Genomic DNA, 120,000 nt, shown 5'->3' with positions numbered 1-120,000 from the left:
AAGAATGATTGTATCACCTAAAGTTCCTAGTCCATTATTTTGTTCTTTTTCTGTTCTGCTCTGGTTTTGTTGGGATTCCAGTCTGGTGAAGGTCGAGTCGGTTCTGGTTCCACAGTCCAATCCAGGTGAATTGAGCACACCTGTCTAAAAGCAATCTGTTTGCCGACACTATTTCCCTTTGATGTCTGGTGGTCCCCCCACCTTTTGTATATTTGAAGTGAGCGCAACAGACATATCAATCTATCCACCAAAATACTTAGCACGAATCTGTTTTTTTTTTTTGTTTGTTAAGTGTCATTTTCTTCCCCCCCCCCTTCTCTCTCTCTCTCTCTCTCTCTCTCTCTCTCTTTCTTTATATCTCTCCCTATCTATCTATCTCTCTCTCTCTCTCTCTCTCTCTCTGTGTCTCTCTCTCCTTAATACTTGATGATGATGATAATAATAATGATGATGAAATAACGACGACGACGACGATGATGGTGATGATGATGATGATGATGATGATGATGATGATGATGATGATGATGATGATGATGATGATAACGATGGCAATTCTTTCTCCCGTCCACATTCCTTTTAAACATAAACATGATTATTGTACCGTAACTTATTATTTTCGTATTTTAATTCATCCATGCCAGATAGATAGGATTCCCCACGGACCATTCTATCTTAATTAAAATAGCGTCTACCGTAATTCCATTTAGAATGTCAATCCTACAAATAGTTTGGTGCCATTTCAATCTCCACGCAGGGAAGCGGTGACATTCTAACATATATATCCGAATCATACACATTTTGCCCCCTTTGTTTATATATACAAATGATACGAAGAAGTAGGGCACAATCAAAACTGTGCCCTAGGAACTGTGGGGGTGAGGAGTTGGGGGGGGGGGGGGGCGGGGGATACCTTTACGCACATTGATTCGAACGTCATGCATTTTATTGTTATGATTTTCTTTTTTTTTTCTAAAATGTCAAGTGTATTTTGCTTCCATAACTTTGAATCAAATGCATTTGACTCGTGTACTTAACTCTCTCCTTACCAGCCATTTTCAGGATTTTCCCCAAAAACTTCACACCCAACTAAGACAAAAATTGATTTTTATCACTCAGACATATCTAATAGCAATAAAGTTCTTGCGATACATAAGTTCTTGAGCTAAACATGCACTGTTCAATTTCTTTAAATTTTATCATTTACAAAGGAAATTTGAATAAGAATTATGTTGGTTGTATCGTAACGAATGTGACGATTTTCCTATAGTTGGTAAGGACATAATTTTGAATGTGTTGATGAGGCACTGTAAAGCTTTGTACATGTCGTGATCCTTGGCTTGTATTCTTACAAACGATGGGACTCGATGTGTCCTATTTGAAATGCTTTTCTTTTCCTCTTGAAAAATTGTAAGCTTTGAACCAAGCACTTTTTTAAAAATCTGCCACAAAGACAAATATGATATTGGAAGTTCTTAAATAATTCGTTTCCAAAATTTTATGAAAGGTATGATTTAAAAAAAAAAGAGTAAACAAAATAAAGATAACCTGATTTTGTAAAAGGCGTTTTGAGATACATAATAACGAATAGCGTTTATTCAACTTGCGCGTCTGAAATGGTATGGTAGCTATAGATAGTTCGAAGATGACGTCACTCAAGTCTTTGTTATTGTTTTTTGCCATCCGCGTTTATGAGTAATGCTCACTGAAGTGTATTAACCAGACTATAAACGTTCATAGATACACACAGTTTTGTGTGTCGGAAGTATAACGGACCAACACACAAAACATGACAATGTGTAACCTTAAACTTTTGTAGTCTGGTTAATGCAGTTTAGTAAGAATTACTCACGAACGTGGATGGCAAAAACCAATAACAATAACAAAGACCCGAGTGACGTCAACTTCATTCTATCTATAACTTGTAAGTAACCAGTCATACCCTCCCCACTAGATAGAGAGCGACGTTTTATGTTGCAGAAGATATCAAAATTATATCTGTAAATTGTGAAAGCTTACTATGGTCTGACTTACTTTAAAGCAAAATCTTTGGGAGGAGCTCCGCCTCTCCCCCTGTTTAACCCACTCAACCCTAACACCGACTATATCCGTAGTTTACCCAGGTTACTTTTACCCCATGCCTATTTATTACATCTTTCTGAGACAAATTATAGGCGTAGTAATCAAAATTAATGTCTTAGTTTTTGTATGTTAATGGTAGTTGAATAAAACTATCTATCTACATGCTCATTTTTAATACATTTTTCTCCAATTTTGAAAAGTAGCAAAAGTCTTTAGGATTGAGTGAGTTAAAAGGAAAAAATAAGTCGGTAATCCTTCCATCCAATGACAATCTTGTTTGCTTCAATCTTTGTTTAGATCATTTATATAATAAATAGGTAGAATGCGTATGGAGTACAACCATTGTCTACTGATATACTTCTATATAAGAAGTCACTGAGTACAACAGACTACAGTCCTAAATCCATGTGACACTAGGCTGCTAGAAGATGTGGGCTGTAAAAAATAATAAACAAAAATGAATATCACAGGTTCAAAAAAGAACAAAGTACCCAACACGGAACGTTTCGGGCTCAAAACCCTTCTTCTATTTATGTATTTATTGTTTTTTGTTGTTGACTGAAGAATGGTTTTGAGCCCGAAACGTTCCATGGGTACTTTGCTCTTTTTTGAATCTGTTATATTCATTTTTGTTTATTACTTTTTACAGTCCTAATTCGACGCAAAACGCTAAGCCTCGAAGTAAAATAAAAAAGTCATACTTTGGATGAGAGTTAAATGTTTTTATACTCGTGTTCAGGTGGTTGCAAACAAATTTATTGATATGGTGAAAATTCCAATGAGGGCACAGGTAAATTTTTTACCTCTCTATACATGTATTATTCCCCATCCCCATCCCTGCCTTCACCCCTCAGCCTCACTGTATGAATTTACTGCACTGTCGCGTCGTTTGTTTTTTTCTTTCATTTTTCTTTTTTTATTATTTTTGTTTATTTGTTTGTTTTTTATTTCGTTTTTTTTTTTTTTGTTTGTTTTGTTTATGTTGATTTTTTTTTCATTAAAATAAGTTTGGTTAGTTGGTAAATATATTATATAGAGAGCGCGACACAAACACACACACACACACACCGCGCGAACACACGGATAGAGAGAGAGAGAGAGAGAGAGAGAGAGAGAGAGAGAGAGAGAGAGAGAGAGAGAAAAGAGAGAGAGAAAAAAAAATAAAGAGAGAGAGAGAGAGAGAGAGAGAGAGAGAGAGAGAGAGAGAGAGAGATGCTTTTTTGTATCTGAGCACCATTACCCCTCTCAACTCAGGCGTTGCCATCTTTTAGATCACTCTGTCACAAAGGCCAGTGTCGTATATTATTATTGTGTTGGGAGTGTTATATTTAATAACTATTTTAAAGAGCCCAACAACACTCATTTTATGGACGTCATCGATTTAAAACTAGTGTAAAAAGTTAATCTGGACTACAGGGCCGGGGAAAAAAACAAGACGAAGGGACATGAAATTATAGTGTAGAATCAAACACTTTAGAATCGCTTCGTTTTCTTCTTCTTATTATTATTATTATTAATTTTATTGTAACTTCTTAAAATTGTTTTGTTTTTAATTTTGTTGTTTTTGTTTGTTTGTTTTTTTTTTGTTGCTGTTGTTGTTGTTATTGTTGTTGTTTTCCGTTTTGTCCTTTTTGACCTAATTATTCGTTCCACTCTTTATTTACGGTTTTTATATATTAGCTTATTTAATAATCCTGGTCATGTTTTCTTTTTGCTTGTATCTAACTGTTTCTTTATGACCGCTTCCATTTCAGATATTCGAGAATTGCGGGGCGCCACAGCTCATGAGGTCAAAGCGAGATGCCGCCCCTGCAGCCGCTGCCCAAATGCCACAGATGCCGCAGATGCCACAGATGCCACAAATGCCACAAATGCCTCATATCCCTTCCTCCCCAACCCGCCACCAATTTCGTCCCTCCGCCTCCTCCTCTTCCTCCTCGTCCTCTTCATCCGCTTCCTCACCCTCCAACCCTCACTCCCATTCCTCCCAGAGATTTACCTTTGAGTTCGACCGGTCCTTCAGTGGCGGCAAGTCCAAGTCCAAAAAAGGGTGGCATTCCAAGGGATCGAATTCGAAGACTGGTTTGGATAGATTGGTCAGGGACATCAAAGAGAAGGTATTGATTGATTGATTGGTTGATTGAGTGATTGTTGACTATGAAAGGGAATTAATTGATTGTATAATTAAAAGTTTATCATTTGATCGAGACGACTTTATCATCTATCTGTTTTGTTAAAAAAATTTTATCTCTCTTTAGATTAATCGAGATTGAGTATCTATTAGAGGGTTTAAAATTTTTTTTTGATTATTTCGATAAGGGTTCATCACAATCGATTCAATAAATTTCTATTTGTTTTCAGTTTTGTTTCAATTGCAGGTTGATACATTTTTTTCTTGTTATAAAGATGTATATTTGTTTTTATTCCCCCCCCCCTCTCTCTCTCTCTCTCTCTCTCTCTCTCTCTCTCTCTCTCTCTCTCTCTCTCTCTCTCTCTTTTAAATTTTTTAATGAGGGAGTTGGAGGGAAGCTCGAAGGCTTAATTGAAATGTTATCTTTGATTGCCTTCTGACATGTCTCCATTATTTATTTATTTACTTATTTATTTTATTTATTTATTTATTCATTCATTCATTAATCAAGCATATCTCCCATTTTCAAACAATATGTGTCGATGCTCTTTCTTGAACCTTCTCCGTTCCAAACTGAAATTATTTTTTTTTAAGGAAAAAAATTTAATGAATACTAAATAAAGCAGCCACGTCTATCTGTCTCTGTCTGTCTCTATGACCAGGTGAAAACAGCGAAAGACTTCTGGGTCCAACTGCCGTACATGGTGTGTAACGACGAGAAGCTGGTTGCCGACGTGGACTCGGATGAGAACGATTGCTGGAATGGCCAGGACAGGGCGAAGTAAACAAACACACTCTTTTACTCTCGTTTTTCCATCACCTCCGCCTCTCTCTCTCTCTCTCTCTCTCTCTCTCTCTCTCTCTCTCTCTCTCTCTCTCTCTCTCTCTCTCTCTCTTTCTCTCTTATTTTTCTTCTTCCACATCAAAACACTACCACTCTAACATCCCACCCTCTTCTGCACATTTTCCTCCTCTTCATCCTCTTTCCACTCCTCCCCCTCCTCCTCCCCACTCCCCCCAACCCCACACCCTCCTTAAATGTATTCTCATTGCTGGGCCTTCTCCTCGTCATCAAACAATCTCATCGTTGGTTCTCCTCCTCCTCCTCCTCCTCCTCCTCCTCCTCCTCCTCCTCCTCCCTCCTCCTCCCTCCTCCTCCTCTTCCTCTAACACATTCTCATTTTTGGCTTTCCTGCCCCCCCCCCCCCATCCTCCTTTGCTTACTCATTATTGTTGTCTACCACTGGTAGACCCACCCTTCACACGTGTCATGCAATTAACCCTATTGATTCAGTAGGGGGAAGAAGAAAAAAAAAGGAAACTAGACAGTGAAAATTGCTCTAATCTGTGGAAATAAATGTCTCATGGTCTTCCTGACCGGATAGCTTCGAGTATGTATATAACATTATATCTACTAACGACTAGAGACTCAAATCCCGGACAGTTGCCATTGGCTGCTGAAATTGAGGTCATGACCTATGACTCCACCCTGGAGGGCACTCAGAATGAATACCGACTTTTTCAAGTGACCAAATTACGGTGGTGGTGGTGGTGGTGGTGGTGATAATGATGATGTGATGATGATGATGATGATGATGATGATGATGATGATGATGATGATGATGATGATGATGGTGGTGGTGATAGTGTTGGTGAGGTGGAAGTTGTGGAGGTTGTGGTGGTGGTGGTAGTGTTGGTGAGGTGGAAGTTGTGGTGGTGGTGGTGGAGGAAGTGGTAGTGTGGGTGGTGATAATGATGATAATGACGGTGGTGGTGGTAGTGTTGGTGAGGTGGAAGTTGTGGTGGTGGTGGTGGAGGAAGTGGTAGTGTGGGTGGTGATAATGATGATAATGACGGTGATGGTGGTGGTGGTGGTGGTAGTGTTGGTGACGTGGAAGTTGTGGTGGTGGTGGTGGAGGAAGTGGTAGTGTGGGTGGTAATAATGATGATAATGATGGTGATGGTGATGGTGATGGTGGTGGTGGTGGTGGTGGTAGTGTTGGTGAGGTGGAAGTGGTGGAGGGGTGGTGGTGGTGTAGGAGATGGTGGTGTAGGTGGTGATAATGTTGAAAATGATGATGATGGTGGTGGTGGTAGTGGTGGTGGTGCTGGTGGTGGAGGAAATGAATGGTGGTGATAGTGTTGGTGAGGATGGAAGTGGGTGGTGGGTGACAATGATAACACGATTAGAGTCAATGAAATGTTTGCAGGGGGGAAGGGGACAGGGGACGGAAAATTTATCCATTTTGTGATTCATAGGCCAAAAAGAGACATGGTCGGAATTAATAAAAGTTATTAACTTATTAAAAGGTAAAAAAAAAGTAAGTAATCCCGTTTGTATGTTTAATTAAACGCTTTACAAAACGTTTTACTCTCTTTGTACATAGTGCATGGTTAACCAGTGAACCTCTGTACTCTTGAAAAATTCCTATTTATAGATTTAGCCAGAAAATTCGTCCTTCAAATATCGATCGATATAAATTATCCCCATTTTGGCAAAACTATTTATTTATTTATTTATTTATTTATTTATTTATTTATTTATTTATTTATTTATTCATTCATTTATCTGACATGATTCCAGATACACACCAGAGGTTTTGAAGGACGGAGTTCTCCAGCAAATTTACAACCCCGAGGTGGAAGTGGACGTGACTAAGACTAACTCCATCGTCAACAGGCAGAAGGTTCAACTCCAGCTCATTGTCAACAAACTGAACAACGCCTATAAGGGTGAAGATGTCGACTGGATAGATACTGGTAATACATGAATAGATAGATAGATAGATAAATTATGATGAACAGATAGTAGAAGAAATAAATGGATGGATAAAAGAAACAATAGATAGACTGACAGATAGATTGATTGACAGATATATAATAATAATTGAGCTTTTAATAATTGAGCTTTTATGTAGCGCAATATCCACTAAACATGCTGAAAGCGCTTTACAAGTGGTCCCTTGACAACAGCAACATTTAACATGTAGGACGGTACATGACGCCTGTTAGGCGATATTACAAAATTTTTCAGACAGAGACAACGCTGTTAACGGCCCGGTACTCATTTTACACCTGAGTATGGTGAGAGAATGTGAGTAAAGAGCCTTATCTAAGGACTCAACTATGCACCGAGCGAGGATATATATATATATATATATATATATATATATATATATATATATATATATATATATATATATATATATATATATATATATATTTATATATATTTATATATATTTATATATATATAGGGAGAGAGAGAGAGAGAGAGAGAGAGAGAGAGAGAGAGAGAGGAGAGAGAGAGAGAGGAGAGAGAGAGAGAGAGAGAGAACATAGAGAAAGAGGAGAGAGAGAGAGAGAGAGAGAGAGAGAGAGAGAGAGAGAGAGAGAGAGAGAGAGAGAGAGAGATATATATCTCTCTATATGGTTGTTTGTTTCTTTTTTTTATTCATTTAAGTATATTTGATACATTTTCAAGTTCCCGTTGCTCATTTGTGACCCACCGTCTCAAAAAGATATCACAGTGATGCCAAAACTCCGGTTTCACCGGAAAAAACTCCGGTCTGGAGCAAAAAATTCCGGGCTCCTGGCAACTTCCGTCAAATTCCGGTGAGGTCAATTTGCTCCAAGGATACCCCCCCCCCCCCCCTTCCAACCACCACATCATCATCATTACCACTAGTATTACAACCATCATCACCACACTACTACTGCAACCACCACCACATCATCATCACTACCACTACTACTACAACCACCACTACCACATAATCTTTACGACCTCTACTACTACAACCACCACCACATCATCATCACTACTACTACAACCACCACCACTACATCGTCATTACCACTACTACTACAACCACCACCACCACATCATCATTACCACTACTACTACAACCACCACCACCACATCATCACCACCACTACTACTGCAACCACCACCACATCATCATCATTACCACTACTACTACAACCACCACCACCACCACACCATTACCACTACTACTACAACCACCACCACCACATCATCACTACCACTACTACTACAACCACCACTACTACTACAACCACCACAACCACATCATCATTACCGCTACTACTACAACCACCACCACCACCACATCATCACTACCACTACTACTACAACCACCACTACCACATCATCACTACCACTACTACTACAACCACCACAACCACATCATCACTACCACTACTACTACAACAACCACCACCACCACATCATCACTACCACTACTACTACAACCACCACAATCACATCATCACTACCACTACTACTACAACCACCACCACATCACTACCACTACTACTACAACCACCACCACATCACTACCACTACTACTACAACCACCACCACCACCACATCATCACTACCACTAATACTACTATAACCACCACCACAACATCATCATCACTACCACCACTACTACAACCACCATAACCACCACATCATCATCGCTACCAATACTACTACAACTACCACCATCACCTCATCTTCATCACTACCACCACTACTACTACTACAACCACCACCACCACATCATCATCATCACTACCACTGCTACTACAACCACCACATCATCATCACCATCACTACTACTACTACTACTACTACTACTACTACTACTACTGCTAATGCTACTACTATACTACAACAACAACCACTACAATATCATCATCACTACCACTACTACTACAACCACCAGCACCACATCATCATCACGACCAGTACTACTACACACCACCACCACATTATCATCACTACCACGACTACTACTACAACCACCACCACATCATCATTACCATTACTACTACAACCACCACTACCACATCATCATCACTACCATTTGTACTACAACCACCACCACCACATCAACATCACTACCACCACTACTACAACCACCACCACATCATTATCATCACGACCACAACTACTACAACCACTATACCACCACCACATCATCATCACTACAACTACTACTTCAACCAGCACCACCACCATATCATCATCACTACCACCACTACCTCAACCACCACCACCATATCATCATCACTACCACTACAACTACAACATCAACCACTATCACATCTTCATCATCTCTACCACTATTACTACAACCACCAACACCACATCATCCTCACTACCACCAGTACTACAATCTCTACCATTAGGTTTTGGCGCTTTACTTCATTTGAAATAAGGAAATTTTGGGATTGTAATTTGCAATGTGTTTATGTATCATAATATACACTGTAATTCTAATCAGTTATCTATTTAGAACTATACAATATGTAAGCACAATGCCAAATATCGTTCCAATTCCTTTTTTTTTTGTACGCGGAAATTCCTCTTTCGGCGTTGAAATTCCTACGAGTGGTGGCTGAAACTCCTGTGAGCCAAATTCAAAGTTGGCATCTCTGGATATCATGTCTATGTCGAGATGAATGGGACTTCCAAAAGTGGATTTGGAATGAAAAGGAAATTATCATCTTTCAGTTTTTCGCAATCAAGAAATTGTATTTATTCTCTGCCGTCGTGAATAGAAATTAACACCAAGTTTCTGATTTGCGATTTCAAAAATTCAATTTTCAGCCCCTAATCATCCCGACATAGGTACCTCTTTGACACGTGGGTCATATATTGTTGTCTAATTCTCTGTCAATAGTAATTATTGAAACAACTACTTTGATTATTCTTAATCTAACTTTACCTTATCTTATCTTATCTTATCTTATCCGTATTCCAGAAATCGAAAACATTGTCAGCGGTAGTGGAAGTGGTAGCGGAGATGACGGCTTCATCTACCAGGGTAGTGGATCGGGCGATGGAAACTTCTCGGATCCAGGCAGACCGGTGGTCACTATCGACAACTCGAATAACGGCGGCAAACCCTTTGTACCCCACATTAACAATGGCAGGCCAACCAAAATTGACATTGGGCACGGAGGAAGTCATGGTCATGGTCATGGACACCAAGGGAAAAATACAATTATTGGTAGTGGTGGTAAACAACGGCCGGGCAGTGGTCATGGTGGTGGCTTTATCAAGCCTGGAACCAACAGCAATAACAAATTCAATAGTAATAGGAACAACAACAACAACAACAACAACAACAACAGAAATAATAAGTTCAACAACAACAAATCTGGACGGCCGACGGATACAATCCACAAAATGCCGAAAAAAGGAAATAATATTAAAAACAATAATAACTCTGACGGCGGTGCAACGGCGTCTGTTGTGAATTCTGTAAGCTTGTTGCTGATTTCAGTGCTGGTATCATTGGTTTCTATACGAGGGAATCTTTTGGTAGCAGGTGTAACAAGATGGTTGTAGTCGGTGCCTTTACCCTTCTGTATCATTGTGAAGACAGTAAACAGCAAATTGCCATTTGTTTGAAGTATAAAAGTATAAGAGTATCATCACAGTACAACAGGAATGGTGGTTATTTGACCTACTTAAAAGTGTAACAAGCACCGTTAAACACATAAAAACAAATAACGACATCTACAATAATCATATGTGTGATTTAGAAATGATGATTTAGGATGACATTGAGTCGGGAGGAAAGGTCTGGTTGGGAGGAATTGTCAGGGATGAGATGGAAGTCATCTTCACACCTGGCCATTAACAAATGGGATTACTAGATAAAGCTTAAACAAAAGCCGTTGATTCTACAACAAAAGAAACAACAACAACAACATCAGTACCCAAAGATAAGGGTATTAGATTTTTTTTTTCCGTCCAACATATGACACTCACCAAAGTACAGAAAATTTCCCAATTTGAGATTCTCCTTTGATTTAAGAAGGGATAGATAAAAACTACAAATAGAAATGAAAAAGAATTGTGACATGATCAATTGGATTTAAGCAAGAACACAAAAAATAAATTTTTTTTCCCCTGTCTTTTGTACATCACAATACAACAAATGTTCATGATAAACCAACCACCATTCCTATCTCACGGTATCAATCCTACACAACTTTTTGCATGGAGACTTGCTGTTGCACCCATCTGGACAGTTTTTATGAAAGTAAACGTCTCGTTTTTACCATCAAACCAACTCAATCCTGAACTCTCTTTTTTTCAAAATGTATATCCCTGTTGTACAAGACTAAATAAATAATTACTTATTAATCAAACAAACAACGAATCAATAATCTAAACCATCTTCAAACTTTGGAATTGAACAAACAATGGACATAATGATCATAGATTGGGATTGTTTTTTTTTAAAAATGTACTTGTAATTCTTGATGTGATATGATTCAATTCACATTTGGTTTATAACTTACGTCTATATACCAATGATGATGATTGACTTTCGCTGTGCGGCAAGTAACAAAGTGCATTTGATCGGATTTCGTTTTTGCTTGTGATAAAATAAAGAACGATTTTGTTTGTTTTTCACAACAAAACCCAAGCCTTGATTTCCTGATATTATTTTATTCCTTGGTGTCCAAAGGAAGGTGCACAGAATTCATCATGCCATCATCTCTATCTAAAGATGATCATTTTTGTGAATTCAAACTCTTCTGCTTTGTTAAAACTACAAATTAATAACGGCGACACTGGTGGAACTGGTGATTCAAGGAGGGAAGAGGGAAGACTGTGTCAATGTAGATCAGCATTGTTATTGTCTGACATGGATTTTATAACTATGACAGATAAGAAACACTTGGCTATATGCCTGACTTCCAAAGGAAAGAGCTCCTTCATCTACTTTGCTTGGATATCCAGGACATGGACTAAGGATTGAATATGAGGAATGAAATGGAGAGAAACAATTATTGAAAGGCATTGGAATGGTTTACGAATAGAATAACACGGAGGAAAGGGACATTGTTGATAGCAGCACTTTGAACAAGGAATGTTGGAAAATAATTTATGATGTAGATGAAGTGACGAGTCACTACACTATTTGAAGTATTCTTATAATTGATCAAAACATTTTTAAAAAAAAGAGTACCCTTATTTTCAATGTGGATGAACGAGAATTTTTAAATATGTTATTCAAAGATGTTTGTGTTTGGATTGACTGTGTGGTAAATTGTATGAATGTGTGTGGGAGTGGGTGTGTGTGTGTGTTGGTGTGTCTGTGTGACATGAGATTGATGAAAGGTGAATCGCATTATGCTGTACATAGATTATTTATCAAATATTTTTGGATGATTTATGATATATATTTTGTTCATGACAAAAACCACAAACACAGTGTAAGGATTGATAATTTGATGTTTGTGCTGGGACCGAAGTTCAAAAATCCTTGAGAAGAAATCATTTGGTTTCAATAACGTGTACCAAATGATTTTTAGAAATTTATTTCTCACAGAGGAAGGAATGGTTGAAATGACCATTTTCATGATTTATTTAATCCTTCCTCCTCTTAAAAAAAAAATAAAAAAAATTTAAATCTCATTTGGTTTTTAATTAAAAAAATTAGAGTTGCACATTTTTAAATGTACAGTTTTCTACCCCTAGTGGCTTCATCAAAAACCTCTTCTGTAGAACTATCAATGAAGGGAGTTAATCACTGATATCTTTTTTCGAACATGGGAAGTCAAAGAACAACACACAAAATTAGGATTATCTGTCTTGACTCACTTCCAAAAATAATGAACTGGACTGGTGTGAAAATCCAATCCCACGATTTTGATTATAATTTGAAATCAGCTGACATTGTCTGAGTGGATCACAAAGGCCGTAGCTGAATTTGTTGCTTTTATGTCAGATAGTCCATCTGAACTGTCTTAGGATGACACGTGACATACACTGATCGGCTGTTTTGAGATGGTTCTCGTAATCCTGAGAGTATTCAAACAGGTCTATGGAAATGACACCAAAGACATAAGAATAAGAATGATATTTATCAAAGAATACCTGAAGTGTGGATTGTGTGTTGACAAATTTCATCAATTTGAAATGGTCATTCTGTAATCCTAACGTTAATATGATCAAATTCCTGGTTCATGAAAACTTGGCCATGATTGCCCCTGATGTCCCCAAAAAGAATTGAAGAAAAAAAAAGTAATTTTTATTTTTTTTATTTTTTTTTAGAAATCAAATTTGTTTTCATGTTAAAATTAGCAAATGCCATAATTGATCGTTAACTTTTGATTTCCTTTATCTATTGTCTACCCAATGTCATTTACATTACATGGTTTACATATTCCCTCATTCTCATTGATTTTCCTTTTTTTGTCTACTACAGTTACTGTTGTAGATAAAACAAGAGGTGAAAATACAAAAACATTTAACATAATTTTTAAAATTATTCTTACCCTATGCTGCAAAATATTAAAAATAGATTACAGATTTAATGTTATGCTAATACTGTAGTATTTAACCAAGTATTTAAAATTAATATAGTAACTCACTAAATGTACTTCATTTTAATAAAACAAATGATTAGTATTCTTATGACTGACTCAGCTTTCTTCCAAGTTCATTTATGTTTTTGGGTGGGGTATTCTGACACGGGTTTTTATGTTAATATTAACATGGTGGGTAGAGAGGTGTGTTCTGTTCTCCTTTTCCATGTTACTTTGTCTTTTTTTGGATTGAGATTGATAGATTTACACCAGGCGCCTTTGACTTATGTCCGCTAAAATGTATAGTTGTGCTGGAGACTGTAGCAAAAGGGTGTGTTTTTAAAGGACTTAGGTATTTTAAAATCATCATTCATTTAATGAGAAAATATGAAAAATAAAACGTTTTTAAATTTTTGTTGTTGTTTAAAAAAAATTATTTTCGTCTTTTTTTGTGTTTGGAGGATGGTTGATACTAATATTTCTATTTCTATGTTTTAAATTATTCCTCTGCCCCAATACTATAGTGACATCACACTCCAATTTAACTAATAAAAATACGTAATTTTGCCATTGTTTTCACATCATCTTTTGTCACAGCTTTTATTATAGATAAATATCTAAATGTTTGCTAGTCATCATTAATATTATACCTCCACAACAGAGATTTTACTTCAGATTATTTGATTATATTTGTTTTTAAAGATTAGTTTATTATATTCACCCCTTTTGTAAGTTTTAAAAGAATAGCAAATGTAATGTCCTTTGATTATGCTGCACAATGAGAACAGTTTTCATTCACTACCTCAGTTATTTTTAAAGCAGAAAACGGATTTTTTTTTCTGATTTGAATTTCTTTAAAGGCTCCAGTAGCTGTCTTATTGCGACACAAACAATAATCGCTTATCACTGACCGTAATGTCACACAATGAGACATCAGGCCATCAGAATAAGAGTGAATCCCATATAATCGCAGCCATCTTGAGTACATGACTGTCAAACCAGATGGTATTCCAATTTGTAAGCATTTTCCACTGTTTTGATGCAATGAGGCATAGCATTACCCTGCTGCACTGTGTGACACTGCTACTTTTTAGATCATCTGATGTATTCAAGATATCGCTGCTTGTGACATCAAAGTGGTCATCACAAAAGTGGAAAATTTTAAAATGTTGTGTTTGTGACATGTATATGCCATATTACAGTTTGCTGCTCAACGTATTGTTTCGTGGTGGTACGTGATATGTGATATGGTTTACAGCATGTTTGCAATGGGTGATATCTCATTTTGTCAATGGAAGATATGATCATTGTTGACTATCCAAGCATTTGCCTCTTACTTAAGGTCTGAAGATCAATTTTGGAAACAGTGAGATCTAATTATTCCGTGCCGAATGACAGTGTTCGTTTGCAATGTTAATAGCTGGGCAGGTTCAAACATATGCTTATTTTACACTCAGATAACAAATTAATATGATTTTGATTGACCGTACACTAAAATATATAAGATCTGGAGATTTTTGTGTCACAACTGCTGTGTCTTTAATAATCATGACGGCAATGTTTATGATCATGCGATGTTACTTTATCATCCATTCTAAATGTTCAGAGTTCTTCCATACTATTAATGACTATAATTTACTATAACAACAGTTTGATTACTTTTTCAAATAGACTGACTCATTGAGACTGGGTATGACTATAACAACAGTTTGATTACTTTTTCAAATCGACTGACTCATTGTGACTGGGTATTGCTGTCATCGTGTGTTCATTGGGACACGTGGAAAATTAAAATTCTCTGAATATTTTAAGCATAATGTTGTTAATTTCTGGGTTGTTTTTTTTTTTTTTTTCACAATGATCATCATTTAAACGAAGCACCATATGAAAAAGAAATGCTTATTCAAATTATTTTTTTTAAAATGACCAATATGTGCCACGACTCTTTTAAGTAAACAAGACACATGAATCTGGAGGGTTTGTCCAAGTTTTGAATTGACATTTGGTAGACAGCAGGATATGACATACAATTTGTAACTAAACATACAATTTCGTTGTTAATACATATATTTTAGTTAATAAACTGCATTTATATTACTATGTATGTTTATATCTGTGCAACCATATAGACAGACAGAGAGAGAGAGTGAGAGAGTTTCTTTTTCATTTCGTTTGTTGATTGTTGTTTACAAAAGGAATGTATTCTGTATCCTGGGTGGGGATCCTGACCTCCCATAGCGGGCAGGGGGGTACATACTGTGTCTTCTATCCCCTTATGTCTGTTTTCCAACATGCTTTCTGTCTTTGTCTTGGAATGAGATTACTTGGTTTTGTCCTGGCCCTGGCCCGAGTCCTGGCTGGGAGGGAAACAGTCAAATGCATAGTTATTGTTTTGAGAGATGATATTTTTTTCCTTGTAAATCATCTCTCTGTTATGTATTATTATATTTATTTTTAATGTATGATGTAAGCGTCTGAGTGTATTTCTCCTTGTTGGATTGTGTGCTTGTGTCCGGATGAGACTTATAGGTGATCTCAAGCTAAGTACATTGATGGTATGCTCTTGGAATCTACATCTGATCCCTATTTGTTCCCAATTCCCCTTTGTCTTACTCTCTCTTGGGTGCTTTAATTGTAATTCTAGAACTTTCGACTATCCCATTTTCTTCCTTTTTACTGGCGCTGATATAACCTAAATGTGTTGCAAGCGCCGTAAAACCCTTAAAAACAAAACAAATATTCTGTATCATAATGTTACACACTTAACACTTTGTATCTGACAAGAAAAAAAGTTGTATTTTGCTAGGGTTCTCAAATCTATTCCGTTGTTATATGTCCTCTAGACTGTATTTTGAATCTATTTTGAAACTGTAAACACAATTTTCAATATCTTACATGAGTGAGGTAATTTTCTCAAACTTTTTTCTCTTATCGCACGAATTTGGTGTTGTTTTCTGTCTGTCACTTCTCTCTATCTCTCTCTCTCTCTCTCTCTCTCTCTCTCTCTCTCTCTCTCTCTCTCTCTCTCTCTCTCTCTCTGTTTCTCTCTCTCTCTCTCTCTCTCTCTCTCTCTCTCTCTCTCTCTCTGTCTCTTTTGTTTGTTTTTTTTGTAAAAAAAAATATTTGTGCCAAATGAAAATTTTAAATCATAGAATCAAACAAAACAGTGTGGAAGAAACTACACTTTTTTTCAGTTTTTTTTTTTAAATATTAATATTTTTTGTTGTTGTCAGCGTTCCTTAAAAAACATGTTTGTTTGTTATTGTTGTTGTTGTTTTTTGTTTGTTTTAAAAAAAATATAATTCCAAGCTGATAAGAAACACTTGTTTAAGATTACATTAATTTATGGAGTTACTCTCCATTACAACTGCTTTGGTGTATGCCATGAATTTACAATGTTGCGATATGAAATCGTATTTATGGCACATCATCGATTTCATTAGAAGGCTTATTAATATTTAGTCCATGATAGAAGATGAAAATGGTTATTGAATATTCACCAACTAGAAGACTTCCTGTTCTTTTTATTAGATTTCCTGGCCGGTGGGATGGGGCGGGGGGGGGGGGGGGGCTGGAGTGTAAAATTGTCTTTTGCCCTATTATTCCATTATTCTAACTGAATGTTTCTAATTCATTTTTTTTGTTTAACATGCCCTAGATCGAAATGGTTTGATTTAAGTTTAATTTTTGTTTTTTTGTTTTTTGTTTTTATTCTTCACTTCAAAGACAGGGATATAAAAGTTCTGCCAATATGCAGCATCAATCTATAAATTTTATACTTTAAGAAAAGGTATAGTCAATTCTTGGCAATTTCTAGTTTTTTATAGTGATATTCAATTGAGCACAAATGTTTTGTAAGAAATGTAACCTTGTCTTATATACATATATATGTTAGCTTTAAGTCAGACTTTTTATACTGTGTTTTTATACTCTTCTTCCCTTTCTCCTCCCCTTCCCCAGTCTGCTTCTTTTTCCTTTCTCCGTTTCTCCTCCCTCAACTATAATATATTTTTAAAATCAATGTATGAAAAATTATTATATTTTTATGCAAATAAATTTTATTATTCAATTTCGTCTTTGCTGTATTGTATCCCCCACGGCTTGAATTGTAGAATCATCGAAATGCAAATAGAAAAAAAAAATTGAAATAAATTTTTTGTGTTATTATGAAATATGAATTTGTTGTGATTTCCCGTGAACGATGATGTTAATGATTATGATCTGTACATATACATAATTTTTGTTATTATAGTGTTTTAAATTGACTTGTACTTTATTTTCTAAATATTGTAATGTTATGTATTGTGTGTGTGTGTGCGCGCGTGCCATGTGTTTGAATGTAGATGTCCGCGCGCGTGTGTGTACATAATTCTTGAAAGGTTTTAAGTGTGTGTTGTAATTTTGACAATATAAATTCTTAACTTCTAACATTAAAAGTTTTGTTGTATAAGCGTAAAATGGCATGGCGGTTTCTAAACTAATTAAACTGTACTGGAAATGAAGCAGATTTATGAAACTCTGTTCAAATCAACGCCATCAAACAACAAGCTCTATTCTGTGTATTTGTTCTTCTTTTTCTCCTGCTCATCTATGCTAATCTTGGTGGGCACCGTGACTGGGGCTTCCTCTGTTCTCTCTCTACCCTCCCCCCTCTCTCTCTCTCTCTCTCTCTCTCTCTCTCTCTCTCTCTCTCTCTCTCTTATCGGCGCTAATATGACCTTAAAGTGAGTCAGGCGTTTTTCTCTGTTTGTCCTTGCCTTATCGTCACCTTGCATAGAATCCACCTGAACTGTGTTTTCCAGGACATGTCAACATTTTCTCATTAATTTTCTATGATTGTCAATTTAACGAAATTAAAGGAGCTTGTATTGACATCAACGGATTGATGGTTGTCTTCTCTTTATTATTATTATTATTATTATTATTATTATTATTACTATTATTATTATTATTACTATTATTATTATTATTATTATTATTATTATTATTATTATTATTATTATTATTATTATTATTATTGAGCTTTCTCTGTTAAAATGAAAATGAGAGAATGATCAATACTGACAACCATGAATGTAACATAATACAACAATTGACTAACATTGATTACTGCAATTGATGTTTTCAGAACCACTAATAAATTACTTCTTGTAAAAAACAAAACAAAAAACTATTTATTATTGTTGCTATTATTATTATTATTATTATTATTATTATTAATATTATTATTATTATTATTATTATTATTATTATCATCATACTTACTTAATGTTGATAATTGTGCTAAATACCGATTAGATTTTACTTACATGATAATATAGTGACCGATTTTGAAAAGTTTTAATTTTTATTTTTCAATTCCGTAGAGTGTGCTAGTTTTGTGGGGTTTTGAGATTTTCTTTTCAAAAGTTTTCTCGCTGTTGTTGAATTGTCCATGTTCCCCATTGTGACTTTTCTGTCCCGAAGAATCAAAAGGATTGAGAAATGATGGTAGAAGGAAGAAGGTTGACTACACAGGGTAAACTACTGACTGGTTTTTGTGAGCTACACGCTCCCATTAGTTTTACTCTCTTTGTGGCACAGTTACCAAAGGCATTGAACTATACATCAATTATCTATATCCATCTGCCTTCTGTATTCTCAATGACCTTCCTTTATCCAGGGCACTGAAATTACCTAAAAATATCGCAAGTGCTGATAAGTGTCTAAAAATTTACCAGAGAAGGAAGGCCCTGGTATCTTGAAAGGAGTGGAGGGGAGAGGGGAAGGGTGGCCATATGTCTATGTTATGAAATGGTATTGACAGAGCCTGTTTATAATCTTTAGCTAAGAAAATAACACTTTTTTTCCTTTAATATAGGCGGTGCTATATTGATTGAGTGTTTTAAACTTATTTTTTTTAGAGGGGGTTGGGGGGTGGGAGGGGGGGGGGGGGGGGATGGGTCCTCAATCACCTCAGACATAATTTTGTTTCGTATAGATTGCAAATCTTATATATAATATACGTTGTTCATATAAAATCATCACGCATAAGTGTTGTGGGGTTTGTGCTGTGGATAATTTAATCACAGTCTAGAGTTGTCCTATTATAATGCATTAAGAAAATGTCTTGTGTTAGGTGGTTACTTTCTAGAAAATGTCTTGTGTTAGGTGGTTACTTTCTAGAAAATGTCATGTGTTGATGTAATGTGTTAACTTTGTAAATAATGTTGTGTGTTGATGTAATATGTTTTGTTGAAAATGATGTTCGTTGACGTTGTCGATATTGTCGTGTGTTCATTGTCGTGTGTTCATATGTGTTGAAAATCCTTGTATTGATGAGTGTTAAAAATGTAGACAAGAAAATGACGTGTGTCATATTTTACTAGGAAAGACTAAAAGCAATCAATTGCATATATATACCATTGATCATTGATCTGTTTTTCAACGTTATCTATTTTAATTTTGTATGTTGTTCATTTGGCATTTGGTTTTATTTTTAAACAGTAGAATCGAGATAAAAATTGTTAGCTATTTATGTTTTGTGTGTCGGCCTAAGTGACTTTTTGTGTTTGTTTTAAATTCTTCAATCCACGCAATTTAAGATGGACAACAATGGTCTACCCGAAATAACTCAAAGGCACTGATATTATTAGTAAATAAGATGTGTAAAATGGATTCCACTCCCCCTTCTTCACTTTCAATCTTCTTCCCACCTTTTTGTTTTTTTTTTAATTTGAAATTTTGATTGGTATTGATGTAGTGTATGTATCGTGTAACTTGACAATGATGTTGCTTTTATAATTATGTCATTTATGCATCTAACTAAGCATTATCCTGTTATCTGTATCTGATCATGATCAACAGCATCACTATCCCACAATGCATCGCTAACGACGGATCTGGAAGTTAATGTTTTATGATGTGATCTGCTGTGACGGATTAAATCTTATATTATGGCTGGCGCATGGTGAGGGCTACTAGTAGGTGCTTCAAATACCGTTCTACTTTTATCTTTTTACATTTACTCCCAAGTGGCCCGGGGATTTGAGCAGATCCTAAGGTTAACGAAAATTTAGGATGTTTGAATCCGTCACTGGAGATCTTATCAGATCTCATGGTCCATCCGTCTTTGTCAGGCATGAACTCTTTGTTCTTTTGTAGACAACTATTTCCAGCTGCCTTCCAAATTAATTGTCATACACGATTGCATTAAATACTATAAGGATAAGGATAATGATCTTTCTATTCTTTTCAAGTTTCATCCGCGACTCATAGGGAATGAGATTAGCATCCCTTGTTTGGACGTGTCATCCATAGTCTGTGACGTCACCGGCGGAAAAGTTATTAGAGAGAGAACGTCATGTTGGTTGTGTGCATGCGTCTCTCGTGGAAGCGAGGACGAGAGATGCATGCGCACAACCAACATGACGTTCTCTCTCTAATAACTTTTCCGCCAGTGACGTCACAGACTATGGGTGATGTCCAATCAAGGGACGCTACTCTTCCGCTAATCTCATTCCCTATAGCCAGATAATACACTGTTTAGACCTAAAGATTGTAACGACAACCCGACTGTTTTCTAAATGTCGTGTTACAGGTTTAGTCCTAAGCAGGACGCAATAGTGTGACGTCACATCTTCCAGGCATCTGGGTCTGAACTCATTTAACAACATTTATATGTTCCATAATGACACGCACTTCCCATTTTAAACTATGAGATTTCCAGAGTACAGCAATTAACGAGTTCAATAAAGCCCTTTCAATTTTCACCACTAAATAATTGTACGTTTTAATTCCCTCCAGGTTCGTTATGGCCTTTTAGCGAATGAAAATAATTTCACGATAATGTTCGATTTCAATCTTATGATGATCTTATTGACAAATTGATAAGGTTATGAATATAGTACGACTGGACATGAAAGAACAAAAGAAAAATGAAGTACAATCATTTTTTTTTTTTCTGTTCTTCCTGTTTATCTTTTACGTTCAAGAAATATGTTTATGTTATTTTTTTTTTCAAAAAATCAAAATAGCTCGTTCAAATCTGTGAACCCATCGATCACCGCAATCACAAACAGGTTTATTGGAAAATGGTATCAAATCATGGAATTATTGCACATGTTTTTTGACGTCGTTTTACATCTAATACTAATGGTGATGCTAATTATAACGATTTTGGATGTTTGTATTTACTGTTACAGTCGTTATTGAATTTTTTTAATATCACAAGTAGTCTTGATTTGATAATGTGAACAATTTTGAAATAAACTAATAAGTGATCCGTATGTCGTTTTCAGAAAATGCAGGATAATTTTAGTATATTGTATTTCACCTGAAACGCCTCCAAAAATAATTAACTACCAAAATCAAAGGAATATCTTCTAACATTAGTTAGCATCTACAGCAAAGAACCTGAACTGTGGAAGGAATTGTTACAGGTGATTAGAGATGCATCTGATGCCTCCCAATCAGATGATTAGGAGGTGAAAGGCCTGAAGTCTAGTTAAGTTAGTCATTTAATCTAATCTAGAAACGAAAAAGACTCAAACGTTTTGATTATATTATGGTAATATCTAGGAGTATTTTCTATACTATTATTCATTATTTTGTGATTTATCTGATTATTTGATCATCTCCGACGTAATTGTGTCGACCTGTGTCATTATATTAGATCATCGTATCTCTCCAGCCCCTTATCTTCATCTCCACTTGTGTTTGACACGTTGATCATAATAATATTATTAATAATAATACATGTACAATTACCATGTCAAATGTATAATATTATTAGTAAAATCATAATTTTAAATATCTTGTGTTTGTTTTGATTGTGTCAATCCCTTGAAAAAGAACAACGTAAACAAAACAAAACAAAAAAAAAAAATAAAACCAGAAAAAAAAACCTAAAACAGACGCGACTTGATGGTGATGACTGGGTGGGGTTCCTACTTCCCATAGTGGGCAGGGAGGTACTTACTGTGTCTTCTATCCCCCTATATCTATTTTCCAACTTGCTTTCTGTCTTGTCTTGGAATGAGATTACTTGGGTTTTGTCCTGACCCTGGCTGAGAGGGAAACATTCAAATGTATGGTTAGTTTTGGGAGATGATATTTTTTTCTCTCTGTTATGCACTGCATTATGTTTTGTATAAATATTATATATGATTTGTAAACATTTGAGTGTATTCCTCTTAGTAGGGACCTGTGCTTGTGTCTGGATGAGACATTTAGGTGATCTCAAACTAAGTATTTTGATAGTGTGCTCTTGGAATCTACATCTGCTTCTTATTCGAACATTTCCCCTTTGTCTTCCTTTTTCTTGGGTGCTTTAATTGTAATTCGAGAACTTTTTAATTTCCCCATTTTCTTCCTCCCTTTACTGGCGCTGATGTGACCTTAATGTGTTGCTAGCGCCGTAAAACCCTTAAAAACAAAATGATGATGATGATGTGTTGGTGGTAATAGCTATAATGATGATGATGATCATGTCTCCTCAAGAATTATAGATATGAGTATGAGGTCCTAAATAGGTTCCCTCTATTTGTCTCCTATATTCCTGTTTTGATGGTATGCTACAAAGTAAACTGTTCAGAAAAGTGAGTGGAGTAGGTAGGCCCTTTTGTTGATAATAATAAAAATCAAGTGAGTAGAGAAAAATATGTTTTCTAACAGTTACAGAGAAAGGGAGAAGAAAAAAACTGCAAAAGAAATTGTACTTACGGAATCACACGAACTCTTTGTTCCAGATTTAATTTCAGACAGAGCAATATATTCATATAATCAGACCTGTGAACAGAATTAGATCCAATAGTCTGATGTCACGTCCGCCCAGCAACGAGCAGCTTGGTTCTTAAGAGGAAATCGGTACTTTTTATTCTTCATGCTGGGTAGAACTTTTTCACATGTGATGTGATCAGAATGTATAAAAGTCAAAACATGATCAGATTTATAATGTTTTTCTACATTGGATACACTTTTATGCTAGTCGGAGAAGTATTTCATATGGCCGTCCGCCATTTTCCCGATAGTTTAGAACCAGTTACTAAGTTACTATGCGTCATTACGAGGGAAGTGACGTCACAACTGTTGAAGCCTATTGTTGATTTATAACGTTTGCATATCATAAATTATGTACTTGGTTTGAGATCACTTAAAAGTCTCATCCAGACACCAGCATATGATCCCACCAAGAGGAATAGGCTACAATCTAATTTTTACAAACCCTATGTTATTCAATATTTAAAACAAAAACATAACAGAGATAAAGTATAACTATACATTTGACTGTTTCCTCCAAGCCAGATCCAGTTTTTGTTTCTTTTTAAATGAAGAAAGTGGGATGGTCAGAAAATTAGAGAATTACAATTAAAGCATCCAAGAAAAAGTAAGACGAGGGGAATGATACAAATAGGAAACAGATGTAGATTCCGAGAGCACACTATCACTGAACTTAGTTTGAGATCACCAAAAAGTCTCATCCAGACATAAGCACAGGTCTTCATTAAGAAGGGTACACTCAAATGTTTACATAATATTAATATTTCCAAAACAGAATGCACAACTAACGATACATACAGAGATGATTTACAAGCAAAAATATCTCCCAAAACTACAACAATACATTTGACCATTTCCCTCCCATCAAAGGATTCAGGCCCAGGTCCAGACCAGGACAAAACCAAGTATGTAATCTCATTCCAAGACAAAAGACAGAAAACTGGGAAAACAGATATAAAAAGGATAGAAGACATAGCAAGTAACCTTCTGCCCACCATGGGAGGTCAAAGGACCCCATGCAGCCTGCCCACTATGGGAGGTCAGAAACCCCAACAGACACAGCGAGTGATCTCCTGCTTATTATGGGGGGTCATAATAGCCCACCCAGTCCGCAATTATAAGAATGATGTTTTTAACGGTTTTACGGCGCCTGTAACTGTAACACATTATATCAACGCCAGTAAAAGGGAAGAAAAAAAATGGGATAGTAAAAAGTTCTAGAATTACAATTAAAGCACCCAAGAAAAGGTAAGACAAAGGGGAATTGATTCAAATAGGAAACAAGTGTAGATTCCAAGAGCACAGTGTTAAAGTACTTGGCTTGATATCACTAAAAGGAACACACTCAAATGTTTAGAAATCATATATATGTTTTGTTTTGTTTTTAAGGGTTTTACGGCGCTTTCAACACATTAAGGTCATATCAGCGCCAGTAAAAAGGAAGAGAATGGGATAGTTAAAAGTTCTAGAATTACAATTAAAGCGCAAAAGAAAAGGTAAGACAAAGGGGAACGGGTTCAAATAGGGAACAGATGTAGATTCCAAGAGCACACCGTTAAAGTACTTAGTTTGAGATCACCTAAAAGTCTCATCCAGACACAAGCACAGGTCCCAACTAAGAGGAATACACTCAAATGTTTACCAATCATATAATATAATATGTAAACTAAACATGATATAATGCATAACAGAGAGATGATTTACAAGGAAAAAAATATCATCTCCCAAAACTATAACTATACATTCGACTGTTTCCCTCCCAGTCAAGGAACTCCGGCAAGGATCAGGACAAAACTAAGTAATCTCATTCCAAGACAATGACAGGAAACAATTGGAAAACATGTATGGGAGGATAGAAGACACAGCATGGACCTCCCGGCCCACTATGGGAGGTCAGGATCCCCACCCAGAAATCATATATAAAATGTAAACAAAACATAATGCAGTGCATAACAGAGAGATGATTTACAAGGAAAAAAAAAAAATCATCTCGTAAAACTAACTATACATTTGACTTTCTCTCTCAGCTAGGGTATCTGGCCAGGGCCAGGACAAAACCAAGTAATCTCATTCCAAGATAGAAGACACAGTAAGTACCTTTCTGCCCACTATAGGTGATCGGGAACCCCGCCCAGAATTTTTAAGAATGAAATCTACACAAAATTGAGAGGAATGTGAAACTTTATTTCAGCCAAACACACATGTCAATCAGTTATTGCATCTTGTCTAATGTAGTCATGACCAGCCACAGAGTCTCAAATTATCTTGCAATTTGCTATGATGCTTTGCGTAGGGCACTTTTACTTCTTGTTACCCTCTGAGTAGTGCAATGGTGTATACCGCAAAGCACTTTCCACCAGATCTGAATAGACCCGGCTACTCATTCACATTGATTAGACAACCACTTATAATTAAAGGATTTTAATAAACCAAAAGATCATTATTTTTTTTCAAAACATCCAGATTTTTAAAAATTGGTGAACATTTTCATTGTTGGATAGTCGTATTCTGCCCACTCAAGATTATTATCATTGTAGTATTATCAATCCAAGTAACTTTGCTTCAAAGGAAAACATGCCTTTGGATCTGGAGAATTTGAGTATTCTCAGTTTTAATACAGTTGTTTTCCTTCAATGGTTCTATCAGCATATGAAAGATATAAAACCGCATAAAACACACTTAATTCAGCTAAGCAAAAATGGCAATGATCCCCCTTTAAGCAAAGCTACCACAATTGATGTATTTCGAAAGAATAAGTTTATCTTTCACAGAGACCAGCCTGAATTGAAGAAATGTCTGTGATTCGAATCGAAAGTTAAATTTTACACACAAATTGATCTCCAGGACAATTTGTGTAACATATGGAAAATGTCGCTAGTTGTAGTATCATTTAGTAGTGATTATCGTCATTGTCACTATGCTATAATAATACAATGAACATTAACTCCTGATATCCTCTCACCGATCCTTGTTGTTGGTACAATGTTGACATGGGTGTGTGTTGGACACAACGACACGGCCCTTTATTAATTCATCAAATCACATTCAAAAATATTACAAGACAATCAAATTCTAGATTAACAAACATCAGAAAATTGGAAACAACATTGGAAGGTAATACAAAACAAATCACACGAGATAAAAAAAAAAAGAAAAAAAAAGGAGAAAACCCTGACTTACCCAGTCTAATGACGTCAACTGAGGAACATTGAAACATAGAAATTTGAGAAGTAGCTTTTACATCAGCTTAATCTGCTTAAGATGAAAATCTTTCCAAATAAAAGTTTTCAACCCCCCTTATTTGAAAAAAACAATTTTTAGACTATTATACAAGTCAATGCTGAAAAATAAGTTTGCTTTTTATTTTACAACTCTTTAGGTCTGTTAGAGGAAATCGAATGTAAACCTGTTAGTTCATAGGAAAGTGCACCATATCTACTAAATTTTACATTGGTAAAACCACTAATAGTGATTCATTTGTGATGGTTTCCTTTTACAACTAAATACGAGCATAAGAAATATAGCTCGACATTTTGGCAATTTAAGGTTTTACTCTTTTTTTTTCTGAACGCAATAACGAATAACACATTTCATTATTCCATTATTAAATGAAAGGGCACTCTCATCCTCATTTCACATGAACATAAAAGAAACTCCTTACAAATTTTAACTGAACATTGAAATTGAAACCCAGGATGCATCTTAACATTGATGCTGACAGTCAACAGATGGGACGATAGATATCAAAAGAAAAATAAGCAAATTAATGCTCAAGTTGCTGGGCTTTTAAACTGGTAATGGCTGAAAACTGATCCACAAACAAAGGACAAATTGAGTCTTTAATCTCCACCCCAGTATAAGTACCACCATATTGCGATGACTTAGTATGAATACCGTTATGAACAAAGCTCTTTTTTTTTTTAGTCATCCCCAATCACAGGAAATAAATGATAATACAGATCCAAAATCACAATGACAAACAAACAACGTCAAACAATATAATTGTTATATAAGTAGATTATAGAAAAATCTTACAATTGTGTGATGAAAATAACATAATTGCATGTTTTTAACCAACAGTAATACCTGCTTTGATTGAATCTCTATTCCTCATAAGCACACTATACAAATCATTAATAAAGAGGAGTTATACAATTCAAGCTCTTCATCATATTAAATAATGAGTTTGTTTAAATATAAAATACTTAATCTAGAAGCAAAATAAAATTTTTCTACATAAAGAAACAACATCGAAATTGTACTTACTTTAAACAAAAGAAAAGAACAGTGTGCGCTGTTGGTAAGAAAAGTTCTATGACAAAGCATTGGCGACACAAGGATTTTAAATAATTAAAGATTAATATTAAGTGTGTAACCTTGGCACTTAGGATAGACAGAGAAAGAGACAAAGCAGCCATTAACAAGAACATTAAATGGATTTATAACTCCTGGTTGTTTATGAAGAAATATAATAATGAGTACATACAAATATGGCAAATGACGGATGGGTGTAATGATACATTGTACATCAAACATGTTCTGAATACCAAGCATACGTCATTGATTCATTCAAAACGGGTTCTGAATGTAATATCCATGAATTCTATACTTTGATAGCCAAAAAATCTACGGTTTTTATTTCATATTTATATGTATAAAAAAAAGATTGAGTTTAAGTTTATTTTGTTTGGAATAATTTATAGAGTATTTTTTGCTTAATTGCTTTAAAAGACAAAGGACACGATATTTTAAAGTGTCACTGATGAGCAAAAGGTCTATTTAAAGTGATGATGTAATATAAAGATTGTGACCAGTGATAAGAGATAAATACGCATTTACTGAACCAAGCCAAAGTGCTTCGTATGAAATGCAGCAGAGGTCATGAGGTCAAGTACTAAAGTCTGAGAGATATCGAATTCAATCAGATACATTTATCTACTTTTAAAAATGATACTGATTATCAAAAAGGCCAAATCATTCTACTGTTTGAACCAAATGTATTTTCATTCTACAGATGATAGTTCACCGATCAAGATCCAATACATTTTAAGATTCGAGTCCTTTCCCAACATCTATCTTCATATGAGTATTGACCAGTCACAGATCAAGGTTTAATCATTTGTAAGAAATGTTGAACAAGGAGCGCTGGACATCATTTAAGTAAATGAAAGACAAAATAGTTTTATGCGGATAACAACTATTGCTCAGGCACAGAGAGAATTTTACCTTGGTAATATAGATCAAAATTTTTTAAAATTTACCCTCACACACACACACACACGCATTTAATCTCAAATGATAACAGTCAGCTCATCACAAGATACCATCCATTTCACCAAACCAACAATAAATGGAATTTCTCCATAACATTTGACAAAAAAAAAAACATCATTGCATTTTTTCAATCTTATCTATCCATGCATACATAAGACAAAAAGCAGTTAATTATCAATAAAAATTATATATATTTCAATGTATATATTCATTTCGCCATATACTATTATTTAGTTGCTGTTTTTTTCCTTCTCTATTTTTGAGACTAAAAAGGAAAAGAAAAAGAAACCAAAAAGTGATCCACTTGTACTTATCAAAATGTAAAAAGGTAAAAAGTCGGAACAGCAAAAAATGTAAATTTCATGGTTTAAAGATAGTTGAGAGCAATGCCTTTAAACTTCTAATAAATTTCATATAATTTGACAGGGTTTTTTCTATAAACCAAAATTTCCATCCTGCCCACCTTTAAACCTTTAAAGGATTTAAAAAAAAAAAAAAGAATATTATGAAAATCAAATCCAATTTAGCTTTAAAGCTGTGCTTTATTTCATTTAAATAAAAAAATAAACCGACTCCCCCACCCCCAACAACACAAAAATAAATAAAAACAAATTCAAACAAACAAACAAACAAAAGTTGAATTTAGACAGATTCATATCCTGTCTTCCTGGTCCTCTTGCGTCCGATGAGGTAGGCAATGAGCACAATGACCACAAGACCAGCAAGGGCAGCCCCAACGGCAATAGGGACGATACTGTTGGTATCTGCATCAGCAGAACATTCCAGGCCTGAAACAAAACATGACATTCCAGTTGAATCAAAATCTTGTACAAAATTTTTTTATGCAAATAGTTGAATTGAAGACCAGTTTTCCTGTTCATTTTTTTTTTTATAATTGTAGGTAAATTTCTGATATATATTTCCATTCTGCCTGTCCTCAACTCATTGTATAATACGACAGGATTTTTGAGTGTGCAATGCATTCAAATTCTTGAGCCTATAATGCCCACTATATTATTAAAAGTGGTTAGATAATTTTTGATCAATACCTTTTAGTAATTTACCACTAATTTTATTTCCCATCTAAAAATTATTTGCTGGTCAATCAGATGTACGTTTTGAGAAAATCAAAGCGGTTTTTTTCCTTCCCAATATTTGTGATTCCTATAAACAAAAATAAACTTTCATTTGAAATCATTAAATTCTATGCATGTACTTAACTTCTACATGTTGAGAAAAATTCATCAGAAATAAATTGCTGGTCATTTCAAATGGATCTTTAAGACCAGTTAAAAAAAATATTGAATTTAAAAAAATATTTCTTTCAATGCAGAAAATGATTCTCAGCCCTATCGTTCAATTCAACAATAAAGAAATTTGATTTTCACTTTTAACAAAAAAAAACCTTTAATCTCAAGTTCAAAATCTTTACACAAACAACTCAGCAATCATTGTAAAAAAAAACATTTAATGACTTTGTTTTTTATTTGTTTTTAAGAGTTTTATGGCGCTTGCAACACATAAAGGTCATGTCAGAGCCAGTAAAAAGGAAGAAAATAGGATAGTAAAAAGGTCTGGAATTACAATTAAAGCACTCAAGAAAAAGTAAGACAAAAGGGGATTGGTTCAAAAAGGGAATAGATGGAGATTCCAAAAGCACACTATCATTGTACTTAGTCTGAGATCACCTCAATGTCTCATCCTGATACAAGCACAAGCCCCCACTAAGAGGAACACATTCAATGTCTACAAATCACAAATGTAAAAATTTTAAAAATAATACAGTGCATACAGATAGATCACAAGACAAATATTATCTTCCAAAACCTATAACTATATATTTGACTGTTTCCCGCCCAGCAAGGGTATCTGGCAAGAGCCAGGAAGAAACCAAGTAATCTCATTCCAAGACAAAGATAGAAAGCATGTTGGAAAACAGAAATAGGGGGATAGACGACGCAGTAAGTGCCTCCCTGCCCATGATGGGAGATCATGAACCCCACCCACTTTAATGACTTTCTTCAACTTCAAAATTATTGATTTACCCATTATGATGTAAGCACGCCTATCACTTGTTCTTATCAAATCCATTCCATATCTACACTCAAATTTTATTTTAAAAATCGAATTCGATCAATTCCTATTTTCTCTCACTAATTTTTAACTATTTTTTTTTTGGTCAAGAAAATGGGAAAATTTGGTTAGTTTGATTCTGCTAGTTAGCGCATCAGATTTTGGTTTGATCAGCCCAGGCCTACAATAATGCAATCAAGAGGCTTGGTACATATTACTTTCTGAAATGATAGGTAACCATAGATTATTACTTTGTTTTTGTCATTTTGTCTGTGTGTGGCACGGCCTCTAATTCACATCTTTTTTTTTGGAGATAAATCATTCTTAAACAGGACAGAAAAGAAATGCTACACTCTAGCTACATTATTTCTAAACGTCATGACAATTATCACAAATATCAAAACTTTCTAATATTATCCCGACAATCAAAATGATCTCATTACTTGTTTTTTATTCCTGTGTTTCTTACTCGATATGGTGCCGGCCGTCAACCGGGGCTACTTAGGCCATCCGGGGTTGCTTAGGCCGCTTAGTGGAATAAAATTGCTTTAAAAAAAAGTTAAATTCATGAATTCTTATTAGATATTTAAAACATAAAAGCTACATGTAATTAATCTTTTAAAATAAGCAATCTTGTTTTCAGGAAATGGCCTAAGTTACCCCTGGTGGCCTAAGTAGCCTCAGTAGACGGTGACAATTATTTTTGTTTTAATTGGTAATATTGTTGTCTTGTTTAGTTTATTTCCCCCTGACTTACAAGTCATCTGTGCTTTGGGGAGTCAATTTATCAGGGGTGAAAATGACTGGTCATAAAAAAAGGATAAAATTTTCCAGCACCTACCCATGCGACTATAACCTATAAATTTGATCTCATTAAAAATTGAATGAGATGCAATCCAAATGTGTCTTGCAGCAATTTCTGACACCACTCGGAGGAATTTCAAAAGTTGAAAGTGTAATTACCACATATGGTGGTTGTAATAGTGGTGGTGTTTGGGATGATGATGTGGTGGTGGTTTCAGTAGTATTGGTGGTGATGATGATGTGATGGTGGTTGTAATAGTAGTGGTAGAGATGACGATGTGGTGGTTGTAGTAGTAGTGGTGATGGGGATGATGATGTGATGGTGGTTGTAGTAGTAGTGGTGATGGGGGTGATGATGTGATGGTGGTTGCAGTAGTAGTGGTAGTGGGGATGATGATGTGATGGTGGTTGCAGTAGTAGTGGTAGTGGGGATGATGATGTGATGGTGGTTGTAGTAGTTGTGGTGGTGGGGATGACGATGTGTTGGTTGTAGTAGTAGTTGTGGTAGGGATGATGTGGTGGTGGTTGTAGTTGTAGTGATGGTGGTAGGGATGACGATGTGTTGGTTGTAGTAGTAGTTGTGGTAGGGATGATGTGGTGGTGGTGGTAGTTGTAGTGATGGTGGTAGGGTTGATGTGGTGGTGGTTGTAGTAGTGGTGGTAGGGATGTTGATGTGGTGGTAATTGTAGTAGAAGTGGTGGTATGGATGTTGATGTGGTGGTAGTTGTAGTAGTAGTAGTGGTGGTTGTAGTAGTAGTGGTGGTAAAGATGATGATGTGATGGTTGTAGTAGTAGTGGTGGTAAAGATGATGATGTGGTGTGGTTGTAGTAGTAGTGGTGGTAAAGATGATGATGTGGTGTGGTTGTAGTAGTAGTTGTGGTATGGATGATTATGTGGTGGTGGTTGCAGAAGTGGTAGGGATGATGTGTTGGTTTTGTAGTAGGAGTTGTGGAAAGGATGACGATGTGGTGGTAGTTGTAGAATGATGATAGGGGAGGTGGTGGTTGTTGTACTAATTGTAGTAGGGATGATGATGTGGTGGTAGTTGTAGAAGTAGTGGTGGTGGTAGGGATGGTGATGTGGTGTTGGTTGTAATAGTAGTGGTGGTGGTAGGGATGGTGATGTGGTGTTGGTTGTAATAGTTGTCGTGTTAGGGATGTTGATGCAGAGGTTGTGGTGAGTCTATTTTATTCTTTTTTTAAATGAAAAAGGCGGAATTGTGATAGTGATTGGCAGAGATAAACCACCATTTAGGAGGCAATCCACCTTTAGGCCAGGATTCTCAGCCCTGATTTATAAGTCAAAATTTGCCTAAACTCGATCATTTTTCTTATGATCCTAATCATTTTCTACACACTTTGACGGTCAAAACAAATCACCAGAAATGAAGACAATAAAAAGATGAAGACCACTAAGAGGGACGATGAAGAAGATTATGATAATGACGATGCTGATGATGACAATGACGACGACACAAATTCTCACCAGTTGTCTTGAAATCAATATCGCCCTTGCTGTTGAATGCCTTGTATTTCAAATCTTGGGTGTTGATGGTGACCTTGAAGTAAATTAAAAAAAAAAAAAAGTTTAAGACGACAGAAAGTATATATGTAATATGTAGCATTTATGGGTCACGTTAGTTTATTAGTGTCAAGGAAGAGGATGAGACACACATATTACAATATCCTTTTCTACTTTTACATTTTAAAAATGTAGCTTTTATCGTTATGATCCTGAATTGAACAATCATAATCCAGTATCGTTTTAACTGGGTTTTTTTTATTTTGGTTAACATTAACCTTACTGATTTTGGGCCCCTCCATGTGTTTTCTTTGAGAAATCCTAAGTTGGGAATGTCTTCTAACAAATATATCTACACTCAGTACATTTTCCTCGAACACATGCTTTTCTCAAACTCATTTGACTGTCCCAAAAAATTTTGATTATTCCAGACATAAGCACAGTTCCCCACTAAGAGGAACACACTCAAATGTTTACACATCATATATAGTATATCAACAAAACAATACATTGAATAACAGACAGATAATTTACAAGACAAAAAAAAAAAAAAAAAAATAATCATCTCCCAAAACTGTAACTATACATGTGACTGATTCCCTGCCAGGGCCAGGACAAAACCAAGTAATCACATTCCAAGACCAAGACAGAAAGCAAGGTGGAAAACATAGGGGGATAGAAGATACAGCAAATACCTCCCTGCCCACTATGGAAGGTCGGAAACCCTATCAAAGTTTATCTAATAATAATAATAATAATAATAATAATAATAATAATAATAATAATAATAATAATAATAATAATAATAATAATAATAATAATAATAATAATAATATTTTTTTATTTCATTCTTTCGGAAATTCTTTGTACAGACCAGTGGTACATAATAAAAATTCAAATAAATATTTGCATACATCACAAAGTATCAGTAGTAAAATTAATGTATATGGGCTTTAGAATTAAGAAAAATAGTCTATGGGTCTGAATCTTAGAATTTCTAACACTCCAACCCCCATATAAAACTATCACCAAAAAAAAAATCATGAAATACGTTTCGGATTTCCTTATGTGGCAGAAAATCGGAAACATTGTATTGCTAAAAAAAAAAAAAAAAAAAAAAAAAAATTTCGAAGAAAATAATACAATTAAAAAATGAGTGTATACAACTCAACATCTGAAATACAAGATGACATCAGATTTCATGTAAAAAAAACAAAAATGGATTAAATCCAGTTCCGTAAACCCAATGGCTTAATTTTGTTTTTCTTAGAATGCATTAAAACCTCAACTATAGTTAAAACACTCACATCCCCATTCTCCTTCTCAAGCTTTGATTTGCAGACATATCCATTATTGTTGGCCTTCATGTAGTCCTTGCTGGTTTTAAAGTCCACATACGTGGTATTACCTGTCAACCGAGTGAAAAAAAAAAAAGGGAGGGATTGACAATTACTGTATGTTTCTTTGATAATTGAAATAAGTGGATAAAATAAAAATTATCGCACAAATTAAATGAATAAAGCAAACAAAGAAAATGACAACAAGAGAGTAACAACATGAACATAAATATACAGTGTGACACTTTGTAACAGAAATACAGTGTGACACTTTGTAACAGAAATATACATGTGACACTTTGTAACAGAAATCCCTGCAGACTTTCCTTTCTATAAAATACTTTTAGAAAGTTTTGTGAGTCTAATGATATGAATAAGGGTAAAAAAACTTAAGCTTCTATATAGAGTAATATCCACTAATTGTGCTCAAAGTGCTTTACAAGGGGTCCCAAGCCAACAGCAACAATTAACGTGTAGGACGAGATATGCCTTTTAGGCGATATATTTTTTTTCTCCAACAGAATGCTGTTAACGGCCAGGTACTCATTTTACACCTGAGTATGATGACAGAGTGTGAGTATAGAACCTTTTCCAAGAACTCAACTTAATAAATGAAATATAAATAATAATTAACTTTATGATGTAAGACTATACTGTAGATGTTTATTTTGGGGTTTTTTTGGTTTCCTTTTTCTCCTTAAAATAGGATGCACAAATCCTCTTCCACAAAAACCACGATGGACCTCGCATAGAAAAGGCTTTTTTTTTTTGTACTTTCCACATTTTGCAAACAGGCAAATCACTTACCCTGCTTCACAGCATCAGGAAAGTGATTGTCCAGGATGTATTTGAACATAATGTCAGACACGTGGTAGTTGTCCTTGCCATCTTTCTTGAAGGTAAATTTCAATTCCCATTCTTTATAAAACTTGATTGCCAGAGTCTGGTTGTCACTGCCGCATGTCCCATCGGTGGTATATTCCGTTGGGATAGGAACATCAACGGTTACATTGCCTTTACCCTTCTGGAGAAGAAAGTGAATATGAAGAAATGAGAAATGTTTAGCTTCGAGAAATAACAGGAGACAAATGACTGTTGATGTTTTGAATTTGCCCTTTATAAAATGTATTTCGCATTGAAAAAACCCTAGACAAAAGCAGTAACAAGAAAGACAACATAATGCAGTTTACATTGTCAATGAGATGTCAAGACAAAGCAGTACAGTGCCAGGGATTGAAAAGAAAAGATAAAGGGAAGTAAAATTTAATACATTAAAACTATACAATTTCAATCTCTTCTTAGAATAATTGGCCATTCTAACTCTAGAATGAAATTTGACAGAGCGGTGAATGACCCACGCTTGACATTAGACTTCATAGACTTGCCAAAAGTGCTAATCTTAACTATGGAATGGAGATCAATACAAAAAAAAAACCCCAGAAAAAAAAATCAAAATACTTGTCAACAACACATCAAATGCCACAACGCAGATCTGACCCACATGAATGGAGAGCAACAGGAAGAGGTCAATACCTTCAAATACCCAAGTACCACCTTTACCAAAGATAGAAAATCAACATCAGACATAGAATTAGAATAGCAATGGCCAAACTAAATCAAATTTGGAAGAGAGGGAGTTTCACTATTCCAATAAAACTGAAGATATTCAAATCACTAATTCTATTGCTAGTTTCATATGGCTACTAAAGCTGGATACTTGTCAGCAGAGTTCAGGAAGATGCTACAGCCCCTCCAGAATAAATGTCACACAAAACTCCCTGGCATTTCCTGGAAAGACCATAAAAATGAATATTTGCTCAATAAAAAGGAACACTGACAGGTTGACACGAGCCCATACTTGCCATCATCAAAAAGAGAAAGTTCTCATGGTTTGGTCATGTAATGTCTCAATGGCCAAAACGATATTACAAGGCACACTAGGAGGAGGGATGAAAAAAGGTTGACAAACAAGGACTGGGTTAACAACATCAAAGAATGGACAAGGATGGACAGTCCCCACTCTCATTTGCAAGACAGAAAACATATATGGTACCAAATAGCTGCAGGATCAGCTCTCATGTCTCCTCTACAATAAACATGGTCAGGAAACTGAGATAAAGTGATTTGAGGTGTACTATTAAAGGACAAGATTAAACTGTTTAGTCTGACCTGATTAAGATGAAAAAGAAATTTGCAGCTGACCCACACAAAAACAAACGACTACACTTATCCGTTTCCAATAGCAGGAACTGAAAAAAAAAATCCACTTCCACTACATATTTTCACCATTCTATCAGAAAGGCTTACAATCTTTGAAACATCCCCAATGGGGTCAAAGTAACCCATAAATTACCAGATATGAAGTGAGTAGAAAAGTGCCAGAAGACAATAGAGAATAAAAAATTTTTTCGCGGCGGTGGTGGGGTTTGAACCTGCGACCTTATTGGTACGACAACTCCGCCTGGCAGGTGAGAGCGTGGCTCTACCGTGTAAGCTATCCACGAACACAAAAATATTCGTTTCAAACCCAAAGTCATTTCTAGATCCCTCTCTCACCCACTTCTTGAGATCGCCGATTCGTTCGCCACCATCGCGAAGTAATTTTGACCAGCAGTTAAGCTTAATAGCCAATATTCTCATCACAAACATATAACATAGAAACGATTGAGACATTGAGTATGCTCCGGTGTATGGGGTGAATTTTTAATTCAGAAAAGTGAGTGGAGCAGGCACTTATGTTGGTAACAACAAGATATGAAGTGAGTAGAAAAGTGCCAGAAGACAATAGAGAATAAAAAATTTTTTCGCGGCGGTGGTGGGGTTTGAACCTGCGACCTTATTGGTACGACAACTCCGCCTGGCAGGTGAGAGCGTGGCTCTACCGTGTGAGCTATCCACGAACACAAAAATATTCGTTTCAAACCCAAAGTCATTTCTAGATCCCTCTCTCACCCACTTCTTGAGATCGCCGATTCGTTCGCCACCATCGCGAAGTAATTTTGACCAGCAGTTAAGCTTAATAGCCAATATTCTCATCACAAACATAAATTACCAGTATGCCTCAGACCACACATAGAGTAATAATTAATAAACAATTTAATTAGGCTTCAAAAATCACAGATACCTACCCAGAATTTTGGTATTGGCAAAGAAAAGTAGGGTCAAGTAACTCAATGAATTCTGAAATTTCCTTTTGTTATATTTAATGGCATATGATACACCCACCTTTTCGTATTTGATGGAGAAGTCAATTTTGGCAATCATCTGTATACAAGTCAAATTGCCGGATGTGCCATTGTACGTGTTCGTGGGTACCTTAGGAGGGGCTGGGGTAGTCGTAGTAGGCTTAGGAGTAGGAGTGGAGGTGGACTTGGGAGTGGATGTTGACTTGGCGGTGGTGGTGGTGGTGCGGTCAGTCTTGACGGTGGTGGTGGTGGTGGGATTAGTCTTGACAGTGGTGGTGGATGGAGTCTGGGCCAGAGTCCCACTGAAGCTGGCGGATACAACTGTTGAAAGAAAAGAAAAAGTCGAGTGTTCATTTTTATTTTTATAAAATATAAAAAGCATTTTTTGGTGACAATGGTCAAGCACGCTACACTTGTCAATATAGATGGTAATATATCAGTTGTAAGGGAACATAGAGCATCCTAGAGTAGAATATATTAGAGGGAAAAGTTGTAAGGGAACATAGACATTAATCTAAGACTGGTCTCCACATGATAATCTTTTAAAATTATTTTTTTTAATTTGATGCATAATGATGCATTCTGGGTATAGAGCGGACACATCATTCCTAGGTATTGTGGCTAATTGATCCTTGGGTCAAATATCTTGATTCCATTTTGATGGTATACATTATCATAACATGGAAATACCACTAATCTGACCCTGTCGTTTTTGAATTCTGGAGACAAAAAGTTGTAAAATTTGCCACCTTCTGCAATGCATCCATTAAGAAAAAAAAAGTTTTGGGCAAATCTGCAAACTTTAAAGTTTTAGGGGAATTTTCAAAAATAATTGTTATAAGTGAAGGTGTACTGATTTGAATACTTTTGAAAAAATAGTTCTCTCTCTCTCTCTCTCTCTCTCTCTCTCTCTCTCACACACACACACACACACATACACTACCATGCACACACGAATACAATGACGATTGAACAGACTGTTGGCGCAGCTGTATTTTTAAATATTGGTAATAACAATAAATAATTGTTTTGTAAAAAAAACCCCCCGCAAACCAGGAAATAAATTTCTGGATTGGAAATGACAAGTTTTCAATGAATAGCAATTGCAGGTAATAATAATAATAATAATAATAATAATAATAATAATAATAATAATAATAATAATAATAATAATAATAATAATAATAATAATAATAATAATAATAATAATAATAATAATAATAATGATGATGATGGCAATGATGATGATGATGATGACGTGATGATAATAGAAGGGGAACGAGAAGGAGATGAAGGAGGAGGAGGAGGAGGAAGAGAAGAAGAAGAAGAAGAAGAAGAAGAAGAAGAAGAAGAAGAAGAAGAAGAAGAAGAAGAAGAAGAAGAAGAAGAAGAAGAAGAAGAAGAAGAAGAAGAAGAAGAAGAAGAAGAAGGAGAAGAAGAAGGAGAAGAAGGAGAAGAAGAAGGAGAAGAAGGAGAAGAAGAAGGAGAAGAAGGAGAAGAAGAAGGAGAAGAAGAAAAAGAAGAAGGAAAAAAAAAAGAAGAAGAAAAGGAGGAGTTTTGTTTTTGTTTTTAAGGGTTTTACGGCGCTTGCAACACATTTAGTTTATATTAGTAAAAAGGAAGAAAATGTGATAGTAAAAAGTTCTAGAATTACAATTAAAGCACCCAATAAAAAGTAAAACATAGAGGAACTGGGAACAAATAGGGATCAGATGTATATTCCAAGAGCATACCACCAATGTGCTTAGTTAGAGATCACCTATAAGTCTCATCCGGACACAAGCACAAAATCCAACAAAGAGGAATACACTCAAATGCTTACATTATACATTCAAAATAACATATAATAATACATAACAGAGAGATGATTTACAAGGAAAAAAAATATCATCTCCGAAAACCATAACTATACATTTGACTGTTTTCCTCCCAGCTAGAGTCTCCGGTCAGGGCCACGCCAGGACAAAACCAAGAAATCTCATTCCAAGACAAAGACAGAAAGCATGTTGGAAAACAGAAATAGGTAAGGACACAGTAAGTACCTCCCTGCCCACTATGGGAGGTCAGGAACCCCTCCCAGGAGGAGGAGGAGGAGAAGAAGAAGAAGAAAATATAGTGAAAAAAACGTAAATATGCGTTGTGACATAATATCGTGGCCTCCTATCCTATTACTATCTGTGTGATATTGGTGATAAGATAAGAGTTCATCAATTGTTATAACAACATCGATCACCGCAATAACATTGCTAATAATAATATACGTTCCAACCGATTTATATTTCATATCGAATCCACCCCTGCCCCCTTAAATCCTATGATGTAATTCCAATCGTCATATTTGTTAAGGATTCAGTTTATACTGAATCACGACGTAAGTTATATATATATATATATATATATATATATATATATATATATAATATATATATATATATATATATATATATATATATATATATATATATATAAATTATTGTTTACTTCTATATTACTGTTTCATCCACAAGGGCTATCTACGGGAAGTGAGTGGAATCGTTATTGCAGATTATTATATATATATATATATATATATATATATATATATATATATATATATATATATATATATATATATATATATATATATATATATATGATAACTTACAAGGTGAATTATAGTCTCACCATGATGATGAGTATGACGATAATGACGACGATGATGATGATGATGCTTAAAGCTGACTATGACCCGCTCAATGCGTTTCACAGTGCACCCCCTCCCCTCCCTCCGAGACCACATGAAGATATGTCCATTTCATAATATTATATTATGATGTCCCTGCCTTTTGTCGTGGTTGCGCTCTTAAATTGTCGGTCCTTTCCCATAGCCACATCCGAGTCAACAGGGACAATGTGTAGTTAAATTACATTAAGGACACATCGCAAGGTCCGGAAACGAGCGATCACAACTTATACGTTATGGCTCTGTTTTCAGAGCAAAATAATCTACTCTTTAAAAAAAAACATAGGGTCGGGGTCAAAATTCTTCTTTACAACCCATGTTAAATATTTGCCAAGGAGCACAGAATTACTGGCAAATTTAAAAATGACATAATTACATACACTTTTTACAGATTGATATACGAGTAACTTGCAAAGCTTTGATTTTGTTTTTATAAATTAAGGGTAATTCTATAACCCGTTGACTCATGATTATTTATAAAATCTCCGTCCATTTGATGTTGTGAATCGCCATCGGACCGCCCTGTTGCCAGATTCATTTGCGCGCATCTACAGACTAAATTACCGTATTGATTTTGATCGTTGATGACTCAGCAGATTCGTCTCGATCTATGTTAATTTCCATAATGCAGTAGTATAATAATTAAAATATATGAGCGTCTGTTCATGATAGCCTTATATTTCCCAGCAAATATTGCGATTCTCCACTTGTAAATGATTTTTTAACTAGAAGCCATATTTGTCTTTATGTCTAAGGGTTTTACGGCGCTTGCAACACATAAAGGTCATATCATCGCCAGTAAAAAGGAAGAAAATGGGACGGTAAAAAGTTATAGAATTACAATTAAAGCATCCAAGAAAAGGTAAGACAAAGGGGAATTGGTTCAAATAGGAAACAGATGTAGATTCCAAGAGCACACTATCGAAGTACTTAGTTCGAGATCATCTAAAATTCTCATCCAGACAAACAAGCACAGGTCCCAACTAAGAGGGATACACTCAAATGTTTACAAATCATATATAATATGTAAACAAAACAATACCGTGTATAACAGATGATTTATAAGAAAAAAAAATAATCTCCCAAAACTTTGTTTCCCTCTCAGCTAGGGTATCCAGCCAGGGCCTGGACAAAACCAAGTAATCTCATTCCAAGACAAAGACAGAAAGCATGTTGGAAAACAGATATAGGGGGATAAAAGACGCAGTAAGTGCCTCCTTGTCCGCTAATGGAGGTAAGGAACCCCACCCAGGAAGCCATATTTCATCAAGGTGAATCCACGGCGAAATACAATGGTTTCTAAGAAATTCTGCATTGGGAACACAATATTATCAGCTTTGGTCGTATCTCTTTGATCACAACATTACATGATCATAGCAAGTAACATGACAAGTGTGTTCATGTAGGTACTATGATTGTGTATGATATGGCTTTATCTTCCGCTTGTGTGTAAACTAATTCGTACATTCAAGTGCGGACACACTGAATTCATGTTGACAGATCGAAATCGACTATAGCTGCACACCTCTCGTCGGCAATTCGCTATCTTTACAGACAAAGCTGATATGGGTGGGGCGGTCATAGCCGTCATCAATGGTAACAATGGAGTACCAGCAACCAGCGCATTCCCATGGCTACAATCACAACAGATTCTCCTGACAACAACACGATTACTGCCCTCAAGACATGTGAGCAGCTTGATAGAATTCCCATTAATGTTGCTTACAGGTCAATTAGAACGCCACAAAAACTCAACACAATTTTCAAAGCGAAAGAGAAGCTGAAGACCACAGTAAAACCAATCATTTACAAGCAAAGCGACTGTTTAAATACCAGGGCCCGGTTGATGAGATATAAAATTTTTCATGCGCAGTCGAAAAAAAAATATAAATAAAAAATTTTTTTTAAAAATTAAAAAAAAAAAAAAAAAAAAAACAGGTCTTAGTTGAGATGCAGGTAATAATGGGAAGAAAAAGTCAGGATTAAGTCATTTCATAAAACCGAAAAACTTTTAAGTCAACGGTCGGGGGTGTCTCTGGTGCAGTATTGATGCTATTGCTTTTGATATTGATAAAAACATACTAAAAAAAACAAAAAACAAAACAAAAAACAAAAAAAGACAAACAACTAAATATCATCTCTTCAGATCGAAATTATTCAGAGATGATTGCTTTTTGTAGAGACAAAAAAAAGGCACCTCTAAATATCTTGATACAGCCTTACAATTTCTTAAAAAGGACATTGAAAATGGCTTTTTTTCTTATGGACAAATGTTGAAATGCATCATCCATTATGTTACAATGCATCCAGCTGCCACGCCCCCCCCCCCCCCCCCCCCCCCCACAAATAATTTTTTTTTTAAAGAGCAGACACGTTACAAAAACTCGTTACATTGATATCGAACTATGAACATTTTGAGGTCCTTACTAAAAAAAAAATGATTTTCCATTATGAACAATGAGACCATACAATTTGGGTTATCAGGCCTGTGTTTGGTGGATGTTTTTTTGTTGTTGTTTTTTTTGTATGTGTTGTTTTATCATAATTTTTTTTATTTTGGGTAGTCTTTTTGTTGTTGTAGTAGTTGTTGTTGTATTCTATTTTGTTTCCTTTGCTCTGTTTTGTTTTGTTGTTTGTTTTGCTTTTATTTTTTTGTTGAGATTTTTTAAAGCGCATCAGCTGTGATAGCCATTTTGAATTAGTCAATCGATTGAGGGGAAATACATGCATTTTGAATAAGTCAATCGATTGAGGGGAAATAGATGCTTATAACATGAATCCATCAAGAGGATAATCCCCCCACCTTTTTGATTCGATTTCTTGACGACAGCAGTAACAGCTGGGTGGACGGGTGATTCTGCCCAACCTGGCACACGCATGTACTTCCTTTACTATTACAGTTTTCTTATAATATTCCTTTTATGGATATCCGCCCATCGCTGTAACTGTAAGTAATAACCAGGTCTGTTGTTGTAAGCCTTATCATCACACGGTGACTGCTTACCACAGTGTGGGGTAGCTATAATCAACAACTTGGGCGAAGGGCCAAAATCCTTTGGTATGAGTCATTGACACTAATCTGCTTAAGTTTTGTTTGTCGTCTTCCATCTTCTGGTTTCAAAGTTTTCATCGACGTCCCAATCACACAAATGATGTTTTAAACAATACTACTACCACTACCACTTACTACTACTACTACTACTACCACTACCACTTACTACTACTACTACTACCACTACCACTAGCACTTACTACTACAACAACTACTACTACTACTACTACTACTACTACTACTACTACTACTACTACTACTAATAATAATAATAATAATAATAATAATAATAATAGTACGGGGCGTTGTGTCTTTGGGTAATTGTTTTTGTTTGTTATAAAGTGTTTTACGGCATTGCGATACATTTAGGCAATGCCAGCGCCAGTAAAAAGGAAGAAAATGGGATAGTCAAAAGATTCTAGATTTGCAAATAACGCATCCAAAGAAAAGTAAGACCCGGAGAATTTGTTCAAATAAGGGAACAGATGTAGATTCCAAGAGCATACCATCAATGTAATTAATTTGAGATCACTAAAAGTCTCACCCAGACACAAGCACAGGATCCGACTAGTATAACACACTCAAATGCTTACACTCTAAATTCAAAACATAAAATGTAACAATACATAACAGAGAGATGATTTACAACGAAAAAAGAAATTTCATCTCCCAAAACTATAACAATTTTGACTGTTTCTCTCCTAGCCAAGGACTCTGTCCAGGGAAAGGACAAAACCAAGTAATCTCATTCTAAGGCAAAGGCAAAAAGCAATAGGAAAACAAATATAGAGGTATAGAAGACGCGATAAGCGATCTGGTAACAACAAGAGATGAAGTGAGTAGAAAAGTGCCAGAAGACAATAGAGAATAAAAAATTTTTCGCGGCGGTGGTGGGGTTTGAACCTGCGACCTTATTGGTACGACAACTCCGCCTGGCAGGTGAGAGCGTGGCTCTACCGTGTGAGCTATCCACGAACACAAAAATATTCGTATCAAACTCAGGTCATTTCTAGAACTCTCTCTCTCACCCACTTCTGGAGATCGCGGGCTCGCTCGCCAACCAACCATCGCGAAGTTACTTGACCAGCAGTTAAGCTTAATAGCCAATATTCTCAACACAAACATATAACATAGAAACGATTGAGACATTGAGTATGCTCCGGTATATGGGGTGAATTTTTAATTCAGAAAAGTGAGTGGAGCAGGCACTTATGTTGGTAACAACAAGAGATGAAGTGAGTAGAAAAGTGCCAGAAGACAATAGAGAATAAAAATTTTTTCGCGGCGGTGGTGGGGTTTGAACCTGCGACCTTATTGGTACGACAACTCCGCCTGGCAGGTGAGAGCGTGGCTCTACCGTGTGAGCTATCCACGAACACAAAAATATTCGTATCAAACTCAGGTCATTTCTAGAACTCTCTCTCTCACCCACTTCTGGAGATCGCGGGCTCGCTCGCCAACCAACCATCGCGAAGTTACTTGACCAGCAGTTAAGCTTAATAGCCAATATTCTCAACACAAACATATAACATAGAAACGATTGAGACATTGAGTATGCTCCGGTATATGGGGTGAATTTTTAATTCAGAAAAGTGAGTGGAGCAGGCACTTATGTTGGTAACAACAAGAGATGAAGTGAGTAGAAAAGTGCCAGAAGACAATAGAGAATAAAAAATTTTTCGCGGCGGTGGTGGGGTTTGAACCTGCGACCTTATTGGTACGACAACTCCGCCTGGCAGGTGAGAGCGTGGCTCTACCGTGTGAGCTATCCACGAACACAAAAATATTCGTATCAAACTCAGGTCATTTCTAGAACTCTCTCTCTCACCCACTTCTGGAGATCGCGGGCTCGCTCACCTGCCAGGCGGAGTTGTACCAATAAAGTCGCAGGTTCAAACCCCACCACCGCCGCGAAAATATTTTTATTCTCTATTGTCTTCTGGCACTTTTCTACTCACTTCATCTCTTGTTGTTACCAACATAAGTGCCTGCTCCACTCACTTTTCTGAATTAAAAATTCACCCCATATACCGGAGCATACTCAATGTCTCAATCGTTTCTATGTTATATGTTTGTGTTGAGAATATTGGCTATTAAGCTTAAGTGCTGGTCAAGTAACTTCGCGATGGTTGGTTGGCGAGCGAGCCCGCGATCTCCAGAAGTGGGTGAGAGAGAGAGTTCTAGAAATGACCTGAGTTTGATACGAATATTTTTGTGTTCGTGGATAGCTCACACGGTAGAGCCACGCTCTCACCTGCCAGGCGGAGTTGTACCAATAAGGTCGCAGGTTCAAACCCCACCACCGCCGCGAAAATTTTTTTATTCTCTATTGTCTTCTGGCACTTTTCTACTCACTTCATCTCTTGTTGTTACCAACATAAGTGCCTGCTCCACTCACTTTTCTGAGATAAGCGATCTGCCTGCCCACTATTTATTGGAGTTAAGTCGTTTATATTTTTTACACCAAACACTTCTTTCGTTTTTTCAACATTTAATTCAAGCTGATTTTGTTTACACCAATCAATGAAGATATTAATTTGTTTGAAATAATTCTTTTCCGAAACTTTATATTTTAATAAACCAAGAATAACAGTATCATCTGCATATTTCACTATAAAACAATTTTCAAAGGATGGTCTGCAGTCGTTAGTGAGTGTATCAGATGTAAAGGATTGGGGAACTCACGCAACCTTGGGGTCATCCGTTCGACAACGTTCTTTTGTTGGAGATATTTTCACCCAATTTTACACATTGCGGTCCATGGGTCAGAAACTCTTCATACCATTTAATAAGCTAATTTGGAATATCAATGTTACACCATTTTTGAAGCAAAATATGTGTTCATCGCATTAAAAGCTGACGAAAAGACGACATAAAGGATTCTGGCGTAATTCGAGGGCATTTGGTCAAGGTGTTTTGGGATCGAATTTGTGGCGGTTAAAAGTGCGTCTTCTACACTGAGATGTTGCTGGAAGAGGGAACTTACAGTTTCTTCTCCAACATCTGGAGTTGTCTCATTGTTGTTTGACATAGATGGGAGCCTGTCAAAACGACAGTAAAACTCACTTTGTTGACATCAGTCATCGTTTTTCCTTGTGGGAATGGTCGTTTCTTATGGTCTACTCCTCCCATTTGCTTTATCATCTCCTATGCTTTCCTTGCGCAGCCCGATCTCAGTTGTCGCTCTATTTTGTTTTTGTTCAACCTTTTCTTCTTTTAGTGTTTTTCTGATCTCCTTTCCCTTTTCAAAGTCTAGTTTAATGTCACCACTCATAAAGACAAATTTCTTTTCATTGAGAATATATTTCAATCGTTTCGTAACTCATGGCTTATTGTTAGGGAATATTCTAATTTCTTTTTTTTTCCACGCACAAATCCACACAAAATGTAATATAACTTGTCACAGCTTCAGTCCATTCATCAATACTGTCTCCCTCTGCCAATTATGTCTCCCACTGAGTACAGCCAAAACAGCCGTTCAGTCGCTGGATTGCCTCTGGAGTCCAGATATGGCGATATACGACAGTTGTTTCTCACTTTTTAATTTAGAGATATAGGCTACGTCGGTACTAAGTGAACTGTGTTATGATCTTTATATTGCAATAACACAGGTCAAGTGTGTTGTTTCGTCGTGTTTTGCAGATGACGAACTGGTTTACCCCAGCTATGGGCAGCTGACAGTGATTATAATCAACAATAATTAGTGGACTGTCCGGGTGGCGTAGTAGTAATGACGATACATGCTCATTTAGTAATTGGTATGCTTTATCAATTTTTGCACTAGGTGGAATATAAACATTAACAATGGTCAAATCCGAAACTCCCGAGGCAAGTAGTGTGGACGTAGAGACAAAGAAAGTAGTTCAATATCAGGCGTGTCGATTTGATCATTTATATTTACAATTTTACACCATCTATCATTCACGTATATACATAGCCCTCCCCCTTTGTTTTCCCCTAATGATGTCTCAGAGGGTATGCCAAGTTGGTTGATTGGGTCATAATTCCATTCGGATAAAATAATATATTCACCATTTTTCATCTATTTTTCCCTAAAATAATCTGCATAGCTAAATCGTTATTTTATTATATATTTGGCAAATTGGATTTTTAGTAACCAAAAGGCTCCGAAATCACTGACCAATCGTCACCAAATTTTGCATGGTGTTTACAATTGACATGGAGATAGTTTGCGTGTATTATGAGATTGATGAGACATAGTGATCATTTTGTCGAAAAATCAAATTTGTTTCGTCAAATCCCATCGAAAACAGACGCCATCAACGTGATCTGTGTCTTAACCTTCCGGTTAGCGAGTATGATAATGAGGTGGGAGTACTTGCATTGAATCGATACCAGTTTCAGTTAGTGTTTCCTTTATTTTTGAATACAATCAATTTCTTCAAATTTATATGAACCATTTTCCGTTCTTAACATTGTGAAAGAATTCTACGATAAATGAGCGAAATATTATATTAAAGGCAGAAAAGGGTCTGGGGCCAAATAAAAAGTTCTGGGGAGTTCTCTAACGAAGTCTCAATATATATTGTCCAATTAGACAATAGAAATTGAGTTTAAATTTTCTTCAACGCTTGAATCATAAATTTTGATTTGATCGACTACTCAAGTTCATTAAATGGACAACTATACTTTTTTTGAGCTTTTATATAGCGCAATATCCACTAAAATGTGCTCAAAGCGCTTTACAAGGGGTCCCTGGTCAACAGCAACATTTAACATGTAGGACGGGACATGACGCCTGTCAGGCGATATTACAATTTTTTCGGACCAAGACAACGCTGTTAAAGGCCCGGTACTCATTTTACACCTGAGTACGGTGAGAGAATGTGAGTAAAGAGCCTTTTCCAACTATGCGCCGAGCGAGGCTCGAACCCAGGACCTTCCGATCCGAAAGCGAGTGTCATTCCACTAGACTACATAGCCGCACTTGTGCTATATATTTGTGGCTAGTCTGTAATTGTGTCAAAAAGTTGCAAGCAAATATGAAACAATGGAATTCTCTCTCTTTTTTTTTAAACTCAGACAAAAATACAAAAATTCACTCTGTGAGCTACAAAATCTTTCAATGCTTAAGTTAGCGCGCCTACAACATTATCCTTCCTAAGCTTTGGTCACAAGACGAAAACGGTACAGTTACTACATATCAGCAGGGAGAGCAGCATTAACAGGGCACATTAATATGAAAAGAGTAAGACAAAGTATGCCTGAAAGTTTTACACTTTCTCAGGTTCAAGATATTTTGGCAAGTTAAATGTTTTGTCTTTGTTTTTAAAGGTTTTACGGCGCTTGCCGTAAGGTTATATCAGCGAGAGTAAAAAGGACGAAAATGGGATAGTAAAAAGTTCCAGAATAACAATTAAAGCCCCTAAAAGGGGCCCTCATCTAATGTATATAGACAGTACGAAATTCAAGCGGCCCTCATCTAATGTATATAGACAGTACGAAATTGACGTCACTTAGCTCTTTGTTATTGATTTTAGCCAGCCATTTTTTAAAAAGGAGAAAAAAAAAAAAAAAACCAAAACCCAGAGACGACATAAAGCAATTAGTGTAAATACTCGCCAGAGGATTGATTAAAGAATGCGTTGAAGAAGAACAAAAAAGAAGTTTATATAAATCTAACATTTGATAAGTTAGAATAATTAGCCAACAACTCCTCCACACCAACACCAACTTTTTACACGCCCTACTTGATGAATACGAAATGTGCGCAAAATACAACACCGCCGGACACGTAAATATCGATGATTTATATCCGGTGTGACACCCCGTGTAATCGACCGGCCAATGGGATTATATATATTAAAAAAAAAAAAAAAAAAAAAAAAAAAAAAAAAATATATATATATATATATATATATATATATATATATATATATATATATATATATATATATATATATATATATATATATATATTACGATGTCCTCATTACACACATTAATGACCACCAATCAATCACACACTCCATCGCCATCTTTAGCACACCTTGAGGTGTTATAACACAATATGTTGTGCCAATGTGTTGGTGTAACTTCAAAAAAGATACGTAACCCAATTTACACCCCCCCCCCCCCCCTCCCGTACCACCACCATTCTCATTTGGACGTAACATGCGTATAACAGTCTAAATAATTATACATCTAAAGGTCAAGGCTGGATTGATGGAGACAAATAAGGCTACAATAGTTGATTAATCCGGTCTGGATCATATTCATCAGCAGACGTCAGCCATTGATGCAATGTGCTTTGCCAAATTACTATAATTACAAAACGCACTGACTACTATTAACCATCAGAAAACGTATAGTGTGTATATACATATATACTTCTAATCACGCAAATTATGTCGAGTAAGGAGGGGATGACATGAGAGAGAGAGAGAGAGAGAGAGAGAGAGAGAGAGAGAGAGAGAGAGAGAGAGAAGAGAGAGAGAGAGAGAAGAAGAGAGAAGAGAGAAAGAGAGAGAGAGAGAGAGAGAGAGAGAGAGAAAGAGAGAGAGAGAGAAAGAGAGAGAGAGAGACAGAGAGAGAGAGAGAGAGACTAAATCTTACAGTAATTCTGGGTTTGTGAAAATCAACACCTTACTTTGCACTTTCCAATTTTTCTTTTCTTTCAAAACATTACAATAATTGCCTTAAGCAATGCAATGCAATTTTACGTCAACCCCCATTACAGTAATACTCAATTTCCCCAAAAGCATGGCTACAACTTCACCAGGTTATAAATCAAAACCTAACAGTTTTCAATAGGTTTCAGCAGTCGTGACGTCACTTCCCTCGTAGTGACGCATAGTAACTGGTTCTAAACTTTCGGGAAAATGGCGGATGCCCTTATGAAATAATTCTCCGACGAGCATAACAGTGTATCCATAGGAGAAAAACATTAAAAATCTGATCATGTTTTGACTGTTATACATTCTGATCACATGACATGTGAAAAAGTTCTAGCCAGCATGAAGAATAAAAACTACCGATTTTCTTTGTTTAACACCAAGCTGCTCGTTGTGGGCTGACGTGACAGACTATTAATTCCTATTAGAGATGTACCTGCGATACGACTCGGGCTTAATTCAAGATATGAATATGAAGCCAAATAATTACTCCCCCCTCTTATTGTTTTTTTTTTTTTTTTTGTTTTTTTTTGGTTTGTTTTTAAGGGTTTTACGGCGCTTGCAACACATTAAGGTCATATCAGCGCCAGGTAGAAAATGGGATAGTAAAAAGTTCTAGAATTACAATAAAGCATCCAAGAAAGGGAAGACAAAGGGGAATTGGTTCAAATAAGAAACAGATGTAGAGTCCAAAAGCACTCTATCAAAGTACTTAGTTTGAGATCACTAAAAGTCTCATCCAGACACAAGCACAGGTCCCCGCTAAGAGGAACACACTCAAATGTTTTACAAATTATATATAATATAAAGAAAGCATAATACAGTGCATAACAGAGAGATGATTTACGATGAAAAAAATATCATCTCCCAAAACTAACTATACATTCGACTGTTTCCCTCTCAGCCAGGGGATCTGGCCAGGACCAGGACAAAACCAAGTAATCTCATTCCAAGACAAAGACAGAAAGCATGTTGGAAAACAGATATAAGGGGATAGAAGACACAGTATGTACCCCCCTGCCCACTATGGGAGGTCAGGAACCCCGCCCAGCCCCCCTCTTAAAAAACCCCAACAAAAACCATCAACAAAAAAAAAAAAAAAAAAAAAAAACCCAAAACACACACACACACACACACACACACACACACACACACACACACACACACACACACACACTCGAATTCCGCATATAAAGAGTTAAATTTGTACACTGGCTGAGATGGAACCTTATTCATAATCTGGGTAACACCATTTTGAGACTCTGTCAAGCGACTATTCCCTCGACATCAGGTGAAATTCCCATCCATTTACGGCTTACTTTAATGATTATATGACTAATGCTTAAGCTTTTGAATTGAACAAGAAGGGATATACACTATATAGAAGGAACGAAATTGACGCCACTCAGCTCTTTGTTATGATTTTTACACAGCCATTTAATGGTTAGTTCTCTCTAAATTATATCAGACTATAAATGTTAAAAATTGTTAAAGGTTTTGTGTGTTGGTATGTTCTATCCACACTATTCCCTTGACATCAGGTGAAATTCCCATCGATGTACTGTTTACCTTAATGGTGTTATGACTAATGCTTAAGCTTTTGAATTGAACACGAAGGGATATACACTATATAGAAGGATCGAAATTGACGCTACTCAGCTTTGTTAAAATGTTTAATGGTTAGTTCTCACTAAATCACATCAGACTATAAATGCTACAGGTTACAGTTTTGTGTGTTGGTATGTTCTATCCGACTGGAAGATGTAGTGAGAATTTTATCTTAACGCATAGCATCAATAAATTAAATATGGTGAAGCTCGACGACAGCAAGCAGTGAAAAAAGGCTTTTGTGAAGATAATTTCCATATTCAAAACAGGGATCAATTATGTCAACATAAGGTGCTTAAAACGACAAAACATTCATACATTCACATTTCCAGCTCTTTGTTTGCCCCCCACCGATCAAACCCGTGCCAGTTCGTTTTTATTGTCAACTTTATTCATTCAAAATAATTCTATAAAGGAGGAAATCGAATATTCTGGATAAATCTTAATATTGCCGATACTCGCGCCATTGAACAAGGGCGGTTTACACATTACACAATATAAAGCAAAAGCAAATACAACTCATTGTCATACAAAATCGGATTAACATATTTGCTGACAAAGAGAGACTTGAGTAAGTACACTTCAAATAGGGATATTGTAGGACATACATTCAGTCTACTTCAAATCGGATGACCAAACGATTAAATCATGGTGTATTACTGAGCCAAAATTAATATAACATAGAAAACAAAAAGAACCAAAAAAATAAAATAAAAATAATAATAAATAAAAGCAGAAAGTTTCGGGCTCAAAACCCTTCCGTAGCCAACGACAGAAACAAGACAGCAATACTTCAGGATGGCACCATCCTATGTCCCATTAGACAGTTCTCACCTCTTTAAGGATATTATGTTAAGTATTACCGCTTTCATTCTTTTGTTTTTTTTTCTGAATTCCTTTTCTGAATACGATTTTCAGTTTTTTCCTTAACACCAAATTTGTGACTAAAACATCCGAATACGGAGGGAAAGTGACCGTCTTTGCCTCAACCTACCCCCCCCCCCCCCCCCCCCCCCCCCACACACACACACGCCCGCAATTTCATCCCCCATTCCACAAATAAAAATTTGTATAACTGGCGGGTCTATTTATCCATTTCCGATCTCGATACGCCGATTCATAAAATAGGATTTCTGTGTGATAGTGGGAAGAAAACAAAACTCGTTTGCATTATTATTTAAATCTTCAACCATGTCATGTTAACAGTCGCACTAAATAAATAAAAACCACAACGGCTATAAGCTCTAATTCCCTTACTTAAAAGAAGATAACCAAGCAATCCTAAGACCCAACTCAAGCAAGAGGATAAAAATAATACCCGGGACAATAGATTTCTACTTCGATGACTCCACAGACAACAACGTCACACTCGCGCACAGTCCGATAAATACCAACCATTCCTCCATATATTTATGTCTGCAGTACGGACTGTCAACACATAAGTGAACAGTCAGCAATTTCAGAAGACGGAAACGCGAACACAAGCTGACGGAAATATATATCCCCACCAGCTGCCGACGACAATTGCAAGTTTGTATTAACAACACGAAAAGTAATAACATAAAGACTTTAATCAAAAACGATCTACAAACAGCATAGAAAATAATAAACTATATCAATTTATTGTAATAGTGAGAGAGAGAGAGAGAGAGAGAGAGAGAGAGAGAGAGAGAGAGAGAGAGAGAGAGAGAGAGAGAGAGAGAGAGAGAGAGAGAGAGAGAGAGAGAGAGAGAGAGATTACACAACTGATAATCGCGGAAGGGCAAAGTTATGTGAAAAGAAAACAACACACACACACACACACACACACACACACACACACACAAACAAACAAAAGAAAAGGAAAAATAAAACAAAAGAGATGCAAGTTAAACATAATGCTAATGAAACAGACGATCTAAAACTTGACCTCATTGACCTATCAACAACAATTTACATTACAAATGAGAGTAAGCCAACATTGTTTCTGACAATTTTTCTTTAAGCTTCCCTTTATTCATCCAACAGAGAAAATGTATAGGTTATGTATAATTATTGATGTTTCAACCGCAGAGCAGCTATACGTAACAGGTTATTGAGGAATATTTTCTGTGATTATTCATTAATATTATAGCGTTGATACACAATGCTTTTTAACACTGCTGTCACTATGCTTCTATAATGGACACTGATTCATTCCTGGTTTGTTGGTCAGCTCATGCATTCTCAAATATCTCTTTTCTTTTCTTTTTTGTTTTTTTGTTTTTTAAAATCGGGATTATACTTTTTCAAAAACTGGATCGCAAAATAACTTTACCAACAACTACATAAATTGCGGTAGGAAAAAAAGTTAATTCCGAAATCCATCCATTAACAGACTAGTGACTACACCATCACCAAATGCTAGAGATCTGTTCCATATATTAGCGATTATGTCTTTCCAATCCTCTTTGTAATCAACCTTCCTAAAAAAAAACCCCTATAAATTTCAAAATATGTGAATAACCACACTCAAATCATTCGTTGTTGCTTTGTTTTTTTGTTTTTTAAATGTCCATCCTGACAACTTTTGTTAAGATGCAACAAAAGACACTCCAGTCCAGGAGACTTTACGCGACATGTATCATATTCAAATCCCAATGCAGTGGTCCATCAGTCATCTACTTAATGGTTATATCCATGTGTCATAAAGATCTCAAAGTCTGTATGAAACGGTACCAGACAAAGCCAGAAATAAAAATACAACAAAAAAAAAAAAAAAAATAAAAAAAAACAAAAAAACAAAACAAAACCCAAACAAACCAAAACATTCCCAAAAAATCAGCCCGTCTTGAATGGGGATCGGAAAAAACCTCAGACCTCATGATTACTGGTTGGCAGTGCTATCATTCCACCAGACAAAGATACACGTTTCAGTTGTGAACTCTCGCTTGCATCACAAAACACAAACAGTGAATAAGAGAGAAGATGAAGAGGACGAAGACCTAGGAGTAGCTCCATTTTCATTTTTTTTAAATATCAAAATGACAAGTTAAGGAACAAGCTCTCCTATCGAATTTGTCACTTTGACATAGTCTTCTACTTCTACCTTCTATTTATCATCTCAACAAAGTTTATTTTTATTGTTTCTTTCACCCATTTCCAATATCATACATTTACCATTTTCCCTAATCTCAACTAAGAAGCAATCAACTTGATGAGCACGCCAAGACATTTTAAAGCTCATCAATTGATATAAGAATAAAATAAAGAGTGTAATTTGTAATTAAGACAAGACTTGAGACAAGTGTGGTTTAAGTGTTACAGAATTGTTATTCCATATCATCTCTATAATATAAAATGTGACCCAGAAATCTAAACTGTCTTATTATGGTAATCTTGTGACCCAGAAATCTCAACTGCCTTATCATGGTCATCTTGATAATCTGCCACCACAATGACAGCAAAAATAATTCGATGATATGCATGTGTCATTTATTTTTTTGTTTGTTGCTCTAGGTCTCTCTCTTCCAACACAATTGAGGTTATATGAGAGACCGCTGAAACAAAAAAACAAGCAATCTAACAAAATTAGTACAAATGTAAATCAAAATCATAACCTAAAGATATAAGCTAAATTATAAATAACCAAGAACAAACAGGCAGAAGATTTACAGAAAAAAAAAATCCCCTGTCAAAAATACAATCACAAACCAAAGAAGCAGGATAGGCTAGTAAAGAGAAGAAGAAACGACATCACTATCGGATCGTACACCCATGCGAACATCATAGGTATATGATTCAAGGGTGATGCTCCCATCCAACCACCCGCATGCATGTGTCATAATGATATGGTACTTGAGTCAAATAACAAAAGTCAAGCACCTACGACTACAATACAACGACAGGATTAATTAGGGCAAATCATAAATCCATGTCAGTGACCGAACAGTAGAAGAGTACAGTGTCTGTTGTGTCATATATATATTTTTAAAAAAAGCAGAGAGAGAGAGAGAGAGAGAGAGAGAGAGAGAGAGAGAGAGAGAGAGAGAGAGAGAGAGAGAGAGAGAGAGAGAGAGAGGGCGTGTTCATTAGTTTGAATACAGGACAAGGATCACAAAATTGTCCCAGGCATTGTGTTTTACTAAATGATGGAATAGTTCACAAATATTCCGTGTTGGCAAGTTTGACAAATTGTGACAGAGTACCTGACTATAGGATAGATCAACATTGCAAGAGTCCCACTAAAACAAAACACACTAACCAGATGAGTAGTAGTATCGAATGGCTACACCTCTATTTTGAAACTTTTAATCCATTCTTCAAATTCTTTTCCTGCCTTATAGGCTGTCTCGTAGCCTCCTGATAGGCTTGTCACTGGGAAGTGGATGACGATGTGGTCCATTGTCTCAGGGCCTCCTTGGCAATGACGGCATACATCTGATTCTCCATCTATGCATGTTAGCTGCGGTTCTGCCATGTCCTGTCAAAATGCGGTTGGAGGTGACCCAGCATTTTCGGCTATTGCAGAGAAAGCCAGGTGTTCTTTCTGTTGGGTCGGGTATGATGTCGCCTCCCCTGGGGCTGTCTTGGTTCCACATCGACATCCATTCCTCTTTCACGTTGAAATGTCTTGAAGCTTTGAAAGGTTTCCTTGATTTCAGTCTTGACGTTGTTGGGGCTTCTTCTAGGACCTCCTTCAATGGGATCCTGTCAGTGACCTCCTCAATTTTGGCATGCATTCTTTGGTTTAATTCTTGTCTTCTGATATCAGGCGGTGCTATGCCACTTAGTGTTGGGAGCCATTGGGTTGGGGTTGACTTGAGGCATCCTGTTATGATCCTCATTGATTTTCTTAGCTTGACATCAATCAGTTTGGCATGTGGGCTCCTCATCCAGACTGGAGCACAGTATTCTCCAACGCTATAGCAAAGTGCCAAAGCAGATGTTCTAAGTACTTGTTGTGAGGCTCCCCAATTAGTATTTGCCAGTTTCCTCAGGATACAGTTTCTTTTTGAGATCTTGTTTGCGTTCCCTTCAAGATGTTTGCGGTAGTTTAATTGTCTGTCCAACGTGACACCTAGGTATTTTGGGTTGTGGTCTGAGGGCAGTCTGGCATTTCCAGCTATGATGTTGACTTCTTTTTTGGCCTCTCTGTTGTTGAGATGAAATGTGGTAGATACTGATTTGGAGGTATCCATTCTGAGATACCATTTGTCAAAAAAGATTTTTAGTTGTGTCATGTCTTCACTGAGAGCTTTATCAATTTCTTTCCAGTTGTTTGATTGGTAGGCCAACGCCCAGTCATCCGCATAGCCAAGTTTTAGTGATTGGCTGCTTGGCATGTCGCTGATATATACGTTGAAAAGTGTTGGTGCTAATACTGAGCCTTGTGGGACTCCATTTTTTATCTTTCTTGTTTTGCTTTTGTCTCCCCCCAGCATAACATGGAATTGTCTTGTGCCAATCATGGTTGATAGCAGCTTCAGAGTCTTTCTGCAAGGAATAATTTTTGCCAGCTTTAACATTAATCCACAGGTCCAAACGGTGTCATAAGCAGCTGATAGGTCAATCAGGACTGCACCTGTCTTCTTTTTTTGTTCAAAGCCTGACTCAATGTAGGAGGTCAAGGCGAGGACCTGTTCTGTCCTTCCTCTTTGTGGCCTGTCTGTTGGGGCGCTATATGTGGGTCAATGTATAGGGTGATTCGTTCCAGATGATTCTTTCTAAGAGTTTGTATAGGCAACATAGGAGGGATATTGGACTGTAACTGGATGGTTCAGTGGGTGGTTTGCCTGGTTTTAGAATAGCAATTACTTTTGCATACTTCCATGTTTGTGGGCATGTTCCCTTTTCCAAGATGTCTGTCATGGCATTTGCCAGCCAGTTAATTGCCTTTGGTCCAAAGTGGGTGATCATATCGGGGTAGATTCCATCTATTCCTGCAGCCTTACCACTTTTTATTTTCTTTATTGATTCAATCATTTCTTCTGATGTTATTGGGGCAGTGAGAAACATGCCTTGTTCGGGTAAAGTTTTAAGAGTGCTCTGATATTCTTTTCTTATTCCTTTTTCAAATTGCTGATTTGGTGTATGATATCCTCTTTGCTTGATTTCTTTTGCGATTTCATCAGCAGTAATTTGTGATGCTGTTTTTGTATGGTGAGATTCAGGATTTAGCTTTTTGATGGTTTGCCATGCATGACGACTGGATCGACTGAGGTCAAGGTTTTCCACTACTTCGATCCATCTTTCTTTTCAGTTTTCATGCAGTGAATTTAGAAGTTCATCTGCTATCTGTTGGTCATTTGTCTCTTCATATTCTTTCAGTAGTTGTTTGCTCTGTTCATTCCAACATGGAATGTACTGCTTACGGAAGCCTCTTGGGATGGTCTTCTTTGCCGCGGAGAGAACAAGTTTGTTAAATCTGCCAATGTTTTCGGCCTTAGCTTCAATCCTTAAGCAAGTTTTGTCAATTGTTTGGCCAAAAGCTTTCCAGTCTGCTTTTCTGAAATTCCATCTTGGTTGTGGCAAGGTGTTCATCATTGGAATCTGAATTCCAGTTCTTATGAGGACTGGACGGTGTTGGGTGTGAGGGAAGTCTCCCAGGATTTCTCTTGTTGTTGAGAGTGGATTACCATTCACATTTTTTGTAACAAACACAAGATCTGGGGTGTAGTCTTTGTTCCAGCGGGCTGATCTGAGGGTACCTTTATCTTTGGGGTTGTAGATGAGAGTTAGATCATTTTGGCTGGCCCATTGCGAGGTTTCAATTCCTGGATGGTCATTTTTATTGTATCCCCAATCTGAGTGATGGCTGTTAAAGTCTCCAAGTATTAGGGATGGGTGGGGAATTGCACCTTTTGGGGATGATTTATACTGTAAGAAATGGAATTTGGTTTCTTGTATGCCCTGTTAGAGGGGAGACTGCTATATTTGTAAATTTATTTTAAAAAAACAAAAAAAAACAACAAAAAACGAGGGCTGAAGCCATAAGTGATAAAACATTATGTACTACACAAGTCTAAAGAAAGGAACATCGACCAGTTTTATGCTCCCAATGTGTGTTCTGAATTCCTCTGCCTTGTGTGTGTGTGTGTGTGTGTGTGTGTGTGTGTGTGTATGCGTGTGTGTGTGAGTGATTGAAGTCATAAAAATGAATACATCCGTTTCCCTCCCAGCAAAATACTCAAGACAGGGCCCAGGTGAAACCAAATGAATTCATTTCATTCCAGAGCAAGTACCCAAAGCCACATAGAAGGCAATGGGATAGGGAGACAGAAGAAATAGCAAGGATATGGAAAGTAAAAAATTCATCGGCCCAGGGAGAGCCAACATTCTGAAAAAAAAAAGAAGTGAAAATAGAAACAAAACAAATACAACGTCCTGGTCGTGTAAAAAACAAACATAAAAATAAAACATAACGACAAAATGAAAAGAAGACAAAACAAAAAAACAAACAAAATATTAAGAGCAAGGTTGGAATTTTCTGAAAACGATGCCTAAACCAAAATAGATTTTAGGGGCATTTCCAGGTCTTTTAAAAGTCATATACAAGATTTACACCGAATGAAAATTAAATGAATTTCTGTCTTTCAAGGGAAATAAAAAATGATTCGTAATGAAAATATTGAAGTATGAAATGGAGGAGGAAGGCTCCTCCTCCACCTTTTTTTTTCTTCGGAACAGAACATTACTCACCAATCACAAACAGTAAAGCAAGGATGCACTTCATGGTTGTTACTTGTATGGTGCGTTACTTTTATACAAAGAGGGAAAACAAAGACAGATGATTCTGCAAAACCAGTATCTGTAGAAGGCAGAAAAAAGGTAAAGGCATTATGGCAAGCTGAAATCTTAACTCTTACTGGTAATGATAGGTAAGTTGAGACGGTTGTTGTAGTGATGGTGGTAGGGATGATGTAGTGGTAGTTATAGTAATGATGATAGCGATGATGTGATGGTGGTAATTTTTGTAGTAGTGGTGGTAGGGATAAAAGGGGGTGATTGTAGTAGTGGCAGCAGGGAGGATGGTGATGATGTGGTAGTTGTTGTAGTGGTAGGGATGATGAGGTGGATGATGAGGTGGTGCAAGTAGGGACGATATGGTTTGTTTTTTTATACATTCGACTATTTGCCTCCCAGCCAGGGCCAGGACAAAACTAAGTAATCTTATTCCAAGTCAAAGACTGAAAGCAATTGGAAAACAGATAGAGGGGTATAGAAGACACAGCAAGTACCTGCCTGCCCACTATGGGAGGTCGGGAACCCCACCCAGAACTTTCTGGTTTCCAAGGCTTATAAACCACCATAATGAGCCTTATGTTAATCAAAGAAAATAAAAAACAAACGCAAAAAGGCAGAAAAAGATATTTCATTCCATAATTGACAAATCAGTCTCCAACCTAATTTAACGTCATGGAAAACAATTTAAACACAAATTGTAAACTTCAATGGTACAGAGGATAAGCAAGCACAACTCTAAATTATCTGTGACTAATTGAAACAAGACTAGACACTGCCTGACAGGAATATGACATGGTAATTAATAAACTCATTTTTACACAGTGAGTCGAGTCACAGTCACAGTCAATAATGAAAATAATGTAAATATCTGAGCGTCTTGAAAATTATCTTGCGCAGACGAACATGAGCTGAGAAAATCGGTTCACTTGCAAATCAACCGATAAAAATAAATACTTCTTAGCCTAAGCTTTAAGTGAAACTGAAACTTTCAAAGTGGGTGGGTCAATCACAATCAATCATAATCCAAATTATTCTACTTGTCTCATATTCAAACGATCCAGGCACATCCCCTAAACATTCTAGATCTATATTATTCTATAGAAAGAGCAAATACCGAATTAAAATAATTTAGCACCTGAGATGGGATGAATATTATCTATTTAGATATTACAGACTAGAATGTTTTTCTTTCTAGACTTTACCTTTAATTTACGTGACGACACTTTGGATTTCAGAGTCTATTGACAGACAGTAGTGACAGCAGCAGTAAAATGAATACGAACCCACTTGTTAAATGACTCGTTTAGAGCAAAACCTTCCCAATGAAACACTTTAAAATCTATCTTATTAATGAAGAAATCAAAACATAGAATATATCAATACAAATAAAGACAGCAACGGGTATAAAACATACTCACATTCACGTGAAAGTTCCTTAGTCGAAAGGTTGAACAAAATCAGTTTTCTTTGGTCATATGACGGGGTCACGTGGGGTCCAAGATAAGCTGTCAGTTGTCGATTTTGTTGTGCAACAATTTAAAAAATAATAAGCCGTGTTCACTATTCAATTTGTTAAAAAGACAATTATTTTCATGCACATGATGCAAGTAGCGCTTAAAATAAATCAAATTTGCGACACAAAACAAAGCACTATATATCCATAAATTCCGTTGGGGGGGGGGGGGGGGGGGGGGGGGGGGGGGGGATATTTTTCAGTTATGGGCCTTTGATCCACCTAGCAGTTGTTTGTTGATGAGAGTTGTCCACCCTGTTCCAGAATTTAGAATATCAAAGAAAGTTGGATGAGTCAAGTCAATCAATAGTCAATAAATAGAAGTTCTAGCCTCGGATTCCCGGGTTATATATAAATATATACATATTACTGGATCATCTTAAAGCTAATAATGAGACCTGCTGCGATTGTAGTTGCTGATGAGATGTTTCCAGAGGGTGCTGGCTCATTCATGGATATGGAAGAGGCAAGTCGAGTGTTTGTTGAAGTTGAGTCGTCAAAGAGTCAACTCAAAATCAAAAGTGTTTAAATCTTGATTTTAAATTTTGTTTCACTTGATCTTGTTATATGACTATCTAGTACCGTCACCGTCATATACATGATATAGTTAGTGCACTGTCATATTATATATATATATATATATATATATATATATATATATATATAATACGAAGTGGTTATTCAGAGTCGACTCTGGATAACTGTAGGCAGTTATTCAGAGTCGACTCTGGATAACTGTAGATGGTTATTCAGAGTCGACCCTGGATAACCATCAATGTGTACAGATATTTAGAGCCGAGTAGCCTATCGAATTATCGAGTTGAGTTCTTGCGAGATGAGTTTGTTTCAATTTGATACCAGTTTACTACGGTTATTTTGTGACTTTGGCAATTTTAATGCCAAATTCTTAAAACTTGGCGATTTTTCAACTTCAGTCGCTTATAAATAAGAATCTTTTTATTAATCAATTGCAAATCATATTCCATTAACAAAGCAAATTTAAATTAGCTTATAAACAATCATTTCTTAAATCGATCAGCCTAACTTATTATCTCTCTATTACCAAATGATATCTATAAACATAATATGAAGATAGAAGGGTGGCTGAGAGAGAGAGAGAGAGAGAGAGAGAGAGAGAGAGAGAGAGAGAGAGAGAGAGAGAGAGAGAGAGAGAGAGAGAGAGAGAGAGAGAGAGAGAGAGAGAGAGAGAGAATTAATGAATTGATATTTTTTAAAAAATTGTTTAATAATTAGACACAAGTTGTAATGAATTCTATAAACAAATTCAGAACAATCAAACAAAAACAAAACAAAACTTAAAAAGGAAGAAAAAAAAAGACACGCTTATAAACCTTCTAAAATCGTCAAATGAATGTATTATCATGTTACAGCTAAAAAAGTACACACATATTTACACCCATTTGCACCATCCCCTTCCCTTTCAATCATCTTCTCATTCATGGCCACCATGTGTCTTGTGCTGCCTGTGACATTTGGCGCCAGCGTGTCTAGACTAACGTCATAAATAAAGGAGTGTCACCAAAATTCATGCAACTGAGCAGAGGTGTCCAAAAATGATAGAAGGCATATTATTGTTTTTTTTCCCCCTGAACTACCACTGAGCAGAAAATGTTTGACATGACAAAAAACAACGGAACATTTATGAACAAATCCTAAAATCCCAGAAATCCGCGGAAGATTATCATCACCGGTCCCCACTATATTTTTTTAAATATTTCTTTTTTGTTTTTTCTTTTTTTTTTTTTTGGGGTGCAAAATCTCGACAATTTGCAAAAAATTGCAAATTTTGCGGCCGCAATGCAAATCACCGATGCAAAAAACTGCCATGACAGAAGAGACAAGAAAATACCAAAAAGTAAAACGATTTTTTCCCGTAGGGTGAAACAGAGGTGGGAGAGAAGAAAAAAACAGAAAAACCGTGTGGTTGGTAACTGGAAATTCATCACTCATAACTGTCTAGTTATTCAGAGTCGACTCCCCGACTCTGAATAACTGTAGCCAGTTATTCAGAGTCAACTGTCTACAGTTATTCAGAGTGGACTCCCCGACTCCGAATAACCGTAGACAGTTGTTCAGAGTCGACTCTGAATAACCGTAGACAGTTATTCAGAGTCGACTCTGAATAACCGTAGACAGTTATTCAGAGTCGACTCTGAATAACCGCAGCCATATAATATGTATACACTTTATGGCAATTTTTTTTTCTATTTGTTAAACTGTTTTTCAGGCTGGGGGCTCTTCTGCTCTCCTGATGGATCTTGCTGCCAATGAGAAAGCTGTCCATTCAGATTTTTTCAATGGTGAGTTCATTAAATAATTTACAAAAAGTGAGCTCTTTTAAATTGCCTTTATCCCAAGGGTGGACTGTAGTATGAAATTCATGGTAAATCTATCTAATCCTTACACTACAAACCCAATTACAGACCTGCCTACCACTAGACACCAAAAATTCGTAAAAATACGAGGTTTTGGCTTCAATAGCAGAAATAAATAAACATTTTTTATTCAATAAAATGTGTTAAAAAGAAAACTTTGGTGCCACAAAGCATCTATTCAGTGTTTTGAAGTTATATTCATATATTCAATACTGCTAAGGGTAAAATAGTAACTTGTGAAGTTAAATATAGTAGTATAGTGATTTCTATTTCTTCCCTCTGAAAACTATGAATTTTATGGGTCCCAGTGCTGGTCAAATTTTGAGGTTCAGAAGAAGAAAAAAAAAAAATTTTAATCGTTTTTTTTTTTTGGTGATTCTTGCATAGAATTGAATGCTTACAAATGTAATGTCGACTACTTTCAAAATGTACATGGATGAAACACAATACCAGAACCTTATGTTTCGGACATAATGTCTTATTTTTATGTTCACTTTTCTGCTATTGGGTTGACTGGAGATTATGTCTGGTATGTGCTCTATGTTCATTCATTCCGTCAATGGAAATTGCTACCCTTTACCACTGGCAAACGGTCAAACCAAGGAACCAAACAAAGAAACAAACACAAGGTTAATAAAATAAGAAGAAGAAAATAAAAACACAACCAAAATTAAAGTTTAAAAAAAAACAACAATATTTGATACCCCACACAATTTTCCTTAAATGGGGATAGAATCGTGAACATCAACAACTTTTTACAGTCCTGTGGTGTTAGCCTTAAGCAGACTGCACTGCAACAATGTTTTGTCGTAATTATTAATAAAATTTTAACTATAGAAATTGATTAAAAGGATATTCAAAGTACTTAGTTAACTCTTTCTGTATAAAGACAAACTTTAGTTTTAGCACAGTCCTTGTTCATAAATTATGCTGTTGTCTCTTATTAAATTGCCTCTAGTATGTATCTATTATAAAAGCCTAAAATGATATGAAGCTTCAGTAACTCGAATGTTGCATGATGACTGATGTTTTGGATTTTCCATATCTCAAAACACATAAAAAAAACCTCCAAAAAACAACCTCACAATGAAACTGGCAAACTGCAGACCTGTCTCTTATGCAGATCGGTTTGTACAGAATTTTCTGGATCTTAAATTGGATAAATTATGATTTTAACTTCCAGCTTTGGAATTTTAAACCAACGTTTTTGAGTGAACTTGTTCAAATTATTGATTTTGTCAGAAGTGAATACGCCATTCCTCGTGTTTGGTTGTTTTTTTTTCGTTTATTTGTTTGTTTGTTTTGGGGTTTTTTCCAGTGGAATTTGTAAATAATTTGCATTCCTTTTAACATGAAAAGTGCAAACAGTCAAGGCGAAAAATGCTTTTTCACCCTCCACCCCCAAACCCATTTCCATTCAAATTATAGTGCGTTAAAAGAAAACAAAAAAAAAAACAAAAAAACAATTGAGTCATTTTACAAAAAAAATTATTTCATAGTGTGTATTGGTGAGCAGTTGTATAAGGCAAATTTCATCTAGCGGAGAAAAAAAGAAAGAAAATCAATCCTCGTCCTAATGTACAGCTTGAAAATATGTTTTGAATATTATGAATTCTTCAAATACTTAATCCAATTTCTCTACATCAGTTTATGGGAGCATCTAAGTCTTCAATTTCTATAGTTAGTAAAATGATAAAAATTACATTGTAAACAATGATATGGTGTAGTATAAAGATTTGGAAATGTAGCACACATTCGCCTTTTATTATAAATTTTTACATTAAAATTATTTCTTAAAAATTTTTGGACGCATCCATAACGTTTCTCACTAAGCTTGTAAACTAGGCGTATCATAGAACTTAATGTTAATTTCTTTATTTTCATAATTAAATATGTTATTGATTAAGAAATGAATATTTGTAATTTTTTTGTTTGCTTTATTTTGTACTCAACAATAATTTTAAAAAATCAGAGCTGTTATTTTATAGCAAATAAGAAGCAAGTATATTGTGAATTCTCTTTTTCTACACACTCATCAGTTTTATCAATTATCTTAAAGTAAATTGAAAATATTTCTGTTTTCATCAATTTCAGATTTTGATGACCTCTTTGATGATGAAGATTTGTCATGAAGATACTTGAGCGAGTCTCTTTGTACATAGATGTAAATCACTTATCTGTCATCGTTTCATTGTCATCATCCCCCGTTCACTCTGTCATTGTCATGTAATAAAGTTGTTGTTTTTTTTGCAAAATTTCTTAATTTTAATAGTTAATGATTTTACCACAATTTTATTTGACAAATTTTATGCCACCATCTGTGAAACATTTTTCAATTCTTGTGTAAGCTATGTAGACTAAGTTTTGTGACACTCTGCTTGTGATCTGTGCACAGTGTTGAGTCCCTGGGAAAGGCTCTTTACTCACATTTTCTCACTGTACTAAAATGTATTTTAGACATTGACTCTACAAAAAAATAAAAATAAAAATAACTTACTCCTACTCCTACATTTTAAGTGTTGCTGTTGACTTGGGGCCAGTTGTAAATTGTTGGATGATGGATATTAGAATGATGCTTTATTTAAAAATGCACACTTAACAGGCTTGAATTGTTGAATGAAATTAAAATTTGATGTCATATTACGTAAGAAACTGAATAACAGTAGTTTTTCAAGGAGAGCCCACCAGTTGAAAATTCCATTTGTCTAAGGGTCTGTTCTTCGGATAGTATAGCATTTTTTCTTGTCAAGTTATCAAATTGTCACTCTCAGTTTCTTTATATCATTCAACCCATATGCTCACTTTTTTCAACATCATCTTGTCACACAGAGAAAATAATGACAATTACCAATTTTCTTACTTGAGATAGTAAACTCACCCTTCATCCATATTTATTGTTTACCTTGCCAACAGAGGGGGTCTGATGCTCATTTGGTTGAGAACTCGCTTCACTATCCTTGGTGAGGTTTAATTGTTGTTTGTTCTGATCCCAGCAGTATTCGTGCATATTGGTCTGTTAAATCTATCATAAAGCACTTTGCAAAGGATAGCTGGCTATAGAATCGCTACAGAAACCGGAGTAAACTTAGGCTCCAAGGGCCTTATGACCCTAAGGATTTCCTTTTTTTTAACTTACCAATTGACCCTTCAAGCTTGAGGGGGTGGAGATTTGTTTTTCTCCTTTTGAAATAACTCTGATTGGTTAGCACAATGAAAGTGGGAGTCAGATGTGTAGGTAAAGATTTATGATCAACTGTTTAACTCCTATTCTGTGTAGAATGTGCTCCCTTTGTCCAATTTCTTTTTCTTCGGTGCTAGTACATGTGCAGATGATTGATTAATCAAAATATTTTGACTGTTCTATTTTCTTCCTTTGTTGCTGTCATTTAAATGACCTACACGGTCCACAGAGTGTCTACAAACAATGACTCCTACTCAAATGTGACCATTTTCTGGTGGCCATGGAGGACTGATAACCCCAGTTGATAGAGCGATTAATTTGCATGGAAGGAATCCATTTTTTTTTTCTCGAGTCGAGTCAATATTTATGTCTGTTCCCCTATCCAAGTCGTATTTAATAAGTTATGGGAGAAAAGTACTTTGCAACAGACTACTGAAGGGATAGTAAGCAATTATTGCTAGCACTACCTCAGTGTTATGCTTAAAGACAAATTTACTCATTGCTACTCATCACTATCTAAAGACAAGGGTAAAGTACTAAATAACAGGATAACTGCTAAAATAATACCACAAGCAAACATAAAACACGTACTCTTGTGAAGAACAAAGGAGTTAAAATTGTCCCAACTATCAGGAACCTCTGTGATGTAATGATACCACATCTGACCAGTAATCAAGAGGTCTGAGGTTCGATACTAGTCGAGGATAACTTGATTTTTAGGGATGTTTTTTTTTCTTGCTTTGTCTTGCACTGTTTCTTACATGTTCAGATCTTTGTCTCACACCAGTACCTGCTCCCTAATTTCTCAGTTTGATATTTTAAAAACTGAAATGGAGCTATTCAGATGTCTTTGACGTTGTCCTCTCGTGTTGAATGTTTATGTGATGCAAGCGAGGGTTCTCAGCGTAAAATGTGTACCCTTGTAAAGAATATAGAAATTAAAATTGTCCCAACTATCGGGAACCCCTGTGTGGTATCATGGTAGCACGTCTGACCGGTAATCAGGAGGTCTGAGGTTCATCCCCAGTCAAGGAAGACTGATTTTTTGGGATGTTTTTTTTTTCCTTGTTTTTTTCTTTCTTGCTTTGTCTGGCTCTGTTTCATATACACTTGTTCAGATCTTTACTGTGTTGGTTCTGTTTTTTTTAGACTGAGTAGAAAAGATATCAGCAATTTAAATTTCCAAGTAATACAGTAGTAATACTATGGTATCAATTGCAATACAGTTATTTTCTTGTCAGATATTGCATTTGTAAACATTATTGGTACTATCAAGTTGTTAAGGGGCGGTTTGAGTCTGAATATTAGGAAAATCCTTCAAAAAATTAATTTTGAAGTTTTGGTGGAAAACGATATTATCTTAGAAATAATATTATTGAAGTCGAACTTCTCAAAATAGACTATAAAAGCACCAAAAAAAAAAACACAACCGAAAAGGGTACAGGTAGTAAGAAAAGTGGGAAAAATCGAAAGAGGGTTATGGGATACTGTATCAAATTTTTATCAGGATCTATTCAATGAAATGGTCTGAAAATTTCCACAGTTATCACAGAGATAATGTATTAATTAATATGAATTAATTATAATCCATATTATAAATTTTTAACATCAATTTTGTCATAACATTTTGATTCACAACTTTGTAATGTAAAATCCCATCAGCTAAAGCTAAAATCTCTCTATGGTGACATAAAATGCTACAATGTTGATAAGAGGGAAGAATATGGAGGTTATTCCTTAATTAGTTTTTGTAGAAAGTCTGCCACGAGATTGTTATTCTTATATATTTTTTTTATACCAGACCCCTAAATCAGGTCGCAAAGGGTATCAACACAGTGTATATTTTTTACAAAAAATGTTTTTAACCTAAATGATTATGACTTACTTGACTTAGATGCCTTTCGCGTCTCGACCGAAAGATCGGGTCGCCTTGGCTGTTTCCAGTATTTCCTGTGTGAGGTGTCTCCAATATTGCCGGTCCTCTGCTAGGGTTCTCAGATTTTCAAGGTCCCCTGCCGTTATGAGACTAATGCTTTGTCCAAGTGTTGTGAGGTTTTTGTTTAGGATCACAGGGAGTGTTGTGATCGGTCTTCCTCTGAAAAGGTTCCCGTGTTTTTGGAAGTATCCCGACATGGCTTGGTTAGCTGGTATGTTTTTGTCCCTGCGTAGAATGTGACCGAAAAGTTGCCATCGTTGTTGTAAAATGTCAAGGGAGATTGGTCTTTCTTTTGTGATCTTATAGAGTGAATCATTTGAGATCTTTTTTGGGTATTTGATGTTCAGTACCCTTCTTAGCTGTGTGCGATGTAAGGCATCCAGATGTTCTTCGGATTTTGTCAACGCCCAAGTGCCGCAGTTATACAGAAGTACCGGTTTTACAAGAGCACGGTACAGTTTCAGTTTGGTTTTTCTCTTTATTTTGTCACCTCTAATCCATACATTGGTGAGTTTACTGAGTGCTGCGTTTGATAGCTGTTTTCTTCTTTGTACATCCTCGGTGTCTCCAATTAGTGAGCCGACTTTCTTTGTTCTTTTCCATTCCTCTTTGTTCCTCGATATTGTTGTAAATTCGGTTTTATTGGCATTGACTTGGAGGTTATATTTCATGAGGGTATTTTGTATGATGTCTATATTTGCTGGTGTTGATCCAATAAAATCGACATCATCTGCGTAGGCGATTTCTCTAGGGATTGCATTCTCAATATGAGTCGTTGGTTTTGGGATGACTTTTCAAACTTCTTTCAGAGCGTGTTCTAAGTATATTGTGAACAGAATCGGGCTCAGACTATCTCCTTGGGGGGTCCCGATGTTACTTTCGAACTGCGTCTGTTTTGTGGCCCCGTATATCCTTGGTTGTATCTTTGTGTTGCTGAGGAGAAATCGGATTATTCGGAGCTCGTCTTCGTCTATGTCTGTTAATATCTCCAAAAGTTTTCCTCTGTCGATCGTATCAAAGGCTGCGGACATATCGATTCCGGTTATTGTTATGGATATGTTTTCTTTGAGTGCCTTTGCTGCCAACCATTTATGTGTCCATACAACGTCCAATGTGCTTCGGTCTTGGCGAAACCCGCTTTGGCTATGTGATAGATATTTTTCTATTTTCGGTCTAATTCTGTTGAGGACAATAGTTGACAGTGTTTTTCTTATGGTAGTCAGTAATGTTATTGGGCGCAGGTTGTTTACGGGTCCTTTCGTTTTTCCTGGTTTTTGTATTGTAATTAGGACACCGCTGTTTATATCCCAATCTTTGTGTGTTGAGAATGTTTTGTTCATTATGTTTGCAATGCTCAGATCCAGGGAGAGGGTACCGCATTTCAGCAATTCAGCGGGAATTTCATCTTCGCCTGGGGATCTGTTATTGTTTAGGCACTTTATGCTATTTCTAACTTCAGTTGTTGTGATGCGGTTGTTTAGGTCTCTAGGGTTTCCTGAGAAGGGCGATATTTCCTCGTTTCTGTGTTTTATTGTAAGTGATCGAATTGATTATACAGAATGATAAAACCGCCCAATATAGGTAATTAAATTTTTGTTTAGAAAAGACCCAAACCGCCCCTTAACAGTACCCTGGTTGTACAATTTAACATGATGACCAGCTTCTTTTAAAGTCTTGCATTGTACAGTTCGCTGAATAGCATTTTGCTTCTCTTGCTTGACAGGAATGTTGTTTGGTTACAAAAGTAAAAGCAAAATCACTGCTAACGTGAAATTCTACATTGAATTTCTTTGCCATTATGTGATCATGATCCTTAATATTTACATTCGTTAAACACAAAAAATGCTAAATCAATGGGGAATGGATGACAAGAATACTGCTTATGAAATATCCCTGTTCCTGTGTACGATTTTCCAAGAATCCCTGAACAAAGGAACAGTGCCTACCGACTTGAAGCATGCTCTTATAACCCCAATCTATAAAAAGGGCAAACAAAAACTAGCTTCAAATTATAGACCTGTATCTCTAAATTCAGTCATTTGCAAGATATTAGAACACATTATATGCCATTCTCTCGTGGAACACAACAAACACAACATACTAGTCAACCACCAGTACGGCTTCAGGAAAAAACGATCATGCGAGACACAATTAATCAATACAATTGAAGAAGTTGCAAGATCACAAGACAACAAAAAACAAATTGATCTCCTGGTACTAGACTTCTCTAAAGCTTTTGACTCTGTACCACACAAATGGTTACTATTAAATCTCGAGCAAAAAAAACCCAACTTAATCTATCGGCTCGGAGTTGAGACTCTCAATGAGAGTGAACACAAGACTCCGAAATTGATGGGTTTGCGTCAAAGAACAACCTAAAAAAAAAAAAAAAAGATTAGACAGTATAGTTATTCTGTTGACATTGCAATTGACTGAAATACACACTATAATGCGATTAATCAGAACACACCTTCTCTTTTGTATAATTATTATTATTATTATCATTATTATTATTATTATTATTATTTATTTTATTTTATTTATTTATTTATTTATTTTTATTTATTTTTTTTGGGGGGGGGGGGGGGGTTCAATTTCTTTGATCTTCAATCTCGGTGTTCGTTGTACTTAATGAAACTGCCATTGGCTTAAATATAGAATTGACATCATTGCAGTCTATAACAGTCGTGTGTTGCTAATTTCATCTTTGGAGCTCTTTTGCGTTGTAAGTATGAAGGAATGTGAATCTTTCCTGCCTTCGTGTAGTAGCGAGGTGATGTTACCCGCACAAAATAACCGAATTAGTCACTGTCCTTACAACGCCCACTTCTAGGCAAGTGATTTGCTAGTCCCAGACTAGAAAGCGTTCATGAAATCCGATTTTTAAAAAAATCACTTTCTTCTCTTGGGCTTTAGACTAGCTAGTCATTTACTAGTAAATTACTAAATCTAGTCCTCGTTCACGAAAATGGGCCCTGATCTATCACTATATACATAACGTGCCAATCAACCACCACTTCTACTATATATTTCTTTTAAAATGTTATTACTACCTATCGAGTTGTCAGGAACTTTAAACCAACCATAACAGGGTAAAGGAGGCACCAGACTTCTGTCTTTGGGGAAAACTATTCAGAAAAGTGAGTGGAGCAGGCACTTATGTTGGTAACAACAAGATATGAAGTGAGTAGAAAAGTGCCAGAAGACAATAGAGAATAAAAAAGGTTTTTTTTTTTTTTTGTTTTTGTTTTTTTTTTGTTTTTTCCGCGGCGGTGGTGGGGTTTGAACCTGCGACCTTATTGGTACGACAACTCCGCCTGGCAGTTGAGAGCGTGGCTCTACCGTGTGAGCTATCCACGAACACACAAAATATTCGTTTCAAACCCAAGTCATATTTTCTAGAGACCTCTCTCACCCACTTCTTAGAGATCACAGGCTCGCTCGCGCACAGCCATCGCGAAGTTATTTTTGACCAGCAGTTAAGCTTAATAGCCAATATTCTCAACACAAACATATAACATAGAAACGATTGAGACATTGAGTATGCTCCGGTATATGGGGTGAATTTTTAATTCAGAAAAGTGAGTGGAGCAGGCACTTATGTTGGTAACAACAAGATATGAAGTGAGTAGAAAAGTGCCAGAAGACAATAGAGAATAAAAAAGGTTTTTTTTTGTTTTTTTGTTGTTTTTTTTTCGCGGCGGTGGTGGGGTTTGAACCTGCGACCTTATTGGTACGACAACTCCGCCTGGCAGTTGAGAGCGTGGCTCTACCGTGTGAGCTATCCACGAACACAAAAAATATTCGTTTCAACTGCCAGGCGGAGTTGTCGTACCAATAAGGTCGCAGGTTCAAACCCCACCACCGCCGCAAAAAAAAAAAAACAACCTTTTTTATTCTCTATTGTCTTCTGGCACTTTTCTACTCACTTCATATCTTGTTGTTACCAACATAAGTGCCTGCTCCACTCACTTTTCTGAATTAAAAATTCACCCCATATACCGGAGCATACTCAATGTCTCAATCGTTTCTATGTTATATGTTTGTGTTGAGAATATTGGCTATTAAGCTTAACTGCTGGTCAAAAATAACTTCGCGATGGCTGTGCGCGAGCGAGCCTGTGATCTCTCAGAAGTGGGTGAGAGAGGTCTCTAGAAAATATGACTTGGGTTTGAAACGAATATTTTTTGTGTTCGTGGATAGCTCACACGGTAGAGCCACGCTCTCAACTGCCAGGCGGAGTTGTCGTACCAATAAGGTCGCAGGTTCAAACCCCACCACCGCCGCGAAAAAAAAAAAAACTTTTTTATTCTCTATTGTCTTCTGGCACTTTTCTACTCACTTCATATCTTGGGGAAAACTATCTAACTTCTATTTGTCTCTACCCACTTGCCAATTCTCCTACATAGATGCGCCACTGCCTAGATAGGTGAAATGATTCACATCCCCAATGTCTTGGTTGTTTATGTTCAGAATCTTGATTCATTATTTTTATCTTTTCAACAATTATTTTTAGGCTAAGCTTAAGACCAATTTAATGTAAATACGTTCTTATTCCTAAATGGATTATAACCAGTTAACTGTTCCACTCTGGAGATATACAACGACATGGATGGAGAGATCCCTACTCATCGACTATGACTGAATCACACAAGTCTCAGCAAGCTTCATTCGGACTGCGAGGCTTACTACTTACTATTACTACTACTTCCTTACAAAGGGTCATTCTATTTCCTGTCCCATCATGGTTTTTGTTTATTTACCTTAACTACGCAATTCACACATATCTCATTCGTCCTTAATGTTTCACTCATCGTGTTTTGTTGATAAAGGGGAAACCAGAAACGTCCTCAGTATCAGTCTCCGTATAATAAATAGAAGCTTACAATTCAATACACTGTACTGTACTTATATCTTTATTTTTTCCTTCGAGCAGCAACATTTTCATCTTTGAGCTAAAATAGAAAGTTAGCATTGCCCTTGTGCTACAGTAGTCCTTATAAAAGTGTTGTCTCCTACTTTTTTTTCCATTTTCAGCGCTGACAGGCGCATTAGAAATAATATTATTGATACACCCCTCCCTTTAAAACTATATGTGATTAGATAAGCAAATCTGTACAACTACGGGATCCCCCCCCCCCCCCCCCCCCAAGGAGAGATTGGGTTGCTGGGTCTGCGATAGTTTGCCGTGTCTTTACAGTTGGAATGGTAAATAATTTATTATTTGTATAAAATTGTATACATATCGCCAAACTTGTGAAAAAGAAAAAGGAAAGAAACTAAGCAAGTCAGAGAAACTACCAATAGGTTGGTAAAAAGACCAAACATTTCCAAGTAGCATTTCTTCCCGTTATATAAATGAACATCAAATTACAAATTCAAATCTTTATTTTCTAGGTCCACTATGGGTAGGTATACAAAGTTCTGCCGTGTCTTTCGTTATTACATAGTTTGTATTTTAAACAACTAAAAATTAGTGATCTGAAAGAAAAAAAATCAAACAAAAACATAAAAACTAACATAAATACAAATACAAAGGGAATTCCAATTACAAAGCCCACATTTCCCATGCCAAAAGCCTTTAAAAAAAAAAAAGGATACTTCAGCTACTGACTACGTACCTACCTAAAAATTTTCCCCAACTGAGAAAGGGAAGTTCACCAAACATTGGAAGTGGGAGTTTATAATAATATAGTGGAGAAAGATAGAAAGGACCAAAAAAAAAATATCTTGAGTTTTTATTTGGAATTTCAGATTTTTAAAATTTGTCGTTTGGCTGTTTTCTCGTCGATACGATACCAGAGAAAGTAACCTCTTTGGCGAGCTCTCGTTTTTCGACGCAGGACGATAAATTAATCGATTGTGAAATGCCATCCGAGTCTAAACTCGATTTCGTACCTTCTCCTGGCCAATTATGCTTGGCAGTTTGGCATTTTTCTTGCCTCTTTAATTTTGCTCTAGGAATAGGAAGTGTGCAAACAGTCATTGATAGGATGAATTACAAACTACGTGTAACTGCGCCAATTAATGCCTGCAAGTTTGGCTATTTTTCTTGCCTCCTTTTAATGTTGCTCTAGAAAGTGTGCAAACAGTCATTGATAGGAAGGTCTAACTGCGCCAAATGAATTGGTGACATCTTGTTTTTCTAAGCACGATGTCGTCAATGAAGATCGTCCCCTTTGTTTATCTCTTCCCTGAAATCTTGAAATTAAAATAGTATTGTCAGTTGAACATTTTACACGGATCCTGTCTGTGAAACCACTTCTATCTAGTCTGGTTACTGCTTCTTTCTTGTTGGATCTCGTTGTTTCGATCCCTGTTTTATCTTGTCATTTCTCAACTCGAGCTCATAGTCTACACGCAATTAATGGGGCACATTAATCAGAGAATGAGAAGAGAAAAAAAAAAGGTCTAAGGAAACCTTTTGACCACCCCCGATTTCTTTAGCCTTGACGGGCTGTAACTGCTTATTGTTTCCCTTTGAATAGGTTGCGTTAATCAACCGTAAAGTACTTTCCGCCAGGTCTGGATACTGGGTTGACAGAAACATCTGACAAAAATCTGGACTGCACCTGCACTGATACCAGTTCTTTTGCTTGCGAGCATTACCTACTTCGTGTTCAGAAAGAGACTCGGGGGATCATTTTTGATAATAAGCTGTATTATGATGAACATATCTGTGCCTGTGTAAACAGAGTTAACAAGCTTGTAGGAATTACAGAAGCTTTATTTATATTGATTTAAAAACGTTTGTCCAACTTTATAAATCACTCATTGGACCTTTCTGGAAACCGTATAAGAAGTTTCTTATTTAAGCGAGTCTGTTAACATTGAGAATGTACAAAGACGCGCTACTTAGTCTGACATTCGGAATCTATTTAAAGTTGCCTTCACTAGAATATCGTGGAATAAGAGGTGACTCTGCGTGGTTCTTACAATATGAATTATAATGATTAAAAAAAACAAAACAACATTCACATGTTACAAATACCAGGGGAGATAACTTGAATATATTTGTTGAAAGATGTATTTTCTCCATTAGGAAAATACACCGATTCCAAGAACTGCCTCAATTTGGAATAATCTAAAGTTTGAGACGAAAAACAAATTATAATTCAATTAATATTTTAAGAATGCCATTGATAAAGAACATACAAACATACACATAAACATTACCCTATACGATATTTGATAATTTGATCAGTGGTTGTATACCAAAAAATGTCAAATTAACAATAAATGTTGTTTATACAACTTTTTAAAAAATCATCTATGCAATTAACTGTCGCTTAAATAAGGGACTCCAAATATTGTTTTCATACACCATCGGCTATGTGATTCAGTGGTGGTATGACACTCGCTTTCGGATCGGAAGGTCCTGGGTTCGAGCCTCGCTCGGCGCATAGTTGAGACCTTAGAAAAGGCTCTTTACTCACATTCTCTCACCATACTCGGGTATAAAATGAGTACCTGACTGTTAACAGCGTTGTCTCTGTCGGGAAAAAAGGGTAAAATCGCCAAACAGGCGTCATGTCTTTATTGCGCTATATAAAGAGGTATAGAGGGCATTTAAATGTTTTAAAGCCTATTAGCTCATCGCCCTCAGTATGTTTAGTTATAGTCATATGTCATATGTCATAAAGGTGTTTCAGATTTCTTCCGTCAGTTCAGAGGGAAACAAATAATATCTTTAATTTAAAGCCAAAGAAAACATAATGACTCACCAACTCTTGAGATATAGTAGAACTTCGACCTGCCTATTTAAATTTAAAGAAAAATTATAAATTAATCGAGAAAACGGTAATGAAGTGACAAAACTATTCTAGCAGCTGGATTACTTTGGCAGACTATCTTATAGAAATCCTCATTGACGCCAAGAAATAATACTTTATGAGATAAAAAAACAAAAACAAAAAAACACGCAGTAACACTAATGTAACCTGTCCTTCGATCGACTCTTTATACACTTCCATCGTACAACACCTTTCAAGATGGCGTCATAATGTACGATATGTTTGTAAACAAAATCTATTTCAATGGAGTAACGGTAACAGTCTAATGTAACAGCAAAAAATGTCATCAGACAGTGATCAAGATTCATTTTTTGATGCTGCCGATGAGACCCCTTTTGAGTAAGTGGCTGTATTTAAATCACTTGGGAATTAATCGAGAATAACTTATTGATGAATTGCACTCCAACTCCAGAAATAATGAAACAAATCTGAGGAAAAGACGACAGTGAAAAGTTTTAATTTTCATCTGATAATACTCTATAACTATACCCTATATTTACTTATCACTTCCAGTAACTGTGACTATCTACAAAAAGAATTTAGACGAGAGTTAAAAAGGCCACCTCTATTCGCAGTTCAGTGGTCCTGGTCAGTAATCTACACTGCGAATGAATAGGGCTATGGGGATTCCTCATCCTCTGCCTCTACTTTGCAGTCTAGAGATAGAACTACTGCGAAGTAGATAGCATTCGTATTCGTTGATCATTCGTTCACGTCTTGAAATCTATCAGCTTATCTGTCAGATTACTTTACCTGGATACCTGGATACCTCTGTATAGAGCTTTTAGACTTGGTGTAGTCTCCTTCGCTCCTCCTCATCTATTAATGATTGGACCAATTTTTATAATTGAACTTGTTTCCTAGGGTGTTGCTTATCTCCAACTCTGCTTTGAATTTATTCAATTTTTTTTGCTGATACTGTGGTTTCTTGTAGTTTATTCCAGTTATTTACAATTCTAGATGAAAAAAAGTTCCTTCTTTCATTTGTTTTAAAACGTTCTTTTTTCAGTTTCTTGCTGTTTCCTCGTATCTGAATGTTCTTGTTTGGTTTAAGGAATCCTGCCTCTACCCTGCCTATTCCCTTTACTATTTTATATGTTTGGATCATATCTCCCCTTCTTCTCCTGTAATCTAAGGTCGGGAGATTTAATTCTTTCAATCTCTCACAATATGTTTTGTCTTTCAGGTGTGTGATAAGTTTTGTTGCTCTCCTTTGCACTCTTTCCAAACAGTCTTTGTCTCCCTCAAACTTCGGATACCATATGCAGTTAGCATATTCCAGCTTTGATCTAACCATAGTCTTGTAGATGGTAGTCATGTGTTTTGTTTTCAGATTCTTGAAATTTCTTTTCACTATTCCGAGTGTTTTACTAGCTTTAGATTGAACATCTTTAATTTGCTTCTTGAAGTTTAGCTTCCTATCAATAAATACTCCTAGGTCTTTTTCCCCATTGGATTTCTGCAGGGGTTTTTCTTTCATTATATAGTTTGCTTCTCTGTTGTTTTTTCCTAGGTGAAGAACTGCACATTTATCTACATTGAACTCCATCTGCCATATTTCGGACCATTCTTCAAGCTTTTTCAAATCTTGTTGTAAGGTGTTTCTTTCTTCTTCTGTATTAGCTACTCCATAGAGCTTAGTATCATCGGCAAAGATTTTACATTTAGATGATAGATTGTCTGGCAAGTCATTGATATAAATCAGGAAGAGAACTGGTCCCAGTACACTTCCTTGTGGAACTCCACTTGTTACCAGTCTCTCTGTTGATGCTGTTCCATTCACTATCACTTTTTGTCTTCTATCTTTGAGGAAATCTCGGACCCATTTGACTGTCTGATCATTAATTTGATACTGTTCCAATTTCCTGATTAGAGAATAGTTCCGTCTCCGTTTATTGTGTTTTACAGTCAGTTAAATATAATAAAGTTCCAGTTCCAGAATCTCTCTCTCTCTCTCTCTCTCTCTCTCTCTCTCTCTCTCTCTCCCTCTCTCTCTCTCTCTCTCTCTCTCTCTCTCTCTCTCTCTCTCTCTCTCTATCTAGGTCTATCTCTCTCTCTTTCTCAGACACACATACACACACACTCTCTCTCTCTCTCTCTCTCTCTCTCTCTTTCTCTCTCTCTCTCTCTCTCCCTCCTCTCTCTCTCTCTAGCCATTGCTCATGACTCATATCTCAGCAAATAATAGAAGTTACCATCAATAAACTACCCCTACTACTTCTACAGCTGCCACTGCATGATCATCATTACTACTACTAGCACAGCAACCTCCACATCGTTATCAAAACTATAGCAACCACCACCACCTTTACATCATCATCCTCCTTCTTGTAATAATCACTACCACTATTTCAACCACAACCATCACATCATCATCATTACTACCACTACCACAGCATTATCAGAACTACAGCAACCGCCACCACCATTACATCATCATCATAATCCTTATCGTCATCATCACTACCACCACTACATCGTCAACACCACCACTACAGTCACAACAACCACAATCACAACATAACAGACACATAGATGTCGTCAACGAAACGCAAAATAATAATAATAATAATAATAATAATAATAATTAATAATAATAATAATTTTTTTTAAATAATGATACGAATAATAATAATATATTGGTAGTTTATTTATAGTTTGCGCCCACTACTCTATACAATAAAGCTCTAGGCTCGAAGGCTACTACTGCAAATACAGAACGAACCCACATTTGCAGTATTTGCAGTACTTCTGCCAATAACTGAAATAATTGATATCTACTGTTTGCAGTAATACTGCAAATAACGAATACGAAAGCTATCTACTATTTGTAGTACTACTGTGAATAGAGGAAATCATTATTTGCAGTACTATTGTGAATAGAGGAAATCACTATTCGCAATACTACTGCGAATAGAGGTGCCCTTATTATTATTGACAAGTGAAGCTTCACATAATCACAGTTGCATTACTTTTCACAGTATCTGAACGGTTCTGGTATTATTTTGAAGAGCAGAGATCAAGCTTTATTTTAATGTGGTTGAAATCTATTTGGCCCTAGGCCCATCATGTAAAAAGTATAATTTGATAAAAATTAAAAATTACGTCATTATAAAACTTTTGTAATTTTTTTCAAAATTGAGAGTGGAAAAAAATGAATGCCAATGAAAAGGAATCTAGATCATTCATTGTTCTCTGTGCCTATGTTAAATTTAATGAAGATTGAAGGCAGCACAGTAAGTTTAATTTTGGCTACCAGTGACCAATCCTTTTTTCCCCATGCTAAACTCCCTTTTCGATTAGTAATGAGCTTATCGAGAGGCTGTCTAGTGGGGGAATTCCCAGTCACATTTTGAGCTTTTTGCAATAGTAAATTTTGAGTAGTAAAATTATCATAACTTTGGAACCGGAATAATAATAATAATAATAATAATAATAATAATAATAATAATAATAATAATAATAATAATAATAATAAGAATAATAATAATAATAAGAATAATAATAAGAATAAGAATAATAATAATAAGAAGAAGAATAATTAGAATAACAATAATGATGATGAGTATGAATAAAATAAGTTACGCAGACAATGGTATTTTGATGGCATACTCTCCAGAAAACGTGCAGATAATTTTAGATATATACTGGTGAGCAAAAGTGAAGAGATGGGCAGGAGCTAAATGTTAAGAAAACCGAATTCTTTGTGGTCTTAAAGAATGACAACACGACCTTTCACTTGTCAAGTAAAGGAGAGTCCATCAAACAAGTAAAGAAATTTAAATATTTAGGCACTATCATTACCGATGAAACACATGATATAGAGGATATAAAACAAAGAATAAGCAATGGCAAAAAATGTGTTTCATAAAATGCGTTCAGTTGTGTCAAACAACAACTTAAAGTTAAAGACCACAATGAAAGTAGTGGAAACATAAGTTATAAGTACCCTTTTACACCATTGTGAAACGTGGACGCTTGACAAAGAATGTGTGCGGCTATGTCACTAGTGGTATGACACTAGCTTTCGGATTGGAAGGTCCTGGGTTCGAGCCTCGCGCTCAGCGCATAGTTGAGTCCTTGGAGAAGGCTCTTTACTCACATTCCCTCACTGTACTCGGGTGTAAAATGTACCTGGCCATTAACAGCATTGTCTCTGTCCGAAAAAATTGTAATATCGCCTAACAGGCAATGTCCCGTCTACATGATAAATGTTGCTGTTGACCAGGACCCCTTGTAAAGCGCTTTGAGCATGTTTAGTGGATATTGCTCAATATAAAAGCTCAATTAGAATGTACTAGGAGGTTAGAGACATTTGAGATGTGAATGTATAGAAGAATTTTGAGGTTATCATGGACAGACAGGTATACAAATGAGGTAATATGGGTAAAGATGAGAAAAGGAAGTATATTGATAGATACCATCAGAAAGGAAAGTTGTGGTTTCTGGGACATATGTGAAGAAGAGACAGAATAGAAAAGTTGGTAACATCTGGGATGATTGAAAGAAAGAGAGCGAGAGGAAGACAGAGAATGCCATATATTTAAATAACCTAAGAAGTGATTTTAAAAGCAGACTTTATGCACACCATAAAGGATTGTGATATGCGGAGACAGCTGACCGGCAACATGCTCAAGAGTACAAGCCACGATGGATGATGATGATGTCACCATATGGATATACTATTTAATGTATCATTCTACCATCACTTTAACTAGGTATTTATTCTCACCTGATTCAAGTGTAGGGCAATGGATTTAAGGACCTTTTGAACTCACGGCTGGGATCAAAGTTTGCTGTAGGATAAATGTCAGCCTTTATTAATGTTCGGTATTTGAACTATAAATGATTAAAGTATCAAGAAAGTCATTCAAAGCCACAGTAAAATATTTTGCATTGAAATGAAACGTGTTTAAGACCATGAGCATTGAGACGATTAGACTATTTAAATAAAAGAAAAAGGATTCAATTCATTGCTTATCATATATTAACATAATTATAGTTATAGACTTTGCTACTATGATCGTGATTATGATATAAATTCACTCTCAACAATTTTTTCTTTGTCATTCCCAGCTCCTTTTCCCATCCCAGTAGCCATTCTTCACCCAAGAATTTTACCGTAAGTTATGGATTGTTTACAATAAGACTTTCATTTTTGACTCATTCAAAGTTATTTATTCTTTTTATTGCAAGTTTCTTGATTTTTTTTCTTCTCTTATTTATGAAAATAAATAAATAAAAATAAAATTCCCTTTATTCATCCCAAAGGGGAAATTTGTCTCTAGGCTCTATTCCAAGGGAAGACTGGAATAACCAGGCATCAGTCGCAGTGCAGCACCGCAAATTAAGCTAGGGCGAGGTGATTTGCTCAAGGCCACACAGCGCAGTGGGTAATCGAACGTGGTACCTTTCAGGGATGGAGCAAAGACCGTACTGCTGAGCCATGCTGCTACATGGTGTTTGCAGTTGTTTTGATTTTTAAGATTATTCAACATTATTTTTTTATTTTCAATGTTATTTAGAAGACTAGTAACTTAAGCACTCTTTATTTACTTTTCATAAGTTGTTTAATAATGTTTCCATACAATGTTAAAACATTTTTTGCTTTTGTGAAACTTACGGCTTAAATGGAATTCAGATACACATATTTTGCCCTGCCATGTATGTCGGATGACGAAGTTTGAATTAAATTCAAATTCTTTCATATTATGTTTGTCAGGGTATATTATTTTGTATCAACTTTCTTCATTTTTCAAAAGGAATGACCCACTAGATTTCCCTGTATCTGACCTTTGATATTTTCCCATTGAATCACGATTATCGTCAATTCCCAAGAGATTGTATGCAGTCTTGTATTGTTTTTTACCATCCATAGTGAATGCCAAGTTAGATAACCATTGGCAGATTACAGACCTTATAATTGCCCCCTATTTAGGGTGTTTTTTTTTCTATTGTACTAGTATGATTACCTTAGGATGATGTTTTATTTTTTCATCCATCATTTAGTTATCCCAGATAGAAGAGGAAGAAAGAAGACTCTTGCACTTGAAAAGAATTGCAGATGAGAGGTTTGTAACTTTATTGTAGAGAGCTCTAAATATGATAAGAATGCATTATTTTGCATCAACTTTTGATTCCTCCCACTGAGCATACTTTAGTCCCATCAATAAAATTCAAGCCTTGTTTGTCTCTTAACTATTTGGTTTCAGTTCTGCCTACCTTGCTAATACAGCGTCACTTCTATTGTCTCCCACTAGACAGATACCAAAGACCCCTCTTGAGACGTACTGTGATTTGACAGTTCACCAAATTCTAATTTATGACCTTTGGGATAATGTCACTTTGAAATCTGTAGACCTCATTATTCATTTTTTTTTTTTTTGCATGAGTGTGACTTTTGAAAACATAAGAATATAACACTTTAATCCTGTTAAAAGTGTAATAAATATATGCAACGTTGCAACTCTACATGACCAATGATAGTCACATGTCTCCAATCCAAACACCTCCGTTCCTAGAGACATCCGGTTAGTGGAATCAATCCCTAAAGTGTACAAATAAAGAGAGGTTGCTCTGAATACTATTATTCTATATACAGCTACCACAATAGATGTGTATGTTGTCTTCATAGATTGTTCTATTCCAATTATAGAGGCCATTCCTGGAATCGGTTAATGAAATGCTTCGAAATTGGATTGATTTCTGCATGACAGTGCTGTTCCAATTATTGGCTTGCACTGTCATAAGTAAACTTGAAAAACTGTTTTGCCAAATTAAAAAAAAGGGAAATGTTGATATATATGGAAAATAAAAGATGGTAAAAAATAAGTTGTAATGTTATATATTGTACCTTTACATAGAAGGAGACAAGAAGATGAAGAACTGGAAAGACGCCTCAGCCAATTACAGCAAAGGAAGAGAGTTGAGTGTGACTCCATGGTTAGGGTAACATTTTTGAATGTTTATGAAATTAATGCTGTTCATTGATTAATACTTATATACATATATGTCTTGATTTTTAAAAATATTGAATATATTGGAAATAGGAATGTATTGAGATTAGCGATAAAAGTCTGTACTATGGAACATAGTAATTTAATCATTGGTTTCGACTTAGACTTGACTGAAGCCAATGGTATCAACCCATTCCTTACATTGAAAATGAAATAACTACTTTAAAGAAATTTTGTAAAAACAAAAGCTAGTATCATAATGTTTTCCAATCTTGTATCATCTTCTAGGCCAATTTACCAGGCCTATTAAAAAGATGCTAAAGAAAAACAAAACTCTTATATTTTCATTGTTCCATCAGAGACCTTGCCTCTTTCACTCATTTTATTGCATCCATCTAAGAAGACATTGTTGTTTTGTTTTTTTTGTTTTTTTTTATCGCCTGTTTGCATTCTTCATAGACCAAAACCTTTTATTATAACAAAAATATATATATAAATATTATTTTTTGGGGGGTTATTTTAATGTTTTTGGATATTTCATAAGTGAATTAGCAACACTTTCTTTCCTCAAAGGGTGGTGATCCCAGCACTATGGAGCATGAAGGCAGGAGGAAAAAGTTAGAAGAGATGAGGCAATCACTGGGTGCTGACCGTTCCACGTGCTCCATCAGTACATCCCATGATTCTTCTGTCGACAACGACTCTCCAAACACATCCACTGATATACCTGATGTCTTCTCCATGTCAGGAGTGGGGGCTGCAGTGGCTGTCTCAGCTATTAACAGTCCCACCACAACTAAATCTCATACCATTGAGAAGATGGAAAACAACGGCGTCCAAGGTACACCAAGCCATAAACATCATGCAAAGAAGCGATCGGGGTCATGGGGAGACTTACCTCAAAATGACCCTTCCAGCATCACAGTGGCTAGTTTGGCAGCAGAATTTACCAGAAATATGCAGATGATCTCTGCTGGTGGGCTGTGTGCTGATGAAGAGGCAAGAGCATTCGGTAGCGGTGCTGCTTTGGGTGCTGGCAGAGGTGATCGGAGTGGTGGCAGGAGCAGTGATACGCTGAGTTCAGGGGAGGGTGGCTTGTCAGATGGGAGTGAAGCTGTTAGGGCTAAGGAAAAGAAACTAAGTGACATGAGTCTAAATATGGAAAGGTGAGAACCAATCTTATTAGCTGCAGTCTTTCCAACTCTCTCAATTTTTATTAAGGCAGACTTATGTTATTTTGTTTGTTTCTTTTCTCTCTTTCTCTCTCTATTTTTTGGGGTTTTTTTGTTTTAGGTATTTTTGATGATTGTTTCAAAAATGAGTGATTTAAAAATTATTTTACAGGGATGTTTTCTTGTGATTATAATTTCTATTTCATTTGGAGAAGAGCCATAATTTAACAATTATCTTTTTCATTACAATTTTTTGTTGTTGTTTTTTTTGTTTCCAATATGATTGGAGGTATTGTATTATAAGAAACACATCGATGTCTTAACAAGGGTGTGAGAATTTTAAGTGATGGTGATAACCACGGTCTGTCCAGTATAAAAATGTTGGTTTTTTTTGTATTTGTTAGTCTGATTAAGTACAATTGGTGTGATTTCATACACATAGATCTGGATATGTGAAAATAGAAGGTAATCTCAGTGGTCGGAAAAATGCTTTTAGATTAATGTCATCAAAATTATAATAATTATTATGACGTCCTTTTGATTTTGTGTCAATATCAACTGTTGTGATTTATAAAGTTGATGTTCATTACAGTAAAAATTAGATTTTTAGTAGGAATAGAATTGCAGAATAGTTTTTTTTTTTTTTGGTTTGGAGTTAAGAATCCTTCAACTATATTTCTGGGATTTGAAAAAAAAGATCTAATCGAGAATAATTGTTAACTTCTCGTATTGTATCATAACTTTTTTTTTTTGGTGAAAAACAAAGATTATTTAGTGTTATTTACTAAAACACATTCTGCAAACTTATTATCTCTTTCTGCTTGTGCTAATGGCTTGTGTCATAGATTGCCAATAAATTATAGTTTTTCAGTTGTTTAATCAATGTGGAGAAAGAGATTTGGGATCCTTTCGCAGTAAAAGAGGTATCTTATCTTTTTACATTGCAAACACGAGAGAGATTGGGTAGTATTATCTCATAAAGAATAAAATAGTATTTTGACGTCATTGGAAATAGCTGCTTTTGTTTGTGTTGTTTCAGATTATACTTTAAAATTTTTAAAACTTGGACAACAAAATCATGAATTACGAAATCTTAAATCTTAAAAGACTTTGATTTGTTTTTAAAATAGGTTTAAAGTACGACATCTTTCAAAACTGTTTCTGCATGCAAGTTTTCCGATTTTTAGGATTTGCAGGAAAAAAGTCTTTAGCTGACACATTCCAATGTTTTCTTTTGTATTCTTTTAATGCAAATTCTTGAACATTCTTTATGGATTAGAATTTTCTTTCTTTTTTGAACCCCCCCCCCCCCCCCCCCCCCCCCCAAAAAAAAATCTTGTCTAATTAAAATTGTTCAAATTTCTTTACTATTTAAATGCTGGCAGTCCTGTATTATGGTGCAGGAATCCCATATTTTTTGTGGGTTTTTAAATTTTTTTTATTGACTTTTGAATAGAAGCTTTCAGTACATCTCAATACTGTCATTGGTTACAATTTCAGATACCAACCAGAGAAAGAGAAGCAAAATAAGAGTCTTACTTTGTTGATCAGTGGCAGCAAGCTTTGTAAAAAGGAGTTGTCAACTGATTCAGTGGTGGACACAATCCTCCAACAGACTCAAGTTCAAGATGAGGACTGCGAGCCTGATATTGTCAAGAGCACCAAGTCTCAACGTAATACTCCACCATCCACTCTGAAGCAGCCAGTAGCACCACCGAGAAGAAAAAAGTCAACTCGTAATCCTGTAAGATTTAAAAATCTTCTGTAAAGTTGTCATTCTTTTTAAAGTTAATGATTGAACAGTATCACTAGCCATTTTGATATCCGTATTGACAGAACAAGAATGTGGCTATGAGATCTAGTAGTTTGACACTCACACTTCGGACCTGAAGGTCCAGGGTTAGAGCAGCACATATTTGAGTCCTTGGAAAAGGCTCTTTACTCACATTCTCTCACTCAGGTTTAAAATAAGTACAGCATTGTCTAAGTTTGAAAACAGTGTAATATCGACAACTAGCATCATGTTTTTTCCTGCATGTTAAGTGTTGCTGTTGGCTAGGGGCCCCTTGTATAGCACTTTCAGAATGTTTAGTGAATATTGCGCAATATAAATGCTCAAAAAAACAAAACAAAAAAAAATTGCAAATCTGTTTTTTTTTTACATTGTATGAATTGTAATCAATATTGACTGAGAGCCCCCTATATCATGCAGGTTTTTAATGGTTTCATTGATAATTTTACTGACAGCAAACATTATGCTTTAGGCAAATTGAAGAATAGATGTGCGACGTGTCCAAGGTCCATAGTCATATGTCTTTGTTGATTGTTTTGTTTTGAACCATTTTAACCAACCACAAACATCAGCTTTAAATCTTACTATAGCCAAATTTTGCAACTCTTGTCAATGAAAGTAAGAACCGGTTTACATTGTTTATTTATAATTTATACTCTCATGACTGATACACATAAATTTTCATGATTGATATTAATCATTTTGGTATTATTTTTTCTCATACCAGCCTGAGGCAATTAACTTGTCACCCCAGACAGAAAGTTTGCCCGTCCCACCATCCCCTCTCTTTTACCACCGGGAACCCCCATCCCCGAAGTTGGGAAGGGAGAGCACCCTGGATGTCAAGAGTGCCTTGGAAGGAAGTAGATTTATTCTTACAGAGGTATGCTTGTGTTTTGGCCTTGAGTTTCGGAGATGGATCACTATTCCCCCCCCTTAGTTGTTATTAATCATTGCTTTGATGTCAAGATCAACAAACAATTTTTTACATAATCGTCAAAGAGTACCATTTTAAATTTTCAATATTTCTCATTATTTAATATAAACACAATCCACATTTGAGATATTTGTACTCAGCTTTGTCTTGATGTGTGTTTTGTTCCACTGCTTGCTCATATTTTCTTCAGTCGTGATGCCTATGAATTAACAATAGCAATAACAAGAAGCTAACAGATTAAAATTATATGCATTTTTTTTTTCATTTCATTTTAGAATGCAGAAAATGTGCCTTCAACATCTAGTCATGCATCTAGTCTTGAAGATCGCCGACCTTCCCCAGGAAGTCTTGAGCGGTTCTCAGCCCTGGGAAAATCATCGTCATCTCCTACGCGATCACCGTCTATAAGGAGATCAGCATCAGCAGCGTCATCATCATCAACATCAAGCCATCACCACCGCCACATCCCCCCGACTGCTACCACCACAAATCCCGGCAACAATAACTTAGGCAGCCAACACAGTACAATTGACAATGCATCTGCTGGTCTGGACACATTGTCGGCTCAGATACAACACTGGCAGAGCATGGGGGATGGGGAGAAGGAGGCTAGTCCCAGTCGACGCCCCAGATCAAGCTCTGGACGTATTCTATCGGATGAGGTAAAAAGAGGAGTAGATTAAGTCCATGTCATCCCAAAGTTAGGGGTCCTTTGGAATTGTTGGTTTAAAAAAAGTAGTTTATAATTTACACGAAATACATGTTACTATTCTATTAATCATTATGATATATATGTATTTTGTGTAAAAAAAAAGTAATATATAAAAGTACTGATAATTATTATTGTTTTTTACTATTATTATTATTATTATTATTATTATTATTATTATTATTATTATTATTATTATTATTATTATTATTATATTATTATTATTATTATTATTATATTAATAATAATAATAATAATAATAAAATAATAATTAATAATAATAATAATAATAATAATATAATAATAATAATAATAATAATAATAATAATAATTATAATTATAATAATAATAATAATAATAATAATAATAATAATAATAATAATAATATTAATAATAATACTAATAATAATAATAATAATAATAATGATGATGATGATTAGGAAGAGGAGGATAAAAAAAATAACGATAAAAATCGATGGTTCCTCTGTGACCTCTTGTTGCAATGCCTGTCAAGTAATTGACATGGATGCCTTTTTAACTGTTATATTATAATATGAGCCTAGTTCTTCAATCAACATACAGTGCATACACTTTTGAAAATTTCGTCAGTTATCATCTATTTGATTAAAACTAGTCGAATAACTATTTAAGGGGAGGGGCGACACCTGAAACTATTTTCAAGAATAATGATTATATCCAATATCTTTTTATATTGGGACATTGCCTATGACCAATGGATTCGAACCATGTGATTTATTTCGGTGGGCGTGTCCGGTTGCCATGGTGACGGCCGCCATCTTGGATTTTACTCTTCTCTGGGTGCTATTTTAAAAAGTTACTTTCTCAATAAGTTTCCATGGAATTTTCTTGAAATTTGGCATGGTTGTATATTTGTATATTATTTTAAAAAATACAGAGCATTTTTTAAATATTTTAAAAAGATTTTTATTTACAAATTTTTAAAAATTATATTTTTTCGGTATGATAAAAATCATGTTTTTTGACATAAAAATGTCAATTTTTCAAAAAATAATAAAGATATTTAAAATTCCTTCTGTATAATTTTAGATAATCACTATAGCTCTAGACATGCAAAGTTTTAAACAAATTGATTGATAAATGACAAAATAAGATAAAAAATAGTGTTAAAAAATGTCATTTTGAGAAAAACGAGATCAAAGATAACAATGAATGAAAATAATAAGACAAAACGGTACAACCAGCTCAAAACATATCAGCACCGTATGAGGGTCCCCCGTGTTCTTTTTCTGCCTCCCTCTGGGCTTTTTCACGGGTCTGAGCTTTCATTTTGCGTCTTTTTTTTTCTCTTTGTGTTGAGCAACCCTTATGCTCTGGTCAAGTCTTTTTGACTCTGCTTGCTGACTCAACATCTGGGAGTGTTCTCCCAGTCCACCGATGCCCAAAGACACTTTCAGGGATGTTATTTCTATTGGACCAAAATTATACTCTGCACCAAACTCAACTTTTTTTTAGGGAATGGAAGTATGTTTTATGGCATCTTGACCAAACAGAATTATGAAACCTTTCGTTTGGATTTTGTGTTGTCTTCATCTCACAACACTTCAACAAAGCATTTACAGGCTTCAAGTGCTCATGAATTAAATCAAAATTCAAAGGTGTATTTACACGCTGCTTGTGTCAACAGGATACACATGGGCAGTAATATATATTTTTTATAAAAGCATCTGGAGTCCGGTTCAGGAGGACAATACCTATGATGAGGGAAGTCATTGGTGTAATAACCGTGGTAAAGACCAGCAAGAATAGCCCATTTCATTTCTTTCCGCTGTGGCATTGCTTGGAATCGCTTTATCATAATACTACTATCACACACCAAATTCCAATCAAAGATTTGTAGTCACGGGTCAACCACGAGCCATCATAACTTTCTTGCTTTCTTGGCTTTTGTAGCAAATAACTGTTGCCAACGTTTGGATTTTTTTGTCACTTTAGGTATATTTATAATAATCCAGTAAAAATTGGAAATATTTAGAGATAATTAACGTGAATACGTGTCAAAATTTGATAAAACAACTGATCAATCGAAAGGTAAACAAATCGTAGTAAAATATAATAGTAAGAGAGGCGAACTTTCACCCTGACTCAACATCCAATCCCTGGCGCGGAGTCAGAGGTCTAGAACAAGGTCAGCCAATCAGATCGCACCATTCGTGATCACGTTGTATTTACCTGACAACTTGACCTCTTATCAGCTGTTTGACACACAATCTTTGTTCGCGACTAACAGTTTCTAAACTCCTCCCCTGCCCATATTCTGATATTTATGAGACTGAAACCGTGTCAAATAGACGGGCAAAGAGTAGACTAAACTATCGATATCAAAATTTACAACATCGATATGTATTATAATGCTTTTCAGTCCTATTATTTTCAGTTGAATTCTTACAAAAAATTTAAAAGTTTGGTATTTTCATGTCGACTTCCATGGTTATGAAAGACGATTTACAAACTTTATATTATCCAAATCACCATCTAAGTGCTGAAAATATGTGAAAAAATTATTGTTCTTTGATAATAAATAAAAAACTGAAATTTTATATTTTGACCCAAAAATCGATATTTCAGGTGTCGCCCCTCCCCTTAAGTTGTTATACACAGATCCTGAGCACCACTCACAATTTTAACACAGCTGATTGAAAATAATGCATCATATCGTCAGGTTTTGCGATGCAATTACTTTATAAGTGTGTCAAAATATTGTGAAACAGACTCACTAACTTTGCCTGACCTATTTGTGTTTTTGACATGTTCTAAGGGTATGTTAGGCCGTTTCATACAGGAAATGAATAGTCAAGGGGTTAAATGGCAGGAAATATTTTGATTGGTTAATGCATAGTAACGGGCGTACCATCAATACGGATCAACTTTTTGTGGTTTTCAGAAGTTTAGGTAGTCTCTATGAAATTTTATTTCTCATTAGATTTTTTACTTGCATTTATTGAAATTTACTATCAAAGAGGAATAGTTCAAATAGAATTTTTAGTAAATCATCACCTCACCATATATATCTATTTACTACTCCCATAATAAACTATCACTCCATAATCCTGGTCATGACCATTCTCTCTCTTCTTCCCCCACCACTTCCCCTTGATACACACAGGAAATCTTGGAGTTGGTGACTGTCAGAAATCTTGACACAGGAGAGACGATACCTCTAAGTTCTGCTGAGGACAAATTACCCAAGTGTGTCAATCCTTTGTCTTTACACATCATGAAACGCATCAAGGAATATGCCAGGTTGATTTATTTACAATTTTTACCTTTAAAAATGTGACCCACTGTGAACCTGATGCTGAAAATTGAATTCAAAATCCGACCCGTGATCTAAATAAATATCGAAACTAAGAGGAATGACTGTAGTTTCTTAAACTGAAAGAAAACAAAAATTCATTTAAAGACAAAAATCAGAATATCTCAAATTGAGTAAGGATAATCATTTTTATTTTAAATCCAGATTTTTGTATCTGGCTAAGATTTACTAGTCTCTTGAGTTGTCATGTTGTTTAAAGACGCATGACTTTATATATTTGGTAAGATTTATGTGGATAGGCCACAGGTAAGATGCTTAAGATACGATCCTTCTGCTTTACTTGGTGAGAATGAGGATAGGCAGCGACAGATATAAGAATGTTGGGACATAAAAGGCATCTGACAAGTTGTCTTGTTTGGAATGAAATGGAAATTTACTGGGGGAAATTATGAAGCAATTATCAATTGCTTACACAATAAATTTGTGGATATGTGCTTTATAAATGGACAAAATATTTTTTTTTCATTTTCATAACACTCAAAAAAATGCTAGACAATTGACGACTGACAAGTTGTATTTTGTCCTCAAAGTCATTAACTTTTTCAATAATCTTTATGTTATGAAAGTAAGAAAAATCCTCATTCTTTTGCTCTCCAGTGACACGAGCCTTCATGTAGAAGATGTCAGTGACCAATCTGACTCGAAATCCGAGAAGAGTGTCGCATCATCCAGCAATAACATACGACTAAAGAGGTGAGAACTATATTCCACTTTAGAAAATCTTCTCTTTCCGATTTTTCCTCCCAACATTCATTTTGTAGTTTCCTTTTTTTTCTTGTGATGGTAGAGGGTAGGGGCTGCTGGATAAAGAAAGGTTCTTTCCAGGGATGCCTTGACATCATGCAATTCCGCCAGAAAAGCCATTAAAAAAAAACTAATTGCATTGAAATTCATCTTATTGCCAAGCTTGTTTAAGCATATGTAACATATGTTTAGGAGAGGAGATGTTTATTTAAACATTGTTTTTTTGTTTGTTTTTTAAAAAAATATTTTGCTCGCTTCATGTACAGAAAACAGCTAATTATAAATACACAGACAGTTCACAGAGTTTATCGTTCATTATGTTCCTTCCTATTTTTTACCCGACATTACCAATTTAGAAACCTTAATTGTTACTATTTATGGTATGCATAACTCCTTACATGACTCATAATGAATTGTAAATGCTTTGTTTCCTCTACTACAAACGAATGATTTATCTTATCACACATGTTTATTCACAGGAAAAAACTTAGCAAGTTTTTTGGGAAGACAGTAAACAGGGTGAAAAATGTTGCAGATCAAGGTATGCTTAGTTTGATCCATTCCACTATGGACAGCAACCAATACTAATTTTGATGATAAGAATTGAATGATTGATGTAAAAAAAAAAATTATTAAGTATGATAAATTGTGTAAAGAATTATAATTTAACCGCAGAATTAGAGTGAAGGAGAAAGTTACACATTTATTTTATAAAATTTGGAAACCAACTAAATTTGATTTCATTAAATGTATTTATTAATTATTACTATTGTCTTATTAATAATTTGTGATTTATATAATTTAAATACATATTTTTGACTATTTTAAAGATCAATAAGACATGATCAATTTCAACTATTTCCTGTTCAGCCTTACATAGTGAACAGATGCCAGTGGAGGAGGAAGTGTCAGTGGATGGGAAAGTCTTCAAGGTATGTGTTAATACTCCGAGCTAAAGCAAGTTTCATTTAAATAGATAATACAACATGTCAGAATGTTTTTAGTACCTTTCATTTATCAAAGCAAAGCAAGCAATAAACATATTTACCGTAATATATATTTCAATTTTTCAATTTTTGTCACTGCTCTTCACTTATTTACACGAATTTATAATACTCAATATGCAAATCAATTTACACATTTTATTACTTTCACAGTATACATACTTTTACCATCTAGTTATTTGCTTACTTATTATCATGTCTGTACAACACGTCTGTACAAAAAATTTACTATGGATGAATAAAGTATTATTATTATTATTATTATTATTATTATTATTATTATTATTATTATTATTATTATTATTATTATTATTATTATTATTTGGTGCACCAGAACCTGGGTTGATTCTGTATGGCTGATTTTGCCATTGCCAATCTTGCAATAGGTTCACAAACAATTTTCTACTTTTTTTTTGCTGTTTTTAAAAAATTCCACAGATCAAGTCAGCGAGTAGGAACAAAGGTCCTTACGATTTCTCTCAGCCCTATCTGTTGCAAGAGATGAGTGGGGAACACAGGGTATGTGGTATTCTAACCCTTCACATTTTTTTCCAGTTTGATCGAGTGGGGCCATTTGATGTACAGCCTTAGATTTAATTGTATAAACCCATTTGATTAAAGTCATTGATGTCAGAAATATCAAACTAGCAATTTTAACAAAACCAAAAAAAAAAAAAAAACTAAACTAAAAAATTAACATCTGTCATAAAGAGCTCCTTCCCTCCCTCCCAAAGAAAAAAAAAAACAACAAACAAACAAAAAAAAACCCCTCAAAACCTAAAAAAAGTGTGTCCATTTCCGTGAATAAGACAATAAACTATTTGATGGATAAAATAAAACAATATAAAGAGGGAGCAGAATAATTCAAGACATTAGTTTTGTTTTTGTTTTGCCTTCCAATTTGTGAGCTACCAAAGCTGTCTTCACAAAATAAACTTGATGATGAATGTAACCCATCATTGTATGTATTTAAAATCTTTGTTTCAGGGAGCGATTTGGACGATGAAGTTTTCTCCATGTGGAAAATTACTGGTATGTCAAAGACAGTTTTAAGAAATTGCCATTAACCATTGTGTCAAAGTTTAAGGTATAGGTTAATAAAATATAGCTTTTAAATCATTGAAGAAATGAAGAATAGTCTTCTAGAGTCTCCATTTGAACCAGACTGAGTCCCTGTAAACTGCTTGTATGACCACTACCATTGTGGACAAGTAGAGCATGGAATAATCGAACTAAGGGAACAGTGGCAAATGATTATGTGCTGCTTTGTTGTCTTGTTGAATGACCTGAGAGTCACTGGTTCAAGTCTGACTCTGAATCTGAGTGTTACTCAAAAGACAACTCAATTCTGAGTATTTATATTCGAGGGTCAGAGGATGAAGAAAGTTGTTGAATAAGGCAGCCATTGTTGGTGTTTAGGCTGAAGTAGTTTGATAATCTTCACCTGAAGGTATTTATATTTGTTGTGTTCACACATGATTTGGGAAGAGCGTTCTAGTCTTTGATTGTGCTGGGTGCAAATGAATACTTGAAAATGCTTGAATTTGCAGGTTGGTGTTTTAGTATTTTTGAGTGGGTTTTTTCTTACTTGGTCAGTAATGGTGTTGCCTCATTGGCATCATGTCTCTTCCAACATGTGAAGTGTTGTACTTGGATAAGGACCCCTTGTAAACCACTCAAAGCATGTTCTGTTGATTTTGCACTCATTAAAAAAAAGAATGAGATGCAGTTAGGGATTTTTTTTTGGGTACAAAATCCCATTTCAAATAGAAACAAAAAATTAAATGTTTAACAAATTTTTTAAAGTACATTAAAGATCATGCACTGATATAATTTTTGCCTTTGATGTATTAAATGAAATATTAAATTTTTACCCAAAAATCCAAGTATTAGCTAAACGATTTTCATTACAAGAAGTCATTTTAGTTACTCCTCAAAGCTAATTTATTGGATTAAACCCATTCTAAAATTAAACACTTCAGGTAAAGGTAGTGTATACATTTAAAATGTACAAAAAAGCTTATGGTGTAGTGAGGTGCTCAGAAAAAGCCTGGCTCCATCCACACTCAACCTTAGATCCGTTTTGGATGTAATAAATTGTGTTGTTGTTACTTTATTTTAATTTAAAACCTTTACAGTGTTGTATGAAATGTAATCTTTCTACTTAAAGGCTACTGGAGGTCAAGATAGCATTTTACGCATTTGGGTTCTCAAATCAACTTACAGCTACTTTGAAGACTTTAGGCAGAAATACTCTGATGGTAAGTTGGTCTTATGTAAGAAGTCAGGGAATTTGGGTCGGGTAGTTAGTGATCAAAGGGTGGGAGAGGAAGACAATAGATATTATCATTACATTGTTGTTGGTGGTTAAGATGGTTGTTGGATGATGGTGATGATATGTTGATGATAATGATAATAGTATCAGCGTTTATTGCTGATATATGGAGTTTCAATGTTCTGCTATTGTTCTCTCATCGACCATCATCACCAATATCATCATCATCATCATCATCATCATCATCATCATCATCAACAACTAAAAAGCACAGTCTTTCCAAAGGCTGTTTTATACGGCATCATTGCATCATTGTTGCCACAATGAGCACATGTGATCTAACTGTCTGATTGAAATTGGTCTCACTTTATAATCAACTACGAAATTATATTTACTGTCTTGGTCAAGCGGCATAGCAAAACAAGAGTGAGATGCTGTTTCTTTATGCAATCAAAAAAGTGTCTGATATTTTTATATCACCTTTCTGGGTGGGGATCCTGACCTCCCATAGTGGGCAGGGAGGTACATGCTGTGTCTTCTATCCCCCATACCCATTTTCCAATTGTTTCCTGTCATTGTCTTGGAATGAGATTACTTAGTTTTGTCCTGATCCTTGCCGGAGTTCCTGGACTGGGAGGGAAACAGTCGAATGTATAGTTATAGTTTTGGAAGATGATATTTTTTTCCTTGTAAATCATCTCTCTGTTATGCATTGTATAATGTTTAATTTACATATTATATTATATGATTGGTAAACATTTGAGTGTATTCCTCTTAGTTGGGACCTGTGCTTGTGTCTGGATGAGACTTTTAGGTGATCTCAAACTAAGTACTTTAACGGTGTGCTCTTGGAATCTACATCTGTTCCCTATTTGAACCAGTTCCCCTTTGTCTTACCTTTTCTTTTGTGCTTTAATTGTAATTCTAGAACTTTTAACTATCCCATTTTCTTCCTTTTTACTGGCGCTGATAATGTGTTGCAAGCGCCGTAAAACCCTTAAAAAACAAATACAAACAATTATATCACCTTTACTTAATAATAGCTTGTAAAACAGTGTTCAATCTTTAAACACATTTTTTCTCAATTAAAAAATACTTAACCCCCCCCCCCCCCCCCAAACTCCGAATCTCAGTATCTCATGAACTAATATTAGGATAAATCGATAAAATAAGTTGCAAATGTTTAGAAAGCACCTCTGTATTACAAAACATTAATATTGGCCATCACACATATTTTGGAACACTCCAAATATGCCTTTTCTTGAGGAAATTGTCATTATAAAAATGTCACTGAAATACAAATTATTTCCTCTTTCAAACACAAACATAATTTTTTTCCTTGTTCCAAATTATATGAACTTATATTTTGTAGGTGGAGAATGTTGATTATATAATCTCATGTTTGTTACAGTTCGATTATCACCAGCTGTTTCCCACGAGAGTTTGAATTCAGCGTCCTCTGATATGTCAGCATCAGCTGCTATGGATCCGTTGGTAAGAATTGATGGTGATGAAAAATTGGGGACTTGTAAATAGAATGGGGGCGGTGTGTCACAGCGGTATGGCCTTTGTTTTGTACCCAGGAGGTAGTGAGTTTGAGTGTTGTTTTGTACTGTGTTACCTTGAGCAAACCACATTGCACTTGCTCACTTTGTATCGCTGCCCTACACTGCAGCTGATGCTTGGGTTATACAGATTTCCCCAATGACAAATTTCCCCTGGGGATGAATATTGGCACAGTTTTATTTTATTTTGTTTATATTTTTTATATTTTAAAAACGGTCATGTGTGGATCGGATAAAAATTCAGACTTATAGACAGCTGGATAGATTGTCGTATTAATAATTTTAGAGAGTGTATTATGCCTTGCTCCCTTATGCTTGGATGGCTCTGTGTGCATTACAGCCAAAGTCTCTAAAAAAACTCACACTAAAATAAATATTAATAAGAATATACTTAAGAGACAATAATAAGTGTGTCACCCTTGGAATACCACACTCACCTATTGTAAAAGGACTTCCCTCGCAACATCTACATTTGGATGGTCTAATGCATTTTTTCTTCTTCTTTTATATACCTTTACCTATTAGTCTTTACACCCACAGTTTTCCTCATTTTCTATACTTGTGTTTACAGAAAGAGTTGAATCGTCAGTCAGAGGAAGATGACATCAATGCCCCATTTAGACAGCGACCATTCTGTGTTTATAAAGGCCACACAGCTGATCTACTGGACCTGTCCTGGTCCAAGGTATAACATGTGCTTGTGTCTTCTCTCTCTCTCTCTCTCTCTCTCTCTCTCTCTCTCTCTCTCTCTCTCTCTCTCTCTCTCTCTCTCTCTCTCTCTCTCTCTCTCTCTCTCTCTCTCTCCTGTTTTTTACTCTGTTCTATTTACATCAACAACTCATGATTCACTTGGACCACCACCAGTCCTGTCCAGAGTACCTTTATCCAAATGTATATATCCAATGTCCAAAGACATCATCATCAATGTGGTAATCATAGTGATGACGAGGGTGGTAGTTATAATAAGAAGACGAGTAATAAGCCAAATGGACAATCTTTACGTTTCAGCTATATGAATATGTGGTCATTTAGAAATAAAATCACTGTTATCCAAGAAACAATTATTGACCACAAGTTTATTAAAAGAATGTTTATTCCGTCTTAATAGACTTTTTTTTTAGTTGTGATGTGCTCAGAGTCGCCCTCACTCACGAGGCAGTTTTTACTCTAAAAATGCCAAGCTCACTATTTTTTGTTGTTATTATTGTGATCATGTGTGTATTTAATTGACTTGTCAACCGAGATAATGAGATAACTAATCCTTATTTCCTTTTCATCTACCAGAACTATTTCATACTATCCTCCTCCATGGACAAAACGGTGCGCCTATGGCACATCTCACGTCGAGAGTGTCTGTGTACCTTCCAGCACATTGATTTTGTCACGGCCATAGTTTTCCACCCAAAGGTGAGTGTTGAGGACAAATTCTATTACAACCTGTTGATGTCATCGTTGAGTCTTCTGGGGTGGTCTAGAATATTTTCTATGGATAGGGGAGACTGAATGTAACATTTAAAGCTCCAGTTCCCTTTTTAATCCAAAAGCTTACCATAACACTATGTATTCAGCTCACCCAAGAAGCCGTTCACAATAAGATCTGGTACTTCTCATCAATCAGGGTTATCTAATGGCGTTGTGATTGAATGTGAGTTTGGAATCTTTGCTGACCTTTGAATTTACACCCCATCCCATGATTTCAAGTTGTTAACACATAGTCCTTTAGTATATAAAGGCTTTAAATCAGAGGCACTGTGTTTGGATTAGCCTAATTTGCATTGAAAAGGGCATTTATGTATTAGTTTTTAGCCTTTCTTCACCAGATTTAAATAAGACGCAACCATCTTATCACATGTAGCCTAAAGATGAAGATGCTTGCATAAATATATATAGTGTTTTTAAAATTATTTTTAAAAAGATTTAATTGTTCTTTTATTTTCTTTACGGGAGGCCTTCCTCAAGTTGAAGTGATTTGTGCCACTCATCTTCTTTATTGGTTGTCTCTTTCTTTGGTGGTGTCCTGTCTTTGTCATGGAAGTGAGACTTCATCGTTTTTCCCTGGTTCTGACTGTAATCTTTAGCCAGGAAGGAAACAATCAGATATTGGGTGCATTTTTGATGAAGAAAATATTTATGTTTGTATGAGTTGTCACTTTTGTGTATTGAAAATCACACGAGTATCTCCCTATTTGGAGAGACACTGCGGTCGTGTCTTCTGTGTGAGACTTGATAAACTCAGATTTGTCATAAAGTTCGTAGATAATAATTTGGATCTGTGTGATTCCCTTTGTCTAACTTTTTTTTTTTAAAGGGCTTTTTTGTGACTCAAGAATTTTGCAGCCTTTTTACATTCGAATTATATTTAGCTTGCCTTTGTAGTTTTTTGTTTTTTTTAAATTGGATTTTCCTGTCATTTATTTAACAGTTGTAATCAGTATAATATTTATAAAGATTTTTTTCTCAGGTACGATCAAATTCAAAATTCCTCAGGTTTCAGATGTTTAATTAAAATTTTTGTAAAAGAACTGGTGAAAACATTATTTTTCTCAGAAATGGATGTCTGAAGAAATAGAATTACAATACATAAATTTTAAGTTTTTAAAAGTTCATTGTTACAGAATTTAGTTTTCTTGAAATTTAGATCATTAAAAAAATATACAGACTTTTTGTTTGTTGCCTGTAGCAGTTTTATAGATCTTGGGATTGCCTAAAATATATATTATGTGCCATGGAATTCTTGCAACTTAAACTAGTAAGTATAATCACATATGAAAATAACTCTTATTTTGTATAATCGTACAAAACATCAGGACGACCGCTATTTCTTAAGCGGGTCACTGGATGGCAAGTTACGGTTGTGGAACATTCCGGACAAGAAAGTGACCATGTGGAATGAGCTGTCTGGTGCATCCAATCTCATCACTGCTGCCAACTTCTGTTACAATGGACGTCTGGCTGTTGTGGGGACCTATGATGGCAAATGTATTTTCTACACCACAGATGTAAGGATTGAATATTTGATACTCTCTTTTTGTCAACATTCTAATTCTTATGAGATGAATTGATGAAAAAAAATGAATATGGAACTTAATATTTTCATTTGCTTTCTTTCTAGTCATATTTAATGAATGCATTTTAGTGTATTTCATAATAATTGCTCTTATTCTCCGAATTCTTGCTGGTTTTGTTTTCAGATGATTTGCCCATACTTTCAATTTTTTGTGTATTTGATGCTAACACCTTGTATTTATATTGTATGTTGAATGTCGCTACACGTCTAAATGGATTAGAAATAATCTGGATCTATGGAAATTATTGTAGTGCTTTTCTTTCCCTCTCTCTCTAGCAATTGAAGTACTACACCATGTTGAATGTGAGATCTTCAAGGGGAAAGAACTCAAAGGGTCGAAAGATTACTGGTATTGAGGTTATGCCAGGGGAAGATAAGGTATGTTTCACTATAAAACATGATTCATACTTATGACTTGCTATTTTCAAATGAACAAATAGTTGGCTCATCGTATAACCCCCAGACTTGGAGCACCAGGATTAATTTTGGAGATTCACTCCTAGACTGGTTAGTGAGCCCAGTCTACCCATGGTTTTCTGTAGGTCTAAACTTTCACACCAACATAACCATGAAAATACTTGACATTGTTATAAAATTGCCAACAAAGAGCTGTGATCTTGGTCCAATATCAACCTGGCTGATTAAAACATATAAGCAGAATTAGTGAAACTGATATTGTTAATGAATCACTCGGAAGTGGCTTAACGATTCAAAGAACCTCATGCCTCTCCACTTCCTAAGAAACTATAAAGGCCCATCTTAAACCATAACTTCTTATCCAAAATACTCGAAAATGTCGTTGCACGTATGCTCCAAGCTCATGTTAATGACAACAACATGAAAATGTCCTATTATTCAGCAAATTGCAGAAGCGGCACTTTTGAGACTTAAGAATAATATTATTTGCTCACTCAATGGCAAAAACAATACAATCCTCCTGCTCCTCAATTTAGGTACAGCATTTGATACAATAGATCATCATATTCCTGTACGTTGCCCTGAAAATCGATTTTAGATCACTTTAAGTGCCTATCACTGGATAGAGAAATATGTCACAGAAAATTAACATCAAAGTCTTTCAATGTAAAGGTTGGAATACCTTAGGGATCAGTACAAAGGCCAATATCATTCACACTATTCCCCTCTTACAGAATTTATCAGGAAGTATGATTTAAGTTTCACGTTTATACTAGGGAATGGTTGGCTTTTATTAAGCTTTAATTAATCAATGATAAAACTGAACTAATTGTTTTCTATAAGAAGGAAATAAAATACTTTTTAATGAGATCAACGTCGGATCAAGTAATATCTACAATTCAAAAACTGTGAGAAATGTGTTTCATCAAGGAACACCTAATCATGAACAATCATGTTTCAAATTTATGCCAAATAATGTTTGATATATAAGATGTATTAGTAGAATTAGAAAGTTCATGGATGAAAATTGTACAAGACTGGCAGGGCATGCACAACTAACAAAATTGATTACTGCATTCTCTATTTTTTAGCCTCCCAAAGACAACTTTGATTATAATCCTTTTCCAGTCTTCCTTTGCCTCGTCGTCTTCCTTCAACCATTCCCTCCATTTTGATTTCCAACAAACAACCTTAGGGCTTTAAATGTGGTTCAAAAATTAATTAATTTTTTTTTTTCATAGTTTTATTCATTTGCAAGGAGGTGACAAATCTTTCAAGTACTTCTTTGTTTGTCAGACAGTCTTCCTAAGGAATGAGGACAGCCACTTTAAAAAATCATTAACACTCATCGTGCGGCTATGTGCTCTAGTGGTATGACACTTGCCTTTGGATCGGAAGGTACTGGGTTCGGGCCTCGCTCAGCGCATAGTTGAGTCCTTGGAGAAGGCGCTCTTTACTCAAATTCTCTCACCGTATTCAGGTGTAAAATGAGTACCTGGCACTTAACAGCGTTGTCTCTGTCAAAAAAAAAATGTAATATCGCCTAACAGGCGTCATGTCCCGTCCTAAATGTTAAATGTTGCTTTTGGCCAGGAAACCCTTGTAAAGCATTTTGAGCACGTTTGGTGGATATTGTGCTTTGTAAAAGCTTTTTTGTTTTGTTTGTTTTTTTGGGTTTTTTTTTTAAATTTTAATCTTTATTTGTCATGATAAATTGTTTGTTTCCAGATTCTGGTGACTTCCAATGATTCGAGAATCAGGCTGTACAACTTGAAGGATTGTACCTTGTCTTGTAAATATAAAGGATGCATGAACAACTCGAGTCAGATACGGGCTAGCTTTAGGTAAGTATTTCAAACACTCATTTTAAATGGCATGAGTCACATGATGTTGTGAAAAAATTTAGTGTTTTGAGAGGGATAAAATAATAATTACTGTGAGAAATTTGATAGCTTTTAAAAAAAAAAATTAAAAAATTGTGATTCAATAATTTTGCAGGCCTATTATATCTCTAATTATATTTAACTTGCCTATGTAGTTTCTTTTATTGGATTCAGCTTTGTCATTTTATCAGATGAATTGGCGTAATAATTATGCAGAATTGGGAGGACTAAATACAAAGCTTTTCCTCAGGTTCGGATTTTGTAACCAAACTTTTTATAAAAGAGTTAGTGAAAACATTATTTTTCTCAGAAATGGATTTCTCTAAAGAAATAGATTTACAACTTACATTCTAAGGTCTTTAAAAGTGGATAGACACAGATTTTATATTCTTGAATTTGGATTATTGACAAAAATAATAAGCTAAAAATAAATTGAATCAAATCCATACTGTATGTTCTGGGGTTTTTGTTTTTTTTTATATCAACTGTTGTTGCTTAATAATTCTCCCATAGCTCAATTGGGAGAGAACTTGCGTCACAAAGGGAGCTGTTACATTCCCGAGATGAACCAAATCATTTTTTTTTACTGACCTTCTGTCCATCCAGCAATACTAAGATAGCTGGGTCTCTCTGATCTGTTGGAAATGAACAATGTCCTGTTAAAAGTGTAGCAGGTAATCAGTATTATCCTTTTTACGGTACAGATTCAAGGCTAAACCAATGGCTTCATGAGCCCTATAGCTATAAAGAACCACTTTTATACTACTACTACTACTACTACTACTACTACTACTACTACTACTACTACTACTACTACTACTACTACTACTACTACTACTACTACTACTACTACTACTACTTTTAGGATTTAAAAAAAAATTATTTCATATTGATTTGTTGTTTTGATTTTTATATTTCATCTAAAATCTTCCCCAGTTCGACTGGCAAGTATGTGATTTGTGGGTCAGAAGACCACTTCTTGTATGTCTGGAAGACACACCATGAGTTTCTCAAGTTCACGTCAGCAAGAAGGGACAGGAACATCTACTGGGAGGCTATTAAAAGTAAGTAAGAATTGGTTGGAAAAAGAAGGAGAAAGAAAAATGAAAGAACTGCAATTAATGATGACCCGTTTGGTTGGGGTTTTTGTTTGTTTGTTGTTTTTTTTTGTTTTTTTTTTAAATTTTTTTTTTTTTTTTTTTTTTTTAGAAGTCATCTGATTGCACATTTATCAGAGTTAGCCACTTCACTTTAAAAATACAGATTTCAAATTTCTTAAGCTCAATTTATTAGAAAAATTATCAATGACACATATCCCATTCTACTAAAACCCAACCCAACAACTGAGAGTGTTTTATTCTTTTCATATCTGTTGGGTGTCCTTAATTTCCCCTTCTTTACCATGGAAGTCATTTCTCTATCATCTCCCTATGTCAGTTATCACATACAGTAAGGCCTTCTCTCTTCATCTAATTTGAACAATTTTTCTTATGAGGCATGTCTTTATGTATTCTCATATATTCCATTTTCCTCTCTGAAACTAAGTTTCTTTTTTAGAAATCTTTTGCAATTCTTTGAATTCTGTCACGAGCTAAAGACCAGGGAATGGAATACTCTCCCACCAGAAATCCTAGATATTACCAACAATAACAAATTTGATCGGCTATTAAACATTTATCTTTCAACTCAATAACACGATAATGGAGAAAGTCACCACATAATTGTATCAAATCGGCTGTGATGGGTAATTCGCCTTTTGCAGATAAAGACTTTGAACTGAACTTGAACTCTGTTTTAGATAATAATCTTCTTTTAGAACTGACTCGCCTTTCATTGTGCGGCTATGTGGTCTAGTGGTATGACACTTGCTTTCGGATTAGAAGGTCCTGGGTTCGAGTCTCGCGCTCGGTGCATAATTGAGTCCTTGGAAAAGGCTCTTTACTCACATTCTCTCACCGTACTCAGGTGTAAAATGAGTACCTGGCCGTTAACAGCGTTGTCTTTGTCCGAAAAATTGTAATATCGCCTAACAGGCATCATGTCCCGTCCTACATGTTAAATGTTGCCGTTGACCAGGGACCCCTTGTAAAGTGCTTTGAGCACATTTAGTGGATATTGCGCTATATAAAGCTCAATTTTTAATTTTTTTTCTTCATAACAATTACTTAAGATCATTGAATGAATTCTTTGGTGTGTTGATTACTTACTGTTATTTCATTTCCTCTCCCTTTCAGTTCATAATGCCATTGTCACATCTGCCATCTTTGCTCCCAATCCATCTTTCATTTTCCGTATGGCGGAGCAGGAGAGCATGGGGTGTACTGGGAAGCCACTCTTCTTGGAAGACGACATGGAGGAAAGGGAGATAATTGTCACTGCTGATTTCACGGGTGCCATGAAAATAATGACCAACAGGTCATACAGAATTGCCTAGATCTAAACGACAAATGTTTGATTCATGTATTGCATTTAGACAATGAAAAAGCTCATGACAATTTACCTAAAGGTAAAATAAATAAATAACCCACAGAGGACAGTGTGATGTTTTCAATGAAGTTCTATTTTTTAAAAATTGAATTGTAATGCTGTCTATGGGCCTGCTACTCATTAGTAATAAAATATCAGAATCTGCAGATGAAAGTTTTTGTTTGTCTAAATTAACACCCTCCCCCTCCTCCTCCTCCTCCTCCTCCTCCTCCTCCTCCTCTTCCTCCTCCTCCTCCATTTTCAAATTTATGAAATTCAGTATATCTCAGTTCGATTCCTGAAATTTGTCTAATTTCACGTACTAAAGTAACTCTGCTTTTGAATTTAACTGCATTACAGCTATTATAAAAATGCCATAACCCCTTAACTATGGCTCTGAGTCTGAGATCAAGCATGACAGTTTGGACGTGGTAGATGGTTTGCAAGTTAGATTGTAAAATATTAAGTGTGGCAGAGGAAAAAAAGAGCTTATAATCACACCATAATATAAAATTCTGTTCAATGCCCTTTTCATATTACTGCAAAACCCTCAAAACCATTATTTTGTGTAATTTTATTGCCTTTAGTTAGCAAGTGAGCAAGTTTGATGTCAATGAAATGATCTATGACCAAAGCAACACAAATTGTTTAAAATATGTTTTTAAATATCTAAAAACCAATTTTATATATATATATATATATATATATATATATATATATATATATATATATATATATATATATATATATATATATATATATATATATATATATATATATATATATATATATTATAAAAACAAAAACCATGAAATAGTGCTCACTTTATTGATAAAGGAGCTATTTATAAAATATTTCATGTATAATTATGATCAATTATATTATATATATATATATATATATATATATATATATATATATATATATATATATATATATATATATATATATATATATATATATATATATATATATATATATATATATATATATATATATATATATGACATCTACTGATAAAGGGAATTGACTATAGGTAATCTAATAGTAATCAAATCAACTTCTTGCATAACAAGTACCACCATAATATTGTAGTTTTAAAAAGAAGTATTATACTTGAATTGAAAGACAACATCGTGTTGTATTGAAAAAGGTCTTGATATATTTGATAGTCATTTTATTATGGGCATTTTGATACCATTTGTTGCATTGAAATAATCTTTTTAAATTAAAAAATCATTGAGGTTTCCTCTGAGTGATTTCTATGATCTCTATCTGCTTCTGTGAACCAATGATTTTATGTGATGGTTTCAGTTGAGCAATTGGTGTGATACCAGCACTATTTGATTGGTGACGAATTCTAAAAGTGTAATCTTTAAGTAATGTACAAAAAGGAATATAACGGCTTCAAAAAAACAAAACAAAAAAAAAAAAAACAACTTTGGGGCTGAGAACCCCTCTTCAGCCAATACCAAAAATAGTAAAAGGGTGAACACATCACATTAAATATGGACAAACAGAAGATTTGATGTCAAGGTGTTTAAGTTATTACTTCAGGTCAAAGTGATACTAGGCTGCTAGAAGGGCTGTGGACTGTAAAAAGCAATAAACAAAAATGAATATAACAGCTTAAAAAAGAACAAAATACCAAACACGGAATGTTTTGGGCTCAAAACCCTTCTAAAGTTATTACTTCAACCTTTTTCCAACTACAGTGCATGTGCCTGCTTGGTTTTGTATCAATTTTATTATCATGGGAGAGTGAGGCTTTTAAAAAATTCCTGTTATAAATAGGATTCATGCTGTCCCATTTTTTTTTCTTTTACAAGGTACACAATTTCTTTGTTTTATGCAAAGGTGAATTCACCAAAGAAATAGAATTTTATTCCTGCATATACCTATGAAAATATTAGAAAATGAGCCTATGATGAAAAAATAAAAGTCCAAAAGATTGTAAATTGTAAATGAAATGTTTTAAATTTGCACAGTGTGATAAGTTTCTTGCCAATGTTGCTCTCAGGGTCAAAGTTCATTTATGGTTATTATGTGAAATATTCTATATGTTATTGCATCAGGTTAAGAGGACAAAACTGTTTATCTCTCAAAAGCTTACGATTAAAATATAATAATAATTAACTTTGGTTGTGATCTTACGTAAAGATGTTTTTAATTCTTACAATATTACAATTTCATGCTTTAGTTTGTTGTCAAATGAGAGGGTGTATTGCTGTTGTATTTTGATTTTTTTTCTGGTCATTTTATTGGCGTTTTGATTGTCAGTTGATAAAAATTGATATGCAAATCTGTAAGGGCATAATGTTTGAATTTCTCTCTTCACTCCAATTAATTTTGATTGTTCCATTCTTTTATTTTTTCTTATTTTTGCGTTTTTCAACATTTTGTTATCTTAACACTATTTTAACCTTTTATTATTATATATTATTCTATTATATTTTACAGAAGGCTATTTTCTCTTTGAAGTTTTCTCATTTTTATACAGGGTTTTTTTTAATTAACATATCTGTTATATCAAAATAAAAAAAAAAAATCTCATATAAATCAAGGTTCCAGAGTTCCACAGTTGTACAATCTTTCCTCTGATTTGTTTAACATTTAAGGCTAGGATTTAGCGAACTAAAGCATCATTTTTGTGGTTAGTTTTCTGCATATCACAACAGACTTGTGACAATGTGACAATGTGATTCAGGTTTTATAGCTTGGACTCCCAACATTTTAAGATAAAATTGCTTGATACCAACTTGAGGTTTTGGTCTATCGAGTTTGTTAATGGAATGGAATAAAAAGGTTGCCAGTGGCAGTTTGTTAAGTATGATAATTTAATGTTTGTTTGTTTGTTTGTTTGTTTTTAGGTGTTTAACGGCCCTTTCAACACTATGTAGGTCATTAAAGCGCCGTGAGAATTTAATGAATTTTGAGTTTCTCTCATATTCAACTTGAAATGTAATGGACCCCAACCCCCTCAGACCCCAAAACTAACTAGGAACATAAGGTATTGAAAATCACTGCAATGCCAGTTATCCTCATGCCATTTCGAGTATATCTACCTGTATCCTACAAGCTAATCTCAAACCTATTGATATCTGATGTAAACATATGGCCAGTTGAAGGTGCAGGTTAGATGCTGTCCAATTGTCCATAAAGAATGTCTGACCTTTTCTATATTCTGTAGGAATTGACTGAAAATATAAACACTGGAAACCTAAGGAGAGGTAATCAGGGCATGGAAAATTCTCTTGATGATTTTAATCATGATCATCACCATCATCATCACCGTTATCATTGTCATTGTCATCGTTGTCATCATCATCATCAACATTATTATTATTGTTATTATTATTATTATTATTATTATTATTATTATTATTATTATTATTATTATTATTATTATTATTATTATTATTATTATTATTATTATTATTATTATCATTATTGCTATTAGCATGCATTCACTAAACTATAGCTAGTTATGTATAAGATTCATCAATTTTGCGTCTTAACCTTAAAGCAATAATTAAATTATTAAATAATGTCGCACTCCTACTCATACATGGGATGTCATGCTGTCATTTTGTCACGGGCCCAGTGTATTTAATCATCATCAACTCGAGTCAATAACTACATCATTGCAGTCATTTTTGTAACCATTTATGTATTTTTTTCATTTGTTCACAAGTTAGATTTGATTTGAAGATACTAGTGCTTAAAGTGGTCAAAGTCACATTACTTGAGAAACACGGAGGTTAAGTTTGAATCCAGTCTTAAAGAAGTGTGTCAATCATAAACTTGTAATTTTTAAGGTTAGAGAGTTAGGTTCTTTATGTAATCAGAGAAATAATTGTTGAGTCGACTAAAGGGCCTGTATCACCAGATAGCTTAGTGGTAGAGCACCCACCCACCTCACAAGTACCAGGTGCCTTGAACTTTGAGGTATTTTCTGACTCCCCTCCTCCCCCTGACCACTCAATAGTGATTGGGTAGCTGAGTCTTCGATTAGCCTCCAATCCAAAGGGCAGCAAGTAATTTCTACAGTACATGTATTTTTAAAAAAAAAATTGAGATGAACTCTGGCTTCATAAGCGACACGTCTCGTAAATTACTTACTCCTGACATTTACCACCAATTAACTGATAAAGATGAAAATCTGACTAAAGTACTTGTAGCACTGAGTTTTCTTTTGCATTTTCCATTTACATGTCACAATATTTGTTGAAATATATCTTTGGCTCTTGACTTATTTACATTTTAAAATTGATTACATTTTAAAATTGATAACGTGATGAAAGTTGCTCACATTGAATGATTATCTGTTCTAATACATTGATACATTATTGCTCAAATTTCTGTTTTGCTTTTTTTTTTTTTAAATTTTATTAAATTTGTGGAAGTTTTATATTATTGATATGCTTTGTTTTTGTAATCTCTTTGTTCGTTTTTCTTTTTAAATAATTATTTTTGTAGAAGTGCAAGTTTATTTATGTAATGCTTTTCTTTCAACAATGAAATAAAGATAAAACTCCTCATTTATAAATGGTTAGAATAAAAGATAAATAATGATGAAGTTAGCAATCTTTGAATGACCAAAACTGAGGGGATGATTATGTGGTGAAATAGCATCGTCATATAATTGACATTAACATGACACAGAATAAAGCATGCCTTCTGACATTCACATTGAGTTATAAATTGCTTGTCTTCATGAATCAGGCAAATTCTGGGCAACAGCTCAGGTCTTTATCCTACATTTAAAAAAATGGTTTTTAGATAATTGTCGATTGAGTGCCATGTATAAGATTATTTTATGTGGGGCAACCCTATAATTTCGTTATTACCGTTTCATGTTTTAATATTAGAAACCGCTTGCTTCCTCACCTGATTGTGTCTCATTTATTTTTTATCTCCCCTGACTGGGTGGGCTTCCTGACCTCCCATAGTGGGCAGGAAGGTACATACTGTGTCTTCTATCTCCCTACGTCTGTTTTCCAACATGCTTTCTGTCTTTGTCTTGGATTGAGATTACTTGGTTATATCCTGGCCCTGGCTGGGAGGGAAACAGTCAAATGTATAGTTAGTTTTGGGAGATGATATTTTTTCCTTGTAAATCATCTCTCTTTTATGCACTGTATTATTTTTTGTTTATGTATTATATATGATTTGTGAATATTTGAGTGTATTCCTCTTAGTGGAGACCTGTGCTTGTGTCTGGATGAGAATGTTAGGTGATCTCAATTTAAGTACACTGATAGTGTGCTCTTGGAATCTACATCTGTTTCCTATTTGAATCAATTCCCCTTTGTCTGCTTATTCTTTGATACTTTAATTGTAATTCTAGAACTTTTTACTATCCCATTTTCTTCCTTTTTACTGGCGCTGATATGACCTTAATGTGTTGCAAGTGCCGTAAAACTAAAACACTTAAAAACAAAATAATATCTCCCCTGAGTGGTGCTAGGAAGTAATTACTTATCATTTCTTGGGCATTAGCTATTCCCTGGAAAAGAAAAATAATGATAATAGTATTATTATTTCTATTGTTCATTATGTAGTATTATTATGAAATAATGATAAAAGTATTATTATTTCTATTGTTCATTATGTAGTATTATTATGTTATGCTGATATTTGCTATTCATCAATGCATTTTACCTGGGTGGGGTTCTTGACCACCCATAGCTGGCAGGAAGACCACTTTTTGTGTCTTCTATCACCCTATATCTGTTTTCCTTTTCCAAATTGTTATCTGTCCTTGTCTTGGAATGAGAACCCTTGGTTTTGTGCTGACCCTGGCCAGAGTCCATGGTTGAAAGGGAAGCAGTCAAATGTATATGATATTAGTTTCGAGAGGTATATTTTATTTCATTAGAAATAATCTCTGTTGTCTACTGTTATAGTTTTGTTTTTAAAAAATATATTTTGTAAACTGAGTGTTTCCTATTTGTGGAATCATTTGCTTGTGTCTGGATGAGACTTTTTGGTGATCTCAAACATAGTACACTGATGGCATGCTCTTGGAATCTAACTCTATTCCCTATTTGAACCAGTCCCATTTGTCTTACCTGTATTTTTTTTTTGTTGTTTTTAATTGCAAATCTAGAACTATTTTTTTTTTACTATCCCAATATCTTTCTTTCTACTGACGCTGACATAATATGCTCTAAAAATGTTGGAAACCCTTAGAATAATGCAGGTGTGAATGCCTGAAATTGTGTTTTTTGATTAAAATCGTATCATAAATTTGAAGATCGGTGGTGATGAGCGGGTAGCATGATTTTTTTTACCCTTTGGTAGCTTGAGGTAAATTTGTGCCATTTCTCTCTAAAACCAAAAGAAAAATAGGAGCATCCAAAACAATTTTGTGTTCATATGGAGACTACTTAGACTGCTGGTTTAGTAATTATGTATGACTGTTTTGTGCAAAATGTATGGAATAAAGGTGGTAATATCCTACCGGGTTGTTGTAACATCTCAAGTTTGTTATTTTAATTCAAGTGTTTTACAATTTTAATGTGGTAATTGATATTGCTTTAAATTTCTTGAATTATTTTGATTGTACTCCATCCACTTTTGGATGTCAACTAAACAAGTGATGTGAAATCAAATACAGTAAAAAAATTAAAAAAAAAAAAATGAAAACTGGCAATCTTCTGTGATTAAAAACTGAAAAGTCAGTATGAGAGTAACATACAGGGAAAAAATCACGCTCATACTTGAGGTCGAACCCCTACCCTCTGGCTGCTGAACAAATGAGGTACCATTTAAGTGGCATATCTGTCTGACAATCGTATTCGATCCCTTTTTTTTTTTTGGATGATTTTTATTTTTCTATCTACTTGTTTGGTACTGCATCATTCACATCAATCAGCTGTCCTAAGATCTCTCCGGTATTTACCAAAGATTGGAGTTTTGATATTGTTAGGTCCTGGGTGGGGATCCTGACCTCCCATAGTGGACAGGGAGGTACATACTGTGTCTTCTATCCTCCCATACCCGTTTTCCAATTGTTTCCTGTCATTGTCTTGGAGTGAGATTACTTAGTTTTGTCCTGATCCTTGCCGGAGTTCCTGGACTGGGAGGGAAACAGTCGAATGTATAGTTATAGTTTTGGAAGATGATATTTTTTTCCTTGTAAATCATCTCTCTGTTATGCATTGTATAATGTTTAATTTACATATATATATTATATGATTGGTAAACATTTGAGTGTATTCCTCTTAGTTGGGACCTGTGCTTGTGTCTGGATGAGACTTTTAGGTGATCTCAAACTAAGTACGTTAACGGTGTGCTCTTGGAATCTACATCTGTTCCCTATTTGAACCAGTTCCCCTTTGTCTTACCTTTTCTTTAGTGCTTTAATTGTAATTCTAGAACTTTTAACTATCCCATTTTCTTCCCTTTTACTGGCGCTGATATGACCTTAATGTGTTGCAAGCGCCGTAAAACCCTTAAAAAACAAACAAACAAACAATATTTTTAGGTCGCAATTTATGTTTTGTGTCGCCTATATTTATTTGACTTTTGTATTTAAGAAAAATAACAATTTTCATTCAGTCTTTCTTTTTCACTACTTTTCATGTAACCATATTTTTTTGGTATATTGCAATGTATTTGATTTCTTTTTCCTTTCTTCAGAGCTGTGATCTTTTATTGTTGTTTTATTTGAATGTTTTTTTGTTTTTTGTTTGTTTTTTTCAGTACAGTACATTTGATCGAGGTTTTAAAAAATTAAGCCTTTTTTGTTGCCTATGTACATCTTATTGTTTTATAAATATTAAAAGCCTATAAATATTGCTTAGATATAGCACATTACTATCGTGTTCCAAATACCTATCTGTATATTTATATTTTGATGGGCACAGCACATTTAACTTGTAGAAAATAATACAAGCAGCCTTTTTAGACACCCATGCAATGTTTTTGTTGAAGTAGTCAAGGACAACATTATTTAAACCAATTTAAAATAATTGGAGACGGGGTTAAACATGGCCTAAAAGCCATTTTTGAGGGCTGAACATGAGTTCAAATAAATTCACATCATCTTTGTCCCACGATAATACCCCATTTTCTTCATTCACACCATCTTTTGAATGTGTATTTAGACAAAACCGTATACTCTTTAAGCTTTCATCAAAACCTCACAGGCTTGAAAATATTTTTGTAATTCTTTGTCATTTAAAAAAAAAATTCAGTTGATTTTAACTACTTTTTACGACTCTGAATTGATGGGGATATTTTATCATCTTACAAGTAAGTCCTTAAATAAAGATATGAAATGTTATAAATTTGAAAACAAAAAAATGAATCAATTCAGAGAATCTTCTCCTTATTTTCCAAGTTCTTTTGTCAGAAAAGTTTAAGATCCAATTGAGTTTGACATGATATCATTGAAGGCAATGGCAGGCGACATTCATAAAACACCATGTTGAGCCCATTGCTACATTTTACTATAGAGCAGTATAATTAGGTGCCCCAAACGTAAACAAAGGTCTAGAAGCACATGACAAACCACATGTTCCTGTCTTGACAGCTCAAGTTCCAATGTAAATTATAAAAAAAAATAACCTTTAAAATTTGGCTGTTAGGTGGCAAAAGAAACACATATTCATAAATACTCGATCATGCATCAAACAATGTCTAGATATGGATATTTTATGGAACAAAAGGTAAAATTTATCAAAAGTTACAGTCTATCTATTTTTAGACCAGAGCAAATTATTGCGCTGGTGTGAACAAAACGAGAATTATTCGGAGCCTGATTTTCAGAATACTTTAGCCTTAGGGAGCGTTCACATATTACGTCATCAGCTAGGGGGGAGGGGGGGTCTACCAAATGTTGACATGTGTTGACATGGGGGAGGGGGGGGGGGGGGGGGGGGGTCAGACCCAAGATGATGTCATCAAAACATAGGCAAATTAAGCCTATTTCAAAGTTTGTTCCTTTCAAAACAGCTAAAGATAAATTGCTATGATGAGTATTGCCCATCTCTCAAGAAACAAGATGGGAAAGGGGTATCACTTCTCAAAAGGCGAACTTGCCCTAAATGTTCATTGTATCACTCCTCGATCACAGCAATGAAAGACCATTCACGAAAATGCGGCATACAAGAAGAACAGCAAATGGGAGAAAGTGATGACGATGAAGATGAAATTGATGATACTATTTATAGTACATTGCCAGAGGTCCAAAGCAGAAACATTTTTGAATCAATTAATTTTATGTTTGGAAATTGAAACAGACTAAAAGACTAATATGCTATAAAATAATTTGCCTCCTATACTATTTTAAATTACACTTTCTGAAATTTTTTTAATAGCACCTGCACCAAGTAGCCTAATTTAAATAATGTTTGTTAGATTTTATCTTTGCAAATTTAAATTTTATGTCCCCATTGTATCGTAAAACATAAATTATCAACAGTTTCTGAAATTAATAAAATGTCTGAATGTGTTTTATCAAACGTTGATAATCAATGTTTATGGTTTGAAAAATGAATAATAAATATTGTGAAATTAAAGTTATCTTTTAGTTTTTATTAAATTAGATGACGTCATCATCTGTTGGGAGAGGGGGGGGGGGGGGGGGTCAGGTCAATGATGACAAGTGATGACTTGGGGGAGGGGGGGGGGGTCTAAAAAGGGCAAATTTTTGATGACGTAATATGTGAACGCTCCCTTATATTATTATTTCTGCAACTGTTAGATTTTATGTTAACATATTTTCAATACTGAAAGTGTATTGCCTACAACTCAAACTACAAAATTGGGAGACCTATATTGTGTGTAAATTTTTCCGGTCCCTAACGAAAATACTAGCAACTTGTTATTGTTTACGTTTGAGGCACCTGCTCTATAGGGAATGAGATTGGCGGAAGAGTAGCGTCCCTTGATTGGACGTCACCCATAGTCTGACGTCACCGGCGGAAAAGTTATTAGAGAGAGAACGTCATGTTGGTTGTGCGCATGCGTCTCTCGTCCTCGCGGAAGCGAAGAAGAGAGACGCATGCGCACAACCAACATGACGTTCTCTCTCTAATAACTTGTCCGCCGGTGGCGTCACAGACTATGGGTGAAGTCCAATCAAGGGACGCTACTCTTCAGCTAATCTCATTCCCTATAAAAGTTATTATGATTACATTATGGGCATTTAAAACTATACCGTATGTCACATTTTGTTTATCCATCGAAATGAGGTATGTAGATTACTAAAAGATTTCACAGTTCATAAATAGTATAATATCATCATGATTTGTCTGGTCTATTTAACGATCTGAGGACCAAGTAAGCCGCCACGGAAACATCAGATCAAATGCAATGATGCAATTTTGTACGATACTTTGATTATGTTTTCTGTCATTGATTTTCTTTCACATAACGGCCTGCTTCTACAGAGGGAATGCGTTTAACCTTTGATAATATTATCAGCAATGGTGTTGTTTTCTGAGAACGATTCGATGAGTGCAACAAGAATTAGTAGATGTTTAAGAACCCCCCCCCCCCACACACACACACAAAAAAAAAGAAAAAAGAAGAAAAAGAAATTAAAACTTTATAGTTAGAAATTTAACACATTAAGGTCTGGCTCCGGCAGGAAGAATTGTCATAATTTAAATTTGTATGGGATATAGATCTATACTCTAACCTGTTATCAAGTTTGACCTTTTTCATGAGCAGAGCAATCGCAGTAATGGAACTCTGGTGAAGCTTGTGTCACACAACAGCCACTTGGGGTTGGGTCAGACTTCTCATGGCGGACAGTAAGGTCATTCTTGCTGTGTCTCTTTTCCTTTTCAAAGCAAGTCACTTTCTGTGTCTTGGAATGAGATTGCTTAGTCTTGGCCTGGCCTTGGCCAGAGTCCTTAACTGAGAGGGAAACAGTCAAATGTATATTATTTATTTTGGAAAATTATCTTTTTTCCATTGTAAACATTATCTCTGTTATATACTGTTGTTTGGTTTTGAAAATACTTTATAAATATTTGAGTCCATATCCTTGTGCTTGTACCCGGATATGACTTTTAGGTGATCTTAAACTAAGCACAATGATGAACTGCTCTTGGAATCTACCGCTGTACCTTATTAGAACCAATCCCCTGTCTTTCTTTCTTTTTTTTTTTTTTTTTTTTTTTTTTTTTTGGGTGGGGGGGGGGGGGGGGGGGGGGGGGGGGGGGGGTGCTTTTCATTACATAGCTAGAAATCTTTGACTATTATGTCTTCTGTTATCGTCCCTATATATAAACTATATAATATGACTAAAAAAAAAGTACAAATTCTGCACGGCTATGGTAAGATTAGAGGATAACAACAGCCAATGTCAATGTCTGCCACGATCCAGGCACCAACTCTTGACGGTGACAATAAATACTCATTACTAGTCAATGTTAGAGTATAATGGAGACAGGGCAGTTTCAAACGTCATTGGAGCATTCAAGAATAGTGAGTGGAGCAGACTTTTAAGTTGATAACAACAAGAGATGAAGTGAGTAGGAAAAACCCCGATCACCGCCGCGAAATTTTTTATTCTCTATTGTCTTCTGGCACTTTCCTACTCACTTCATCTCTTGGAGCATTCAAGCCTCATTAAAGATATGATTTTACGATGGAGAAAAACTAAAATATTTTCACAATATATCTGTGTATGTGTTTGATTGACAATCTTATGAAGGTTTATTTTGAAATGTATACGATAACAAATTCACCTCATACTCGTGCGATAGCTTGCATTCATTTAGTGCCACTTTTATAGCCAATGATATCATGCCAATAAATGCAATAATATTCTTTTGTATTTAATATCGTGTTTCGTTTTCTGTTTTATGAATTCATGCCTCTGGGGAAAACTTTTCAGTTCCATATTCCATAGTCTTCTGATACAAAAGTACCTTCTGTGGTTTCCAGCCTTTTTATCGCCGCGGACCTTGACCGTCAACTCCGGATAATTTCAGAGCAGCCAATTTCGATCGCCCGCCGCTGCGCTGTGTGGCCTTGAGCAAGTTACCTCGCCTAGCACAATTTGTGGCGCTGCACTGCGGCTGACGCCTGGGTTATTCCAGGCTTCCCTTGGAATCTAAGCGACCCGACCCAGGCCAGCTCAGCACACCGTGTCGCGATTTCGTTTAGGGCTCAGCGTAAGGTACGAGCGAGTCGCTGTGTTAGTGTTAGTGCACTCGCGCTATCTTGGTCGGAATTTGTTTCTTTTCACAATATTTTTGAGACCGATTTTTTATATAATAATAAGAGAAAATGTTTTTTTTTTCATTTTTCAAATAGCAAATATATTTTTGTAGTTTAAGCTCTGTTTTTGATAAGGTCCCTTTTGATAAATCACATTAGTAAAACAAACACAAAAATTAAAAAAAAAAAAAAAGAAAAAGAGAAAAAAATTGAATGAAAGAAGAAAAATAAGTATTAAAATATAAAACATGCCTTACCTTGATAATTGCACAATTTAATATATATCCATTTGAATAAACACAGAATCTTTCCCTCTGAGTTACTGAACGCATATAAAAAGGTATGCATTCAGCTGCGGGCTTGGGACCGCCAATGGCCCATTAAAAGATTCAACAGTATAATAATGCATGAAATAGGACTTGTGAGGCTGGGAAAATGAGTATAAATAATTCATTATAACTACAAAGATGACAGTTTGGCTATTTTCCTTCTCTGTTGTTGGATTTTATTGTCACTGTCAGCTTGAGTGCAGAAACGTTTCAATAAAATATTTACAATTCTGCGTGTAGAAATTTTGCTGAGAACAACATCCAAATGAAACAGTGCTGGAAAATCTTGAAAAATTCTTACGAGTCTTGAACGACAATGCATTTCTCCAGACATTTAAAAAAAAGTGTAGCAGTATAGAATAAGATGAAAAGTTGCAGTCGAAGGGTAATTTAGACCACCTCTGTCCATTTCCTCAGTGTAGACTTTGACATCTTCAGGGAACACGTCTCCATCTGCTCCTCGCAACTTTTCATCCTTTAGGGCCACATAGCCTCCGATATAATAAAGAATCATTTTCTCATCAGATGATAGTGTGTTAGTAGTGAGAGGAAGGTCGTCAATGATGAGAAGTTCCGAGTCTGTCAGTTCTTTCCCACAGAGATCACAGGAATGTCCAGAGGAGTTAAAATCAATATCCTTCTCAAATTCAATAAAAAGTTTGGCCCTGTCTATATGATGACAGTTCAAAAGATCTTGAGCTGTTATATAAAAATTGCAACCAGCTGACATCCTAAAATGAGCAAAATGCTTCTCTATGACATCTTGTTGGAAGAAACCAATGGCAACATATTGATGATGGACAGAGTTTTTTTGTGTCAATAGGTACTTTGATAAGTCAATAAGGCATCTGCAGGTCCAAGCTAAAGCATTTGCTGTGTCTCTTGTGAAGGATTTTTCCCTTAGAACAGGACTTGATGCTGTCATCCGGTCAGCAAGCAGTGCCCATTGATCCAGGATATTCAATTGATGACTACCAGCTTCTGAAAGTTCAATACATAATCGATCTGGGTCACGAAAACGAGTGCTTTGAAAGGGAGACTTCGTGTTAAAAACTTTCCAAAGCTTCAAAACTTCATCTATAAATAAGGCAGTGTTGATCCAAGAACTGACAGACTTTGATGACGATTTCAATGCAGAGCTTGTCTTCTCTGAAAATACTTCCAATACAAGGGAAACTTTCTGTTTTTCAATACTTGTGGGGTTCAATGCTGTTTTGGAAAGAGTTGAAAGTTTTACAAGAAATCCTGTCTCGTAATTATGAAGTTCTTCCAAATCAGACCACTGGGCAGTTACTGGTTCAGATGAATGACAAGGGTAGAAATTCAGACATTTTGTTTTCTCAGTAATCCAGTTGTTTCGGATATTTTTCAACAGGTGAACAGTATCATACAGTAAAAATAAGGATCTTGTAGGATCAACTGGGGACATGGTAATCCAAGGAGATGATTCATTTATTTTAGGAAATTTTTTGAAAAAAGCTTGATTCAATCTGTTGTTATCATTTATTATTGCAATTACTTTCCCTCCACATCTTTCAATTGTAGAAATGACATTTATAGTGTTACTGTACTGAAAATCAGATGTTAAGGCATGACAGGGTAACAGTTTGACAAGAAATGTTCTTGATCCAAAAAAGCACTTTACCATAAAACATAAAAACGTAGTAGCCAATTTATCAGGGTAATCAACAGCATATCCATAAATGGTTCCTCCTCTGTATGAAACTGATGCCTTGACATAAACTTCATCAATAATCAAAATACAATTTCTGGATCTTTCTTCAAGATGATTAAAAACATTCGTAAAGAGATTTTCATCAGAGGTGTTATTTGCCACACTTGTAATTCTTTTCATGGTAGAAATAGATGGTAATTGTAAATGATTACGAAGTTCAAGATACAAAGCACGGGATTTTTCATACCATGAAAACGCTAAAAACAGGTCCTCTGCAGAGTAAAGCCTTGAGTTTTTCGACGAATTCATCAGCTGAAGATTTCTGATACAAAAGTTGACTTTCTTATCAGTAACTTCAAATGGTGTTTCTGCTTTGACAAATCGAAGAAACTCTTCAAGCTGACTCCAACATTTAATCTCACTGATGAATGGGTGACGAATACGTTTCCCCAAATGATACATCTCATACGTCACCCTGGGATTTTTAGTTCCAGTGTTGTATTTAAAATATACTGCAAACTTGTGAATTTGACCTTTCCTCTCACTACTCAATAAAATATATGAATCATGTGATCCTGACGGAAGAGTGAAAATGGCACCACAATTTCCAACTTCACAACAAAATTTGTCATGAAAAGAATCATATTGAAATAAATCAGACTCCATGAAATCTGACATCTCATCCAAATCAACAGCTCGAGAGGCAGCAGTGGCTTTTGTAGTAATCCGATGTTGAGTTTGTGACGAGCTTGGTACACATGATTGGGGTACATTATGAAAAACAGAAGGTGGGTCAACTGGAACAAAATATCGTCCTACACGAACCATTTTTGGATTATCAGGCCAATGTAGAGCACAAACTCCCATATGTTCCGTAACATCTTCAAAGTTAAGCTTATTTGGTAAGCATGAAATCCACTGTTTACGTTTCTGAATTTCCTTCGGAAATTTGTACACAGTTATTTTCAGATCAGCAGGTTGATCTCTGTAGCCAGTTCTACAATTGAAGACAGAGCACTTTCTACCCATTTTACAAAACAATTACTGTATGGAACAATATGGATAAAGAATTTAAAACTCCAACAACACAGTTTAAATGTATAAACATTTGAAAAGGAATTAAAAGTTAGAGCTTCAGTTAATCTGACTGAAATGTGAAATAGGGCTAATCACAGATTCAAAGCCGGTACCAAACCGGTATATAGTCAGAGAGGAGATGTTTTATTAGCAAAAAATATTTGCCAATTAAGAATCAAGTCTTTGTGTGTGATTTGCTGGGTTTGTTGAATATAAATTATTGTTTAAAATATCTTTTAATTTTTAGACACTAAATATTAAAAGACGTGTCTCTTAAACTGAATTTCAACCAAGAAACATATTTTGACAAAGAATCAGTAACCAAACTTAATTCGCTTTGTC

General features: G+C 35.3%; 4 protein-coding genes across 6 annotated transcripts in view; 3 read left to right on the top strand and 1 right to left on the bottom strand.

The window, feature by feature from the left end:
* Nucleotides 1–11,085, top strand: part of LOC144980978 (glypican-6-like) — a 158,849-nt gene extending 147,764 nt beyond the window's left edge. Inside the window, exons 6-9 of the mRNA XM_078929009.1 lie at nt 3,834–4,196; nt 4,873–4,991; nt 6,795–6,970; nt 9,988–11,085. Of these exons, the coding sequence (XP_078785135.1) occupies nt 3,834–4,196; nt 4,873–4,991; nt 6,795–6,970; nt 9,988–10,577 (1,248 nt within the window). The 3' untranslated portion in view covers nt 10,578–11,085. The remainder of the gene's footprint in view (nt 1–3,833; nt 4,197–4,872; nt 4,992–6,794; nt 6,971–9,987) is intronic.
* A 14,392-nt stretch (nt 11,086–25,477) lies between these two features.
* Nucleotides 25,478–60,912, bottom strand: LOC144980979 (LAMP family protein lmp-1-like). Of its 2 annotated transcripts, none has more exons than XM_078929010.1 (7): nt 60,649–60,912; nt 59,186–59,294; nt 37,550–37,830; nt 35,132–35,348; nt 34,295–34,395; nt 32,952–33,024; nt 25,478–29,376 (listed from the first exon to the last, which is right to left on the bottom strand). In XM_078929010.1, the coding sequence occupies exons 2-7, from the start codon at nt 59,217–59,219 to the stop codon at nt 29,231–29,233; spliced, it is 852 nt and encodes a 283-aa protein (XP_078785136.1). In that variant the 5' UTR covers nt 59,220–59,294; nt 60,649–60,912; the 3' UTR covers nt 25,478–29,230. The 2 variants fall into 2 exon arrangements, with proteins under 2 accessions (XP_078785136.1, XP_078785137.1); XM_078929011.1 differs by having other exon boundaries at nt 60,433–60,671.
* A 78-nt stretch (nt 60,913–60,990) lies between these two features.
* LOC144980977 (COP9 signalosome complex subunit 9-like) lies at nt 60,991–65,394 on the top strand. The gene is made up of 3 exons (XM_078929007.1): nt 60,991–61,209; nt 62,992–63,064; nt 65,234–65,394. Exons 1-3 carry the CDS (start codon nt 61,135–61,137, stop codon nt 65,269–65,271), a joined length of 186 nt encoding a protein of 61 aa, XP_078785133.1. The 5' UTR covers nt 60,991–61,134; the 3' UTR covers nt 65,272–65,394.
* A 10,823-nt stretch (nt 65,395–76,217) lies between these two features.
* LOC144980976 (uncharacterized) lies at nt 76,218–104,557 on the top strand. 2 transcript variants are annotated; one of them, XM_078929006.1, is made up of 23 exons: nt 76,218–76,388; nt 81,126–81,171; nt 82,059–82,120; nt 82,913–82,991; nt 83,579–84,171; nt 85,678–85,921; nt 86,697–86,852; nt 87,182–87,568; nt 90,761–90,897; nt 91,568–91,663; nt 92,194–92,255; nt 92,585–92,646; nt 93,157–93,237; nt 93,706–93,750; nt 94,889–94,979; nt 96,405–96,487; nt 97,130–97,243; nt 97,843–97,965; nt 99,366–99,557; nt 99,902–100,003; nt 101,771–101,886; nt 102,862–102,989; nt 104,160–104,557. In XM_078929006.1, exons 1-23 carry the CDS (start codon nt 76,330–76,332, stop codon nt 104,357–104,359), a joined length of 3,258 nt encoding a protein of 1,085 aa, XP_078785132.1. In that variant the 5' UTR covers nt 76,218–76,329; the 3' UTR covers nt 104,360–104,557. The 2 variants fall into 2 exon arrangements, with proteins under 2 accessions (XP_078785132.1, XP_078785131.1); XM_078929005.1 differs by having other exon boundaries at nt 82,913–82,997.
* The last annotated feature ends 15,443 nt before the right edge of the window (nt 104,558–120,000 follow it).

The sequence above is a fragment of the Berghia stephanieae genome, chromosome 10 (assembly GCF_034508935.2).
Source record: "Berghia stephanieae isolate SIO BIC M18660-M18661 chromosome 10, UCSD_Bste_1.3, whole genome shotgun sequence".
Lineage (NCBI taxonomy): Eukaryota > Metazoa > Mollusca > Gastropoda > Nudibranchia > Aeolidiidae > Berghia > Berghia stephanieae.
The sequence above is the reverse complement of the archived record's forward strand: the minus strand, read 5'-3'. Positions and strand labels throughout refer to the sequence as shown.

Bases quoted from the DNA above. Each gene is read 5' to 3' on its own strand.
- LOC144980977 (XM_078929007.1), top strand. From the start codon at position 61,135: ATGAGACCTGCTGCGATTGTAGTTGCTGATGAGATGTTTCCAGAGGGT. The intron at 61,210-62,991 runs GCAAGTCGAGTG...ACTGTTTTTCAG, and splicing joins CATTCATGGATATGGAAGAG to GCTGGGGGCTCTTCTGCTCT. The intron at 63,065-65,233 runs GTGAGTTCATTA...CATCAATTTCAG, and splicing joins CCATTCAGATTTTTTCAATG to ATTTTGATGACCTCTTTGAT.
- LOC144980979 (XM_078929010.1), bottom strand. From the start codon at position 59,219: ATGAAGTGCATCCTTGCTTTACTGTTTGTGATTG. The intron at 33,025-34,294 runs GTGAGTGTTTTA...ATTTACTTCAAG, and splicing joins TTGAGAAGGAGAATGGGGAT to GTCACCATCAACACCCAAGA. The intron at 29,377-32,951 runs GTGAGAATTTGT...GTTTTGTTTCAG, and splicing joins TATTGATTTCAAGACAACTG to GCCTGGAATGTTCTGCTGAT.
- LOC144980976 (XM_078929005.1), top strand. From the start codon at position 76,330: ATGTCATCAGACAGTGATCAAGATTCATTTTTTGATGCTGCCGATGAG. The intron at 84,172-85,677 runs GTGAGAACCAAT...TTACAATTTCAG, and splicing joins ATGAGTCTAAATATGGAAAG to ATACCAACCAGAGAAAGAGA. The intron at 97,966-99,365 runs GTGAGTGTTGAG...ACAAAACATCAG, and splicing joins CCATAGTTTTCCACCCAAAG to GACGACCGCTATTTCTTAAG.